This window comes from Nicotiana tomentosiformis, chromosome 11 (genome assembly GCF_000390325.3).
Source record: "Nicotiana tomentosiformis chromosome 11, ASM39032v3, whole genome shotgun sequence".
In the NCBI taxonomy this organism is placed as follows: Eukaryota; Viridiplantae; Streptophyta; class Magnoliopsida; order Solanales; family Solanaceae; genus Nicotiana; species Nicotiana tomentosiformis.
In genome coordinates, this window is record NC_090822.1 from 28153126 (window position 1) to 28297304 (window position 144179).

The following is a 144179-nucleotide window of genomic DNA, read 5'->3' on the forward strand; positions in this document are numbered from 1 at the left end:
GATACTTGAGGTAGATCTTCTGGCATCCGCAAACCTTGAAGTCCCCTTCCCCTTTCCTCTTTTACTGCTCATTTTCTTTGAAACAATGATATTTATTTCATACTCTGTTTGTAGAACTTCTAGTTGCTCATGTACTCGTGACTCCAGAATGTTGGGAGTAGATATTATCACTTGACGCATTTTGGTACTGTATCAGATTGGGTTTTTGTTATTCCTTGTAAATCATCACTTTGTTTAAACTGTTAAAAATTTGCTAATTAATTATCTCACACCGGCTTGCCTAGCAAGTGGATGTTATGTGCCATCATGACCCCAAGGTTAGGATTCTGGGTCGTGACAAGTTAGTATTAGAACTCTAGGTTGTCTAGGTCTCATGAGTCATGAGCAAGCTTAGTAGAGTCTGGAGGATCGGTACGGAGACGTCTGTACTTATCTTATAGAGGCTATGGAATTTAGGAAAAATATCACTTCTTTCCTTATCTATCGTGAGATTGTATTCTATCATTCGTGATTGAACCATTATATTCTTGTTCTTTCACAGATGGAGAGAACACGCACAATATCCGCAGTTGAACAAGAGCCGCAACCCCATGTGGCCGCTATTACCAGGGGCCGAGGTCGAGCCAGAGGCCGAGACAGTGGCAGAGATCAACCTAGAGCTCCAGCAGCAACACTCACAGTGGAGCCTCATATTGATCACGAGGAGGAGGTCCTAGTTCAGACTGTGCCCGTCAGACCAGCTCAGGTCCCGGAGGGGTTCATAGCCACTCTAGTACTTCGGGATGCTCTAGTCCACCTGGTGGGTCTTATGGAGAGTGTGGCCCAGACTAGTGAATTTCTGGTGGCACCAGCCATCTCTCTGGCTGGGGGAGGATCATAGACTCTCTCTACTCACACCCAGTAGGAGGCGACTCTCTTATATCAAACTCCAGCAGCCCGGCCAGTTGGGGTGGTTCAGCCGGTTATTGCAACATAAGTCGGTGATAGGCTCGCCATGTATTATGAGGCCTTGTTGAGGTTGGATAAGTTTACCAAGCTTTTCCATGTTCATTTCAGTAGTGTACCTTCTGAGTACCCACATGATTACTTTGACTATAGCCACGAGGTGTTGCGCAATGTGGGTATAGTTGAAACCAAAGGGGTCAATTTTGTAGTGTTCTAGATGACCGGCTCTGCCAAGAGATAGTGGAGAGATTATATGTTGACTAAACCATCTGGTTTTCCTGCACTTACATGTGATCAATTTTCACAGCTATTTCTAGAGAAGTTCATTCTTGTCACTCTGATAGAGGATTACCGCATGCAGTTTGAGCGTCTTTAGCATGGTTGTATGATTGTTACCCAGTATGAGACTCGATTTGTAGACCTAGCTTACCACACCATTATCTTGCTTCCTACTGAGAGGGAGAGAGTGAGAAGATTCATGATGGACTCACTTTCACTATTAGGCTACAGATGGCCAAGGAGACGGGAGATGATATTTCTTTTCAGAGGCCCATAGATATTGCTAAATGGATCGAGATGATTCGTGGTCAGAAAAGATGGTCGGTATCTAATAAGAGGACTCATTATTTCGGTGGTTTCAGTGGTGCCTCGTCTGGAGGCAGGGGTACTTTTAGCAAAGGACATCCTCCCATGACGTTTCAATCAGCGCTTCAGGCATCCCATAGTGCTTTGGGCAGTTGTGGCCCTTATATGTCTCACCTCGAGCAACTAGCCTACAGTGCACCGCCAACCCAAATTAGTGCACCTCCGATCCAGAGTTATCATAGTGGTTATTTAGGTAAATAACGCCAGTTCCAAGGTCAGTAGTCATGGTAGCCGAGAGCTTGTTCGACTTGTGGAGATCCGAGGCACCTTTCTAGATTTTGCCACAGATCACAGGGCATCATGCACCAGCAGGGTTCTCATGCCATGATTCCGGCATCAGGTTCTCCGCCGCCCTCTCAGCCAGCTAGAGGCAGGGCTCTAGCTACCAAAGGTGGAGGTCAGGCCATTAGAGGTAGAGGTCAGGCCGTTAGAGTTAGAGGCCGTCTGAGAGATGGAGGTCAAAGTGGTAGGACCCAACCCCAATTTTATGATTTCCCATCTAGACCTGAGGCCGAGTCATTTGACGTCATCATCACATGTATTGTTTCAGTTTTCCATATAGATGCTTCAATTCTATTTGATCTGGGCTCTACTAATTCCTATATGTCATCCTATTTTGCTTCATATCTGGTTGTGACTCTTGATTCCTTGAATGCTCCTGTGTGTGTGTCCACACCGGTGGGAGATTCTATTATTATAGATCATGTCTATCACTCGTGTGTGATTACTATTGGGAGTCTCGAGACTATTGTGAATCTCATACTTCTTGATATGGTAGACTTTGATGTTATTTTGGGCATGGACTGGCTGTCACCTTATCATGCTATAATGGATGGTCACGCCAAGAAGGTAACCTTAGTCATGTCGGGGTTGCCTCGATTAGAGTGGAGTGACTCCTGGCCATTTTGCCAGCAGGGTTATTTCTTATGTCAAGGCTAGGCGTATGGTCAAGATGGGATGTCTAGAAATTTGGCCTATGTTGGTGATTTGAGTGCGGAGGTTCGTTCCATGGATCCAGTACCTGTTGTGCGTGAGTTTCTAGAGCTGTTTCCTGTAGATCTGCCGAGGATGCCACTCAACAAAGATATTGACTTATGTATTGATTTGGCTCCGGGCACTCAACCAATTTTTATTCCACCATACCATATGGCCCCGGTGGAGTTAAAGGAATTGAAGGAGCAATTGCAAGATTTGCTTGATAAGGGGTTCATTAAAACTAGTGCCTCGCCTTGAGGTGCGCATGTGTTGTTCATGAAAAATAAAGATGGTTTGATGAGGAAGTATATAGACTATCGGCAGTGGAACAAGGTCACAATCAAGAACAAGTATCTGTTGCCAAAGATTGATGACTTATCTGATCAGCTTCAGGGTGCTAAGGTGTTTTCGAAGATTTATTTGAGGTCTGGCTACCATTAGTTGAAGATTAGGGCATCAAATGTCCCTAAGACGGCTTTTCGGACTCGGTATGGGCATTATGAGTTCCTAGTGATGTTATTTGGGTTGACAAATTCCCAAAAAAATTTTATGGATTTGATGAACCAGTAATTCAAGCTCTATTTGGATTATTTTGTGATCGTAGACATTGATGATATCTTGATCAACTCCTGCAGGCGAGAGGTGCATGAGCAGCATCTTTGGATTGTACTTCAGACTCTAAGAGATAGTGAGTTATATGCCAAGTTTTCAAAGTGTGAGTTTTGGTTAGACCCGGTCACCTTTTTGGGGCATGTTGTATTGGCCGAGGGCATAAAAGTGGATCCTAAGAAGATTGAGGCAGTTCAGAACTGGCCTAGACCTACTTCAGCTTAGAAGATTCGTAGTTTTCTGGGTTTGTGAAGGGGTTTTTGTAATGATGCGACCGGTCGTTTTGAGCATTTCACTTCGCTCGGTTGTTTGAGGGCATGAGTAGCTCTGTATGATGTATTATGACTTGTGTGAATCGTCAATTTTGGTTTTCGAGTTATTCAGAATCGATTTGGAAGAATGAATTTCATTGTTGAAGCTTTAAGTTGGAAGACTTGACTAAGTTTAGCTTTTGTAAATTTGACCAAAGAATGGAGCTTTGATGGTTCCGTTAGGTCCATATGGTAATTTTTGACTCGGGCGTATGCCTAGATTCATAATTGAATAGGTTGTCGTATTTTGTAAGTTTCATCGAGTTCTGAGGTGCGGGCCCAGGGTTGGACTTTTGGGTTGATTTTGGGCTTTTGATTAAAGATTCGACTTTTGTCGATTGGATTTGTTTCCTTTGGCATTATTAGATGCATTTGAGTTGCTTTTGGCTAGTTTTGAGCCGTTCGAAGGTCACTAAGTGTGTATGGCATTTTTGGAGCTTTGCTTGGCTTGCTCGATATTGGTATTAGCTTGTTCAAGGTAATTAACACTTCTAAACTTGGAGCTAATGGTATGAACCCCTAAATATGTGTGACATGTGTTTTATGTTGAGGTGACGCACATGCTAGGTGACAGGCGTGTAGGCGTGCACCATGTGAATTGTGACTCAGTTATTTCTGCGGTACTGTGTAGTTACCTAATCTTATCTTTAACCCTGAAATCTCTACGTGCTAGAGTAATTGAGCTGTGAACCATGTGAGAAATCATGCTTAGGCAAATGTTGGTATTATTGGGACCCACTAAGGTCATTTCTGATGTCGAATTATATGTTAAATTGTAATTTCGCACTCAGTCATATACATTCACTACATATCATATCTTAGTCTCTGTTGTTATTTATTGATACATCATATCATCATTTCGGGCTAGTTTCATGATATTGTGAGCCCGAGGGACTGGAGAGATTGATGACTCAGTGAGGACGAGGGACAAATTGTGAGGTTATTGATATTATAACACGTCAGTTGTCCATGCAGCACATGAGTTGTCAATGTAGATCCAGATATTGATACTATGGCACATGAGTTGTTCGTGCAACACGTGAGTTATCTGTGCGGATCTAGATATTGATTGTATGGCACATGAGTTATCCGTGCAGCACGTGAGTTATCCATGCGAGTTCATAAAATGATTGGCTCATTATAGCGCTAGGGCTGAAGGAGCCCCTCCGGAACCTGCACACCCACAGAGAGCGCATGTACCTATTGAGTTCGAGTGTGAGTGACGAGCGCGAGTGCCTAGTGATTGGGAGGACTGGGTGACTGGGAGGATTGAGTAGATTATTACTCCTAGAGTATGCATATGGTTATTCACTATGTTGTACTACATTCGACATGCACACTTGACATACATGCATAAAAATGCATTTTTTCTCATGCTGTACGGTATCACGTCATTCATGACTTCTCATACACATTGACATGTAGGCATAAAGATGTACTTTTCTTCATGCCATTTGATAATGAAACATTTACTTGTTGAAAAGCTTTGGAAAGAAAATCACGATTTTACACACTTACTCATATTTTGGTGCTTTTGGTAAAAATTTGGGTTTTACTGTTATACTTGAAAAGTATGCCTATTTTCTGGAACTATGAACGAGCTGAACATTATATCTTTGAGTTATTTCTTGTACCACTTTTTTTTATATTGTTATGAGCTGTTGTTTGCTATTGGTGTTGGACTTTAGCCTTTGTCCCAGCTCGTCACTACTTTCAACCTAAGTTTAGATTTGTTACTTATTGATTAGATGTGGTCGGTTGTACTCATACTACACTTCTACACCATGCGTTCTGAGTTTGTACGCTGATGTTGCCGTGTATGACGGAAGCTAGCATTGAAGACGTACCTGTATTCTAGTTATAGATGCCTCTTGTTCATGGTAGCCCTAGACTTATGAAAATCTGTTTATGTACATTCACACAAATGATGTATTTATTTTATACTAGATTTGTAAACTCTAAATCTTATAAGTTCATGATTTGTACTACCAGTCCTTGAAATTTTTTGTATAAGAGCAGTTTTATTATCATTTCTTTTCTTAATGAATCCCATTAAATTGGATAGCTATCAATTGGCTTACCTAACGGGTTGGGTTAGGTTCCATCATGACTAGTTAGATTTTGGGTCGTGACAAATTGGTAACAAAGGTCTAGGTTCATAGGTTTTATAAGTCATGAGCAAGTGTTTAGTAGAGTCTTGCGGATCAGTATGATGATGTCCATACCTATCTTCTAGAGGCTACATGGCATTTAGGATAAATTTTCCATCTTTCTTTCCTTATCATGCGGCATTGATTCAACTTGAAGCGTAACTCTTTAAATTCCTTCCACACATTCGTGTGCGCTTGTGAGTGCTCGGTATCAGTTGTGCATCACTGACTTGTGATTCCATGGATGAGGTGGAAGATGTGATTTCTATGTGCTGATGATGGGCTAGTTTGGAGGACTCTAGCCTGGGTTTTGACTGTAGCTTGAGCACGGGGATTTTGGTTGTGTGAGCACGTGCTTTTGAACTTATATATCCAGTAATGTCCCCATGAGTGGAATTTGTAGCTCAATGAGTGGTTTGATGGCTATATGATGTGTATCATGTGACTGCAGGATATGTTCAGATGAGTTTGAGTGTGACGAGAAAGGTTTTCTTGAGATGTAAAAGGACTATTGGGTGTTTGATTTCTGCCATGATTTGACGTATAGTCTCGATTTATGAGTGTGTTGAACGATCTTTTATGTTGTCTAATTATGGAATGAATTACATTCTCATGTCTTGTTGATGAGCTCACACTCAAGAAGATTAAGTGATGGCACAGTAATCTACGGAGGTGTGATCCTTATAATGTTGTGTGGAGAGTTTCCTTTATACCAGCGGGGTATATTTTTTGAGATTTGAATTTAAATTTGGTTGAGAAAGTTGACCTAATCGTCATGTGGATGTATGCGAGCTTAGTAGAAGAATTGAGGTACTATATGTTTTGTGTTATGTGAGCTTATGAAGGATTTAGTTGAATCTCCATGTGGTACTATGGCAGTAATAGAGTATGGGTAGGGTTAGTTATCAGATGTTATATTCTGTGGCATTGAGCTAAGTGGGAGAGTCTGCTATCGCCGATTTGATTGCGTGGTTAGGTGTTGTATTGGTTTTGGTCTGAGGCATACTTGTAAATAGGATATGACTTGCAGAGGTTGAGATCGAGGATGCCCCGAGCAAAGATATTTCTAGATACGTGATATGTTACCCCTAATGGATATATAGGAACCATGGGATGATTGAATTGTTATTCGAGAAGGATGTAGTGCACGTGGAGTAGGAATTTCTCAGCTGCTTAAAGGAGTGGATTACTTATTTGGGTGTTGTTTTGCTAATAGGGCACATGTCGTTTGGCCCGTTTGGGCGGCGCAATTGAGATTTGAGCAGAATAGATGACTCACGATAAGGATCTAATGCATTCAAGAATTATATATAGCAATTGAGAATTTATCCGGATTTATATATGGCTAGACTCTGAGATTTACGTCAGATGGTGTGAGGACTCACGATATTTATGTATCACTATGAATTCTACATTTCAGTATCATGAAGGTAAAGGAAATAGTTTCAAGTTCACATGACTCTTTGGAGTGGGTGTCTCGATTGTGGTACTTTTGGGGTGCTTGAGAGGGAATACAACGACTTATCGGCCCTAGGGCAGTGTGGTTTTATTCTTGGATCTCGTGGGGTGATCTTTGTTTGAGGATCATGGTATTATGGAGAGGAGGAGTGTCAACTTGAGGATAATTCGAATGAAACTCAAAGAAATAGTATAGCTTGGTAGAAGGTTGGATCATCAAGGTAATAAATATGATCGGTTCTTTGGGTACTTATAATGTGGTGATGCTCTACATGTGTTTTGGTGTCAATACTCTTGGGTTCGGCAACCTGCATGGCTTGGTTGAGTTAGAGAGACTCAGTTCTGATGTTTTGGTTATGGGATAATTGGTTTCAATGAGTTCTCGATGGTTTCTATCATGTCTTGAGATGGATATTTCCTACTGGCATGAAGAACATGTTGCGTATTGTGAATTTCTTCTGGATGAGATCAAATAGAAGGTTTATGGCTGATTGGGTATGTATTCTGCTTGTGACTTAGAGTTGATTATGAGATTCTCGTACTTTTCATATGATGGCATGATAGATGCGATGTATTGTGTGGGATTGAGATTTTCATGTGCGAGGTCACGATTCATATTTGGAGGGAAGGTCATGAATTTTGGACAACATGGACATTTTCAGATATTTAGATGAATGTTATAACTACTTGGTAATTCCTGAGAAGGGTGTGCATTTCAGAAGGCGCACTGCGTGTTGACCTACAAATGCTTCATTGGTATTGCGGTACTCGCCTGGTGGATTGACTTCTGATATTCAGATTTTTTCTATGTGGCACGGAAGAAATTTAGAACTATTCCTCGTTGGATGATCATGTATGAGAGGTGTGTTAAACATTCGGGCGGTGGAGTTGGGATCAAATATGGTGATTCGTGTGTTCTAGGGATTCAAAGACTGGGAGTTCTCAGGAGCATAGTGTTTCGTGGTGGTGGACTGTGAAAATGTGGCCAAAGCTAGCCAGATGATGGTATGTGTTATGATTATGTCATTGCGGACTTTCAGGTGTTATTTATCTATTTGTGGATGACCAGAGTTTATTTGGGTGCCCATTGGTAGGCCCAAGGAGGATGTGTATTCTACAACGAGTCGGATTTGTTGACTCTGTACTGCTATTGTCGAGGCATGTGCCATTCGGTTAGAATTGATTCTTCTCGTATCCGATATGTTTTATGTGTTACTCTTCCATACTACGAGGGGTTATGATTTGTTGGTTCTATGAACACATTGTGCGCTTCTGTTTGGGACTTATAGCGGGATTTGAGTGAGATGGTGATTGGGGTGTGAAATGGTTGATTGTGCCTTGGTTATGGTCTTTCCAGGCTGTGGTATATTGTATTGTTTTCTTCCCTATGGTTGTGGTCATGCACTTGTGTGCTTGGTGTCGAATTGCCTATGGTTGTTGATTTGAGCATTGAGGTTCGAGGTATTACATATGGATCCGTGTTTGGATGAGTCACGTATTGCAGCGGGGTTATGATTGGCTGTGATCCTTTGTGATATATTTGTGTGTTTTGGGTTCTACTATGTGTGATGGGTTCTTAGCATTGCATTGTGGTGGTACTTGTTGACCTTTCGGGATGGTTCTCTCATACGAGTCATTTTCCATAATTGAGTACATTGAATGTATGCGTATTGGTGCACGGATTGCACGATTTGTGGCTCTATGTAGTATTGGTGTGGCGTGTCAGTAGAGTAGTTTGTATTTGATAAGCGGAGGCTGTCAGACCTAGAATGGGTGCTATTGGATTTGATTGCGGTATATTTGAAAGCAAAATGACGTTGACCGGCTTAGAAGTTGGCTATAGTTCTTGTTGAAGGAGAGGGAGCTCCATGGCTTGTTGATATGATGAGTAGTTATGTGTTTCTGCGTGTTTGTTTCATCATCGCCAGTGTACAAAGGTTCTAGAGCGAGGTTTTGTTTGATATGAGGTTTATTACCGGTACCGAATTTGTTTTAAGCAGTTATTATGGTCAGAAATTATTGCTACAAGTAGACTTATGCGGTATATCTTGTGATTTCATCTTGGGTTATGGTTATGGCTTTATATAGCTTGTTCAGACTTATACCAGGTGGATGCGAGGTTCGGGGACTGTAAGAATTTCGGATGTTGGAAGTTGGATTCTGCGGTTTACATGCTAAGGTTGAAGTAATGATCTTCAGTGATGTGATGTTGTTAGTCCTAGATGGAATAGGGTGACGTGGAATCACCCCCGGGTATATACATGGTAAGGTTACACGGCGGTTTGATGGCTTTGTAACAACTCTTCGCACATTCGAGGAAGAACATATATTTAAGTGGGGGAGGATGTAACGACCCGATCGGTAGTTTTGAGAATTTACACTTCGCTCGGTGGTTTGAGGGCACGAGTAGCTCCGTATGATGTCTTATGACTTGTGTGAATCATCGGTTTTGGTTTTTGAGTTATCCAGAATCGATTTGGAAGAATGAATTTCATTTTTGAAGCTTTAAGTTGGAAGACTTGACTAAGTTTGACTTTTGTGAATTTGACCCCGGAACGGAGCTTTAATGTTTCCGTTAGGTCCGGATGGTAATTTTGGACTCGAGCGTATACCCAAATTTGTATTTGGATATTTCTAGAAGGATCCGACACTAATGGTGAAAGTTGAAAATTTAAAGGTTTGGAAAGTTCATAAGTTTGACCAGAAGTTGACTTTGATGAAATCAGGTTCAGATTGAGGTTCCGGGAATTGGAATAGCTTCATTATGTTATTTGAGACTTGTGTGCAAAATTTGGGTTCATTCCGGGTTGATTTGATGTGTTTCGACGCGAGTTTTGAAAGTTGAAAGTTCAAAGTTCATTCATTTGAGTACGAATTGAGGTATGATTCATCGTTTCGATGTTGTTATGAGCGATTTGAGGCCTCGAGTAGATTCGCATTATGTTATAGGAATTGGTGGTATATTCGGACGGGGTCCCGGGTTAGTTTCGGACTAGGTTCAGATCATTTCGTTTCATATTGCATTGCTGAAGAGGAACTGCAGCTGGTGTGATCGCACATGCGGTTGGTTCGCGCACGTGCAATGGGCGTAGAAGCGACAAAGGAGTCATAGGAGCGAAAGTGGAACTGGGAGCAGGGACCCGTATATGCGAGAAATGGGCCGCACTTGTGGAAGAGCGAAAGTGGTGCCTTGGGTCGCAAGGGCGAGGTATGGCGTAGGTGCGGTGCAGGTGCGAAGTGGTGTTCCGCAGAAGCGATGGCTGCTGAGTTTGGTTTGTTCGCAGAAGTGAAGATTAGGCCATATGTGTGGGTCTGCAGAAGCGGAAATTTGGTTCGCAAATGCGATAACCGTTGGGTATAACCTATAAATCGAGGTTTTGGTTCTATTATCATATTGTGAGATTTGGGGCTCGGATAGAGGCGATATTTGGAGTGATTTTCACCACGTGGATTGGGGGGGGGTAAGTTTTCTCTACCCTCTGTTGATTATATTTTGAGATTCTATCTTCGTTTTTGGTAATTGGATTACAAATTATAAAGAGAAATTGGGGGTTTTAGACTAAAGTTTCATAGAGTGAGTTTTTAAATTTTGAACATTGATTCGGAGTCGGATTTGAGTGAAACTAGTATGGTCGGACTCGTAATTGAATGGGTTGTCAGTTTTTTTAAGTTTTGTCAAGTTCTGTGGCGCGGGCCTGGGTTGGACTTTTGGGTTGATTTTTGGCTTTTGATTAAAGATTCACCTTTTATCGATTGGGTTTGTTTCACTTTGCATTATTTGATGTATTTGAGTTGCTTTTGGCTAGTTTCGAGCTGTGTAAAGGTCGGTACGCGCGGGATGCATTTTTGGAGCATCGCTTGGCTTGCTCGATATTGGAATTGGCTTGTTCTAGGTAAGTAACACTTCTAAACTTAGTGTTAATGGTATGAACCCCTAAATATGTGTGATATATGTTTTGTGTTAAGGTGACGCACATGTTAGGTGACAGGAGTGTGGGCATGCACCGTGTGAATTGTGACTCAGTTATTTCTGTGGTACTACGCAGTTACCTAATCTTATCTGTAACCATGAAATCTCTATGTGCTAAGTAATTGAGCTGTTATCCATGATAGAAATTATGCTTAGGCAAATGCTAGTATTATTGGGACCCACTGAGGTCATTTTTATTTGTCGAATTATATGTTAAATTGTAATTTCGCACTTAGTCATATACAATCACTGCATATCATATCTCAGTCTCCGTTGTTATTTATTGATACATCATATCATCAGTTTGGGCTAGTTTCATGACATTGTGAGCCTGGGAGACTGGAGAGATTGATGACTGGGTGAGGCCAAGGGCCTGATTGTGAGGTTATTGATATTATAGCACATGAGTTGTCCGTGCTACGTGAGTTGTCCGTGCGGAACCAAATATTGATACTATGACACGTTAGATTTTCGTGCAGCACGTGAGTTGTCCGTGCGGATTCAGATATTGATACTATGGAACGTGAGTTGTCCGTGCAGATTCATGCCATGATTGGCTCATTAAAGAGCTTGGACTGAAGGAGCCTCTCCGGAGTCTGCATACACATAGTGAGCGTAGGTACCTATTGAGTGCGAGTGCCGAGCACGAGTGCTGAGTGATTGGGAGGACTGAGTGACTGGGAGGACTGAGTGGACTGTTACTCCGAGAATATGCATATGGTTATTCACTATGTTGTACTGCATTCGTCATGCACACTTGACATACATGCATAAAGATGCATTGTTTCTCATGTTGTACGGTATCACGTCATTCATGACTTCTCATACACATTGACATTTGTGCATAGAGATGTACTTTACCTCATGCCATTTGATAATGAAACATTTACCTGTTGAAAAGCTTTGGAAAGAAAATCATGATTTTTACAAACATACTCATATTTTGGTTCTTTCGGTAAAAGATTTGGGCTTACTGTTATACTTGAAAAACATGTCTATTTTTCGGAACTGTGAACGAGCTGAACATTATATCTATAAGTTATTTCTTGTACCACTTTTATTATATTGTTATGAGTTGTTGTTGGATATTGGTGTTGGACTTTGACCTTTGTCCCATCTCGTCACTACTTTCAACCTAAGGTTAGGTTTGTTACTTCTTGAGTACATTGGGTTGGTTATACTAATATTATACTTCTGCACCTTGCGTACAGATTTTGGATGATGATGTTGCTGTGTATGACGGAAGCTAGCATTGAAGACGTACCTGCGTTTCAGTTATAGTTGTCTCTTGTTCATGGGAGCCCTTGACTTATGAAAATCTGTTTATGTACATTCAGGCAAATAATGTATTTATTTCATACTAGCTTTGTAAACTATAATTCTTAGAAGCTCATAATTTGTACTACCAGTCCTTGGAAATGCTTGTATAAGAGCAGTTGTATTATTATTTATTTTCTTAATGAATCTCATTAAATTGGATAGTTGTCAATTGGCCTACCTGACGGGTTGGATTAAGTGCCATCACGACTAGTTAGATTTTTGGTCGTGACAGTTTTCATCCATAGTAATCCCATTGACTAGATTGACCCAGAAGGGTGCTCAGTTCAGGTGGTCCGATGAGTGTGAGTTGAGCTTTCAGAAGTTCAAGACTGCTTTGACTACTGCGCCAGTGTTGGTGTTTCCCACAGGTTTAGGGTCTTACATGGTATGTTGTGATGCATCTCATATTGGGCTCGGTGCAGTATTCATGCAGGATGGCAGGGTGATTGCATACGCATCACGACAATTGAAGGTTCATGAGAAGAACTACCATGTTCATGACCTAGAGTTGGTAGCCATTGTTCATGTGTTGAAGATTTGGAGGCATTACCTCTACGATGTGTCGTGTGAGGTATTTACGGATTATCGGATTCTATAGTATTTATTCAAGTAAAAGGATCTCAACTTGAGGCAGATGAGGTGGTTAGAGTTATTGAAAGACTATGATATTACCATTTTGTATCATCCCGGGAAGGCCAATGTGGTGGCCAATGCCTTGAGTAGAAAGAGCGGTGAGTATGGGTAGCCTTGCATATATTCCAGTTGGAGAGAGGCCGCTAGAATCATATGTTCTGGCTTTGGCCAATCAGTTTGTGAGCTTAGATGTTTCGGAACCTAGTCGTGTTCTAGCTTGCACGATCTATCAGTCTTCTTTGTATGAGCTCATCAAAGAGGGTCAGTATGACGAACCCAATTTGCGTGTCCTTAAGGACATGGTACGACACGGTAGTGCCAAGCAGTTTACCATTAGAGATGATAGGGTTTTGTGGATGCAGGGTCGAATTTGTGTACCCGATGTGGACGTGCTTCGTGAGTTGATTCTTGAGGAGGCCCATAGTTTTCAGTATTCCATTCATCTGGGTGCTGCCAAGATGTATCAAGACTTGTGGCAGCACTATTGGCAAGGAGAACGAATAACGATATTGTTGCATATGTTGCTCGGTGTCTTAATTGTCAGCAAGTAAAATACGAGCATTATAAGATTGGTGGTTTGCTTCAGAGGCTAGAGATTCCTAAGTGGACGTGGGAGTGTATTACCATGGATTTTGTTGTTGGGCTCCCACGGACTCATAAGAAGTTCGAAATGATATGGGTCATTGTGGATAGGTTGAACAAGTTATCACATTTTATTCCAGTGGCATTTACCTATTCTTCAGAGCAGTTGGCTGAGATCTATATCCACGAGATCATCCGTCTTCATGGTGTGCCCGTGTCTATCATTTCTGATCAAAGTACTCAGTTCACCTCGCACTTCTGGAAGACTGTACAATGTGAGTTAGGCACACGAGTTGAGTTGAGTACAATATTTGACCCCTAGACAGACGGACAGTCACAGTGCACCATTCATATATTAGAGGTTATGCTTCGCGCTTGCGTTGTGGATTTCAGGAGTTCTTGAGATCAGTTTTTGTTATTTCCGGAGTTTTCCAACAATAACAGCTAACTGTCGAGTATTTAGTTGGCTCCCTACGAGGCATTATACGAGATGTAGTGTCGTTCGCCCATTGGTTGGTTCGAGCCGGGAGAGGCTCAGTTGTTGGGTACTGGTTTGGTTCAGGATGCCTTGGAAAAGGTCAAAATGATTCAGGATCGACTTTGCACAACTCAGTTTAGGCAGAAGGGAGTTATGCCGACTGGAGAATTCGTGATGTTTCATTCATGGTTGGAGAGAGGGTAGTGTTTCGGGTCACCCATGAAGGGTGTGATGAGGATTGGAAAGAAGGGCAAGTCGATCCCTAGGTATATCGGCCCCTTTGAGATTCTTGAGAGAATGGGTGAGGTGGCCTACAGACTGGCATTGCCACCTAGTTTATTAGCAGTCTATCAAGTGTTTCGTGTCTCCATGCTCCGGAAGTATCACGGTGATCAGTCCTATGTGTTAGATTTCAGCTCAGTCCAATTGGACAAGGATTTGACTTATAAGGAGGAGTCGGTGGCTATTCTAGCCCGAGAGGTACGGAAGTTGAGGGCTAAGAGTTATCCTTCAGATAGAGTATAGTGGATAGTTCGGCCGATCGATACAGCCATATGGGAGCCCGTGTCCGACATGCGGAGTATATATCCACACCTTCTCACCAGTCCAGTTACCTTTCTATGTCTGTTGGAGGACGAACGTTTGTTTTAGAGGTGGATAATGTGATGACCCGATAGGTCATTTTGATTTTTAGCCATCATTTCTGTGTTTCGAGACCTCGAATAGCTCCACTTAACCTTCCTCAATTTATGTGCATAGACCGTGTCTTTTTCTAAAAACTTTTATGTGAAAAATTGAAGAAAATATAAATTTTAAATCGAAAAATGAATTGAGTTGAATACGGTCAATATTCTATGTAAACGGACACAAATCAGTGTTCTAACGGTCCCAGTGGCTCCGTATAGTTATTTGGGACTGGGGCGTATGCCTGGAAATGAATTCGGAAGTCCCTAACTTGATTTAACGTGATTTGTTGAAAACTAGTAATATGAAGGCTTAAAGAATTCCTATGTTTGACTATAGGTTGACTTTGTTTCTACCGGGTTTAGAATTCAGTGCTGAAACTTGGAATAGATTCATTTCACTATTTACGACTCGTCTAGAAAATTTGATGCAAAGCGGAGTTGATTTGATGTGGTTCGGACATTTGGTTGTAAATTTGGAAGTTCTTAAGTTTCTTTGAAAATTTCATTCATTTTGATGTCTGATTCGTATTTCTAAGTGTTATTTTGGTATTTTGATCGCGCGAAAGAGTTCATATGATGTTATTACACTTGTGTGCATGTTTGATTTGGAGCCCGAGAGACTCGGGTGTGTTTCGGATTGGCGACTGAGTGATTTTATACATAGAAAGCATGCTGGTTTTGCTAATATCTGGTGCCTGAGACTTTGTCTCGGGATCGCGAAAGGGAGACCTGGATGGGGAGGAATTTAATTTTCGCGAACGCGGAGTAGTGGGGGTCTACCCTCCACGAACGCTATCTGTCTTTCGAGGACGCGTGGTGTTAGGAGGGGGGAGTGGGACTGGGGATTGTGCTGTTACTTACACGATCGCGAGCCCTGGCTTGCGAACGCGAAGGATAGGGAGGGATAAGCCTTTGCGAACGCATACGCCAATATGGTTGTTGTGCTTCGCAATTGCGTGAGGCCCTTCACGAACGCGAAGAAGTCTTGATGCCCAGTCAATTAAATATCCCTAGGATAGGATTTTCTTCATTTTTCACCATCTTCACATTAGAGTTGGCCTAGAGGAGATTTTGAATAGAAATTTCATCCTCACTTCATAGGTTAATATATTTTTACTTGTTTTCTTCCATTTTCATGAACACCCATTGATTTCTAACCTTAGTCTATACTCTTTCATGGTAGAAAATTAGGAATTTGGGTAGAATTGGGAATTTTTGTAAAATTGAGATTTAGACTTGAAATTGAGATCGGATTTTAAAACTAATCACATAATCGAGCTCGGGGGTGAATGGGTAATTGAATTTTGGTCCGAATCTCAGGCTTTGACCAAGTGGGTCCGGGGTTGCTTTTTGTTGACTTTTTTCAAAATTATTAAAGATTTAATTTTTTTCACTCATGGGTAGTTTCTAAAACTTATTTTGAATTGTTTGAACAATAGTTGGTTAGATTCGATTTGTTTTTAGGCAAATTATAGTGGAAAGGTCCTGGTTGAGCTTTGATTTGATTGTGGAGCGAGGTAAGTATTGTGGTTAATCTTGACTTGAGGGATTAGGACTTGTTATCCTATTTGTACGTGTTTAATGCGTCGGGACAACATATATGTGAGGTGACGAGTACTTATGTGTTGTTGATAGGTTAAAGCATGCGGCTGGAACTTGTTTCTTTGTGTTTTATTGCATTATTAATTACTATATCTATGCTTAGGTTAGGCTATTACTTCTTTGACTATTTCTTCCATAATTATTGCCTATTTTGTAATTGTTGAGTATTGAAGTTGAAGTTTGGCATCTAGTGTCATATTTGACGTTAAATACATTCTCCGCCTTCTTTAATTCCCGAATTCAAATTATCTTCATTGCATGTTAAGGATGGGTATAAAAGCACGAAGGGTGATGTCGTGCCATTGCATTTATCTCATTTATTGATTAATACATAGTGATTAAGAGAGTAAAAGCACGAAGGATGATGTCGTGTCATTGCATTTAACTCATTTATTGATTATTATATGGTTAGGAAGAGAGTGAAAGCACGAAGGGTGATGCCATTCCATTCATCTCATTTATTCATTGTTACCTGGTGAAGTTGAGAGTGAAAGGATGAAGGGTGATGCCATGCCATTTTATTTTACTTACATCATCATTTCATGGTAAGGACAAGAGTAAAAGCATGAAGGGTGATGCCGTACCATTTTCACATCATTGGTTTATCTGTTTCATTGGTTGATGATTTATTTGCCTACTGCGTGATTTCATACCTATCGTAGTTATCATATCTATCCCCTTCTTGCATGTCCCCTCCATGTCACTATAAGTAGACCCTCTGGTAAACTTAATTTCACATAGCATCTCAAAAAGGTTTAAGAAATGGCTCAACCTAAAGTTAGCAAAATAAGTATCTGTGTTGTCCTCTTTTGCTTTCTTCTCATGTTTTCTTCTGGTGAGTAATTCTTAAGTATTTGTTTCTCATTCGTAGTGTACGTTTATGTTTTCTAGGTATTCAGGGTTGTTCCGAGCGGGGCGGCTCAATAAGTTTGGTAGCTTAAAGTAATACTTTAATGGGAGGCTTTATTTTTTTGTATTATATATATTGTTTTACTTGAAGTAGATTTTTCTAGTTTTTTGAGAGTAAAATATTTAATAATTTTTCACATAAACCATTTAATCTCTCACTTGACACTATTGATCTTAGGAAAAAGAACTTGATTATAGAAGTTGATATCTTTATATTAAAATAATTTTTTGATGTTTCAATATATTTGTTGCAACGATGAAAATCTGAGAAAAATAAAAAATAAATAAAAAATGGAGTTTAAAAGTGTATTACTCATTTTCTAATGATAAATGTAATCATTTTTTAATATATAAAACATTTAACTTTTCTACTTTGAAATACTTAATATTTTCTTAAAGAAATTTGGCGCCTCACTAGAAGAGTTGTGGTAGGATGGTTACAATCTCGTTTCTTTAACATGAGGTATTCGGTTCGAGTATTTGGAATGAAAAAAGAGTGGTTCCCACTTTAATAGACTTTACATGGTACAAATTCGAATTAATCAATGCCCCAAATTAAATACTAAACATCAAGTAGGAATTGGAAAAAACAAATTGAGGCACCCACAATTCTGGGGCCTAAAGCCTCCGCGTCAGTGGCTTCACCTGTTGGATTGAGGGAGATGTTCATAACAGGTAGCGGAAGACAATAACAATCCTAGATAGATCTTTTCGTATTTAAAATTTATTTTGCAAGTCAGTAACGACCCAAAGTATCTTTTTAAGAATTTACGCCTCGTTCAGTGACTTAAGGTCTCGAGCTGCTTCGCAATGTGTATTATGACCCGCGGGTTTGGTCGAGTTTGATTTACTGAAGATTCAGAATTAAATTAAAAGAACAATCCTTATTTAGAAGCTTAAATAAAAATAGTTGATCAGAGAGTTGACTTTTGAGAAAATGACTCCGGAATAAAATTTTGATGATGTCAATAGCTCCGTATGGTGATTATGAACTTAGGAGTATGTCCGGAAAATTATTTGGAGGTCTGTAGTGGAATTAGGCTTGAAATGGCGAAAGATGAATTTTTGGGAAGTTTAACCGGGGGTTGACATTTTTATATCGGGGCCGGAGTCCGATTCTGAAAATTGGAATAGCTTTGTTATGTCAATTATGACTTGTGTGCAAAATTTGAAGTCATTCCGGATTGATTTGATGTGTTTCGGCACAAGATATAGAAATTGAAATTTCAAAGTTCATAGGCTTGAATTGAGGTATGATTCGTGATTTTAGAGTTTCTGAGGTGATTTGAAGGTTCGACTAAGTTCGTATGATATTTTGGGACTTGATGGTATGTTTGGTCGAGATCCCGGGGGGCTCGGATGAGTTCCGAGATGGTTTAAGATCAATTTTCCTTGTTTTGCAAGGAACTGATATCTGGTATTGTTCTTCGCGAACGCGAAGGGTCTCACGCGTTCGCGAAGAAGAATTTTGGACGCCTGGGATTTGCCCATCGCGAACGCGATGAAGAAGACACGAACGCGAAGAAGGGAGTTAAGGAAAGCCTACGCGAACGCGAAGAGGAAGGGGAGTTGGGGATCTACCTGGCGTTAAGCCTTTGCGAACGCGACTCGTGTCTTGCGAACGTGAAGGGCAAAGGTCGGATGGCATCGCGAATGCGATAAGGATATCGCAAACGCGAAGAAGGAATCTTGGCAGCACATTTTTGTGCTTCGCGAACGCGATGAAGGCACTTCTAGGCAGAATTAAAAGTTCCAAAATATATTGGGAGGTGAAAAGCCATGTATGCGAGATGACGAGTACGTAATCGGGCTTATATGTGCAAAATATATTGGGTTAAAATCTTAGACATATTGTGTAGTAAATTGGATATTTGTCGGCATTTATTTAATCATCTGTTTGACATGCTTCAATTCGCATTTATTGAATTTATTTTTGTATGAACATTTGAGGTGATTATTACTTGGATAATTATGTGGATTCCGTGAATTTGATGATTTGATATTTCTTGAAATTTATTTTCATTATGAATTTTTCGTCTCAAATAATTAATTAAACAAGCTTAAGAAGGGGTGTTGGTATAATTATCAAAATTTAGATTAATGAAGGCGTTGCCCTATGCTGATTATTTTCTATCTTTGTGGATTGTTTTTTGAGGTTTTAAATACATTGTGTGGAGCCTTGGGCTATTTGTTATGAAATTAATTGATTTTGTCATATCTTTGAAATTTGTTGTGGTCATTGGGCAAATTGTGATATGAATTTGTAATGACTCAACCGGTCATTTTAACTTTTAGAACCCCGTTCCCTAAAATAAAACTTTCTGTAGGTGCTTGTAATGATTTATGACTTGCGGGGATGGTTGGTTCGGGATTTGGAAGTGTTTGGGGTGAAACTAGAACACTTGGTTCCTTAAGTTGGCCTTAAAGTGCTAAGTTTGACTTCGGTCAACATCTTTTTGTGAAAATGACCCCGGAATAGAATTTTGATGATTCTAACAGCTCCGTATGGTGATTTTGGACTTAGGAGTGTGTTCGGAATTTTATTTGGAAGTTCGTAGTTAAATTAGGCTTGAAATGGCTAAAAACAAGAATTTAAGTTTGGAAGTTTGACCGATGAGTTGACTTTTTGATACCGGAGTCAGAATCCAGTTCCGAAAATTTTCATAGCTCTGTTATATAATTTATGACTTGTGTGTAAAATTTGAGGTCAATCGGAGTTGATTTGATAGGTTCCGACATTGAATGTAGAATTTGAAAACTCTTAGTTTCATTAAGCTTGAATTGGGGTATAATTCATGGTTTTAGCATTGTTTGATGTGATTTAGAGGTTTGACTAAGTTTTTATGATATTTTAGGACTTGTTGGTATATTTGGTTGAGGTCCCGAGGGCCTCGGGTGAGTTTCGGATGGTTAACGGATCAAAAGTTGGACTTAAAAAGCTGCTGCAATTTTCTCTTCTGCTGCATATTCTGGGCTGTGATCGAGCCTCAGATCGAGCCCCAGATCGAACCCAGATATCGAGCCCATGATCGAGGCCTGAGTCGAAGCCAGGGACGAGGCTCAGTATCAAAGCCTCGATCGAAGACAAGGCTCGAGGGCATGATCGAAGGCAAGGCTCGAGGGCATGATCGAAGGTAAGGCTCGAGGGCTAGGATCGAGACCCATGCTCGATGCCCTGATCGAAGGCTCAAGCTCGATGCCATGATTGAGCTTATGATCGAAGGCCCAACCTCGATGCCCTGATCGAGGCCATGACTGAGGTCTAGGCTCGAGCCTGTGATCGAAGCCCCGATCGAGGCCCAGTTCGAGGACAAGTTCCGAAGGCTGCTGGGCAGTTTTATAAAAAGAGGGCATTCGTTCCATTTGCTCTTTTTGACAAACTTAAGCTTGAACAGAGACGACTTTTGGCAGATTTTCAAGGGAAAAACATTAAGGTAAGTGATTCTAACTCGGAATTGGTCTACATATACAAGTATATCATTGTTTTCACAATTTAATTAGTGTTTTGAGATTGAAATTTGGAAAAAACTTTAGAAATCTCATAGAAACGAAATTTTGAGATTTCGGTATCGATTCGGAGTCGGATTTGAGTGAAACTGGTATTGTTGGACTCGTAATTGAATGGGTTGTCAGATTTTATAACTTTTGCCGGATTCCGAGATGTGGGCCCCGCGGGCAAATTTGTTTTATTAATTTCGGGATCTTTTCTTAAAAATGTAGTATTTTCTTATAGAATTGATTTCTACAATATTTAGTGATTTTATCGAATTATTTTGGCTAGATTCGAGCCAGACGGAGTTGGATAATCGTGGAAAAGGCCCTATAGTGGATTAAATTGGAGCAAGACGAGGTAAGTCTCTTGTCTAATCTTGTAAGGGGGAAATTACCTCATAGGTGATTAAAATTATATAATTGTTGCTAATTGTGGGGGGGGGGCTACGTACACACGAGGTGACGAGAGTCCGTGCGTAGCTACTATTAATGCTAAAGTCCGGGTAGTTTAGGACTCAAATCATGCCTTACTTGTGTAAATTGTATTCTTTGATTTATTTATATTAATTGATATCTATATGAATATATTGTGAATTGTTAGATAAAGATATTAAAGGATGGAAATCTCATAGGCTTGATTGTCTGTTTAAATCTATTAATTATTAAAAGAAATTGTTCTCCTCCCAAATTCATCTTATAATGAATATACTCTCCTTCCAGAGGCACATAAGAAAATGTCCTCCTTTCTTGTGGAGCGGGCCGAACGCCTCGGCAGGATAGATGCATCTATGGATCGCGCCGCATGTCCCTCGGCAGTGTACACGACACTCTGGATCGGGTCGTATGTCCTCGACAGAAATCGTGCTTAATAATAATAATAATTTCACGATGCTTTAATAATTTATTTCAGCTTGTGAAGCTAATAAGTAAATTGGAAAATCTTTGGAATTTAATTAATTATTATTCTTGCTTGTTAAGGAATTAATTGTTCCTCCTGTAAATGAGATTTAATTGATAAATTGAAATTTATTTGAATTGAAGGAATTTAATTAATATATTGAGAATTGATACATTTGAAGGAATTTGATTATTTCCGCTGATTAAATAAATTATTGTAAATTCTATAAATCATGCTGATTTAAATATCCTAATTTTATTTCAATTATTATTGACCTATAGTGAGTGTCAAAGTCGGCCATCTCGTCTCTTCCACTTCGAGATTAGGCTTGATACTTACTGGGTACACGTTGTTTACGTACTCATACTACACTTGCTGTACTTTTTGTGCAGGATCTGAGACAGGTACTAGTGGAGGACCTATCATCACATACCCACGTCATCCCGAGGCATGGTGGTGAGCTGCCTTTCTGAGCCGTTCTGCAGCTTCCAGTGTTTCTTCTGATATTTATATTCTGTCTATTTCATTTCAGGCAGTATTTGGAGTTTTGTATAATCTACTAGATGCTCATGCACTTGTGACACCGGGTCTTGGCACACACATTGGTAGAAATTGGTATTTTATTATTTTTTTGGAATAAAAGTTTAAACAATGTATGTATGACTTATTAGTTGGCTTGCCTAGCTGTAGTGTTGGGCGCCATCATGACCTATAGGTGAAATTGGGTCGTGACAATATGGTATCAGAACACTAGGTTCACGTAGGTCTCACAAGTTATGGGCAGACCTAATAGAGTCTTGCGGATCGGTACGTAGACGTCTGTACTTATCTTCGAGAGGCTATATGGTGTTAGGAAACTACCTTTCTTCATATTCTATCGTGCAATTGATGTAGTACTAAATATCCTTCTCTTATTCTCTCACAGATGGTGAGAACACGCTCTAATGAGATTCCAGACCAGGGAAGAGCTACTCCCCCAGTTGCTAGAGGCCGAGGGAGGGCTCCAGCCCGTGGTAGAGGGAGAGGACGTCCCAGGACTATTCCGGTTATGCCACCAGTGGATCCAGCAGAGAATCCCATTATTGAGGAGCAGGGTGAGGTGCCTGTGGCAGAGCCAGCTCCGGTGGACTTCACATCTGCACCGGGATTTCAGAATGTCATGGGTCGTATGCTGCGATTCATGGATAATATGACTCAGGCCGGTTTATTTTCGGCAGACCCAACCACATCTCAAGCGGGCAGGGGAGCACAGGTCCCTACCGCGCAGGCTCATGGACAAGCAGCTGTTGTATATCAGACCCAGGGTGCACTACCCGTGGGTAGAGTCCAGCCAGTGGCAGCAGCTACACCTGAGCCCAGGCCAGCTGTAGCCGCCGATCCTCAGAAACTATTGGACAGATGGACTAGACTACATCCTCCTGTCTTCGGGGGTGAGCGACATGAGCATCCACATGATTTCATTGATCGTTGCAAGGATAGACTGTACAACATGAGGATATTGGAATCCCATGGGGTTGATTTCGCTACTTTTCAGCTAGAGGGTAGAGCCCTTAGATAGTGGCAGTCTTATGCTCTTGGCAGACCAGCAGATTCTCCTCCCATGACTTGGGATAGGTTCACCCGTATCTTCTTGGATAGGTATATTCCACCCTCTCAGAGGGAAGAGTTGCGGTTTCAGTTTGAGCAGCTCCAGCAAGGTCAGATGTCAGTGACCGATTATGAGGCGAGGTTTTCTGAATTATCTCGCCATGCACTAATGATACTCCCTACTGAGGCGGAGAGAGTGCAAAAGTTTGTAGCCGGTTTACATACTGGTATTCAGGCCACTATGGCTCGAGAGGTTGAGATGGGTACTTCTTATGAGCGAGTTGTGGAGATAGCCCGGAGGATTGAGGGTGTACGTCAGCAGAGCCGAGAGCAGATTATGGGAGATAAGCGGTTCAGGTACTCTGGGGAGTTCAGAGGTGCTCCGTCCGGGGGCAGAGGTCAGTTCGTGAGGGGACAGTCCAGTAGACCCCCATATCCAGCACCACCACCTCCTCGAGGTGCTCCAGTGCGACCTTATCTCAGTGCTATCCCAGAGAGTTCTTACCGCCCACCAGCTATTCAGGGTCCTCCTAGTGGGTATTCAGGTCCCTAGGGCCAGACACTTAGTCAGCAACCCATCGCACCGAAGAGTTGTTACGAGTGCGGGGAACCCAGTCACATGCGGAGGTTTTGCCCCAGGCTTCGAGGTAGACCAGTACAGCAGGGTCAACAGCCTATGCTTACCGGACCAATTGCTCCACCAGTAGTCCGACCACCCAGAAGTGAAGGACAGGTAGGTAGGGGCCATCCTAGAGGTGGAGGTCAGCCAGGCGGAGGCCAGACAGTTGGCGCTCCAGCTCGGTTCTATGCTTTTCCGGCTAGACCAGATGCAAAGGCCTCAGATGCTGTGATTACAGGTATTATTTCTGTTTGTGGCAAAGATGCCTCAGTATTATTTGATCCAGGATCTACGTATTCATATGTGTCATCTCTATTTGTTCCATTCCTGGGTGTTTCTCGTGAGTCCTTGAGTACTCCTGTATATGTGTCCACTCCTGTGGGCGATTCTGTTGTTGTGAACTGGATCTACCGGTCCTGTATTATTACATTTTGTGGTTACGAAACTAGAGTAGATCTCCTATTGCTTGAGATGACCGATTTTGAAATTATTCTGGGCATGGACTGGTTATCTCCATATCATGCTATTCTAGATTGTCATGCCAAGACTGTTACCTTGGCTATTCCAGCATTGCCTAAGCTGGAGTGGAAAGGTTCGCCTATTAGTTCATTTAATCGAGTTATTTCTTTTATAAAGGCTCAACATATGGTTGAGAAGGGTTGTTTGGCTTATCTAGCCTATGTTCGGGATACTACTGCAGAGACTCCGGCTATTGATTCAGTGCCTGTAGTTTGGGAGTTCCCCGATGTATTCCCGTCAGATCTTCCAGGTATGCCACCTGATCGTGATATTGATTTCTGTATTGACTTGGCTTCAGATACCTAGCCTATATCTATCCCACAGTATTGCATGGCTCCGAAAGAATTGAAAGAATTGAAAGAACAACTTGAAGAGTTACTAGCCAAAGGGTTCGTCAGATCGAGTGTATCGCCTTGGGGTATACCAATATTATTTGTGAAAAAGAAGGATGGAACAATGCGGATGTGTATTGATTATCGCCAATTGAACAAAGTCACTATTAAGAACAAGTACCCGTTGCCACATATTGATGATCTATTTGACCAGTTGCAGGGTGCTAGGTTTTTTCTAAGTTTGGAGGATATGCTCAGGGCATGTGTGATTGACTTTGGAGGTCAGTGAGATCGTTTCCTGTCTTTGGCCAAGTTTGCTTATAATAACAGTTACCAATCCAGCATCGAGATGGCTCCATTTGAGGCTTTATATGGTCGGTGATGTCGTTCACCTATCGGATAGTTTGATCCAGGTGAGGCTAAGTTATATGGTACTGATTTGGTAAGGGATGCCTTGGAAAAGGTAAAGTTGATTCAGGAGCGACTTCGTACAGCATAGTCCAGACAAAAGAGTTACGCGGATCAGAAAGCGCGTGATATATCATTTATGGTAGGTGAAAAAGTTCTCTTGAAGGTTTCACCGATGAAGGGAATTATGAGATTCGGGAAGAAGGGGCAAGTTGAGCCCAAGGTTTATAGGCCCATTTGAGGTGTTGAAACGAGTTGGGGAGGTTGCTTATGAGCGTGCCTTGCTTCCCAGCCTATCGGGAGTTCATCCGATTTTTCACGTATCTATGCTCCGGAAGTATCATGCCGACCTATCACATGTGTTAGACTTCAACACAGTTCAGCTAGATAATAGCTTGGGTTGTGAAGAGGAGCCAATTGCCATTGTTGATAAACAGGTTCTCCAGTTGAGATCCAAGAGGATTTCTACAGTAAAAGTCCAGTGGAGGGGCCAACCAGTCGAGGAAGCGACTTGGGAGGCCGAGGAAGACATACAGAGCAGATATCCACACTTATTCAGCACTCCAGGTACAATTCTAAACCCGTTCGAGGACGAACGTTTGTTTAAGAGGTGGAGAATGTAATGAGCCAACCGGTCATTTTAACTTTTAGAACCCCGTTCCCTAAAATAAAACTTCCTGTAGGTGCTTGTAATGATTTATGACTTGCGGGGATGGTTGGTTCGGAATGTAATGACCCAACCAGTCATTTTAACTTTTAAAATCCCATTCCCTAAAACAAAAACTTCCTGTAGGTGCTTGTAGATGCTTGTAATGATTTAAAACTTCCTGTAGGTGCTTGTAATGTTTGGGGTGAGACGAGAACACTTGGTTCCTTAAGTTGGCCTTAAAGTGCTAAGTTTGATTTTGGTCAACATCTTTTTGTGAAAACGACCCCAGAATAGAATTTTGATGATTCCAACAGCTCCGTATGATGATTTTGGACTTAGGAGCGTGTTCGGAATTTTATTTGGAAGTCCGTAGTTAAATTAGGCTTGAAATGACTAAAAATAAGAATTTAAGTTTGGAAGTTTGACCGATGAGTTGACCTTTTGATACCGGAGTCGGAATCCAGTTCCGAAAATTTTCATAGCTCCGTTATGTAATTTATGACTTGTGTATAAAATTTGAGGTCAATCGGAGTTGATTTGATAGATTCCGACATTGAATGTAGAATTTGAAAACTCTTAGTTTCATTAAGCTTGAATTGGGGTATGATTCATGGTTTTAGCGTTGTTTGATGTGATTTAGAGGTTCGACTAAGTTTGTATGATATTTTAGGACTTGTTGGTATATTTGGTTGAGGTCCCGAGGGCCTCGGGTGAGTTTCGGATGGTTAACGGATCAAAAGTTGGACTTAAAAAGCTGCTGCAATTTTCTCTTCTGCTGCATATTCTGGGCTGTGATCGAGCCTCAGATCGAGCCCCAGATCGAACCCAGATATCGAGCCCACGATCGAGGCCTGAGTCGAAGCCAGGGACGAGGCTCAGTATCGAAGCCTCGATCGAAGGCAAGGCTCGAGGACATGATCGAAGGCAAGGCTCGAGGGCATGATCGAAGGTAAGGCTCGAGGGCTAGGATCAAGACCCATGCTCGATGCCCCGATCGAAGGCTCAAGCTCGATGCCATGATTGAGACTATGATCGAAGGCCCAACCTCGATGCCCTGATCGAGGCCATGACCGAGGTCCAGGCTCGAGCCTGTGATCGAAGCCCCGATCGAGGCCCAGTTCGAGGGACCAGTTCCGAAGGCTGCTGGGCAGTTTTATAAAAAGAGGGCATTCGTCCCATTTGCCATTTTTGACAAAGTTAAGCTTGAGCAGAGACGACTTTTGGCAGTATTTCAAGGGAAAAACATTGGGGTAAGTGATTCTAACTCGAATTTGGTCTACATATACAAGTATATCATTGTTTTCACAATTTAATTAGTGTTTTGAGATTGAAATTTGGAAAAAAGTTTAGAAATCTCATAGAAATGAAATTTTGAGATTTCGGTATCGATTCGGAGTCGGATTTGAGTGAAACTGGTATGGTTGGACTCGTAATTGAATGGGTTGTCAGATTTTATAACTTTCGCCGGATTTCGAGATGTGGCCCCCGCGGGCGAATTTGTTTTATTAATTTCGGGATCTTTTCTTAAAAATATAGTATTTTCTTATAGAATTGATTTCTACAATATTTAGTGATTTTATCGAATTATTTTGGCTAGATTCGAGCCAGACGGAGTTGGATAATCGTGGAAAAGGCCTATAGTAGATTAAATTGGAGCAAAACGAGGTAAGTCTCTTGTCTAATCTTGTAAGGGGGAAATTACCTCATAGGTGATTAAAATTAAATAATTGTTGCTAATTGTGGGGGGGAGGCTACATACGCACGAGGTGACGAGAGTCCGTGCGTAGCTACTATTAATGCTAAAGTCCGGGTAGTTTAGGACTCAAAGCATGCCTTACTTGTGTAAATTGTATTCTTTGAATTATTTATATTAATTGATATCTATATGAATATATTATGAATTGTTACATAAATATATAAAGGATGGAAATCTCATAGGCTTGATTGTCTGTTTAAATCTATTAATTATTAAAAGAAATTGTTCTCCTCCCAAATTCATCTTATAATGAATATACTCTCCTTCCGGAGGCACATAAGAAAATGTCCTCCTTTCTTGTGGAGCGGGCCGAACGCCTCGGCAGGATAGATGCATCTATGGATCGCGCCGCACGTCCCTCGGCAGTGTACACGGCACTCTGGATCGGGCCGTACGTCCTCGGCAGAAATCGTGCTTAATAATAATAATAATTACACGATGCTTTAATAATTTATTTCATCTTGTGAAGATAATTAGTAAATTGAAAAATCTTTGGAATTTAATGAATTATTATTCTTGCTTGTTAAGGAATTAATTGTTATTCCTGTAAATGAGATTTAATTGATAAATTAGAATTTATTTCAATTGAAGAAATTTAATTAATATATTGAGAATTGATACATTTGAAGGAATTTGATTATTTCCACTGATTAAATAAATTATTGCAAATTCTGTAAATCATGCTGATTTAAATATCCTAGTTTTATTTCAATTATTATTGACCTATAGTGAGTGTCAAAATCGGTCATCTCGTCTCTACCACTTCGAGATTAGGCTTGATACTTACTGGGTACACGTTGTTTACGTACTCATACTACATGTGCTGTACTTTTTGTGCAGGATCTGAGACAGGTACTAGTGGAGGACCTATCATCACATACCCACGTCATCCCGAGGCATAGTAGTGAGCTACCTTTCTGAGCCGTTCTGCAGCTACCAGTGTCTCTTCTGATATTTATATTCTGTCTATTTCATTTCAGACAGTATTTGAAGTTTTGTATAATCTACTAGATGCTCATGCACTTGTGACACCGGGTTTTGACACACACATTGGTAGAAATTGGTATTTTATTATTTTCTTGGAATAAAAGTTTAACCAATGTACGTATGACTTATTAGTTGGCTTGCCTAGCTGTAGTGTTGGGCGCCATCACAACCTATAGGTGAAATTGGGTCGTGACAGAATTGATTTTGTTACATTGCCATGATAATATTTCATGTAAATTGTTGTGCTATTTGAGTTATTATTTTGAGGATATAAGGATGGCATTTCACTATTGATATTATGTGGGTAGAAGGGTGGGCATTTCACTGTTGTTGTGTGTGTTGGGATATTATTTGGGCAAAGCAATAAGGGTGGCTATAGGAGCGATAAGAGTGGCTATATGAGAGATAAGAGTGGCTATAAGAGCGATAAGGGTGGCTATTGATATTGTCAGGGCGGAGAGATAAAGGAGGCTATTATAGGAGTGATAAGGGTGGCTATAGGAGAGATAAGAGTGGCTATTGTTAGGGATGATATGTGATGATGTGGAGTGGTTGCATTGGTGATTTTATGTGATGTTGTGATTTTTCTTGTGTTTATTTTTATACCTTGTGCAATTTATTTTATTGTTGGTAAATTGATAATAGTTAGATTTATGTTGGAATTGGGAGCCTGCGGCTATTGCCAGGCGGATTATGAAAAGAAATGTGGGCACGAGGTGCCGTGAGTAAATAATGACGATATTGACACGTGAACTGTCTGTGCAGTTAAGATATGAAACGTGGGCACGAAGTGTCGGAAAAAATATGATGGTTTTATTATTGGCACGTGAACTGTCCGTGCAGATGTGATATGAAAAATGGGCACGAGGTGCCGGAAAAATATGATGATTTAATTATGGGCACGTAGTGCCGTGAAAAATCTGAAAGTGGGCTCAGACCCGTATTTATGAAAAATATGAAAAAGGTTGAGACCCGTATTTTTATGATTATGAAATAGGGTATCACATGGTGACTTTTTATCGAAAGCATTATATTCAAAATATTTATTTGGTAAGATTTTTATTCAAAAAGTATTTATTGAAAGAATTATATTTGAAAGATACCTATTTAAGGAAATTATGTTTGAAAGAGATTTATGGAAAGAATTATATTTCAAAGATATTTATTTGAAGGACTTGATTTAATTGTGTGTACTTGTATTTATTATTTATTGAGCGATATTAATGGTGTTTTCGTTGCCCTGATGTGCATATCATTGGTTGGTTTGTGTTACCCTTATTGTTATTTATTTTCTATTATTTTGTATATTATATTGGAGAAGTTACTAGACTAGTGAGTGTCTTGACTGTACCTCGTCTCTACTCCACTGAGGTTAGTCTTGATACTTACTGGGTACCGACCGTGGTGTACTCATACTACACTTATGCACATTTTTGTGCAGAGCGATGTATTGGAGATATCTGACTCGAACAGAGTTAGAGTGGGATCGCAAGGATTCAAGGTAGAGCTGCTTGGTCGTCGCAGTTCCTTGGAGTCTTTCCATATTATTATACTATTATTTATTATTCAAACAGTACGGAGTATTCGATCCTTGAGATAATTTCATGTATTTAGTTAGAGTTCGTGACTTAGTACTACCAGTCTTGGGAGGTTGTTATAATCATAATTGTTCCGCTGTTGGTTTTGATTACCTATTTAATAAAAAAAAAGGCTTCGAAATATAATGGAAATCGGCTTACCTAGTCTTAGAGACTAGGTGCCATCACGACGCCTGTGGTGGGATTTTGGGTCGTGACACAATCCTAGATAGATCTTTTTGTATTTAAAATTTATTTTGCATGTCAAAGATCGGATCTAAGACGCACCTGGTGAAGAGAGTCTTGTTTTAAAATTCTTCGATAGTGCGAAGACTCTATGTGTATCCACACCGAGACCGATCTTTGCTATCAACTCTTTGATCAATGAAACCCGCGAACAAATTGAATAAAAAATACCGGACTGAATTTTATCAAAATTTTAGCTGTAACAATACAAGGAAACTAATTTTCCTTCTCAAAGTATGCTCTGTTTTATTTTTGTAGCTCTGCGAAACCTTTTATACTCATCTTCGTTTTTTCATCGTGATTTAAATATATACATATATGTATCATGTGAATAATACTTTTCCAATAGGTTAAGGAAAAGTTAGAAGTCTTAAAGTCCATTCCAATATTGGAATTATGGAACCTTTTTATTTGGAAAAATTTGAATCCCATTCCAAATGGGTATATGACAGCCAGCTGACACGTCCAATTCACGTTAGTCCAATTTGGACTTTCACGTTAATTACTTGATCCAATTCAAAATTGGATTACAAGAATAAATTGATATTATATATACAACCTTTATATAAATCAATATTAATAAATATCACATATATATTTTAATTAAGAGATACAATTTAATTTTTTATTCTAAATAGAAAACTTTAATTTGTTCACAATATTAATTATATCCTCATAATATCTTATTTGGACTAATAAATTAATTTATTTGACTAATTAAATTTTTTAATTTAATTATCAAATAATAAAGTAATTAATCATTTAGGAAAGATCAAAACACTCGTTAGTGTGCGACCCCATAGGTTCAATACTAATCCGGTAGTAAATAAATCACGTCAATATACTAATAAAGGGTGGCGTCTAGCAACACTCCTTAATGACCGGATATCATGAAGTATACAGTTTACTCTCAACAACCCGTAGAAGAATAATGCATTAATTCCTTCTGTCCTTATAGCTCTGGGTCACCCTAGAATATGGTTTAACTGTCAAATCCTAATAGGCGGCCAACTATATGTTCATGCCAAATATAATCGACCATTGAATGACCTAAAAAACTCTTTTCTTCTTTCATTCAATCGCCCTGGCTAAGGTCTTAATTTGGTCGGTTACAACTCATGACAACATGGAGCTTAAACTCATTACCAAGAGTTGACAGATTCCATTTTGATCAATCACTAATTCTACAAGTATTTAATCGTACCCAACATCCTTTCAACTATCGCCCTAGGACCATATGTGTCTAGTATCAAAGCACAATAAATAACTTGTCAATTACTATGATGATATCAGGTCAAGGGAAACTCTTACATCACATTCTTCAAGAGAATATCTTATTGACAGTTTATGGTAATTCTAATAATTAGGAATTATCCAATCGGTTCAATAATCATATCCCTATATGCATAATCTATTTATGTGATTTAGTTAATGAGGTCAACTAATCTTTATCCCATAAAGACGATCACATACATATTGACCTAACCGGATTACTAATATCCAAATTAATAATCCTACGATCAAAAATAAAATTTAGATTAAATTGTAAGAGACTTTACTCTCGTTATCATGATCTTCATCATGATGACAAGTCTCAAAATTTTATCAAGGACCTTATTAAATTAATCTAGCAATTAATAATAACTATGATAAATGAATATCAAATACCATATATTTTTATATCAAATAACATTCACAAAAATATGTTCAAATCATCAAATATAAGATTGGATATAGGCCATATCTAATATATCACTAACATCACCCTCTGGCCGCCTCTGGACTTCCCAGTGGTAGAGACATCCTTTAGTAATGAGTATCATCTCACATCACTTTGTGATTTTTTTTTTTATGTGTATATAATTATCTCAAAAACAATTTGTATAGATATACAATTGGCCGAGATACCGCTAGAAAATACACAGTAAATATCAATTTGGTTCATGAAGTAACGTCTTAAAACCACCGCAATCACAACCCCAAATTTACTTACAAATTGAACTGTAACTACAGGTCTATACTGCTTGCACAAAATACTACATAGTGCACACGCATTAGACTTGTTCCATAGGTTAAAGTATGGTAAATTCGACGCTTATCTATGAGATTGAGTGGTATTTTTGAATGATCACATGATCTATAAGCTTGGATTTGATCATCTCTATTCTTGGCATAATTTTGAAATGACTATTTATGGCAAAAATTCCTTAAAGAAAGCAACCAAATGGCATACTTCATTTTGTAGCCTAAGAGTGTGTTTGGCTGAGCTTGTAAGATGATCAAATTAACTTATAAGTATTTTTGACTTATTTATGGATTTAATAAAACACCCAAAGTACTTATAAATCAAAATCAATCCAACATATGATTTTTCAGCACTTTTAGTTTGACTACAAACTTTCTATTTTTATTCTTACTAATTTTTTAATTCTTAATTAATACCTTTTCCAAAATAAAACTTCTAATTCCTCTGCATTCCATATTCATTGTTTCACATTTTTCTTTATAAAGTTCCTTTTAAATTTAAAATTTTTAATAAAAAATACAAGGGTATTTTAGGCATTTTAATAAAAGAACAACTTATGATCAACAATATTTTAACACAACAAATCAAGTACTACTTATTATCAGTTTCAGTACTTTTATCCAAACACTTAATTATCTTCTTATAAAATACATTTCATCACTTAAAATATAGCATATATTACAATAACCTAGAGGAATTCTAAGTACCTTTACTATGGTTCTGTGTGCAGAGGTGCAAATAACAGAAGCAAAACACTGTGGGAAGCCTAGCAAAAGCTGGAATGGGAAGTGTTTTCCCAAGAAGTGTAACCATTGGTGCAAGAACAAGGAAGATGCAGATTATGGCAATTGCTATCATGGAGATTGCTATTGCTATTACCATTGCTGAAAATAAATGGATCTGAATCTATTGCCATTTCATATATAAATGGAAGGGATATTTATTCTTTATTGTAACTTTGTTCAACTGCCTATAATCGATGCACATCTGCAAAGTGCCATCTTTCTTTTTAACAAACAGAACCGTTGCTCTTTCAATTCTTTTAACTCAGCTGGTGCCATACGATACAGAGGAATAGAAAAGGGCTGAGTGCCCTGCACCAAGTCAATACCGAAATCAATATCCCTGTCGGGTGGCATACCTGGCAGGTCTACAGGAAATACATCTGGAAAGTCTCGTACGAGCGGTACTGAATCAATAATAGGAGTATCCGCATCAACATCTCTCACAAAGGCCAAATATGACAAACATCCCTTTTCAACCATACGTTGGGCCTTCAAATAAGAAATTACCCTGCTAGGAACAAAATCTAGAGAACCTCTCCATTCAACCTTTGGAAACCCCGGCATCGTCAATGTCATGATTTTTATGTGACAGTCCATAATAGCATGACATGGAGACAACCAATCCATACCCAGGATTACATCGAAATCAACCATATCGAGTAATAAGAGATCAACTCTTGTCTCCAGTTTCCTAATAGTTAGCACACACGACCGATACACACGGTCCACAGTAATAATATCGCCCACCGGTGTAGATACACAAACATGTGAAACTAAGGACTCACAGGGCATATCCAGATAATGAGAAAAATATGATGATACATATGAATAAGTGGAACCAGGGTCAAATATTATAGAAGCCTCCTTGTGGCACACTGAAACAATTTTCGTGATCACTGCATCTGAGGCAACAACATCTGGCCTGGCAGGAAAAGCATAGAATCGGGCTTGACCGCCACCTGACCGGCCTCCCCCTCTTGGGCTACCCCTAGCTGCCTGACCCCCACTCGAGCTGGCTGGGCGGGTGGTGTAACTGCTGGTGCTGGTGTCGTTGGTCGAGAACTCTGCTGTAGAGCCCCACTCAATAGCCTAGGACAATCTCTCTTGAAATAACCCAATTCTCCGCACTCGAAACAACCCCTCATCTGACGGAACTGCTGCTCCTGATAACCCAAAGAATTACCTGTAGAAGCCTGAACGGATGAGGCATAATGAGAACTCTACGCTGGTAGTGCACTGAATGAAGACTGGCCTGAGTGAGCACTGTAAAAACCGTGGCTAGCTGATGCACCATGATGAGCTAGACGACCCGTCTGAGCATGTCTGTAAGGAACGACCCCTACCGTGGTAAAACTGACCCTCCTAAAGGAACACCGCTGTAATCACCTGGACCACGCGGCCTCTTAGCCTCCCTCTCTCTACGTTCTTGGCTACGAACCATCTCTATTTGCCGAGCAATGTCAACTACCTCATCAAAAGTAGCACCAGATACCCTCTCCCTAGTCATAAGTAACTGTAGCTGATATGTGAGGCCATCAATGAACCTCATAATCCTCTCCCTATCAGTGGGAACCAACCAGACTGCGTGACGAGCCAACTTAGAAAATCTCATCTCGTATTGCGTCAAAGACATACCATCTTGACGTAACTACTCAAACTGTCTGTGCAGCTCCTCTCTGCGAGACTGCGGCACAAACTTTAACGGAGAACTCCTACCATATAAGTGATACTGCAACAACTGGCTTGTGCCCTTCATAAGCCTCCCACCATCTGAAGGCAGCCACAGAAAACTAAAAAGTAGTGAACGAGACCTCACTGGTCTCCAGAATACCCGTTGTCCGAAGCATCTGTTGACACTTATCCAGAAAATCCTGATCATCCTCTGACTCAGTACCACTAAATGGTGGAGGTCGAAGCCTTTTAAATCTCTCAAGTCTCCTCTGCTCATCATCTACCATAACAAGAACTATCGAGGCCTAAGCAGTTGCAACCGGTTGGGCTGGTAGTGCCCCCGGTATTTGAAGTCCCTGTACTACCTGGTCTGGAGTACGGGCAATAGGGGTATGAGTACCTCCCCCGACCTGAGAAGTGGCAGGTGCGGCCTGAGCCGAAACCACCTGAGCAAGACCAGTACAAACTGTCAATATATGGGCCAGAGCCTCCTGAAGGCCTGGAACCACAATAGGTGTAGCTGGTGCTTGAGCTGGTCCCGCCGGCTTAACTGTATCCGGATTCTTCTCCCGAGCTGGAGCAACTGGTGGTACTACAGGTGATGCTCCAACTGTTGCACGAGATATACCTCGACCTCTACCTCGGCCCCGGCCTCTCGCGGCCCTAACTGGTGGCTGACCGTCCGATCCGGTAGTACGTGTCCTCACCGTCTGATCCGAAATCAACAAATTCGCACGGCAAAATACAAGAAAGTGAAGTTTTCCTTAGGGTTCTGTAACCTCTCGAAGATAAGTACAGACATCTCCATACCGATCCGCAAGACTCTACTAAACTGGCTCATGACTCGTGAGACCTATGTAACATAGGCTCTGATACCAACTTGTCACTTTGGAGGAACCAGGTTCTTCACTAGTACTCTACCTCTTTCTGGGAGGCTTCTTCTTCTCTACTTTCTATTTCTCAGTTTCTCCTTCCTCCTATACTTCATCATCTTTGTCACTCACAAGCTCTTTTTCAGATAATGTTTCCTTCTGCTTGGCAACAACGGTTTTCTTAGAGTTTTTATTAACAAGAGGAGCGGGTTTCTTAACAGGCTTCTCATCACCCATCTCCACTACATCAGCAAGAGGCACATCGTCCTCATCAATCAACTGACTTTTCACAAGCATCCTCCTCTTCTTCTTCTCCTTATTTACTTTCAAGGCAATGTCAAGTGCATCATTTCTCTTGAGAATAAGGCTCTTCTCTCTTTTGGGATCTCTTCTTTCAAGATCTTCTTCTTTATCTCATAGGTTTTTAGATTACCAATGAGTTCATCAATAGTCAGCTTCTGCAAATCCTTGACTTTAGTGATAACATTTACTTTACTATCCTAGGAACCTGGTAACACACTGAGTATTTTTTGAACCAACCTATTTCTTGGGTTGACTTCTCCAAGGGAGTGAAGCTCATTGATAGTGGAGGTAAAACGTGTGTGCATGTCCTGAATAGACTCATCCTCCTTCATCTTGAAAAGCACATACTCAGTAGTAAGCATATCAATTTTGGACTACTTAACCTGAGTAGTTCTCTCATGGGCAATTTAGAGAGCTACTCAGATCTCCTTAGTAGACTGACAAGTTGAGATGAGGTTGTAATCATCTTGCCTGATACCACAGATAAGAATCTTCTTTGCCCTAAAGTTCTTCTCAATGTCCTTTCTATCAGTATCGTTGTACTCTTTTCTTGTTTTTGGGACTGTAACTGTTCCCTTACCAATAGTTTTCATGGGAATAAAAGGTCCATCACATATCACATCCCATAACTATGAGTCCTCAGCCATGATGAGGTCGTGCATTCTTGTTTTTCACCAGCCATAGTATTGGCCGTGGAATCTTGGTGGTCTGTAGGTTGACTGTCCTTGCTCGAAGTTTGGCGGAGCAGCCATGAAGATCCTTTCTAGGTGTTAACCTTTTAGAAAGTGCCTACTCTTATACCAATTGATAGAAACTAAGGGTTCACCAAACAGTATAGAGAACAAGGTTCTCTATCAGTTCCCACAGTAAGCAACAGTAAGTAAATAACACATAATATTTGCGTGAAAAACTCCCAGCTCACGGGATTAAAAATCACGACCTACTCTGATAGGATTTCAACTTCACTAACCGAGCAAACTTCAGATTATGACCTATTACAATCTAGGAATTAAACTCTTAATCCCTCAACTTTTACAATAATTCTATTGTAAGCTCTTTGTAATAACTCTATTATAAAGTCACTCTCTTGACTAACTCTAGACAACAACCAAAAGCAATGACAGTTAAATGATGTCCAACTAAATATTTCTAACACTTTATGTAGGAATTATATATAAATAACATAAGACAAAGACACAACAATACTAAAGGACACACAACATATTCAATGCTAGGATCTGATCCTTTGTTTTGTAGCTGCTTTGTTCATCAATGCACCTGAGGGAAACAAAGGCGGCTACGCACTTGAAAAATATGTGTTTATGTAATTGCAAGTAGGGCTGTGCATGGATCGGATCGGATTTAGCACATTTCGGATCGGATTTTTGGATTTCGGATTTTAGAAAATGCAATCCAAATCCGATCTGAATTAATATCGGATCGGATCAGATCGGATTTTTGAATTTCGGATCGGATTATTATGCCTCAAAGTTGCAAACTCATATATATATTTTCTTTGTAAAAGAGGCAGTACAGTAAGAAAAATTCCTGTTTATACAATTATGAGAGTACTATGGTGCCAATAGAGCTAAATCCATCAACTGTAAAGGTAATAACTTGGAGGAAAATGTAATGGAAGTACTAATTATCCGAATTAAAGTTTAGAATTTATACATGCCCTAATAATTTCAGATTTTGGATCGGATCAGATCAGATCGTATTAAAATTATACCAATCTGAATCCGATCCGAAATCTGAAATTTTAATAAATACAATTCCAAATCCGATCCAATCCCAAATCCGAAATTGAACGGATCGATTCGGATTTCGGATATTCGATCCAAATGAACAGCCCTAATTGCAAGTGTTAGGTCAACACCTTGTAATATGCTGTTTATATATGTGAGATGATGAGGTTAGTTACAAGGGCATTTCCAGTTTAGCAAATTGCAGTTATGTTGTTGTACTGTTGCAAGTACAATGCAACAGCTTTAACAACTATAGAGTTGACTTGCGCGACGAACTGAAGAACTGATCATGTTTGTTCCCTCTGTTGTTTCCTCATTTGTTTTCCCTGAGAATTAAACCAGTCAACATGGTATGTTGCAAAGAGCACAAGACAACTGATTGTATCAGGTTGCAATCTCGTTTTTCCATGAAATTTGACAAATCATCAAAATCACACTCGCATAACTTATCAAGTAAGCATAATGGTTTAATCAAAAACCCAACTTAATTACAAAGGTTCAAAATTCAAATAAGTTTCAAGCAGACACGATCGAACTGATTTAATTAAATCAAAATTAAGAAAAATGGAATTGAATCGAAAATAAAAGAAAAATTGAACTGCACTGATCGACCGATTCTCACTCCTATTGATTGCTACGTGCTTCCTTAGAGAGTAGATATCAATTAATTTAACATGCAAATGTATCTTAGTTTCATTATAATCCAACAAATACATTACTATAGTTTTGAAAATTTCAAACTTGAAGCAACTTGATCTTTAATTCCTTTTTTACAGTACAACTTTCTGTCTCTACCAATTCCACTTGGGTCTTGTTCTCCTGTACAAGTTTCTCACCTAGAAGATAACTATATACTATAGAAAAGAATAATAAAAGACTATCATAGAAAAGAATAATAAAAGACTATCATCAGGCTTCCAGTAAGTCTTTGTAGTTTACCTTGATCAATATTATTACTTTCTTTATTCAGTAGTTAGTTCTTGTTACTTTCATGGAGGTTCAAGAAGGAAAACTTTTGATCAGTTCAAAACGTTAACTTGACATTTTCTTTATTTTGCGTGTTAAAGGTTAATTAAGCACAAGTGTATGTTAAAAAATTATTTTTGTGTCACTATAAGTAGATCCTCTGATAAACTTGATTTCACAAAGCATCTCAAAAAGTTTTAAGAAATGGCTCAACCTAAAGTTAGCAAAATAAGCATCTGTGCTGTCCTCTTTTGCTTTCTTCTTATGTTTGCTTCTGGTGAGTAATTGTTACTCATGTATAGTTTACGTTTGTGTTAATTTCTAGCTTTTGAGGGTTGTTCTCATTGGCATGGCCACATCGTTTTGTGATTTTTTTCTGTGTATATAATTTTCTCAAAAACAATATGTATAGATATATACAATAGGCTGAGATGCCGCTTCAAAATACACAGTAAATATCAATTTGGTACATGAAATAACTTGTTAAAACAACCGCAATCACAGATAAGGGCAGAGGCACAAGCAAGCTACAAGTTTGGTCGAACCAAGTAATCTTTCCTCAAATAGTGTAGTTGATATTTAGAATTCATTAAATATATACAAATATTCAGACTCAGTCATTTACAGTTAAAGTTGTTATTCTAAAATTCAAAACCCATTAGATAAAAATTCTGACTCAGCCTGTGATCACAAACCCAAATTTACTTACAGGCTGAATTGTGACTACAGGTCTACACCGTTTGCACAAAATACTACATAAGGCATGCGCCACTAGACTTGTTCCATTGGATAAGAGTGGGATTTTTGAATGGTCACCTGATCTATAAGCTTGGATTTGATCATCTGTATCCTTGGCGTAATTTTGAAATGACTTTTTTTTGGCAAAAATCCGTAAAGAAATGAACCAAATAGCATGCTTCGATCATTTTGTAGCCTAAAAGTGTGTTTGGCTAAGTTTATAAGTTCATCAAATTAGCTTATAATTACATTTTAACTTATCTTGGGATGTGATATAAAGCTATAAGTCAAAATCAATTCAACTTAGAGGGTGTTTGGATTAGCTTTAAGCTAGTCAAATCAGCTTTTAAGCTTTTTTTTTTTAGCTTTTTTCGGTATTGGGCAAAGTCAAAAAGTACTTAAAATAAGTTAAAAACTACTTAAAACAAGTCAAAAGCAACTTATTACTTTTTGGTTTAAAAGCTATTTCCGTTGAAAAGCCATTTTTTTTAAGCCAATCCAAACGGGCTCTTAATAGTTTTCAATTTATAAGCACTTATCGTTCCTCCTTTTCTTTACAAAGATACTATTAAATTTATAATTTCTTATAAAAATTACGAGGGTATTTTAGGTATTTTAACAAAAGAACAACTTATGATCAGCACTATTTTAACACAACAAATCAAGTACTTATTATCAGTTTCAGTACTTTTATCCAAACACTTAATTATCTTCTTATAAAATACGTTTCATCACTTAAAATATAGCATATATAACAATAACCTAGAGGAATTCTAAGTACCTTTACTATGGTTCTGTGTGCAGAGGTGCAAATAACAGAAGCAAAACACTGTGGGAAGCCTAGCAAAAGCTGGAATGGGAAGTGTTTTCCCAAGAAGTGTAACCATTGGTGCAAGAACAAGGAAGATGCAGATTATGGAAATTGCTATCATGGAGATTGCTATTGCTATTACCATTGCTGAAAATAAATGGATCTGAATCTATTGCCATTTCATATATAAATGGAACTATTTGTCTTATGTAATATATATATATAGATAAATAAATGGTGCTATTACGTGGTTATAGCACCTATGGCCATAACCTATATGGTCAATCTAAATGTCTTTGTTACATGATGTGTTAATGTAAAATATTACGTCCATGTGTTTGGAAATATTTGATATCCTTTTCGTTTCCCACTCTTTATATAATAATTTTGGCACAAAAAGATTAAAATTTTGGATCACAAAGTGGACGCCCTACATACTAGCACCCTTGCCATTTGCAATTAGATTTAATTGAATTTTAACTAGTAAAGGCAAGTCAGTTATTATTTTATCAAATTACCAATTAGTGATTATAAAAACAAATACTTGTAACTATTTAATAAATAATTCGATTGTGTAAATAATTTTTTAATACGTAGAACTTAAACTCTTTACAGTTTATTGAGCTTGGTTTTGACCTTGTTTTTCTTGTTATATACTCTCTCCTTCTCAATTGATCAGATGACACATTTCGCTTATCGAAAGTCAAAATGTGTGAAATTTGACCAATATTTAATTTTTTTTTAATCATATTGACATGATAAAAAATTGCAACTTACAATATTTTTCATATAGTTTTTGAATATCTAAATTTTAATTTTAAATGCTGCGTTGAACTAATCCAATTTAGCTTTAAAATTTAATTAAATTGAAATATGTCATTTAAATTGAAATAGAAGGGGTAGAAGAACGGATAATATGGATAAGAATGCAAGTAATATGTCTCTTAGCAACTTTTATTAATGTATATAAGACATATCTCTAGGGCGAAATTTTTTCCCCCCCCTCCTACTTTTAACAATTAAAATCCCCCCTTATCCTCCATAATGCTTATTTATTGTGACTGCTATCTGAAAAGGTATTATTGCTGCTATTAAGGAAAATTTGGGCTTCTGATTTTTCCCTTAGCCACAGTAATAACAGACACAAGCAAGTGCTTGGCAAGCTCCCCCAAGAGCCTCTTCTTGACTTCTGCATTGTGTGTTACAATGATCGCTGTTGAAACACCAACCACGCCATGTTCCACTGTACCTCTCGCAACTCTCTTCAGCATTGACACTTGGCATCTCTAAGAGAGGCATAAAAATCAAATGGACCAAGGGACTTTGTTAGTAGTAGTTTCGACAATATTTGGCTGAGGCCGAAGTTGAAAGAGTATTTTAAAGTTGAATCTTATGTTAGGACATGAATCTTACTTGGAAAAGAGTAAAAGAATTGTGAGTAAAAATTATTGTTTCTTTTGACTTCACATCTGCGTTCAGTACCTAACATAAAAATAGTACGGGCTAGCCAGTTTTCGGACTGGTAATTTAAAAATAGCTAGCTTTTGCAAAGTCATTGAAAAATAACTATTATTTTACTGCAACACGGAAAGTTCGAGCATAATAAACTGGAGATTGGAGCACCTGTGTATGAACTTCCAGCATATTATGCTGGAACTCCAATATATTATAATAGAGTTCCAGTTTATTTATACTGGAACTCCATCATAGTATATTATGTTGGAAGTTCACATGTAAAAAATTCGAACTCCAGTATATTATGCTGGAATATTTTCTGAAATTTGAACAGTATTTTCGTTCAAATTTATCTTTACATGAAAAGTGACTAAATTTTGATTACTTTTGAAATTTTGTCTATTTTTCAATTACCACTTGTAAATCTGGCTATTTTCGAATTTCACTCGTACATAACTCATCAGAATTCTGGCCTGAAAGTGATAATATTTGGAAGCAGAGAAATCGCTATGGAAATTTACTCTAGGGTTAGAGAAGATTCGAGAGAAAAACCATGGCTCAGATCTTTTCACATTAGTTAATGTTCCTTCTGTCCAATTGTACAAAGAAAATAATATATATACAATGGGCCTAAATGTACCCGGATCGGACCTAACAAACTCAAGTTCAATAATATAAAATAATGCAATACATTAAGTTACAACTATTGGACTTATATTAAGTTTGGGCCTATTTCTATCGTGGGCCAGAAGCTGAATATCCTTCAAGTCCAACATCCCCTCCCCCCCAAGTTGGACGGGAAAATCACCTTCAACTTGGAAAGGAATTGATGATGACTCTGCTAGGAAGAGGTTTGGTAAGAATGTCTGCCAACTGCTTAAAAGTAGATACGTGATCCAAGTGAATCAGGCCTTCACCCAACTTGGAGCGAATGAAGTGAAAATCCACTTCAATATGTTTTGTACATTTATGGATGACTGGATTCTTAGCAATATGTATAGCAACTTGATTATCACAAAAAACGAAAATCGGAAGAGAGACGGGAACATGTAGATCAGACAAGAGTCGAACCATCCAAGTTAATTCAGCCACAACCTTGCTAATGGCTCTATATTCTGCTTCAGCAGAAGAAAGAGAGACAACAGGTTGTTTCTTGGACTTCCAACCAATCAAACTTTCACCCAAAAGACTACAGAAACCAGTAACAGATCGCCTTGTATCAACACAAGCAGAACAATCACTATCTCTATAGGCACTCACAGTGAGATCAGAATCATTGGAGTAGAAAAAACCAATATCTAAAGTACCTTTAAGATACCTCAGAATGTGTAATGCATCAGACATATGAGGAACGCGAGGACACTTTAAAAATTCACTAAGATGTTGTACAGCAAAACATATATCCGGCCTAGTATGGGTCAAGAAAAGCAACTTGCCAACCAAACTCCGAAAGGATTCAGGTTTATCCAAGACTTCGCCACTATCAGCGGATAACTTCTCATAAAGTTCCAAAGGGCAAGCAACAGGAGAAACATCTTCATATTTATATTCAGAGAACAAATCAGATACAAATTTCTTCCGATTCAACAGAAGACCTGAAGGAAAATAAGATATTTCAATGCCCAAAAAGTAACGTAACTGACCCAAGTCTTTGATCTTGAATTGGGCATGGAGAAACTGTTTCAAGGCAGAGATTTCGTTAGCATCATTCCCTGTAAGAATTATATCATCAATATACACAGCCAAGGCTGTGAAAGACCTAGGAGAACCCTTGACAAAAAGAGAATAATCATTGAAGGAATAAGAATAACCCCGAGAGCATAAAGCATGAGATAATTTTACATACCACTGCCGAGAGGCTTGTCGGAGACCATATAAGGATTTTTGCAATTTACACACTAAAGGGGCAGAAGTGGAAGAACTAGCAGCAGAAATGGAAAGGCCTTTTGAAAACAGAGAAATCGCCATGGAAATTTACTATAGGGTTAGAGAAGATTCGAGAGAAAAACCATGACTCAGATCTTTTTCACATTAGTTAATGTTCCTTCTGCCCAACTGTACAAAGAAAACAATATATATACAATGGGCCTAAATATACCCGGACCGGATCTAACAAACTCAAGTCCATTAATACAAAATAATGCAATACATTAAGTTACAACTATTAGACTTATATTATGTTTGGGCCTGTTTCTGTCTACGGCCAGTCGGCCACGTCCGTTGAGTCGCTCATAGAACTCGAGATCTCACTATAATATTAGATGATGAATGAAAATTAACCATTATTTCACTTGTATACTTATCACATAAAGTGTGTCAGTATTTCAAATGCAGAAATTCAATATCTGCATATACTGATGGTCAAACTAATGTATTTAATTTCCAAATACTGAAATATGAGTACTATTAATTTATGATCAAGACTGCTGAAGCTATATTATAGCCTTATAGGGCATGCATCACTCTAGCCATAATTTTATGAATAGAAGTCTAAGTAGTATTTATCAAATATAGTTATCATTATAACTTTTGGTTTTTATGTCTTGGAAGTTATTAACATTTCGGCAAATTCTTTTAAAATAAAAGTACTTAATGAAGAAAACACAAACATCTCTAAAATTTGCGTCCAAATTTTCCAATATGTAGTATCGGCTCGGCAGATCTAACTACCCAGCCGGTTGTTTTGAGAATTAGTGTCTCGTTCGGCAGCTTAAGGTCTCGAACAACTTCGTATTATGTAATATGACTTGCCTGTATGGTCGAGTTCAGTTTTCGGATGATTGCGGATAAATTTGGAAGAAGGATTCTTGTTTTAGAAGTTTAAGCGTTAAGAGTTGACCGGAATTTGACTTTTATGTAGACGACTCCGAAATGGCATTTTGATGATTCCAATACCTTTGTATGGTAATTTTTGGCTTAGGCGTGCGTCCGGATTTGGATTTGGACGTCCGTAGGGTAATTTGAAGTATTTTTGGCGAAAATTAGAAAGTTGAAGTTTTGGAAGGTTGAGAGGTTTGTCCAAGAGTTGACTATGGTGATATCGGGGTCGGAATACGATTCTGAAAATTGGATTAGCTCTGTTATGTCATTTGGAACTTGAATGCAAAATTTGACGTCATTCCGTGCTTGATTTGATATGTTTCAGCGCGCGTTTTGGAAGTTGGAAGATTTAAAAATTTATGAGTTAGATTTGAGGTGCGATTTGTAGTTTAGACATTTTTTGATGTGATTTGAGGCCTCGAGCAGGTCCACATTATATTATGGAACTTGTTGGCATGTTTCGACGGGGTCCTGAGGGCCTCGGGTGTGTTTCAGATCGGCAACGGGCCATTTCTTCAGCTTTTTGAGTTGCTGGTTTCTGGTGTTGTTGTTGCTCTTCGTGATTGCGTAAGGTTTCTTGGAGCTCGGGGATTTTGTTCATCGCGATCGTGGTCATGCGTTCGCGAAGCTTATGCAGTCAGATGTCCGCATTCGCAACTGTCTCTCCGCATTCGCGTAGTGGAGTTGGGCGCTGGTGGTCATTTCTTCATCGCGATCGCGAGTCTCTTTGTGTATTCGCGTAGTTTGTTTTCTTTATTCATCGCGTTCGCGATGTATTTGATGCGAACGCGAAGCGTTAATTGTGCTGGGCAGATTATAAGAACTCTATTTCGAGGGTTTGGCCATTTTTATCACATTTTGAGTTGTAGACCTCGGATTTGAGCAATTGTTCATGGGTTTTTTCAAGCAAATATTTGGGGTAAGTGTTCTTCACTCAGAATTGATTATACTTCATTATTTCATCTTTATTTTTATCATTAAATTAGTATTTTGAGTTGAGGAAAAATGGAATTTTTTAAAGAAATCTTTCAAAATGTAAAATGAGGGTTTGAAGGGTGATTCGATATCGGAATTTGGTAATTCTTGTATGGTTGAACTCGTCATCGAATGTGTGTTCGATTTTTATAAATTTTATTGGGTTATGAGGTACGGGCCCGTGGGTTGAGTTTTGGGTTGACTTTTTAGTTTTTGTTAAAGATTGAAACTTTATTATCCGGAATTATTTCATATGAGTTTTATTTATGATTTGAAGTTATTTTGGCTAGATTTGAGACTTCCAGAGGTTGTTTCACTCGAGAAGGTCATTTTAGAATATCGATCTAGCTTATTTGAGGTAAGTATCTTGCCTAACTTTGTGGGCGGGGGAGGGGAAACTACCCCTTAGGATTTGAGTCATTTGTACTAATTGTGTCGTGTGAAGGCCGTATACGCGAGGTGACGAGTACGTGCTCGAGCTTAATTGTGGAAATTTGACCGTTTAGGGCTTTTAGGTTCTTATGTTCATTAGATATGAAGTTGTTTTGTCATGTTAAATCCCCCATTTACTAAATTCACTTTTACATGTCTTATTTGGAATTAATTGTTTTATGTTCTACCCTTATTGCCGATTAAACTTTTATGTGTCTTAACTGAAGTTGTTGCCACTTCTATTGCCATGCTATCCTTCCCTAATTGCTTATCCTTAGTTAAAATTATTATTATCTTTTATGTAATTTGTTTATCCTTAAATGAAGTTACTATTATCTTTTATGTAATTTCTTGTCCTTAATTAAATTTGTTGTATCTCTTCCGTATTTGCTCAACCCTAAATGAAGTTTTGTTATTCCTTATCATTGTTGATTTATCCTTATTTGGAATTATTGATTCGTGTTATCTCTCTTATCGTCGAATTGTATTTTTGCGGAATCATTACTACACATTATTTCTTCCTTGTTGAGCTATTCTTATTGAGACTATTATTCCCTATTGTGTCCTTTGTGAGCTCATTCTTCCGTCTCTTTATGTTCTAAAGTTCTTGAGTTGATTTGCTTGTCGTATTCCCGTGTTATTGCCGATGTTTCTGTTGTATACAGTGTTGTTGAGCCGAGGGCTATGTGTGGTTGTGATATTGAAACTGTTTTTGATGAAATGTTGTGGCATGTGAGCACATATTGTAAAAGTCATTTATTTGAGTTGTTATGTTTGGCACACGTGTTGTTGTTGGGAGAATTGTTATGTTGTTTGCATGAGGTTTCTACCGTACTGTTGTTATGTTGTTTGCACGAGGTTTCTGATGTGCTGTTGCTACATTGTTTTCACGAGGTTTCTGCCGTGCGTTTGTTATTATATTTGCACGAGGTTTCTGCCATGTGGTTGTTATTGTGTTGCACAAGGTTTTTTTCGTGTTGTTGTTATTATTGATACGCATATGGTGATATAAGGTCTGAGTATTGAAACGCATGCAGTAATATAAGGTGGGCTTGAAACGCGTGGCTAGTAAGGGAACTACTAGAAGCCATGCGGTGTAATAAGGTGGGCTAAAACGTGGGATGTTATTTCAGGAAAAATAATTTTTTAAATTAAATGTAAAGGCTCCCACTGTGATATAAGGAGAGTTTGTGATTCACTTTATGATTTGAGACTACGAGGCGGTACCTCATAGGGCTCTTGTTGACATTTCCATATTGTTTATACTTGTCTTTGATTGTTGTTTTCTTAGCATACTATTAATTTTTTTCCTCCGTGTTGCACTGTTTGCTCAGTTCTATAAAGCTAATCTTGTTGTACTAGTCATTGCTTTAACGTCATTGTTGTCTTTATTACACTGTACGTTTCATGGTGATTGTTTCTTATGTGTCATTCATTGTCTCTACTCTTATTTGTTGACTTGAATTGTGGTAGAACACTTGCACAAGTATACACGTAATTAAATCACTCATATCGGTTTTAGAAGATGAATCCTGATGTTATTGACCATTATACGCACTCTTGTCAACTTGCCTTCTGTGTAAGGATTGTTTTATTGGCATGCGAGTTGTCCGTACGGTTATGAGTTGTAATATGGGCACAGGATGCCAAGTGATTAGGGTTCATGAATTGGGACCTATGAGCTATGATTGTGAGGTTCGGTACCTCGTGGAAAAGCTTGAACAGATCTGGTGTGGAAGCAGTTGTTCTTATTTGAGTGGTTGATGGTTTTCCTTTATTTGGCTTCACCGGACTTAGACTGTGTTCAACGTACTCTAAAGCACTATTTCCTGAATGCTTCCTGTTAAATATTGTTATTACTAGTGTATCATTGAAAGTATTGTTTTGTATTCCTTATTCTGCATAGCTTTATATTAATATTGTTTCTCTATTAGTGCACCTTCACACTTGTTCGGGTTGTTAAGTCCAGTAGGTGTCTTGCCTGTCCCTCGTCACTACTGCACCGAGTTTAGTCTTGATACTTACTGGGTACCGTTGTGGTGTAGTTATACTATGCTTCTGCATATTTTTGTACAGATCCAGGTGCCTCGGTTATTGTTGATTTTTAGCTAGCTAGTCGAGCATTACTGTGGAGACTCAAGGTAAACCTGTCGTAATGTTCGCAGGCCTCGGAGTCACCTTCTGATATTGTACTTATACTGTTTAATTCTATTCCAAATAGTTATATTTAGGGAGTTTCTATCAAACTCAGTAGAGCTTATGACTTATACTACCGATTTTGAGATTGTAAGTAGTGTATAAAGATTTTTATTTCATATTTAACAATTTATGGTTGAATTCTTCTATTAATTTAGTAAGTGTTAGGATTACCTAGTCTTAGAGACTATGTGTCGTCACGATATTCTACGGAGGAAAATTGGGGTCGTGACAAGTTGGTATCAGAGCTCTTGGTTCATAGGTGCTACGAGTCATAAGCGAGTTTAGTAGAGTCTTGCAGATTGGTACGAAGACGTCTGTACTTATCTTCGAGAGGCTACGAGACTATTAGGACAGTTTCACTTCTTTCATTCATATCGTGCAAGTTTATTAATCTGAGAGTTTGAACCTTTGTCATTCTATTCTCTCACAAATGGTAAGGACGCGAGCTGCAGTTACCGATGATGCTGCCCCCAGAGCCGGTATTGCTAGGGGACGGGTCCGGGGCAGAGGTAGAGGTCGAGGAGGAGCACGTGCTACAGCTAGAGCACCTGTCAGAGTAGCTGTTGATGAGCCGCCAATAGCTCTTGTTGTGGGACAGGCACCGGAGGCGCCTATTGTGACCTCATGATTTCAGGAGACTTTAGCACAGTTCCTGAGCATGTTTGGTACATTAGCTAGGGCGGGGTTAATTCCGGTTGCACCAGCTACTTCACAGATCGGGGGAGGAGCTCAGACTCCCACTGCCCGTACTCCAGAGCAGCGAGTCCTCGTTGGTCAGGTTCGAGGTGTCATGCTGACACAGCCTGTGTCCCAGTTCAGCCCGTGGTTAGGGTAGCAGCATCTGAGGGAGAACAACTTAGATTTGTGAGGTTCAAGAAGTAATAACCTCATACTTTCAGTGGTTTAGCTTAAGATGATATGCATGGGTTCCTAGGGGAGTGCTAACGTATTCTACACACTATGGGTATTGTGGAGACGAGTGGGGTTGCTTTACTACATTCCAGCTTAAGGGAGCGGCATATCAGTGGTGGCGAGCATACGAGTTCGGTAGTCCAGCCGATGCAGCTTCACTTTCATGGGTTCAATTTTCAGGGATGTTCTTGAGACAGTTTGTTCCCCAGACCCTTCGGGATGCATGGTGCGTGGAGTTTGAGAAGCTGTGCCAGGGCACTCTGTCGGTGTTAGAGTATGCCGTTAGATTCAGTGATTTGTCCAGACATGCACTTGCTTTGGTTTTTACAGTCAGAGAGCGAGTCCGCAGGTTCATTGAGGGGCTCAATCATGATCTTCGGTTCAGGATGGCTCAGGAGTTGGAGTGGGATGTTCCATTTCAGCAGGTAGTAGAGATCGCCCGCCGATTAGAGGGCATGCAGGGTCAGGAGAGAAAGGGCAGGGAGGCTAAGAGGCCTCGTAGACCGGGAGGACCTACTGGTCCCTATTTTGGAGGCAGGGTACAACATGGTAGATGTTTTGTGGGTCAGCCAGTTCAGTTTGCACTTCAGGCTTCGCACGGTGTTCCAAGTGCCCATGGGTATCACGGTACCTGCACCAGACAACTTTCATAGCCACGTCATTAGAGAGGTTTCTTTGAGTGTGGAGATACCAGCCACATGGTGAGAGATTGTCCCAGACTCCGGACAGATGTGTCGCAACGGGGTATTCGGGCTATGAGTTCTGATCCAGTTGCTGATATCCCTGCACCGCCAGCTTGGGGTGCAGGTCAAGCAAGTAGAGGGCGCCCAAGAGGGGAGGCCCGACCCTTTTATGTGCTTTCTGCGGTAGAGTTGAGGTCGTTGCACCAAATGATGTTGTATAGGTATGGTTTCGATTTGTTATAGAGGAGCATCATTCGTATTTTGTTTAAGTTCTACTTATCGGGGTGGGTCCTCCTATTTTACTTCACATATGGGTGAGCTTCCAGATTTTGTACTATGCTTATGTGTTTACCCCTGTTGGAAGATTTTATAGTGGTAGGACGTGTCTATCATTTTGTTTTTATTCATTATTGAGTGTTATGAGACTAGAGGTGGCCTTCTGTTACTCATTTCGGTAGTTTTGATGTGATTTCTGGGTGGTTTGTTATGATTTGTGAATTAGATGCTCTACCGGTGTGGGAGTTCAACATGTGTTGTGACCTTGCTAGAGGAAATTGAATTAGTGAAAGGTTTCGGTTGGTATGATGTGTAATCTACTTGTGATTCAGAGCTGAGGATGGGACCCTCGTCATTACTCCACCGATATTAGTCTTGGTACTTATAGGGTACCGTTGTGGTGTACTCATACTACGCTTCTGCACATTTTTGTGCAGATGCAGGTGCCTCAGTTATTGTTGATTTTTAGCTAGATGGTCGAGCATTGCTGTGGAGACTCAAGGTAAATCTGTCATCACGTTCGCATGCCTCGGAGTCACCTTCTGATATTGTACTTGTACTGTTTAATTCTATTCCGAACAGTTATATTTAGGGAGTTTCTATCAAACTTAGTAGAGCTTATGACTTGTACTACCGAATTTGGGATTGTAAGCTGTGTATAAAGATTTCTATTTCATGTTTATCAGTTTATGATTGAATTCTTCTATTAATTCAGTAAGTGTTAGACTTACCTAGTTTTAGAGACTAGGTGTCGTCACGACATCCTACGGAAGAAAATTGGGATCGTGACAGCAGATCACTAAACTTCACCTATTAATTTTAGATACGGATCACTAAACTTCACCTATTATAAAATAATTAAAAGTGCAGAATTATTTTTTGCCACATTAAAAGTAACTAAATTTTACTCAATATAGCAATAGAGTGAAACTATTTTCTGTCACATTAAAATAACGAACTTTACCTACTACAATTATAACACTAAGTCACTAAGCTTTATCCACTCTCAGGGTTAGAGCTATTAAAAGTGGAAGGGCTAACGTGGATCCACTTTGTCGAAATATATTAGAGTAAAAATAAAATTCTTTGATTATATATGAATTATTGAATCCCTTTGACACAAGATGAAAATTCTAATATATATAAAGGGGAGTTCAAAAGCTGCTTTTATCAGAAGTTTGAATCTCAATGATAACATTCTCATGTTTTCTCGAAACGTCTTATGTAAATTATTGGCCTTGTCACTGCTCACTATAATAATGATTGAAAATAATATAACATGGACAAATAGTGAAATAAATATATGAAAATTTCAAGAGATTGGGCACACACCTAATGACACAAAGATGAATAACAAGAAGAAAAGGACGAGAGGAACTCGTGATCCAACCATTTCTTCTTCTGATATATAGCTAGTTCAAGAAACTGTTTAATTCTGCATATTTTTATAGTGCAAACTTCTCCTCTTCTGTTAAGTAAATAAGGGAAAGTAAAATCGACAAGAAGCATTGTCGATTACTCGATTTAGTGACAATTCCAAGAAGAATATTGAGGTTTTAGTTTCCTCGTAATTTTCAATTTGAATACGTCTTATTCCTTTCTGCTTGTCTGCTGTCCAAAATGGCCGGAAGGTACACTTTCTCTAATATATTATTAAACGCTTTCTCTAATAATCAGGACAAATAATCTCACCTTCTATAGGGAATAAAACAATAAATAATCACACTTTTTATATGGGATATAGATAATATCATATTTTACTATAAATTTTATCATAATGTTCACTAATACCACACTCAAATACTGAAAAATTTTGATCTCAAAATTTATACTGGAATAAACCCCTAATTCCTATAACCCAATGGCCATTTGATACTTATTGATCTAATTCTGTCACGATCCGAAATTCTAATATCGGGATCGTGATGACGCCTAATATCTACTTGCTAGGCAAGCCAACATTAGATAATTAAGCATCAATTTTAAGAATTTAAAACAGCATAACGTTAATAATTAACGATCAACAAAACTGAATTACATAAGATAAATCCATATCATAACACAGTCTAGTCTATTCCCGAAAATTTGGTGTCACTAGTACATGAGCAACTAGAATATTACAAATAAAGTCTGAACAAATACAACTATTTGAAATAAGATAAATAATAAAGACATAATAGAAGGGGACTTCAGGGATTGCGAACGCTAACAGCTCTACCTCAAGTCTCCAACTATAATTCGATCCAGGCAAGAACTCCTCTATACGCCGCTGGGACCAATGTCAGTATTTGCACAAGAAGTGCACAAGTGTAGCATGAGTATAACCGACCCCATATACTCTATAAGTGTCGAGCCTAACCTCGACAAACTAGTAACGAGGTTATGACAAGACACTCACAATAAACCTCTACGAATAATGATAATAACAGAAAGCAGGAATATAGATAAGGCAGTAAGCTCATATAGACAAACCCGAAAGTCAACTACCAGAGGGCCCCAAAATAATATGTTCTCAAATCTCACATCACATTACCGGAATAAATTCTACAACATCTAACAGTTACTGCACATCATACTCCGTTACTGCACGCAAACCGATCCATAATTATATCTCAATAACAACTCTCCTCTGTTGCGACACGTAACCCGATCCGCAAATATATATAAATATCGTCGCGGCGTGCAACCTGATCCCAAACAGTAATACCAATATTTGTTGTTGCCTGCAATCCGATCCCACACAATAATATCAATAACTGTTGGGGCGTGCAACCCGATCCCACACAATAATATCAATAACCATTGCGGTGTGCAATCTGATCCCACACAACAATAATAATAGGAATGTTCACACAACTACAGCGTAGTTCGAATAAAATGCAATAAATGAACTACATAATTATGGACATAAGGCGGATAAAAGTAGTTATCTAATAACACACGAGGTCAAAAAAGTAAGTAAAGACAATTAATAAATAAAGATATGGATACATAAAAAGAATTAACAATTAAAGTATGTAACGGCTACGGCATGAATTTAACAAGTAAAAGCAAGTATCAATTAAATTATTTAACAAGTAATAATATGGATTTAATAAAGACATAAAATAATTGTAAATAATAAATAAATACTCTAACCCACATGCTTTAACCTGTAACGGTGCATATACACTCGTCACCTCGCATATATATCATTTCCCCACATAATTCATATAACAAATAGGCCAACAAGTCTTAATTCCTCAAATCAAAGTAAGACACAATACTTACCTCACTTTGCAACCAAATCAATCAACCAACAAGGGCCTTGCCTTTCGAACAAGCCTTCAAACCAGCCGAATCTAGCCAATTTCAATCAAATAATTCAAAGTAAGCTTTAGAAACTACCCACGAATGAAAAAGATTCAATCTTTGATGGATTTTAAAAAGTCAACAAAAGTCAACCCTATGCCCGCTTAGTCAAAATCTGATATCCTGACCAAAATACGATTACACGTTCACCCCCAGAGCCCGATTATGTGATTTGTTTCGAAATTCGACCTCAATTTGTAGTCTAAATCTCAATTTTATAAAAAATTCAAATTCTACCCGAATCCCTAATTTCTACCATGAAAATTCTAAATTTGATGTTAAATCTCATGAAAAATAATGTGGGAATTGAAAGAAAGTGGATTAGAGTTACTTACTAATGATTATGGGAAGAAGAAATTCTTGAAATATTGCGTCTAGAATGTTTAGGGTTTAGAAATGGTGTAAAATAAGCTAAGTCCTGCTTTTCTCCTCCTTTATGCAGCTACAGGTGTTGCAATCACGAACTCTTGTTCGCAATTGTGACCATCGCAAATGCGAAACACAGGTCGCAAATGCGAACTATGCCCCCAGCCTGCATAAGTCACAAATGCGATAAAAACAAGTAAATGCAAAATTTATGAAAGGATTTTGTGATGACCCAATAGGTCATTTACAGTTCTAACCTTAAATTTTGTATTTCGAAACCTCGATTAGCTCCGTTTTGCCTTCCTCGATTTCTGTGCACAGTCTGTGTCTTTTCCGAAAAGTTTTTACGTGAAATTTGATAAAAATATAAAATCGTGCCTTAAAACTAATTTGAGTTGACTTGACTTCGCTCAATGTTTTGCGAAAAATGGACACGGCTCAGTATTTAACGATCCTGGTGGGTTCGTATCGTGATTTGGGACTTGGGCTTATGTCCGAAATCGAATTCGGAAGTTCCTAGCTCGAATTATCGCAATTTATTGAAAACTAGAAGCTTAAAGGTTTAAAAATTAATAAGTTTTACCAAACTTTGACTTTATTGCTATTGGATCCGGATTATGGTTCTGGAACTTGGTATAGGTTCATTGCTGTATTTATGACTTGTCTGTAAAATTCGGTGCAAAACGGAGTTGATTTGACGTAATTCGGACGTCCGATTGAAATATTGAAAGTTCTTAAGTTTTATTGAAAATTTCATTCGTTTTGGTATCCAATTCGTAGTTCTAGGTGTTATTTTGATATTTTGATCACGTAAATGAGTTCGTATGATATTTTTGGACTTGTGTGCATGTATAGTTTAGAGCCCCGAGGGCTTGGGTAAGTTTCAGATAGGCTTTAGAGTGGTTCTGGATTTAGAATTATAGCTGGTGCAAGTTTCATCTGGTGTTGGACTGCAGACTTCACAAATGCGAGGTCTGGCTCGCAAATGCGAGCCTCTCTTTTGTGAAGGACACTTCGCATTTGTGATCATGGGCTGGGATTGGGGTTCTCGCATTTGCGAGATTTTTGTCGCTTTTGCGATAGTATCATGTTCGCAATTGCGAACAAATTGTTCGCATTTGCGATGGAAACAGAGGTGTGAAACATTTGCATTTGCGGAGTTTGTAATTGCAAACCCCAGGTCGCAAATGCTATATCTACGCCTGGTCAAAAATTGAGAAAGACGGGATTTTAGCTCATTCTTTCAAATTCTCAACCCTAAACACCTTAGAGGCGATTTTTCCAAGAGCTTTTCTTCCTAAATTCATTGGTAAGTGACTCTAATCTACTTTCTTTGAATTACCCACTACATTCCACAAGAGTTTACAACAAATCTAGGATTTCCATGGTAGAAATTTGGGGATTTGGCTAAAATTAGGAATTTTTGTAAAATTAGGGTTTAGACCTCGAATTGAAGTCAGATTTCGAATTGAATTACATAATCAGGCCTGGGGATGAATGGGTGATCGAGTTTTTGTCCGAACCTCGGGTTTTGTCCAAGCTATCCTAAGGTTGATGTTTGTTGACTTTTTTCAATATTGATCTAAATTGAACCTCTTTCATTCGTGGGTAGTTTCTAAGGATTATTTTGAGTCATTTGGTTGATAATTTGCTAGATTTGGTTGGTTCTGAGGCTTGTTCGAAAGGTAATATCGTAGTTGAACTTTGAATTGGTTGCAGAGCGGGGTAAGTGTTGTAGCTAACCCTGACTTGAGGGATTAGGACTTGTTTGCCTATTTGCAACTTGTTTAAGGTGTGGGTACAACGTATATGTGAGGTGACGAGTACTTATGCGTTGTTGTTGGGTTAAAGCATGGGGTAGAACTTGTTTCCTTGTGATTTATCGCCTCTTTAATTGTGACATCCATGCTTAGATTAGATTATTAATTATTTGATCGTTCCTTTTGTATTTATGGATTAATTTTGATGGTTGAGTATTTTGGGAAGTTGAGGTTTGGTATCTTGGAATCATTATAGACGTAAAGTACACGTACATCCTTTGCATTATTTATCTCCCGAATATTTATATTCATTACTACATGGTAAGGGAGAGTGTTAAAATACGAAGGGTGATGTCATGCCATTTTATTACTACATTTATTGATTAATACATAGTGAGGAAGAGAGATAAAGCACAAAGGGTGATACCGTGCCATCTATATCAATTATTCACTGTTACATGGGCAAATCGAGAGTAAAAGCACGAAGGGTAATTCCGTGCCATTTCATTCTACTTATGTCATCATTTCATGGTAAGGTTGAGAGTAAAAGCACGAGGGGTGATATCGTGCCATCTTTATTCTGTATGTTTATCCGTCTTTATTGGTTGATGATTTATTTGACTGTCTTGTGTTGTCATTCCTGTTGTAGTGATCGTATCTTGCCCCTTTTTCGGATGCCCCTCCCCCCCAACTGTACATATTAAATCTCTATTTTGTTGTTGTTTGGTACATATATCTATGTTTGTACAGGTTTAATTACGTGAGTGTCCTGTCATTCCCTCCTCACTACCTTTTCGAGGTTAAGCTCGACACTTACGGAGTACATTGGGCCGGTTGTACTCATACTAGACTCTGCACTTCTTGTGCAAATTTTGGTACTGGTCCCAGCTGTACGTGAGGTGCACTAGCTCAGATTATCACATTCGGAGACTTGAGGTAGATCTACTAATGTCCGCAGACCTTGAAGTCCCCTTCCTATTTCCTCTTTTACTGTTCATTTCATTCGAAACAGTTGTATTTATTTAAGCCTCTATTTGTAGAACTTCTAGTAGCTCGTGCACTTGTGACACCAAGTTCGGGGCTATATTTGATATTTCGGTTGTTATGGTTTTCCGCACTTTACTCCAAAATTTATTTCAGTTATTTCAGTTTCTTTTTTATTATTTAACTTGATCTATAAGAAAATGGATAAACTATTCTAACGTTGGCTTGCCTAGCAAATAAAATGTTAGGCTTCATCGGGGTCCCAACGGTGAGATTTTCGGGTCGTGACAAGTTGGTATCAAAGCACTTGGTTGCCTAGGTCTCACGAGTCACGAGCAGGCTTAGTAGAGTCTGGAGAATCGATACTGAGATGTCTGTACTTATCTTCTAGAGGCTTTGGAGTTTAGGAAAAATGTCACTTCTTTCTTACTCTATCGTGCGATTTTATTCTCTCATTGATTATTGAACCCTTCTATTCTTTATCTTTCGCAGATGGCGAGAACACGCACTGCATCTACCACCGAGTAGGATCCGGAGACCCCTGTGGCAGCTACGACTAGAGACAGAGGCCGATGTCGCACTAGAGGTCGAGGTCGCACTAGAGGCCGAGGAAAAGGCAAAGGCAGAGCTCAGCCTAGAGCTCGAGGAGCAGCACCCGCTATGGAGCCTCAAGTGGATTTCGAGGAGGAGGTTCCAGCGCATATTGTACTTGTCGGGCTAGCTCAGGTCCCGGAGGGGTTCATAGCCACTCCAATGCTTCAGGAAGCTCTAGTCCGTTTGGTGGGCCTTATGGAGAGTGTGGCCCAGATCGGCCATTTTCCGGTGGCACCAGCCGTCTCTCAGGGTGGGGGAGGAGCACAGACCCGCTACTCACACCCGGAGCAGGTGGTTCCCCAGTTTCAGACTCCTGCAGCCCCGCCAGTCGGGGTAGTTCAGCCGGTTGTTGCGGCACAGGCCGGTGATAGCCACATTTTATCTTCTGAGGTTATGGTGAGGTTGGATAAGTTCACCAAGCTCTTTACTATTCATTTCAGTGGTGCATATTCTGAGGACCTACAGGATTTTTTAGACTGTTGTCACGAGGTGCTGCGGAACATGGGTATAGTTGAGACCAATGGGGTCGATTTTGCAGCATTTTAGATGACGGGTTCTACCCGAAGATGGTGGAGAGATTATATGTTGACTAGACTAGCTGGGTCACCTGCACTTACCTAGGATCAGTTCTCACAGCTATTTCTAGAGAAGTTCATCTATGTCACCCTGAGAAAGAAGTATCGCAGGCAGTTTGAGTGACTTTAGCAGGGTGGTATGATTGTCACCCAGTACGAGACTCGATTTGTGGACTTAGCTCGCCATGCCACTATCTTGCTTCCTACTGAGAAGGAGAGAGTGAGGAGATTTATTGATGGTTTGTTGTCCCAAGTGAAGTTTGTTTTGATGATTGACAAAAGAACTCAAACATGAACCAGATCCATACATAGTGTACACAGACACGGGCATATTCGAGCATAAAGGATGCACATGAAAGAGATAAACTTATGTTGTTATATCTGATATCTCCTTATCGAAAAAGTTGCATAAATGATAAGGAGAAGGAGTCCTTACTCAAAGAGAACTTTATCCAAGATAAGGGTGGAGTTAGAAGTTGAAGTTAACTAGAACTCTTCCACCAAGGAAGAGTAGCATTAGAACTCTAGTTATTTCTTATTCTACTAACTCTATATATTGCAGGATGTTCTAATTCTATATGTACGCATAAACGCTGAAGTTAAACGTGAGTTGAGAGAAAAATAGCAAGGCATTTTGCAAACAATTCTTGTGTGATTCAAGGGTGGGAACTTGAAGCTACATGAACTAGATAGAAGAATCACTTCCAAGTGTATGTCTTTTATTCTAGTTCAATTGTAGTAGGGCTTTTCAAGTTGTACCTTTCAGCTTTATCTAGAAGCAATTGTATTAGGTACTTTAAGTATTCAAGTTAGAGTTAACTTGAAGTTGTCGCAATAGTTAGAGGTTGGTTGCCACAACGGGATTAGAGGTAATCCTTAGGCTTACAAAAAGTATTGTAAATGTTGTTTTGGCTCAGTGATTTAGTGAAGTGTTGGGGAAAATCCTACTGAGTAGTAGGTCATGGTTTTTTCACATTTTGAGACGGGTATTTTCCACGTAAAAATACTTGTGTTCTTTACTTTCTGCATTATTTATTCCGCAACTATAGTGTAAGGAACGCAGAGAAGAACCAGGTCCTTCGATAATCCTGTGCATGCTAAAATCAGGTACCACACAAATCACCCCTTCTTGTGTGGTATTGAAGTATAAAACATCAATTGGTATCAGAGTTGGTTATCCTTGAAGAGGCTAACACCTTAGGAGAAGATCAACATGAGTGCACCACCTGGAAATTAGGAAGGGCAATCCACTGCTAGGTCACCACTCTTTAACGACCAGTACTACTCTTGGTGGAAAACCAGGATGAGAGATCACATGATAGGATAGGACTATGAGCTTTAGGACATTGTCATAGATGGTCCACTATCTACCTTGACGATAAATGCTAAAGGAGTAGAGGTGCCAAAGACAAGACCAGATTGCAGTGCTGAAAACTTGAAGAAATGGGAGAAGAATGCTAAAGACAGGAAATGGCTTGTTCGTGGACTTGGTCCAGATGAGTACATCAGAATCCAAAGTTGTACCACTGCTAAGAAAATTTGGGACACATTGTAAGTGACTCATGAAGGAACACCTCAGGTCAAGAGATCCAGAGGAACTCTACTGTATTCTCAATATGAGAACTTTGCTATGAAGGAAGGAGAAACTATTCAAGAGATGTACACAAGGTTAATTACACTGACAAATGAACTAAAGTCTCTTGGAAGGATTAATCCTAAAGAATATAGAGTCGAGAAGCTACTGACTAGGGTTTTGCCTATCACTTGGGAGAGCAAAATCATTGTCATTCAGGAATCAAAGAATATTGCCACTCTCCTACTAGATGAATTAATTGGAAATCTCACTGCCTGTGAACTTAGGAGACAAACTATGAAAATGGTTGTAACTAAGAAGGAAAAGAGCTTGGCACTCAGAATCACTGAAGATTCTGATCTAGAAGATGATGAAATGGATATGATCACCAAGGACTTCAAGAAGTACCTGAGGAGAGGAAAAGGCTCTTCAAGAAGTGGAAACTATATCAAGTCAAAAGCTCCTGAGAAGCAAACCAATGATGGTTGCTACAAGTGTAGAAAGACTGATCACCACATCAAGAACTGTCCTTTATGGGAAATTGAATGGAAGAAGGAAAGAGTTGAACGAAGGAACAGGAAGAAGGAACAGGTTCAACCCAAGAAAAGCAACAACAAAAGATCAACCAAGGTTATGGTCACTGCTTGGGGAGAAAGCTAAGATGAAAGCTCAGATGATGATGATGAGGATGAACAAGCACTTATGGACATCGGAGAATCTGATGAAGAAACTGAGGTAAGTGTAATTCATCTCAAAGACAAGATTAAATTGTTGTCTAAAGAAAGGTTATCCGAGTTACTTCTAGAACTAATTGATGAATATGAGGATGTAAACAATGAAAAGGAACAATTGTCCATAGAATGTGTGATTTTGAAGGCTAAGTGCAAAAACCTGGAACTTAGGGTTTGTTAAACTGTAAGTGAAAATACTTTGTTGAAGAACCAGGTTCATGCACTTTACTCAACTGTCCTAGAAAAGGTAAAACGAAATTAGGAAAAGGTAAAACGACAGCTGATCATACACAACTCACTATAGAAGAAAATGTAGGAAAATTGAAAGATGAGTTGTATAAAAGGGATGAGCAGGTAAGAATCCTAAAGGAGGATCTAAGTAAGGTCAAGCATGAGCTAAATAGAACTTGTAAATGGAACAGGTCCTCCGATGCACTTTCATGGCTACACGAACACCATAGTAGCAACAGAAGAGGACTTGGCTTTGGGAACTTGGAACCTAAGTGGGATCCCAAAACAAAGTACCTCACACTTCCTGAGAATGAGATTTACACACACTGTGGTAAAACAGGTCACTATAAAAGTGAATGCACTGCAAAAGAAAAGGCAAGTCAAAAGAACAAATAATTTGTTCAAGGGAAGAATAGGCTACCGAGTTGGGCTAAAACAAATTTGATTCATACTTTGCCTATAGAAAGGGATCCAAACTTGTTTAAGGTCCTAAGACTAACCCCTGATTTGCTTTTACATGTCCAAGTGAAGGGAGCAGCCAAATATGGTACATGGATAGTTGTTGCTCAAAGCACATGACAGGAAACAAGAACCAGTTCCTTTCACTTGAGGACCTTAAAGGAGGTAATGTCTCCTTTGGAAATGGGAAGAAAGGTGAGATCATTGGGGTTGGAAAGGTAGGTAAGACTGATTCTCACTCTATTGAGAATATCTACTTGATAGATAGACTGAAGTACAATCTAATTAGTGTATCACAATTATGTGATAGAGGTAACATGGTAGAATTCACCTCTACAAAATGCCTTGTGATTAATCTTACCACTGACAAGATAGTTTTTCAAGAAAAAAGAGTGAACAACATATATGCTGTAGATATATCCACACTTTCAGAAAATGAACTCACTTGCTTAATTGTGTTGGATAATGATCCCCTCCTTTGGCACAAGAGACTTGGACATGCCAGTCTAAGTCAACTCAACAAACTAGTCTCCAAGGATATGGTGATAGGGATGCCTAACATTACGTTCAAGGACGATAAAGTTTGTGAGGCTTGTGCAATGGGGAAGCACGTAAGATCCTCTTTCAAAAGCAAAAAAGTGGTAAGCACCACCAGGACAATGGAACTGGTCCATATGGATCTTTGTAAACCAATGAGAATATTGAACAGAGGTCGTAAGAGATATATGATGGTGCTTGTTGATGATTACTCTAGGTTTACTTGGATATTATTTTTAACATCTAAAGATGAAGCATTTGACATGTTCACTTCTTTTGTTAGAAAAACACAAAAACAATTAGGTAATCAACTTGCATTAATTAGGTCTGATCATGATACTGAATTTGAGAATGCTAAATTTGCTGAATTTTGTGATGAGCATGGAATAAATCACAATTTTTCGTCTCCTAGGACTCCACAACAAAATGGAGTATTTGAAAGAAAGAATAGGACATTGGAAGAAATGGCTAGGACTATGCTTCTTTCTAGTAAACTGCCCCATAGTTTCTGGCAGAAGATGTGAACACTGCATGTTACATCATAAATAGGTGCATGACTAGACCTCTTGTTGAGAAGACTCCCTATGAGTTACTTAAAGGGAGAAAGCCAAACATATCCCATCTTAGGGTATTTGGATGCAAGTGCTTTGTGCATAATAATTGTAAAGACTCCCTAGGTAGGTTTGATCCCAGAAGTGATGAGGGAGTATTCTTGGGATATTCTTCACATAGTAAAGCATATAAGATTTATAACAAAAGAAATATGTGTGTAGAAGAAAGTGTTTATGTAGTTTTTGATGAAACTAACATTCTTTCTGAGAAGCGGGAACATGATGATGAAGCAATTGGGCTGGTAAGAAACTCAAATGAAATAATAGCCCAGACTCAAGCTGCACCAGAGGAAGGAACAAGGAATGGAACAGGTCCTTCAACCCAGGGCAACTTGACAGGGGGAACTGAACAAAGAGGAACTGATCCTCAAATCTCGAGGGAACCTGTTCCTCGGCAACAAAACATTGAAGAAACATCTAAGGGAAATCAGCTGGTTGTGAAACCTTACAAATATCAAAGTTCTCATCCCATTGAGAACATAATTACTGATCCAACTTGTGGAATCAAAACCAGATCATTTTTGAAGAATCTTTTTGCTTTTGATGTTTTTTTTATCTCTTATTGAACCTAAAAATGTTGATGATGCTTTGCAGGATGCAGACTGGGTGAATGCAATGCAAGATGAACTTAACCAATTTGAGAGAAGTCAAGTTTGGCATCTGGTACCAAGACCCAATGACAGATTAGTAATTGGCACAAAATAGGTTTTCAGAAATAAACTTGACGGAGATGGAACAGTTACAAGTAACAAGGCAAGATATTTGGTTCAAGGATATAGTCAAGAGGAGGGCATAGACTATTTCTCCAGTTGCAAGATTGGAGGCAATTAGACTCCGTATAGCCTTTGCTGCTTATATGGAATTCACTCTCCATCATATGGATGTCAAGAGTGCCTTCTTTAATGGTTATATAAAGGAAGAAGTGTTTGTCAAACAACCTTCGGTATTTGAAGGGAAGGAATGTCCTGATCATGTGTACAAGCTTGACAAAGCACTTTATGGGCTCAAGCAGGCTCCAAGAGTATGGTACGAAAGATTATCAAAATTCTTGCTTGAGCATGGCTACAAGAGATGTAAAATTGACAATACTTTATTCTTGAAAGAAAAAAATAAAGATCTCTTAGTTGTTCAGATATATGTCGATGATATAAGTTTGGAGCAACTACTGATAAGTTAAGTAAAACATTTGCTAAACTAATTGCGAGTGAATTTGAAATGAGTATGATGGATGACATTAATTTATTTTTAGGCTTACAAATTAAATAAAATTCAAATGGAACTATGATCCATCAGTATGTGAAAGAGTTGCTTAAAAGGTTTAAAATGGAAGATTCCGAAGAAATTGGCACTCTTATAGCAACAACCACAAAATTGGATATAGATCAACATGGTTCATCTGTTTATCAGAAGTTGTATAGGGGAATGATTGGCTCTTTGTTATATCTCACTGCTAGCAAACCCAATATTGTTTTCAGTGTAGGCCTTTGTGCGAGATTTCAGGCAAATCCAAAGGAGTCTCACTTTACTGTTGTCAATAGAATCTTGAGATACCTAGAAGGAACCACTTACCTCTATATATGGTATCCAAAAGGTAGTAATTTTAACTTAGTGGGATATGCTGATAATGATTATGCAGGTTTTCTTTTGGATAGAAAGAGAACCTCAGGTATGGCACACTTTCTTGGCTCATGTCTTGTGTCTTGGGCCACCAAAAAACAAAATTTTGTGGCCTTATCTACTGCTGAAGCTGAGTATGTTGTTGCTGCCTCATGTTGTGTGCAATTGTTGTGGATCAAACAACAATTAATGGACTTTGGAATTGATGTAGGTTGTATCCCCATCTTTTGTGATAACACTAGTGCAATTAATATGACCAAGAACCCGGTTCATCATAAGAGAACTAAGCACATAGATGTTAGGCATCATTTTTTGAGGGACAGCTATGAGAAGGGTTTCATCACTATAGAATTTTGTGCTACTGACAAGCAAATAGCTGACATCTTCACAAAATCTTTAAGTAGAGATCACTTTGAAAGAAACATATTAGAATTAGGGATGATTAAGATCACCTAAAAGGAACCAGTTCTAACTCAAACAATTGGTTAGAAAAAACTGTGAATTTTTGTACATAATTAGATTAGATTTTGCCCAATCTCATATTTTCATCAATATACTCTTGTGCCATGTGCTAAAATGTCTCATTAATCTCTAATGATATTATCTTTATTTTCTTAGAAAATTCAGACTTACACAAGAGATTTCTCAGTGAAGAACTTAGTTCATCATGATTACATGGTACGTATTCTCCACTCAGCATATTTTGAAATAATTATATTTAGATTATGATCAAATGGAGAGTCCCATTTAATCCTAACCTCCTTGTGCTTATCTATTATAAAATGAACCAGTTTCATTCAAAAGAATCCCAAAAGCGCAATTAGTGCCTAGATTCTAGGAAGAGACATAAATGTCTCTTCAAACTGACTCCCATGTTGATTAGACCTCTAAACTTCTGAACTTTTGAAAAAGTAGTTGTTACCTAATTAAACTCTACCTTTTTAAATTGATTAGGCCTTAGTTGTTTCTTCTATTCTTAATTTCTAATCCATCAAAAAAAATTCTCTCTATTTTCACTCATCTTTCAAACACACAAATAACTCATTTTCTTTCATACCCAAACATAATGATGGCAAACCCTTCTGAGAATCCTTCATAACCACCTAAGGAAACAACACCCACACCATCCATCACATCTTCAACCACACCCACCTTTAAGAAAGGAAGGTTCAAGATATTGGCTCGCAAGGTTGTTGCTGGAAAAGAATAAATCAAGAAAATCAATAAGCAGTTGAGGGCAAGTCAGGAAGTTGAACCCCAAAAATCTTAAGACCCTTTTAAATCTGCAACTGAGGGGGAAGGAACTATTTCATCTGAAACAGAGCAAGTAAAATCTGGTCCTAAAGTTACATCTGAAGTAACTTCTGAGGTTACAGCAAATCTGGAAACTAGATTTGTTCTGGTAGGAAATGTGGTTGGGGTAGAGACTGCTGATTCTGCGTAAATTGGTGGTAAAAATAAAAAGAGAAAAGAAAAGGAAAGTGAGGGCACTCAAGGTGATGTAAGGGGGATGGGATAAGGAGTGGCTGAATCTTCACCCACCCATGTTGATTTGACTGAAGAAATTAGAGGTATGGAAGGAGGGAGTGAGGAATCGGCTCGTAAGGAAGAAAATGTGAAAGAAAAAGGGAGAAGTGGGTCTGAAGAAGCTGGTGAGGGGTTGATTAGCTTGGGGAAGAAGGTTCAAGAACCAATTCCATCTGAGCAGAAACCCCTTAAAGACTTAATGAAAAAGGTGTCTGAAAGTTACAATCCTAAAAAGAAAAGGAGTTCAGAAGTTAAAGTCCCTGGTACAGCTAGGGCAAACAAGAAAATAAATGTTGCCTCATCTATCCATGTCTGCCTTGAAGTCTAGCAAAGTGAAAATAGTGGAAGAAGATGAATGGAGTGGAGAAGAAGAAGAAGAAGAAGAAGAAGAAGAAGAAGAAGAAGAAGAAGAAGAAGAAGAAGAAGAAGAAGAATCGGATGCAGAGAAGGACAAGATGGTTAAGTTTGGGGAAAGATCCATCTTGGAAGGTAGACTCCTCAGGAACTTGGAGGAGGAAGGCATGGCAATGCTACTGAAAAAATTATAATTGCAAGGTTGGAAGGACATGGTCCTTCAGATGTATGGAAAGCTAGCTAGAACTGAGATTGTGGAGTTCATGGAAAAATGTGAGATCAAGAATGGTAGAGTCACCAGTGTAATGAAGGGGGTGACAGTGAGTTTTGATGACAAGGAACTAAGAGAGATCTTAGGCGTACTTACTGCAGGGTACAATGATTACAAGAAACTCAAATAGCATGTCTAGAGAATCTTCCTACTGCCCTTTCCATTACAAGAAAGTTTGGTGACAATAAAGAAGAGCTTGAGCCCAAGGCTATATACAAAAGTGAGATGAAGCCACCCCACAAAGTTTTGTTCGAATTTGTTAACAAAGTTGTGCTGCATGGGCAGGAAAGGAGGCACATTGCCACATTCATAGACCTGGTCCTTATGTAATGTTTGGATAGTAGGAGGCAAATAAATTGGCCTGGATTTATCATCCAACTTCTCAATAGGGTTCTGACTTGCACCAAAACTCATGCCATACCCTATGGTTTCATTCTCACAGCTGTACTTGCACACTTTAAGGTACCCATCAAGAAATGGGAGGTTGGTACAAGCAAGGATCACTTTGGGGTAAACACTTTGACTGCTTGTGACTATGAAGTCCACACCACTCCCAAAGAACTTGGTTCATCCAAAAAGGTACTTGTGAACAGCAAAGTGCGAGCCTTGGTGCAAGAAAGTGGGGCTAAGGATGCTGAAACAGAAAGGCTGAAGAAGAGGTTGGCATAAGTAGAAATTGAGAAAGATGATCTCAAAGCTGAGCTTGCATAAGAAATAGATAAGAATGATGGCATTCTTCATGATATGCTAAAACTGCTTCAAGCCAAGAACCAAGAATCTGGTCCTTCCCAGCCTTAAAACTTTCCTAGCCTAGTTAGACAAACCAGTGACCCGGATGGGATTTCTTTTTGATCTTTTTGCTCATGATCCAGTGTTTTTATTTCTTATTATGCTTTGTGGATGACTAGTATCAATGATAATCAACTGTTTTTGTGCTCTAACTTTTTGTTGACGCTTCTTAGTTGACTAATACCATTAGATTGATAAATGATGCTTAACTCCATGATGATGTAGCCCCAGTGGTCATGAGTAATTACAATTAAAATCGGGTTATCTAACATAATTATGTAACTTTTCGATGATGCCAAAAGGGAGAAGATCGGTTTTGCTTTTTACTTTGGACTGTGATGTTTATAACCTAATGAACGTGGTCCTTGATGATTTATGAATGGAAAGTGTTCTAACATTGTGTTGATGTTGAGCTGAGTTGACACAGGGCCTATGCTTATGAAAAGAACAAAGTTTGTCATCATAAAAAGGGGGAATTTTTTGGCCCAAGTGAAGTTTGTTTTGATGATTGACAAAGGAACTCAAGCATGAACCATGTCCATACACAATGTACTTAGACACGAGCAGATTCGAGCATAAGGGATGCACGTGAAGGAGATAAGCTTAAGTTGTTATATCTTATATCTCCTAATCGAAAAGGTTGCATAAATGATAAGGAGAAGGACTCCTTACTCGAATAGAACTTTATCTAAGATAAGGGTGGAATGAGAAGTTGTAGATAACTAGAACTCTTCCACCAAGGAAGAGTAGCATTAGAACTTTAGTTATTTCTTATTCTACTAACTCTATATATTGCAGGATGTTCTCATTCTATATGTACGCATAAACGCTGAAGTTAAACGTAAGTTGAGAGCAAAATAGCAAGGCATTTTGCAAATAATTCTTGTGTGATTCAAGTGTGTGAACCTGAATCTACATGAACTAGATAAAAGAACTAGTTCCAAGTGTCTATCTTTTATTCTAGTTCAATTGTAGTAGGGCTTTTCAAGTTGTACCTTTCAGCTTTATCTAGAAGCAATTGTATTAGGTACTCTCAGTATTCAAGTTAGAGTTAACTTGAAGATGTCGTAACAGTTAGAGGCTGGTTGCCACAACGGGATTAGAGGTAATCCTTAGGTTTACAAAGAATCTTGTAAATACTATTTTGGCTCAGTGATTTAGTGAAGTGTTGGGAAAAATCCTACTGAGTAGTAGGTTGTGGTTTTTTTACCTTTTAAGTCAGGTATTTTTCACATAAAAATACTTGTGTTCTTTACTTTTTGCATTATTTATCCTACAACTGTAGTGTAAGGAACGCATAGAAGAACCAGGTCCTTCGATAATCCAGAGCACGTGAAAATCAGGGACCACACAAATAACCCCCCCCTCCCTGTGTGGTATTGAAGTATAAAATATCATGGGCTAACTTACACTCTCAGGCATGAGATGGCCAATGAGACAAGGAGTGATATTTCCTTCCAAATGTCCGTTGATATTGCCGGACGTATCGAGTTGGTTCGTGTTTAGGAAAGGGGGTCGGTGTTAGATAAGAGGCCCAATCATTCTAGTAGTTTTAGCGGTGCCTCATCTGGGAGGCATGGGTGCTTTTGGTAGAGGCCATTCTCCCAGACCATTTCATTCAGCGCTTTAGGTGTCCCACGGTGCTTCAGGGAGTCGTGGTCCTTACGTGCCTCATTCTGGATAGCCAGCCTACAGTGCACCACCAGCTCTTATCAGCGCACCTCCGATCTAGAGCTATCAGAGTGGTTATTCAGGTCTTCAGGGCCAGTTCCAGGGTCAACAGTCACAGCAACCAAGGGCTTGTTATACTTGTGGTGTTCTGAGGCATATTGCTAGATTTTGCCGCAGGTCACAGGGCAGCGTGCAGTAGCAAGGCTCTCGTGCTATGATTCTGGCACCGGTTGCTCCACCGCCCGCTCAGCCAACTAGAGGTAGGGGTCAGGAAGTCATAGGTGGAGGTCGAGCCATTATAGGTGGAGGTCAGGCCATTGTAGGTGGAGGTCAGGCCGTTAAAGATGGAGGCCAGCCAGCTAGAGGCTGTCCTAGAGACGTAGTTCAGAGTGGTGGGGCCCAACCCTGATGTTATGCTTTCTCAGCTAGGCCTGAGGCCGAGTCATCTGACACCGTTATCACAGGTATTGTTCCCATTAGCCATAGAGATGCCTCAGATCTGTTTGATCCGGGATCTACTTATTCCTATGTGTCATCCTATTTTGCTTTATATATGGTTTTGCCTCGTGATTCTTTGAGTGCTCCTATGTTTGTGTCCATGCCTGTGGGAGATTCTATTGTTGTAGATCGTGTCTATCGCTCGTGTGTGGTTACTATTGGGAGTCTTGAGACTAGTGTAGATCTTTTACTTCTTGATATGGTAGACTTTGATATTATCTTGGGTATGGATTGGTTGTCACCTTATCATGCTATATTGGATTGTCACTCCAAGACGGTGACCTTAGCCATACCCGGGTTGCCTCGACTAGAGTGGAGAGGGACTCCTGGTCACTCTACCAGCAGTGTTATATCTTATGCGAAGGCTCGACGTATGGTCGAGAAGGAATGTCTAGCCTATCTGGCCTATGTCCGTGATTCTAGTGCGAAGGTTCCTTCCATGGATTCAGTGCCAGTTGTTCGTGAGTTTCCAGAGGTGTTTCCTGCAGATCTGTCGGGGATGTCACCCGACAGAAATATTGACTTATGTATTGATTTGGGTCCGGGCACTCAGCCCATTTCTATTCCACTATACTGTGTGGTGCCACCTGAGTTGAAGGAATTGAAGGAGAAATTGCAAGATTTACTTGATAAGGGCTTCATTAGAGATAGTGTCTCGCCCTAGGGAGCGCCCGTGTTGTTCGTGAAGAAGAAGAATGGGTTGATGAGGATGTGTATAGACTATCGGCAGTTGAACAAAGTCACTATCAAGAACAAGTATCCGTTGTCAAGGATTGATGACTTATTTGATTAGCTTCAGGGTGCCAATGTATTTTTGAAGATTGATTTGAGGTCTAGCTACCATCAGTTGAGGATTAGGGCATCCGATGTCTCTAAGACGGCTTTTCAGACTTGGTATTGGCATTATAAGTTCCTAGTGATGTCATTTGGGTTGACAAATGCCCCAGCAGCATTCATGGATTTGATGAACCGGATGTTCAAGCCCTACTTGGATTCTTTTGTGATTGTATTCATTGATGATATCTTGATCTACTCCCGCGGTCAAGAAGAGCATGAGCAGCATCTTTGGATTGTACTTCAGACTCTGGGAGATAGCCAGTTATATACCAAATTTTTAAAATATGAGTTTTGGTTAGACTCAGTCACCTTTTTGGGACATGTTGTATCGGCAGAGGGCATAAAGGTGGATCCTAAGAAGATTGAGGTAGTTCAAAACTAGCCTACACCTACTTCAGCTAAAGAGATTCGAAGCTTCCTGGGTTTGGCGGGTTATTATCACTGGTTCGTGGAGGGGTTTTCATCCATAGCAGCCTCATTGACTAGATTGTCCCAGAAGGGTGCCCCGTTTAGATGGCCGGACGAGTGTGTGTTGAGCTTTCAGAAGCTTAAGACTACTTTGACTACGACGCCAATGTTGGTGTTGCCCATCGGTTCAGGATCTTACGCGGTGTATTGTGATGCATCTGATATTGGGCTCGGTGCAATATTGATGCAAGATGGCATGATGATTACATACGCGTCGCGGAAATTGAAGGTTCATGAGAAGAATTACCATGTTCATGACTTAGAGTTGGCATCCATTGTTCATGCGCTAAAGATTTGGAGGCACTATCTTTATAGCGTGTCGTGTGAGGTATTCACGGATCATCGGAGTCTACAGTATTTGTTCAAACAAAAGGATCTCAACTTGAGGCAGATGAGATGATTGGAGTTGTTAAAAGACTATGATATCACTATTTTGTATCATCTTGGGAAGGCTAATGTGGTGGCAGACGCCTTGAGTAGAAAGGTTGTGAGTATGGGCGGCCTTGCGTACATTCCAGTTGGTGAGAGGCTGCTTGCTGTAGATGTTCAGGATTCGGCCAATGAATTTGTAAGGTTAGATGTTTTAGGGCTAGTAGTGTTTTAGCTTGCACAGTCGCTCGGTCTTGTTTGTATGAGCGCATCAGAGAGCGTCAGCATGATGATCCCCGTTTGCTTGTCCTTAGGGACACGGTGAGGCACGGTGGTGCCAAGCAGGTTACTGTTGGAGATGATGGAGTTTTGAGGATGCAGGTTCGTATTTATGTGCCTAGTATGGATGGGCTTCGTGAGTTGATTCTTGAGGAGGCCCACAATTCCCGAAATTCTATTCATCCGGGTGCCACTAAGATGTATCAGGACCTATGGTAGCATTATTGGTGGAGGAGGATGAAGAAGGATATAGTTGCATATGTTGCTCAGTGTCTAAATTGTCAGCAAGTTAAGTACAAGCATCAGAGGCCTGGTGGTTTGCTTCAGAAGTTAGAGATTCCTAAGTGGAAGTGGGAGCGTATCACTATGGATTTTGTTGTTGGACTCCCACGAACTTAGAGGAAATTCGACGCGGTATGGGTCATTGTGGACAGGATGAGCAAGTCGGCACATTTCATTCTAGTGGCAGTTACCTATTCTTTAGAGCAGTTAACTGAGATCTACATCCGCGAGATCATCTGTCTTCAAGGTGTGCCAGTGTCAATTATTTCTGATCGAGGTACGCAGTTCACCTCACACTTCTGGAGGACCCTACAGTGTGAGTTAGGTACGCAAGTTGAGGTGAACACAACATTTCATCCCCAGACGGGCGGACAGTCCAAGTGCACTATTCAGATATTGGAAGATATGCTTCACGCTTGTGTTATGGACTTCGAGGGTTCTTGGGACCAGTTCTTGCCTTTTGCGGAGTTTGCCTACAACAACAGCTACCATTCGAGCCTTCAAATAGATACAGTAGGCAAAGCCATCCGCCAGTTTGATGGTTCGAGTCAGGGGAGGCTCGGTTGTTGGGTACGAATTTGGTATAGGATGTCTTGGATAAGGTCAAGATTATTCAGGATCGACTTCGCATCGCTCAGTCTAGGCAGAGGATTTATGCCGACCGTAGAGTTCATGATGCTGTATTTATGGTCGGAGAGAGGGTGTTGCTCTAGGTGGTTCAGAAAGAAGGGCAAGTTGAGCCCTAGGTACATCGGACCCTTTGAGATTCTTGAGAGAGTGGGTGAGGTGGCCTACAAGCTCTCATTGCACCCAGTTTATCAACAGTCCATCCAGTGTTCCATGTATCCATGCTCCGAAAGTGTCACGGTGATCCGTCCCATGTGTTAGATTTCAGCTAAGTCCAATTAGACAAGGATTTGACTTATGAGGAGGAGCGAGTGGCCATTCTAGCCTGGTAGGTCCGGCAGTTAATGTCTAAGAGTTATCCTTCAGTTCAAGTGCAGTGGAGAAATCAACCGATCGAGACAGCTACATTGGAGTCCGAGTCAGACATGCAAAGTAGATATCCACGCCTTTTCACCAGTCCAGGTACTTTTCTAAGTCTGTTCAAGGACGAACGTTAGTTTTAGAGGTGGAGATGTGATGACTCGATAGGTCATTTACAGTTTTAACCTTAAGTTCTATGTTTCGAAACCTCGATTGGCTCCGTTTAGCCTTCCTCGATTTGTGTGCGCATTCCATGTCTTTTTCGAAAGGATTTTATGTGAAAATTTGATAAAAATGTGAAATTGTGCCTTAAAACTCATTTGAGTTGGCCTCGGTCAATATTTTGAGCAAACAGATCCGGATCAGTATTTTGACAGTCTCGGTGGGTCCGTATCGTGATTTGGGACTTGGGCATATGTCCGGAATCGAATTCGAAAGTCCCTAGCTCGAATTATCGCAATTTATTAAAAACTAAAAGCTTAAAGGTTTAAAGAATTAATAAGTTTGACCGAAGTTTGACTTTATTGCTACCCGGTCCGGATTTTGGTTTCGAAACTTGGCATAGGTTCATTACTGTATTTATGACTTGTCTTCAAAACTTGGTACAAAACAGAGTTGATTTGACGTAATTCGGACGTCCAGTTGAAATATTGAAAGTTCTTAAGTTTTATTGAAAATTTCATTTGTTTTGGTATCTGATTCATAGTTCTAGGTGTTATTTTGGTATTTTGATTGCACGAGCGAGTTTGTATGATATTTTTGGACTTGTGTGCATGTTTAGTTTGGAGCCCCGAGGGCTCGGATGGGTTTCAAATAGGCTTTGGAGTGGTTTTGAACTTAGAATCATAGCTGGTGCAAGTTTGATCTGGTGCTGGACTGCAGACTTTGCAAATGCAAGGCCGTAGTTGAACTTTGAATTGATTTTGGAGCAAGGTAAGTATCTTGGATAACCTTAACTTGAGGGATTAGGACTTGTTTGCATATTTGCTACGTGATTAATATGTGGGTACAATGTATATGTGAGATGACGAGTACTTATGCGTTGTTGTTGGGTTAAAGCATGCGGGTAGAACTTGTTTCCTTGTGATTTATCACCTCTTTAATTATGACATACATGCTTAGATTAGATTATTACTTATTTGATCGTTCCTTCCGTATTTATGGATTAATTGTGATGGTTGAGTATTTAGGGAAGTTGACAAATGGTATCTTGGAATCATTATTGACGTAAAGTACATTCTTTGCATTATTTATCTCCCGAATATTTATATTCATTACTACCTGGTAAGGGAGAGTGTTAAAATATGAAGGGTGATGTCATGCCATTTTATTACTACATTTATTGATTAATACATAGTGAGGAACAGAGATAAAACACGAAGGGTGATGCCGTGCCATCTATATCAATTATTCACTGTTGCATGGGCAAATCGAGAGTAAAAGCACGAAGGGTGATTCTGTGCCATTTCATTCTACTTATGTCATCATTTCATGGTAAGGTTGAGAGTAAAAGCACGAGGGGTGATATCGTGCCATCTTTATTCTGTATGTTTATCCATCTTTATTGGTTGATGATTTATTTGACTGTCTTGTGTTGTCATTCCTGTTGTAGTGATCGTATCTTGCCCCTTTTTCGGATGGCCCCTCCCAACTGTACATATTAAATCTCTATTTTGTTGTTGTTTGGTATCTATGTTTATACAGGTTTAATTACGTGAGTGTCCTGTCATTGCCTCATCACTACCTCGTCGAGGTTAGGTTTGACACTTACGGAGTACATTGGGTCGGTTGTACTCATACTACATTCTGCATTTTTTGTGTAAATTTTGGTACTGGTCCCAGCTATACGTGAGGTGCACTAGCTCAGTTTATCATATTCGGAGACTTGAGGTAGATCTGCTGACGTCCGCAGACCTTGAAGTCTCCTTCCTCTTTCCTCTTTTACTATGCATTTCATTCGAAACAGTTATATTTGTTTCAGACTCTATTTGTAGAACTCCTAGTAGTTTGTGCATTTGTGACACCAGATTCATGGTTGTATTAGATATTTTAGTTGTTATGATTTTCCGAACTTTACTCCAGAATTTATTTCAGTTATTTTGGTTTCTTTATTATTATTTAACTTGATCTATATAAGAAAATGCACAAACTATTTTAACGTTGGCTTGCCTAGCAAGTGAAATGTTAGGCGCCATCATGGTCCCGAGGATTAAATTTTTGGGTTGTGACAAATTTAAGTGATCATGTCTTTTCCTCATTAAATACTATGTAAAACTTTCCACTTTCTTTCTTGGTTTTCACAATATTCTTTATGTTTCTTAGTTCTCGCTAAACGTTACTTCTATTATATTTTTCCTTTGTGTCTCCAAGAGATCCTATTGTTCTGCATTTTTCGTCTATGAAACTAATACCTACGAGAAGTATATTGTAAAAGCAACAAATATTTATTTTCACATCAAGTTAATGAATCAGATTCTTCTATTCCAACTTTTTAGTATTAGTATTCATCTTACATTTATTTTTTCTTGATATTTCAATACGTATGCATATATTATCCTTTTAGTATTTATCAAAATTTGAATATGTCAAATAGAAAGTATGAATCTGGTTATTCAAAACTTAAGGGGAAAAAAGTTAAATCATTGATACAATCTAAAAAAGAAGAGATGATAGTACTCTACTCGATATACTCAATCAGATAAAAATACTTGATTCTTTTTCAAATGCTTATATTTCTTATAGAATAATAATAATACCAGTTCATGTAACAGTTGCCTCTGGCCACCCTTGACCACAAACTAGAAACTTGAAAGAAGTTTTTTAAAACTAAAATTGATAAAATCTTACTTAAAATCAACCATGGCGCAAGAAAGATTGAATGGATTAGCTATATTGAAAAAGAATTATTAGAATAAATTTATAATAAAATAATTATTCATAATTTTGCATCTCAAAAAGTTAGAAAATTAGATTTAAAATAAATTATAGTATATAAGAATTTTATTTTATTTTTTTTGAAAAAAGGTCAAAGCTTCTTATGCTAGTTTGACTTTAGGCCTCCAATAGTGTTGAGTTTCCCTGACCTTTTCATTAATACGATGGGTAAATTCTTTGAAATAGTTCAAAATAAATAAATAAATAAATAAATAAAGGGAAATGCAATTTTTGTCGAAAGCAAATATATTGAATCTAGTTCAAGAGATTTTGCTAGCTGACATGATAGATATTCTAGATTGTTTCATAGCTTGCCAAGCATGACTTGCAGGTAAAAGCTCCATTATTTTAGGGGATTTATTATAGAGAATATTTGAGATTTCAATTGCCATAGGTTCAGTTAGAGCATTTAGGTTTCAATCTCATTCTAATGTAAAATCCAGAATAGTATCCCTGTCTTTCTTTGTTGTGGTCATTTTCCAGCTCGGCAAGATGACCATGGCCTGACCAGTTATCCCACTAGAAAGTCTCTTCACTTGATTAGCAAGTTTGATTTTATTTTTAAAATTAAATCATCTTTGTACCATAGCAAAATGAAAACAAATTATTCAATTTGAAAAACAGGGGTGCATATTTACATGTTTCCATCTTCAAATTCAAATTCATAATAAATATTACTTCAGTAAGCTAACATGTTTCTCATGCGATTTTCAAAATATTTATGTTTTGTTGTCAAACCTCTTTATCTCTTTTTCTATTCATTCAATATTTGAAATTCATTGACACGATTAATTTTGATTCACACTTAGTACGTAGCATTTAATATGGAGAAACTCCTTATCGTTCATCGTATATTAACCTAGTGCCACTACAACATAATGTATTTATAGCTATGAAATACTACGTAGGCTAATTATGAAAATTTTCGTGACTAAACATTTTAGCTATAAAAAAAAAATCAGTAGCATTCGTAGCAAGATATAGTATAACTAAAAGTAAGCTATAAACTGTTTACATGTAAATTTGGATATGTAACTGCTTTAATATCTTAGTCCGTGGCAAAAATATTTTTTGTTTAGCTATGGACTAAAAGTTTCATAGCTACAAATCATATAAAAAATCGGGGTCAGATTATTTTATTATATTCTAATTGTTTTTTAAAAAAAAATTGTAGTGACGATAGATTTTCTCACGAATTCGTTGTTTTCTAGACAATTAATGTTTTAAGGGGAAAAATCCAGTTATTTCGTGTCCGTGCATATTATATTACAAGAAATAACATATTAAGATTCAGAAATAACTTATTCCACATCTAGAAAATAAATTCCAAGATACACAATTGTACTAATTAATTAATAGCATCCGCACATAACTGTTCTATAACAACAAAAGTTCGATGAAAAGAACTAGCCAGTGTAAGGCTTGATTGTACCAGAGATCTGAAATAATGTATGAATTTCACATTGAACGAACATAAGTATTTGCTTGACGATTTATATTGCCACCCCGTTTGATCTTGATGATTCATTGTGCCACCTCCAAGAATGAGGCACTCTCCCATGTAATCACTAGACTGAAATAATAAAATAAAATAATTTTGTGAGAAACTTATAAGTGAATGCACAGTCAACTCTATATATATGTGTGGATCGGATTGCACGCCGCAACGGGTATTGTACAACGCTGAGTGATTGATTGTGCTGAGCATAGTGAGAGAATGTGAGACAGTGAGATTGAGTACTCTGAGATTGTGAGTACATGAGCTCATCATCAAGATGCATTACATTTGACAAGCGTACTTGAGATACATGCATAGAGGTGCATTTTCTTCTGTTACCCAGTTTTGGAAACATTTATGATTTTACCCGTATCTTGACATGTAGGCATAGAGAAGTACTTTCCTCATGCTATCTGAAAATGAAACATCTTACTATTTGTTGAAAGGAGTTTGGGGGAAAAACCACAGTTTTCAAACTTACTCGTATTTCGGCTTATTCGGTAAAAGATTCGGGTTTTCACTGAGATACTTGAAAAGAAATGCCTATTTTTCTTGAACTATGAACGAACTGAGCCTTTTATTTCTGAGGTACTCCTTTGTTATTGTACTATGCTATTATGAACTATTGTGGAATATTGGTGTTGGACCCGACCTTTTTGTTAGCTCGTCACTTCTTTCAACCTAAGGTTAGGTTTGTTACTTATTGAGTACACGGGGTCGGTTGTACTCATACTACACTTCTGCACCTTGCGTGCAGATGTTGGTTGTTGATGTTGCTGTGTTCGATGGGAGCTGGATTGAAGATGTACCTGCGTCCCGGTGGTACATCTTGCGGATCGGTATGATGATGTCCATACCTAGTAGAGTCTTGCGGATCGGTATGATGATGTCCATACCTATCTTCGAGAGGCTACAGGACATTTAGGATATACTCCCCGTCTCTCTTTCTTTATCGTGCGACATTGATTCAGCTTCAAGCGTAACTCTTTGAATTCTTTCCACGCATTCGTATGCGCACATGAGCGCTCAGTATCAGCTGTGCATCGTCGGCTTGTGATTCTATGAATGAGGTCCGAGATATGTATTATGTGTTTTGTTGATGGGTCAGTCTGGAGGACTTGAGGCCAGGTTTTGACTGTAGCTTGAGCACGGAGATTTTGATTGTGTGAGCACGTGCTTTTGTACTTATACGCCCGATAGTGTTCTTATGAGTGAAATTTGTGGCTCGATAAGCGGTAGAATGACTATGTGGTGAGTATGATGTGACTGCGAGATGCGTTCAGATTGTTCGAATGTGACGAGAAGAGTTTACTTGAGATGTAGCAAGGACTATGGGGTGTTTGATTCCTGTCTTGATTTGGCGTAAGGTCTCGAGTTATGGGTGTGTTGAGGGATCTCTCATGTTGTTTAGTTTTGGAGTAAAATAGATTCTCAAGTCTTGTTGATGAGTTCAGAATCAAGAAGATTAAGTGATTGCGTAGTAGTCGTGACTATGGAGGGGTATAGAGAGATGTAAGTTTGAGGCAGAGCAGGTGGGTTATCTCCTGCGAGGTGTCCTGAGGTTGTGTGGTCCTTATGATATTTTGTAGGGAGATCTCTTTTGCTAGTGATTGATATATGTTGAAATTTTTTGTTTAGATCGCTTGTGGAAGTTGGCTTGACTATTACAAGGGTGAATGCGAGATTTGCAGATAATGTGAAGTATTAGATGGTTTGCGTTACAGGAGCTCAGGAAGGATTTGGTTGAATCTCACTGCGGTATTATGGCAGTAATAGAGTATGGGCATTGTGAGTTGTGTGTTTTGATCTATGGCTTTGAGCCAAGTATGGGAGTCTGCTATCGACAAGTTAATTGCACAATTATGTGTTGTATTAGTTTCGGTTCGAGGTATACTGGTGAATCAACTATGACTGCAGGGGTTGAGATTGAGGATGGCTCGAGTAAACGAATTTCTGGATACGGGTTGTATTACACTCTATGGGTATATGGGAATTATGGAATGATTGAGTGGTTAGTCTTGAAAGATATAGTGTGCATGGAGTAGGAATTTGCTTGGTCGCATTAAGGTGGGGTTACTCCTTTGGGTGTCGTCGTGCCAATGGGGCACCAGTCGTTTGGCCCGTTTGGGGCAGTGCAATTGAGATTTGAGTTGAGTGGATGACTATCGAGAATGGTTCTAATGGATTCAAGATTTATAAGTAGCGATTTGGAATTTTCAAGATTTGTATATGGCTAGAAATTGAGAGTTGCATTAGATGGTGTCGAGACTTGTGGCATTTTTATACCATTGTAGATTATGCATTTCAGCATCAAGAAGGTGAAGGAAACAGTTTTAGGTTCACATAAGGTCTCTTTAGAGTGGGTGTCTCGGTTGTGGTGCTTTGGGGTGCTTAAGAGGGAAGTCATCGGCTTATGGGCCTTAGGGTGTTGTGGTTTTATACTAGGGTCTCTTGTGTGGTGAATTTTGGTTAAGGATCGAGGTATTCCAGCAAGGAGAAATATCAATTTGAAGGCAATTTGGAAGGGACTTGGAGAAATAGGACAGTGTGGTAGTAGGTTGGATCAACACAATAATGGATATAATTAGTTCTTTGGGTACTTATGATGTGGCTAGTCTCTACAGGTGTTTCGTGGCAATCCTCTTAGGTTTTACAACCTGCGTGGCTGGGTTGAGTTAGAGAGATTCGGTTCTGATAGCTTGGTTATGTGCAAATGGGTTTTCAAAGAGTTCTCAATTGTTTTTATCAAGGTTCGAGGGGTATATTTCCTGCTGGCATGAGGAGCATATGGTGTATAGTGAATTTCTCCTGGATAAAATCAAATGGAAGGTCCTTGGCTAATTGAGTATGTAGTTGCTTGTGACTCGGAGTGGACTATGAAGTTCTCGTATTTTTCATATGATGGCATGGTATATACGATGTGTTGTGTGGGATTGAGATTTATATGAGCAGGCATGGTTCTGTTTGGAATGGAAGGTCATAAAATTCGTAGGCAGCATGGACAGTTTCAGATGACTAGGTAAATAATATTACTATTTGGTATGTCTTGATGAGAGTATACATTTCAGAAGGGGCAATGTGTTTTGATGTATGAATATTTCACTGGTACTGTGGCACTCTTCTGGTTGATCGACTGCTGATATTCAAATTTTGCTATGTGGCACGGAAGAAATTTTTTGAAGTATTCCTTGTGGGATGATCAAATATGGTGATTCGTGTGTCCTATGGAGTTGGAGACTGGGAATTCTCAGGAATAGATTGTTTCATGGTTGCGGACAGTGAAGTCGTGGCCGAAGCTAGCCAGATGTTAGTATGTGTTATGATTCAGACATTGTGGACCTTCGGAGGGTTATTTATCTATTAGTGGGTGACCAGAGTCGATTTGGGGGCCCATTGGTAGGTCCAACTAGGATGGGTATTCTACATCGAGTCGGATTGTTTGGCTCCGTACTACTATTATTGAGGGATGTGCCATTCGGTTTTTTTGAGCTAATTCGTGTTCTGAAATGATCTGTGAGCTACTCTTCTATGCTACGAGGAGTTGTGATTCGTTGGTTATAAGCACACCTGGTGCGATTCTATTTGGGCTTTATAGCGGAATTTGAGCGAGATGAGTAATTGGGTATTGCATGGTTGATGGCGTATGGGTTATGTTCTTTCAGTTTTTGTGTGGCATGGTGCCATTTTCTTCTCCGTGGTTATGGTAATGCACTTTGAGTACATGATGTCGAATTGCGCATGTTTATTGATTTTTAGCTGGGTGGCTTGAGGTATTTCATAAGGACCAATATTTGGATAGGGTCGCTCATTGCAACAGAGTTGTGTTATGTTATCAGACCTATATGTAATAGGGTGACGTGGGGTCACCCCCAGGTGTGTGCATGGTAAGGTTACACGACAGTTGATGGCTTTGAGAACAACTCTGGGCAAGTTCGAGGACGAACGTATGTTTAAGTGGGGGAGGAAGTAACAACCCGACCGGTCGTTTTGAGCTTTTGCACTTCGCTTGGTAGTTTACAGGCGTGAGTAGCTCCGTATGATATATTTTGACTTGTGTGAATCATCGGTTTTGGCTTTTAGGTTATTCGGGAATTATTTGGAAGAATAATTCTCAACTAGGGAGTTTTAAATTTAAAAGAGTTGACCAAGTTCGACTTTTTAGCATTTGACCTCAGATTGGAATTTTGATGATTTTGTTAGCTCTGTTGGGTGATTTGGGACTTAGGAGCGCGTCCAGATTGTGATTTGAAAATACGTGGTTGAATTTGGCTCGAAATGGCGAAAATTAAAATTTTGGAAAGTTTGACCGGGAGTGGAATTTTTTATATCGGGGTCGAATTTCGATTCCAGAAATTGGAGCAGGTCCTTAATGTCGAATGTGACTTATGTACAAAATTTGAGGTCAATCGGATGTGATTTGATAAGTTTCGGCATCGATTGTGAAAGTTTGAAGTTTCAAAGTTCATTAAATTCGAATTGAGGTGTGATTCGTCGTTCTGTTGTTATTAGATGTGATTTGAGGCCTCGAGTAGGTCCGTATTATGTTATGGGACTTGTTGGTATATTTGGTTTAGGTTCCGGGGGGCCTCAGATGAGTTTCGGACAGGGTTCAGATCATTTTCATTTCATGTTACATTGCTGAAGATTTCTGTTTCTGGTGTTTCCGCATCTGCGGAAGAGTGGGCGCAGATGCAAGTCCACAGATGCGGACAATTGGCCACAGAAGCGTAGCAGGCTTGGCTGGAGGTCATCGCAGATGCGAAGGAGGAGTCGTACCTGCGAGTGCACAGAAGAGGAAATTATTCCGCAGGTGCGAGGGGCCAGCTGGTTAGTTGTGGTCGCAGAAGCGAAACAGTTACCGCAGATGCGGTGGTCGCAGATGCTACTATTTGTTCGCAAATGCGGAAAGTGTTGGGCAAAGGCTATAAAAATCGAGGTTTTTGGTTCTTTTATCATATTTTGAGATGTGGGACTCGGATTGAGGCGATCTTTGGAGAAAATTTCATTACAAGAATTGGGGTAAGTGTGCTCTACTCGGTTTTGATTATATTTCATTAATCTATCTTTGGTTTTGGTAATTGGATTGTGAATTTTAAAGAGAAATTGGGGGTTTTGGCCTAAAGTTTCATAATGTGAATATTTGAGTTTTGAACATCGAATTGGGATCGGATTTGAGTGAAACTAGTATGGTTAGACTCGTAATTGAATGGGTTGTTGGATTTTATAATTTTTGTCGGGTTTCAAGGTGCGGGCCCGGGTTGGACTTTTGGCTAATTTTGGGCTTTTGATTCAAGAATTGATCTTTTTCGATCGGGATTGGTTCCTTTAGCATTGTATAATGTATTTGAGTTGTTTTTCATTAGTTTCGAGTCGTTCGGAGGTCGGAACATGCGGGGTGGCATTTTTGAGCATCGCTTGGCTTGCTAGGTGTTGGAATTGGATTGTTCAAGGTAAGTAACTCTTTTAATCTTGGAGGTGAGGGTATGAAACCCCGAATTATATGTTATGTGATTGGTATTGAGGTGACGCACATGCTAGGTGACGGGCGTGTGGGCGTGCACCCTGTGAACTGTGATACTGTTGTTTCCATGGCACTGTATAGTGGCCCTATTTTGTTGATATCTGTGTTATCACCATGTGATAAAGTAAGTGAGCTGTCAATCATGCTAAATATCATGTTTAGGTTTCATGTTGATATTGTTAGGACCCATAGTGGTCGTTTCTTGCTGTCATCTCACTGATTTCATTGATATATCGTACTCAGTCATATTCATGCATTCATATCATATCTCAGTCTCAGTTGTTGTTTATTGACATCATATCATTGTTGTCGGGCTAGTTTCATGACATTGTGAGCCCGTGAGTAAAACTGGAGAGATTGGTGACTGAGTGAGGCTGAGGGCTTGAGTGAGAGTGACATTTTGGGATCGGACAGCACGCCGCAGCATATTATATTGATTATATTTTATATGGATAGGGTTGCATGCTGCAACGAGCCTTAGGACTGTATATATATATATATATATATATATATATATATATATATATATATATAGGGGATCGGGTTGCACGCCGCAACGAGCCTGATGGCTATTTATATATTATGGGATCAGGTTGCATGCCGTAGCGATATAGCGCTTGGGTTGAAGAAGCCCCTCTGGAGTCTGCACACCCCCCAGTGAGCGCAGTCGACTCTATATATATGTGGATCGGATTGCACTTCGCAATGGGCCTTATGGTCATATATGGATCGGGCTGCACGCCGCAGCGGGTATTGTACAGCGTTGAGTGATTGAGTGTGCTGAGCATAGTGAGAGAGAATGCGAGACAGTGCTCATCATCGAGATGCATTGCATTTGACATGCATACTTGAGATACATGCATAGAGGTGCATTTTCTTCTGTTACCCAGTTTTGGGAACATTTATGATTTTACCTGTATCTTAACATGTAGGCATAGAGAAGTACTTTCCTCATGCTATTTAAAAATTAAACATCTTACTATTTGTTGAAAGGAGTTTTGGAAAAAAATCACAGTTTTCAAACTTACTCTTATTTCGATTTTTTGGGTAAATGATTCGGGTTTTCACTGAGATACTTGAAAAGAAATGCCTATTTTTCTTGACCTGTGAACGAACTGAGCCTTTTATTTCTGAGGTACTCCTTTGTTATTGTACTATGCTATTATGAACTGTTGTGGAATATTGGTGTTGGACCCGACCTTTATGTTAGCTCGTCACTTCTTTCAACCTAAGGTTAGGTTTGTTTCTTATTAAGTACATGGGGTCGGTTGTACTCATACTACACTTGTGCACCTTGGGTGCAGATGCTGGTTGCTGATGTTGTTGTGTTCGATGGGAGCTAGATTGAAGATGTACCTGCGTCCCGGTGGTAGCTACCTCTTGTTCGTGGTAGCCTTAGATCTATAAAACTCTGCTTATGTACTTTTCAAACAGACGATGTATTTACTTCATTTCAGTTTTGTAAACTCTATTCTTAGACACTGATTATTTGTACTACCAGTTCTTGGGGAATGTATCAGATTCATATAATTTCTTTACTTAATTGCTTTATTGATTGTTATTGAAATTGGTCAGTGGTTAACTGACTTACCTAACGGGTTGGGTTATGTGCCATCACAATTAGTTGAATTTTAGGTCGTGATATTGGCGTTGATTTTTTAAACAAATCAAAGAAAAAAGAAAGAGAATGTACCTTTCCATAAAAGACACAAATAGACATTAAAGTAGTCACTGTAATTGCACTCTGCATGTATACAATATAGTTCTGCACATTTCAAAGTATTTAAGGTAAAACCCAATTAAAAAAGATTGTGTACATTCTTCACGTGAGAAGGGCAACCGTGATAACTTACTTGGTCGTAAGCATATCGCCAAGCAAGTGTTCAATCGGATTAAACAAATACATATTGTATGAACTTCTATTCTATTATGGTTAATGCCGCCACTAAATTTGTTCAACTAATAGCAGAAAAATTATAAAAGAAGAATGAAACCTTCTTGATGACTTCTTGCATTTTCTGCATTTCAAAAACTTCTATTGCAAGCTAATGCATTACAAATCTACCACCACTATCCATCATCTTATTATAAATAAATTAACTCCAATCACACAAATTAAAAGCTTATATTAATTCAAAGGCTAACTATAACAATACTCAAATCTAATATTTTTTTAGGAAGGTAACAATGTATTACTATTAACCAATAACTTAAACACCCTAATACTAAAATAATAATAACAATAATATAGTCAGTGTAATTTCACAAATGGAGTCCGAGGAGAGTAAGATGTACACAAATCTTACCCCTACCTTTATAGGATAGAGAGACTATTTCTGATAGACTATTTTGTACAACACTAATCCTCCTAAATAACCCAAAAAAATACATTGAATCACGTTTCCTTGTATGTTTCCTTCAACAGAACACAATCCATTTTGCTACTACAAAGAGATTCCTCCATATATGTATATTTTAAATAGTATCAAGAAGAAAAATAAAATTTTAATGGAAAGACTTCTATATTTGAAATTGTTTGTATGTAGATAGCATGCATACCTCACCTAATAATCTAAAAGGAACAATATATATTGTCACGATCCCAAATTTCCTCCATAGGATGTCGTGATGACATCTAGTCTTTAAGACTATATAAGTCTATCAATACGGAATAACAATAGAAATCTGAAATAAATAAATCTGAAATTCACATAATTACAACCCCCAAAACCCGATAGAAATAAGTCACAAATTTTTAAGAATTTTTCCTCAATATCTCTATAAATCAGAGTCTAAAGAAAAATAAAGAAGCAATATAATAAGGATAGAAGGGGACTCCGGAGTCTGCGGACGATGGCAGATATACTTCGAAATCTCCGTACACAGGTAGCTCACTTATGTCTGGGCTGGTAGGAAGTACATGGATCTGCACAAAAAAATGTGCAGAAGTGTAGTATGAGTACACCACAGCGGTAAGCAGTAAGTGCCAAGCCTAACCTCGGTAAAGTAGTGACGAGGTCAGGTCAGGCCCTACTGGAATAACAAAAGACAGGGAGAAAAGTTAAACAATATAATAACAATAATGATAATGGGGATAAATCAAGTAAGTAGTATGTCACAATTTAACTACACAGAATAAGGGCAATTAAAACCTCGCGAAAGGGAAACAGAAATTTACAACTTTAAGGAAAACACCAAAATAACCAAAGGCAATGCAGCCATAAAGAAATATCAACAAGGACACTCCCGAGGTACCGCCTCGTAGTCTTAAATCATAAATAAATTCACAATATCTCATTTTCTTATATCACCGCGGGAGCCTTCACATTAAATTTTAAAGAAATTATTTTTTCCGAAATAGCATCCCGCGTTTTAGCCACCCTTATCACACCGCAGGACTTCTAGTAGTTAAGCCACCCTTATCTCATCGCATGCGTTTCAACACCCAGACCTTATACCATCGCATGCGTATCAATACCACAATATATCACAGTCTGCACCTCAAGTGCTCAAATATTTTAAATTGCCAAAATAAATTAACAACAACAATATTTTTTATAATAGGGAGCTCACGGCTCAATCACAATGAGTACAAAAATCTCATTGAAATATTCGGGAATAAATAATTCAGCAAAAATAATATTTTCACAAATTTTAACACGTTGCCTCAATATCAAATTTAAAATATCAATTACTTCGTATTAATAATATTTAAATTAAAGAAATTCAACCTTCAAATAATGCACATAATAAAAGAAACCAAGTTTCAACTAAATAGGTAAAATAATTAGCACGGAAAGGTCAAGCAAATTTAAAATATAGAAATTTAATCAATGATGAAGAATATAATAAGATAAAATAATTTAATTAATATGCAACAATGATCTACACAATTTAAAGACATAATCTTTCACATTTAGTCCGTGTACACAATCGTCAGCTCGTGTACACGACTTTCAACACATTATAATTATCATATCAATACCAATCCTAAGAAAAATTTCCCCCACACAAAGTTAGATACATCACTTACCTCGAACCATGCTCAATCAGTCAAGTAGTATGCCTTTTCCTTGATTTTCTGACTCTGATCGGCTCGATTCTAATCATAATTAATTCTATTCAATCAATATAAATTATAGGAATAAATTCCATAAGAAAATATAATTTTTCTAACATAAATCCGAATTTTAACCCAAAAATTGCCACGTCTCGAAATCTGACGAAACTCACAAAATCCGACAACCCATTCAACCACGAGTCTAACCATACCAAAATTACTAATTTCCGACAACAATTCGGCCCTCAAATCCTCAATTTTATCCAAGAGGTTTTTCTAAATCTTCCAACTTAATTCACCAATTAAATGTTAAAAATAACCATGGATTCGAGTAATTTGATCAATATTGAGTTAAGAACACTTACCCCGTTATTTTCCTTAAAAATCTCCCGAAAATCTCCTCTTCCCGAGCTCCAATTTGGTAAAAATGGAAGTCCCATTGTCAGATCTTGAACATTCTGTCCAGGTTCGCATTTGCGAACAAAAACTTCGCATTTGCGAATGAACAGTACCTCCCATGAACAGCGTTCGCAATTGCGACAAATTGTTCGCAATTGTGAGTGAACAGTATTTTCGCAATTGCGATAAATGGTTCGCAATTGCGAATGAATAGTATTTTCACAATTGCGATAAATGGTTCGCAATTGCGGATGAACAGTACCTCGCCAGAAACCAGCAAACTCAAACTTCTCCGAAATGATCCGAAATCACCCTGAAACTCATCTGAAACCTCCCGGACACAAACCATAAATGAATTTCAATCATAAAACATGCTACGGACCTGCTCGCGCACTCAAAATACTGAAAAGAGGTCGTCTTGACTCGATATTGACCATGGTCAAACTCCCAAATTTCTTAACTTTACTAGTCTCTCAACCAATGATCCAAAAATACAACTAAGCCCCTCGGGACCAATCAAATCATACCAACAAGTCTCAAAACATCATACGAACTTAGTTGAAACCTCAAATCACACAAAACAACGTTAAAACCATGAATCATACCCCAATTCAAGCTTAAGGAACTTAAGAATTTTCAACTTCTACATTCGATGCCAAAACCTATCAAATCAAGTCCGATTGACCTCAAATTTTGTACACAAGTCATAAATGACATAATGGAGCTATGAAAATTTTCAGAACTGAATTCCAACCCCGATATTAAAAAGTCAACTCCCCGGTCAAACTTCTCAAAAATTTAACTTTTGTCATTTCAAGCCTAATTCCACTATGGACTTCCAAATAATTTTTCCGGGCATGCTCTTAAGTCCAAAATTACCCTACGGAGCTATTGGATTCATCAAAATTCTATTCCAGGATCGTTTACCCATAAGTCGACATCCAATCACTATTTCAACCTTAAACTTTAAACCTTGAAACTAAGTGTCCCAATTCATTCCAAAGCCTCACCGGACCCGAATTAACCATCCCAACGAGTCACATAATAATTATAAAACATAAATTAAGCAGTAAATAGGGAAACGGGATTGTAATACTCAAAACGACCAGCCGGATCGTTACATATATTGATTACCAACTTACCAAGGATATCTTTTGGTTGTAAGTTTATTTTTCTAGCAGCCAAAAATTAAATATCATGGTGCTAAGCATACTGGACAATATTTTCAAATTACATTATAAAATTAAATCTGATGATAGAAGAATAACAAAGATTAATTAAGAGATTCTTGTAGAGAAGAACATCTAACCTAATGTTGCTAAAATTCTTGATAAATGCTCTTATCTAGCAACGTAAGAAAGAAGCCTATAATTTTCTTCAAGTACAGAAGATTGTGGTGTTTCTTGATCTTTGGTACATAATAGATCATCTGCAAAAACAAAGTTCGTATGATTCAAACGTCATAAATTAAAAATACTAAATCTATAGACTACAAAAACAAAGTCCATATGTTCCAATAGATTGCAACTTATTTCACCCTGAATCTACTTAAATACTGAAGCATTAACAAATGAACTGGACAAAAGTATCCAGAAGCTGAAGTGTTGCTTCTCAAACAACCGACAAAATTACACACAGTTTTAAAACTTCTAGTTCAATACATAAAATAAACAACTTAATACATATAAACAAAAATTACTTACGTGTAAGGGTGAAAAGCATGTTTTCGCATCTTCAGGTATCTTTCTTTTCTTTTAGATATTTGAAGAACGAGATAATTAGATAACAACAATAGCAGTTAAATTTGAGTTTAGGTTGGATGATATACTGGATAATCCTAAAACGTGAATAGAAGTTGTAACTGTCTTTAATTTAAATAGTATAACTAAAATTTATTTTTAAATTTAAAAAGTTAATGTAAAAAATATGTAATATCTTTTAGAACAATACTTAGTTAATGTATTAAGGAATTTTAGGGATAAACAAATAAGGGGAAGCAAATCACATTTTGGGGGGTGGGAGTTCGTGGGATGTGCTCCTTAATTTTAGGTTATTACGCAACAACGAGAAGTTTTATTTCTAATGGTAACTTCCTAATTATCAATTACTTATTTGAATTGAGTAAATAACTACCCCTACTTCAAATAATAGATATTTAAATATTTTAATTTAAAATTAAAAACTAAGAACTAATTATTAACTAATTAACTAAGTTTTGTCCTAATAACTAACACATGGCATTCTGTCACTTGTCATAATCCTAGGCTACACTTCCTTCCTTTTAATAATATATAGATACAGATTTTTGCTTCATTTTTGTCACGACCACAATTTTCCTCTATAGGATGTCGTGACAGCACCTAGTCTCTAAGAATAGGTAAATCTAACACTTACTAAATAATTAGAAGAATTCGACCATCAAATGAAAAATACGTGTCACGACCCAAAATCCAACTAGTCGTGATGGCACCTAACCCAACCCGTCAGGTAAGCCAGTTAACCACTAACCAATTCCTATAACAATCAATAAAGTAATTAAGTAAAGAAATTATCTGAATCCGATACATTCCCCAAGAACTGGTAGTACAAATCATGAGTTTCTAAGAATAGAATTTACAAATCTGAAATGAAATAAATACATCGTCTGTTTGAAAAGTACATAAACAGAGTTTTACAGATCTAAAGCTACCACGAACAAGAGGCAGCTACAACCGGGATGCAAGTACATCTTCAATCCAGCTCCCATCGATCACAGTAACATCAGTAGCCAACATCTGCACGTAAGGTGCAGAAGTGAAGTATGAGTATAACCGGCCCCATGTACTCAATAAGTAACAAACCTAACCTTAGGTTGAAAGTAGGGACGAGCTAACAGAAAGGTCGGGTCCAATATCAATATTCTACAACAGTTCATAATAGCATAGTACACGTAACAAAAGAGTATCTCAGAAATAAAAGGCTCAGTCCGTTCACAGTTCCAGAAAAAAATAATAGGCATTTCTTTTCAAGTATCTCAGTGAAAATCCAAATCTTTTACCGAAAAATCCAAAATACGAGTAAGTTTGAAAACTCTTATTTTTCCCAAAACTCCTTTCAACAAATAGTAAGATGTTTTATTTTCAGATAGCATGAGTGTCACGACCCAAAATCAACCGTCGTGATGGCGCCTATCGTGGAACTAGGCCAGCCTCAACTCAACAACCCAACACCAACAACAATATGTTTGAAAATGTTAACAGAAGCATTTAACATTAAAGAAAAACTATTCGAAACATAAAAAAATCCCAAAATGATACAATCCAGCCCAAAACCAGGGTGTCACTAAGTACATGAGCGTCTAGATCAGAAATACAGTCTACTACAGTGTCTAGAGATATAAACAAAAAGTACGACAAAGATAAAGAAGGAGAGTCAAGACCCGCGAACGCAGTGCAGCTACCTTGATAGTCTTCAAAACTCTAAGATCCTCAATCAGCAACCGCCGCTATGACCGGTATCGCCTAGATCTGCACACGAGGTGCAGGGAGTAACATGAGTACACCAACTCAGTAAGTAACAAGTCCAAACTTTGGACTGAAAGGTAATGATGAACTCAACCTCAACAGGCATAATAGAAATCAATGTGAAGAAACGTAGGCATGCTTTCAAGTCAAATATACAGCTCAAATGGTAAAGGAAATACAGATCTGAACAGTCTAAGGTATACAACTCAGCTATCTCTACATGCTAATGCACAGACTGTATGAAATGCACCATGTGCTCCACTCTCAAGTATCCAACCACTCGGTACTGTATATGGCCATCCGGCCTAGGGAAATCCATCCCGGAACATATATAACACTAACTATAAGTCACCAGTACCGAGGAAAAAGGGGCAATCCAACCCTGTGGAGAAATCCATCTCCATGTATCAAGTACTTCGGACAAATCCATGTCCAGGGAAATCCATCCCTCAATAATATCATCCGTGCTCACTAGGGGTGTGTTACAGACTCCAGAGGGGCTCCTGCAACCCAAGCGCTATCATAATCATCAATATAACCGTTGCGGCGTGCAGCCTGATCCCATAATTGTCACTCATAACCAGGCTCTCGGCCGCACTCAATCATCAACCTCTCCAGTATCACCCACGGGATCACAATGTCATGAAAACAAGCCCGGAACAATGATATAATGACTCAATAACTAATCGAGACTGAGATATGATATAAAAATACATGAACATGACAGAGTACGGGATATTAATGAAAATAATGACAGCAAGAAAAGACCATTAAAGGTCCCAACAATACCAGCATAAAGCCTAAACATGCTATCTAGCATGATTTATAGCTCAATTACTTTATCACATGATGAAAGCATGGATATTAACATAATCGAGTCACTAAAAGGTGCCATGGAATCACCCAGGCCACAATTCTCACGGTGCACGCTCGCACGCCTGTCGCTTGGCATGTGCGTCACCTCAATACCAATCACATAGCATATAATTTGGGTCTCAAACCCTCGAAACCAAGTTTGAAATTATTACTTACCTCAAACCAAGCAAAGTCCTACTCCGGAATGCCCTTGCCTCTCAATTCGACCTTCGAACATCCAGAATCTAGCCACAAGTAATACAATACGATCAATATAGGCTAAAGGAATCAATTCCACAAGAAAAATACCAAATTATAGCCAAAATCCAAAATCAACTCTGACCCGGCCCCCGGGCCCATGTCTCAGAATCCAACAAAAATTACAAAACCCGAAAGCCCATTCACTCACGAGTCTATTCATATCAAATTTACCAAAATCCGACCTCAATTGCCTCTCCAAAACCCCAAAGTTCACTTTCCAATTCCCAAGCCCTAAATCCCCAAATTTCCAATTCCAATCCCTAATTAAATGATGAACAAAGCCATAGATTCACGAAAATTAGACCAATATGGGTTATAATCATTTACCCCAATGTCCTCCTTTAAAACCTTCGAAAACTCCCATCTCTCCCGAGCTCCCCAAGTCTAAAATTAAAAATGGAAGACAAAGCCTCGAGCTGGGGTTTTCTGCCCAGTTAAAACCACACCTGCGGAACTGCATCTGTGAACCGGGCTCCGCTTCTGAAGAAATTCATTAAAAGCCTGATTCCGTTCCTGCGATCACTTGACCGCATCTACGGTCATCGCAGATGCGAGACAAAAACCGCACCTGCAATTCATCTGCGCATCTGCGCCTCCCAAACCGCTTCTGCGACCACCGCAGATGCGGGATTTCCTTCGCACCTGCGGTCTGAGCCCAGGTCTCCCTTAGCCGCACCTGCGGCTCTTCCTTCGCTCCTGCGGCCTCGCACCTGCGGTTCCCACTTCGCATGTGCGGAAAGCACCAGTAGCAGCAGCTTCAGCTGCACTTCTCCAACTCCAAACCTTCCGTAAACCACCCGGAATCACCCCGAGGCCCTCGAGACCACAACTAAACATACCAACATATCCTATAACCTCGTACAAACTTAGTCAAACCTTCGGATCACTCAAATCAACATCAAAACACCAAATTACGCCCGGATTCAAGCCTAAGAACTTCTAAACTTCCGAATTCCAAAAATGATGCCGAAACATACCAAACCACGTCCGGATGACCTCAAATGTTGCATACAAGTTAGAAATGACACCATGAACCTACTCCAACTTCCAAAAATCCAATCCGCCCCGATATCAAAATTTTAACTGCCGGCCAAAATCGCCAAAATTCTAATTTTCGCCAATTCAAGCCTAATTCTACCACAGACCTCCAAATCACATTCTGTACGCGCTCCTAAGTCCACAATCACCTAACGGAGCTAACGGAAAAATAAAAATTTAAATCCGAGATCGTTTACATATAAGTAAACATCCAGTTGACTTTTCCAACTTAAGCTTCTAATAAAGAGACTAAGTGTCTCAATTCACTCCGAAACCACTTCGGGCCCGAACCAACTAACCCGGTATATCACAATATAGTTGAAGAACACAAAAAAGAAGTAGAAATGGGGGAAACGGGGATATAACTCTCGAAACGACCGACCGAATCGTTACATCATCCCCCTCTTAAACAAACGTTCGTCCTCGAATGAGTCTAGAAACATACCTGGAGCCTCAAATAGGTGTGGATATCTGCTCCGCATCTCCCGCTCGGTCTCCTAGGTGGCCTCCTCCATAGGCTGACCTCTCCACTGCACCTTCACTGAAGCTATATCCTTTGACCTTAACTTCTGAACCTACCGCTCCAAAATGGCCACCGGCTCCACATCATAAGTCATATCACTATCAACTAAACCGTGTTGTAGTCCAAAACATGGGACGAATCACCAATATACTTCCAGAGCATAGAAACGTGAAATACTGGATGCACACTCGACAAGCTGGGTGGCAAGGCAAGCTTATAAGCCACCTCTCATATCCTCTGAAGCACCTCAAAAGGCCCAAAGAACTGGGAGCTCAACTTGCCCTTCTTCCAAAACCTCATAACACCCTTCATGGGTGATACCTTCAGCAAAACCTTCTCTCCGACCATGAAATACACATCACGGACCTTCCTGTTCGCATAGCTCTTCTGCCTAGACTGCGCCATGCGAAGCCGCTCCTGAATCAATTTCACCTTGTCTAATGCATCCTGGACCAAGTCTGTACCCAAGAGCCTAGCCTCATCCGGTTCAAACCATCCTACTGGAGATCTACACCTCCTTCCATATAAAGCCTCGTTTGGAGCCATCTGAATGCTCGACTGATAACTGTTGTTATATGCAAACTCCGCGAGCAGCATAAACTGGCCTCATGAACCCCCAAAATCGATGACACAAGCGTGTAACATGTCCTCCAATATCTGAATAGTGTGCTCGAACTGTCCATCCGTCTGAGGGTGAAAGGCTATGCTCAACTCAACCTGAGTACCCAACTCTCACTGCATGGCCCTCCAGAACTGCGATGTAAACTGAGTGCCCCTATCTGAAATGATGGAAACTGGGACACCATATAGGCGAACAATCTCTCGGATGTAAATCTCAGCCAACCGCTCTGAAGAGTAAGTAGTACCAACTGGAATGAAGTGCGCAAACTTGGTCAGCCGATCCACAATAACCCAAATAGCATCGAACTTCCTCGAAGTCCCTGGGAGCCCAACTACAAAGTCCATGGTGATCCGCTCCCACTTCCACTATGGGATCTCTAACCTCTGAAGCAAACCACCCGGTCTCTGATGTTCATACTTAACCTGCTGATAGTTGAGACACCGAGCCACAAACCAAACTATATCCTTCTTCATCCGCCTCCACCAATAGTGCTGTCTCAAATCCTGGTACATTTTCGTGGCACCCGAATGGATGGAATACTGCGAGCTCTGGGCCTCCTCAAGAATCAACTCCCGAAACCCATCCACATTGGGTTACACATATCCGGCCCTACATCCTCAACACGCCATCATCACCAATAGTCACATCTCTAGCATCACCTCGCCGAACCCTGTCCTGAAGAAAGAGTAGGTAGGGGTCATCATACCGACGCTCCCTGATACAGTCATAAAGAGAAGACTTGGAGACCACACAAGCCAATACCCGACCCGGCTCCGAAATATCCAATCTGACAGGCTGACCAGCTAAGGCCTGAACATCCAATACCAAAGGTCTCTCTGCTACTAGAAGATATGCTAAACTCCCCAAACTCTCCGCCCGGTGACTCAAAGCATCAGCCACCACATTGGCCTTCCCCGGATGGTACAAAATAGTGATATCATTCTCCTTGAGAAGCTCCAACCATCTCCGTTGTCGCAAATTAAGATCCTTCTACTTGAACAAGTGCTGCAAACTCTGGTGATCAGTATAGATCTCACAATGAACCCCGTACAAATAGTACCGCCAAATCTTTAAGGCATGCACAATAGTCGCTAACTCAAGATCATAGACAGGATAGTTCTTCTCATGGGTCTTCAACTGGCGCGAGGCATAGGCAATCACTCTACTTTCCTGCATTAGAACACATCCAATACCTATCCTCGAAGCATCATAATACACGGTGTAAGAACATGAAGCTGACGACAGAACTAGAACTGGAGTTGTGGTCAAAGCAGTCTTGAGCTTCTGGAAGCTCTCCTCACACTCATCCAACCACCTGAATGGAGCACTCTTTTGGGTCAATTTGGTCAAGGGCGATGCAATATATGAAAATCCCTCCACAAAGTGACGGTAATAGCCTGCCAAACTAAGGAAGCTCCTAATCTCCGGGCTGAAGACGGTCTAGGCCAACTCTGCACCGCTTCTATCTTCTTTGGATCCACCTGAATACCCTCATTGGACACCACGTGCCCTAAAAATGCTACTGAACCGAGCCAAAACTCACACTTGAAGAACTTTGCATAAAGCTTCTCCTCCCTCAATCTCTATAATAAAATCCTCAGATGATGATCATGCTCCTCCTGGCTATGAGAGTACACCAGGATGTCATCAATGAATACAATAACGAATGAGTTTAAATAGGGCCGGAATACACTGTTCATCAAAAGCATGAACGTTGTTGGGGCATTGGTCAGCCCAAAAGACATCACTAAGAAGTCATAATGGCCATATCGGGTCTTGAAAGTTGTCTTAAGAATATTCGAATCCCGAATCTTCAGTTGGTGATCCCCAGACCTCAAATCAATCTTGGAGAACAACCTCACTCCCTGAAACTGGTCAAATAGATCATCAATACGAGGCAAAGGATACTTGTTCTTGACTATGACCTTATTTAACTTGTAATCAATGCACATCCTCATGGAACCATCCTTCTTCTTCACAAATAGAACCGGTGCACCCCAAGGTGACACACTAGGCCGAATAAACCCCTTATCAAGGAGTTTCTTAAGATGTCCTTTCAACTCCGCTGGTGTCATACGATACGGTGGGATTGAAGTAGGCTGTGTACCTGGCACCAAATCAATACCAAAGTCAATATCCCTGTCAGGCGGCATACCCAACAGGTCTGCAGGAAACACATCCGAAAAATCATGTACCACCAGAACAGAATCAATGGTAGGGGTCTCTGCACTAATATCCCTCACAAAAGACAAATAGGATAGGCAGCCCTTCTCAACCATCCGCTGAGCCTTCAAGTATGAAATCACTCTACTGGGAACATAGTCTATAGAACCGCTCCACTCAACCCTCGACAACCCCGGCATCGCCAACGTCATAGTCTTAGCGTGACAATCTAGAACAGCATGATATGGAGACAAACAATCCATAACCAATATCACATCAAAATCAACCATACTGAGCAGCAAAAGATCCACTCTGATCTCCAGACCTCCAATGGTCACAACACATGATCGATATACGCGGTCCACAATAATAGTATCACCCACATGAGTAGATACATGAACAGATGAAACTAAAGACTCACGGGGCATATCCAGAAAATGAGCGAAATATGAGAAAACATATGAATAAGTAGACCCAGGGTCAAATAATACAGAGGCATCTATCTGGCAAACTGAGACAATACCTGTAATCACAACATCTAAAGCAATGGCATCTGGTTGGGCAGGGAGGGCATAAAAATGGGCCTGGCCACCCCCTGATCTGCCTCCCTCTCTCGGGCGACCCCTAGCTGACTGAGCTCCACCCTTGGCTGGCTGGGTGGATGGTGGAGGAACTGGTGCTGAAATTGAAAGTTGACTCCTCTGCTGAGATGAACCTCCCGTCAGGCGGGGACAATACCTCTTGATATGACCGAAATCCCCATACTCAAAGCAACCTCTATCGGCCACTGGGGACTGAAGGGAACCCCGAGCACTGGAATAACCGCTAGAAGGTCCTGACACGGATGAATCCTGAGCTGATGGTGCATGAGAAGAAGTCTGAGCTGGAAGCGCATCGAATGATGTCTGGCCCTGCTGATAATCATAGGGCCCACGACCGGATGATGCACCTCGGTACACTGGGCGAGCCGTCTGAGCATGCATGAAAGGACGACCTCTATCGTGCTGTAACTGACCCCAGGAAGAGCACCACTAAATCCCTCCTGTCCACGAGGCCTTTTGGCCTCCCTCTCGACCCGCTCCTGACTGCGAACCATCTCAATCTACCAAGCAATGTTGTCAACCTCATCAAAAGTAGCACCAGACACTCTCTCTGGTCATAAGCAATTGCAGCTGATAAGTGGGGCCATCTATAAACCTCCTTATCCTCTCCCTGTCTGTGGGAACCAACCAGATAGCATGACGGGAAAACTCCGAGAATCGCATATCATACTACATCACAGACATATCACCCTGACGAAGCTGCTCAAACTGCCTGCGCAACTCCTCTCTGCGGGACTGAGGCATGAACTTCTCCAGAATGATAACAGAGAACTTCTGCCAAGTCAGGGGTGTTGCGCCGACCGGCCTATGCCTCTCGTAAGCCTCCCACCAACTGAAAGCAGCCCCAGAGAACTAGAAAGTAGTGAATGAGACCCCACTGGTCTCCAGAATTCCTGCTGTACGGAGTATCCTCTAACACCTATCCAAGAAACCCTGTGCATCCTCACCATCTGCACCACTGAAAGATAGAGGCTTGAGTCTACCAAACCTCTCCAATCTACGCTGCTCATCCTCAGGCATAGCAGGAACCACATAGTCCTGAGCAGCTGCAACCGGCTGGGATGGTGGTGTCCCCTATGTCTGGTATCCCCGAACCACCTGCTCTGGTGTGCGGGCAGCAGGAGTCTGAGCACCTCCCCTGGCCGGAATAGAGACCATCTGAGCAAGACTGGTACACGTGGTCAGAATCTGAACTAAGGCCTCCTGAAGGCCTGGAATCACAATAGGCACAGGTGGTGCCTGGGCTAGTGTATCAACAACTAGAATCTGGTCCTGATATGGGGCAACTGGTGGATCTGCAGGTATTGCCCCAGCTGCTCCGCGGGCTGCACCTCTGCCCCTACCGCGGCCTCTTCCATCCTGCCCGGTAGTACGAGTCCTCACCATCTGTGAGAGAATGAAACAACAGATGTTTAGTTACTAGAATCAACAGATTCGCACGATAAGAATTTAAGAATGTGGAGTTTTTTAAGGGTTCTCTAGCCTCTCGAAGATAAGTACAGACGTCTCAGTACCGATCCGCAAGACTCTACTAAACCTGCTCATGACTCGTGAGACCTATGTAACCTAGGCTCTGATACCAACTTGTCACGACCCAAAATCAACCGTCGTGATGGCGCCTATCGTGGAACTAGGCTAGCCTCAACTTAACAACCCAACACCAACAACAATAAGTTTGAAAACATTAACGGAAACATTTAACATTAAAGAAAAATTGTTCGAAACATAAGAAAATCCCAAAATGATACAATCCATCCCAAAAACCAGGGTGTCACTGAGTACATGAGCGTCTAGATTAAAAATACAGTCTACTACAGTGTCTAGAGATATAAACTGAAAGTATGACAAAGATAAAGAAGGAGAGACAAGGCCCACGAATGCAGTGCAACTACCTTGATAGACTCCACAATTCTAGGATCCTCAATCAGCAACCGCCGCTATGGCCGGTATCGCCTAGATCTACACACGAGGTGTATGGAGTAACGTGAGTACACCAACTCAGTAAGTAACAAGTCCAAACTTTGAACTGAAAGGTAATGACGAACTCAACCTCAATAGACATAACATAAATCAATGTGCAAAAATGTAGGCATGCTTTCAAGTCAAATATACAGCTCAAATAGTAAAGGAAATACAGATCTGAACAGTGTAAGGTATACAACTCAGCTATCTCTACATGCCAATGCACAGACTATATGAAATGCACCATGTGCTCCGCTCTCAAATATCCAACCACTCGGTACTGTATATGGCCATCCGGCCCAGGGAAATCCATCCCGGATATATAACTCTGACTATAAGTCACCAGTACCGAGGAAAAATGGGCAATCCAACCCTGTGGAGAAATCCATCTCCAGGTATCAAGTACTTCGAACAAATCCATATCCAGGGAAATCCATCCCTCAATAATATCATCCGCGCTCACTGGGGGTATATTACAGACTCCGGAGGGGCTCCTACAGCCCAAGCGCTAACATACTAATCAATATAACTTTTGCGGTGTGCAGCCCGATCCCATAACTGTCACTCATAACCACGTACTCGGACTCACTCAGTCATCAACCCCTCCAGTCTCACCGACGGGCACACAATGTCATGAAAACAAGCCCGGAACAATGATATGATGACTCAATAACTAATCGAGACTGAGATATGATATAAAAATACATGAATATCACTGAGTACAGAATATTAATGAAAATAATGAGATGACAGCAAGAAACGACCACTAAGGGTCCCAACAATACCAGCATAAAGCCTAAACATGATATCTAGCATGATTTACAACTCAATTACTTTATCACGTGATGAAAGCATGGATATTAACATAATCGAGTCACTAAACGGTGCCATGGAATCACCCAGGCCACAATTCACACGGTGCATGCTCGCACACCTGTCACTTGGCATGTGCGTCACCTCAATACCAATCACATAGCATATAATTTGGGGTCTCGAACCCTTAGAACCAAGTTTGAAAATGTTGCTTACCTCAAACCAAGCAAAGTCCTACTCTGGAATGCCCTTGCCTTTCAAATCGGCCTCCGAACGTCCCGAATCTAGCCACAAGTAATACAATTCGATCAATATAGGCTAAAGGAATCAATTCCACCAAAAAAAATACCAAATTATGGCCAAAATCCGAAATCGACTCCGACCCGGCCCCCTGGCCCACGTCTCGGAATCCAACAAAAATCACAAAACCTAAAAACCCATTCACTCACGATTCTATTCATACCAAATTTACCAAAATCCAACATCAATTGCCCCTCCAAAACTCCAAAGTTCATTCTCCAATTCCCAATCCCTAAATCCCCAAATTTCCAATTCCAATCCCTAATTAAATGATGAACAAAGCCATAGATTCATGGAAATTAGACCAATACGGGTTAGAATCACTTACCCCAACGTCTTCCTTGAAAACCTTCGAAACATCACCTCTCTCCCGAGCTCCCCAAGTCAAAAATTTAAAATGGAAGACAAAGCCTCGAGCTGAGGTTTTCTGCCTAGTTAAAACCGCATATGCGGTCCTAGTTCCACACCTGCAGAACCGCATCTGCGAACTGGGCTTCGCTTCTGCGAAAATTCATTAAAAGCCTGACTCTGCTCCTACGATCACTTGATCGCATCTGCGGTCATCGCAGATGCGGGACCCAAGCCGCACATGCGATCCATCTGTGCATTTGCGCCTCCCAAACTGCTTATGCGACCACCACAGATGCAGGATTTCCTTCGCTCCGGCGGCCTCGCACCTGCGGTTCCCACTCCGCAGGTGCAGGAAGCACCAGTAGCAGCAGCTTCAACTGCACTTCTCCAACTCTAAACCTTTCGTTAACCACCCGGAATCACCCCGAGGCACTCGAGACCACAACCAAACATATCAACATATCCTATAACCTCGTACAAACTTAGTCGAACCTTCGGATCACTCAAATCAACATCAAAACACCAAATTATGCCCGGATTCAAGCCTAAGAACTTCTAAACTTCTGAATTCCACAAACGATGCCGAAACCTACCAAACCACGTTTGGATGACCTCAAATTTTACATACAGGTTAGAAATGATACCACGAACCTACTCCAGCTTCCAGAAATCCAATCCAAACCTGATATCAAAATTTCCACTGCCAGCCAAAATCGCCAAAATTCTAATTTCCGCCAATTCAAGCCTAATTCTACCACGGAGCTACAAATAACATTCCTGATGCGCTCCTAAGTCCACAATCACCTAACGGAGCTAATGGAATCATCAAAATTCAAATCCAAGATCGTTTATACATAAGTCAACATCCGATTGACTTTTCCAACTTAAGCTTCTAATAAAGAGACGAAGTGTCTCAATTCACTCTGAAACCAGTCCGGACCCGAACCAACTAACCCGGTATATCACAATATAGCTGAAGAACACAAAAAGAAGCAGAAATGGGGGAAACGAGGCTATGACTCTCGAAACGACCGTCCGGATCGTTACATCCTCCCCCTTTTAAACAAATATTTGTCCTCGAACGAGTCTAGAAACATACCTGGAGCCTCAAATAGGTGTGGATATCTACTCCGCATCTCCCGCTCGGTCTCCCCGGTGGCCTCCTCTACAGGCTGACCTCTCCACTGCACCTTCACTGATGCTATATCCTTTGACCTCAACTTCCGAACCTGTCGCTCCAAATTGTCCATCGTCTCCACATCATAAGTCATATCACTATCCAACTGAACCGTGGTGTTGTCCAAAACATGGGACGGATCGCCAATATACTTCCGGAGCATAGAAACGTGAAACACTGGATGTACACTCGACAAGCTGGGTGGCAAGGCAAGCTTATAAGCCACCTCCCCTATCCTCTGAAGCACCTCAAAAGGCCCAATGAACCGGGGGCTCAACTTGCCCTTCTTCCCAAACCTCATAACTCCCTTCATGGGTGATACCTTCAGCAAAACCTTCTCTCCGAAGATGAAAGACAAATCGTGGGCCTTCCTGTCCGCATAGCTCTTCTGCCTAGACTAGGTCGTGCGAAGCCGCTCCTCAATCAATTTCACCTTGTCTAATGCATCCTGGACAAAGTCTGTACCCTAGAGCCTAGCCTCACCCGGCTCAAACTATCCTACTGGAGATCTACACCTCCTTCTATATAAAGCCTCTTACGGAGCCATCTGAATGCTCGACTGATAACTGTTGTTATATGCAAACTTCGCGAGCGGCAGAAACTGGTCCCATGAACCCCCAAAGTCGATGACATAAGCGCGTAGCATGTCTTCCAATATCTTAATAGTGCGCTCGGACTGTCCGTTCGTCTGAGGGTGAAAGGTTATGCTCAACTCAACCTGAGTACCCAACTCTCGCTGCACGGCCCTCCAGAACTGCGATGTAAACTGAGTGCCCCTATCTGAAATGATGGAAACTAGGACACCATGCAGGTGAACAATCTCTCGGATGTAAATCTCAGCCAACTGCTCTGAAGAGTAAGTAGTACCAACTGGAATGAAGTGCGCGGACTTGGTCAGCCGATCCACAATAACCCAAATAGCATCGAACTTACTCGAAGTCCGTGGGAGCCCAACTATGAAGTCCATGGTGATCTGCTCCCACTTCCACTATGGGATCTCTAACCTCTGAAGCAAACCACCCGGTCTCAGATGTTCATACTTAACCTGCTAACAGTTGAGACACCGAGCCACAAACTCTACTGTATCGTTCTTTATCCGCCTCCACCAATAGTGTTGTCTCAAATCCTGGCACATCTTCGCGGCACCCCGATGGATGGAATACCGCAAGCTGTGGGCCTCCTCAAGAATCAACTCCCGAAGCCCATCCACATTGGGTTACACATATCCGGCCCTGCATCCTCAACACGTCATCATCACCAATAGTCACATCTCTAGCATCACCTCGCCGAACCCTGTCCTGAAGAACGAGTAGGTGGGGGTCATCATACTGACGCTCCCTGATACGGTCATAAAGAGAAGACCTGGAGACCATACAAGCCAATACCCGACTCGGCTCTGAAATATCCAATCTGACAAGCTGGTCGGCTATGGCCTGAACATCCAATGCCAAAGGTCTCTCTGCTGCTAGAAGATAAGCTAAAATCCCCAACGGAGCTCCTAAGTCCACAATCACCTAACGGAGGTAACGGAACCATCAAAATTCAAATCCAAGATCGTTTACACATAAGTCAACATCCGGTTGACTTTTCCAACTTAAGCTTCCAATAAAGAGACTAAGTATCTCAATTCACTCTGAAACCACTCCGGACCCGAACCAACTAACCCGGTATATCACAATATAGCTGAAGAACACAAAAAGAAGCAGAAATGGGGGAAATGGGGCTATAACTCTCGAAATGACCGGCCGGGTCGTTACAATGAGGAAAGTACTTCTCTATGCCTACATGTCAAGATACAGGTAAAATCACAAATGTCCCCAAGACTGGGTAGCAGAAGGAAATGCACCTCTATGCATGTATCTCAAGTACGCATGTCAAATGCAATGTATCACGATGATGATCTCATGTACTCACACTCTCAGAGTACTCAATGTCACTGTCTTGCATCCTCTCTCACTATGCTCAATGCTCAGCACACTCAATCACTCAGCGTTGTACCATACTCGTTGCGGCGTGTAGCCCGATCCACACATATATATATAGTCGACTGCGCTCACTGGGGGTATGCAAACTCTGGAAGGGCTCCTTCAGCCCAGACGCTATATTGTTGCGGTGTGCAGCCCGATCTAATATTGTTGCGGCGTGCAACCCAATCAAATATTGTTGCAGCGTGCAAACCGATCCATATAAAATATAATCAATATCATATGCTGCGGTGAGCAGCCCAATCCCAAAATGTTACTTTCACTTAGGCCCTTGGCCTCACTCAGTCATCAATCTCTCCAGTCTCACTCACGGGCTCATAATGCCATGAAACTAGCCCGACAACAATGATATGATGTATCAATAAACAACAACTGAGACTAAGATATGATATGAATGCATGAATATAACTGAGTATAATATATCAATAAAATCAGTGAGATGACAGTAAGAAACGACCATTATGGGTCCTAACAATATCAGCATAAAGCCTAAACATGATATTTAGCATGATTGACAGCTTAACTACTTTATCACATGGTGAAAACACGAATATCAACAAAGTAGGACCACTATACAGTGCCATTGGAACAACAGAGTCTCAATTCACATGGTGTACCCCCACACGCCCGCCAACTAGCATGTGTGTCACCTCAATATCGATCACATAACACGTATTTCGGGGTTTCATACCCTCAGCACTAAATTAGAAGAGTTAGTTACCTCGAACAAGCCAATATCAATGCCGAGCAAGCCAAACGATGCTTCGAAGATGCCATCCTGCACGTTCCAACCTTCGAGCAGCCCGAAACTAACCAAAAACAACTAAAGTACATCAAACAATGCTAAAGGAACTAATCCCGATAGAAAAAGATCAAATCTTGAATCAAAAAGCACAAAACAGGCCAAATACCCAACCCGGGCCCGCACCTCGGAACCCGATAAAATTTACAAAATCCAACAACCCATTCAATTACGAATCCAACCATACTAGTTTCACTTAAATCCGACCGCAGATCGATGTTCAAAACTCAAAAACTCATATTATGAAACTTTAGGCCAAAACCCCCCAATTTCCTCTTTAAAATTCATCAACCAAAAGCTAAAATCGAAGATAGATTCATGGAATATAACCAAAACCGAGTAGAGAACACTTACCCCAATTCATATGGTGAAAATTGCTTCAAGAATCGCCTCAATCCGAGCTCCATAGCTCCACAAATGTAAAAATGGCTGAAACCCTCGAAATAGAGTACTTTATACTTCTGCCCAGACATCCTCTTACGTGAACGCGGAAAAACCATCGCGTTCGCGATGAACAAAATACACACTGCAACAAAAAACTCTACATGTTCGCGATACACCCTATGCGAACTCGATGACCACTGCTGCCAAAGTTTCGCGAACGCAACTCATATTACGCGACCGCGATGAAGGATTCTCCAGCTCCAGTTGCCAAACTTCAACACTACGTGAACGCGATCCTTAATACGCGAACGCGAAGAAGACTTGCCCCCAACTCTACGCGAACGCGTAACATACTTCGCGATCGTGAAGAATAATTGTTGCTGCCATCAAAATACACTACGCGCTCGCGATACTTGCCATGTGAATGCGATGAAGAAATGTGACACCATACACCAGAACACACTAGCACTAAAAACATGAAGGAAAATAACCCGAATTCAATCGGAACCACGCCTGAGCCCCTCGGGACCCCGTCCAAACATGACAACAAGTCCCATAACATAATACGGACCTACTCGAGGCCTCAAAACACACATAACAACATCGAAACGATGAATCACACCTCAATTCGAATTTTATGAACTTTGAAACTTCAAACTTCCACAACCGATGCCGAAACCTATTAAATCATGTCCGATTGACCTCAGATTTTGCACACAAGTTATAGTCGACATTACGGACCTTCTCCAACTTCCGGAATCGGAATCCGACCCCGATATCAAAAAGTCCACTCCCGTTCAACCTTTCCAAAATTTTAACTTTCGCCATTTCGAGCAAAATTCAACCACGGACCTTCAAATCACAATCCGGACACGCTCCTATGTCCAAACTCACCCAACGGAGCTAACGGAACCATCAAAATTCCGATCCGAGGTCAAATGTTAAAAAGTCAAACTTGATCAACTCTTTCGAATTTAAAGCTCTCTAGTTAAGAATCATTCTTCCAAATCAATCCCGAATAACCTGAAAATCAAAACCGACGATTCACACAAGTCAAAATACATCATACGGAGCTACCCACGCCCGTAAACTACCGAGCGAAGTGCAAATGCTCAAAACGACCGGTCGGGTCGTTACATCCTCCCCCACTTAAACATACGTTCGTCCTCGAACGTGTCCAGAGTTATTCTCGAAGCCATCAAACCGATGTATAAATTTATCCTGCACATACTCGGGGGTGATCCCACGTCACCTATCCCGTATAGGTCTGATAACACCACATAACTGAAATTTCTTTATTCAACCTAACCCATAAACCTTAGAACCAATTGTTCCAACATCCAAAATTTCCTATAAGATCATAATCCCGCATTAGCACTCTGTATAAGTCTAAACAAGTTGTACCAAAATCTGTAACCATAACTCAATTACTCAAAACTCAAATATCACATGGCTCAATTACTCGAAGCAATGATTTCTAATCGCAGTAGCTGCTCAAAACAACCCAATGACAGTAATAAACCTCATATAAAACAAGACTCCATTCTAAAACCTTCATACCCTGCCAATGATGAAAGAAACATGCAGAACTCATAACTATTCATCAGATCAACAAGTCATGGTATTCCATCTCCTTCGACAAGACTATAGCAAATTTCTAAGCCGACTTCTGATATTATTTTCAATGTATCTCGATGATGAGCTCATGTACTCACACTCTCAGAGTACTCAATGTCATTGTCTCACATCCTCTCTCACTATGCTCAATGCTTAGCACACTCAATCACTCAGCGATGTACAATACCCACTGCGCCGTGCAGCCCGATCCACACATATATATATATAGTCTACTACGCTCACTGGGGGTGTGCAGACTCCGGAGGGGCTCCTTCAGCCCAAGCGCTATATTGCTATGGCATGCAGCCCGATCCAATATTGTTGCGGCGTGCAACCCGATCCAATAAAATATATATATATATAGCTTGAAGGCTTGTTGCGGCGTGCAACCCGATCCATATAAAATATAATCAATATCATATGCTGCGGCGTGCAGCCCGATCCCAAAATGTCACTTTCACTTGGGCCCTCGGCCTCACTCAGTCATCAATCTCTCCAGTCTCACTCACGGGCTCACAATGCCATGAAACTAGCCCGACAACAATGATATGATGTATCAATAAACAACAACTGAGATTGAGATATGATATGAATGCATGAATATGACTGAGTACAATATATCAATAAAATTAGTGAGATGACAGCAAGAAACGACCACTATGGGTCCTAACAATATCAGGATAAAACCTAAACATGATATTTAGCATGATTGACAGCTTAACTATTTTATCGCATGGTGAAAACATGGATATCAACAAAGTAGGACCACTATACAGTGCCATGGGAACAACAGAGTCTCAATTCACATGGTGCACGCCCACACGCCTGTCACCTAGCATGTGCATCACCTCAATACCGATCACATAACATGTATTTCGGGGTTTCATACCCTCAGCACTAAGATTAGAAGAGTTACTTACCTCTAACAAGCCAATATCAATGTCGAGCAAGCCAAACGATGCTCTGAAGATGCCATCACGCGCGTTCCGACCTCCGAACGGCCCGAAACTAACCAAAAACAACTCAAGTACATCAAACATTGCTAAAGGAACAAATCCCGATCGAAAAAGATCGAATCTTGAATCAGAAAGCCCAAAACCGGCCAAAAACCCAACCCGGGCCCGCACCTCGGAACCCGACAAAATTTACAAAATCCAACAACCCATTCAATTACGAATCCAACCATACTAGTCTCACTCAAATCCGACCCCAATTAGATGTTCAAAACTCAAAAATTCATATTATGAAACTTTAGGCCAAAACACCCCAATTTCCCCTTTAAAATTCATCAACCAAAAGCTAAAATCGAAGATAGATTCATGGAATATAACCAAAACCGAGTAGAGAACACTTACCCCAATTCATATGGTAAACCTTACTTCAAGAATCGCCCCAATCCGAGCTCCATAGCTCCAAAAATGTAAAAATGGCCGAAACCCTCGAAATAGAGTACTTTATACTTCTGCCCAGGCATCCTCATACGCGAACACGGGAAAACCATCGCATTCGCAATGAACAAAATGCATATTGCCACAAAAGACTCTACGCGTTCGTGATACACCCTACGTGAATGCGATGACCACTGCTGCCAAAGTTTCGCGAACGCGACTCATATTACGCCACCGCGATGAAGGATTCCCCATCTCCAGTTTCCAAACCTCAATACTACGCGAACGCGATCCTTAATACGCGAACTTGAAGAAGACTTGCCCCCAACTCTAGGCGAACGCGTAACATACTTCGCGATCGCGAAGAATAATTGTTGCTGCCATCAAAATACACTACACGTTCGCGATACTTGCCACGCGAACACGATGAAGAAATGTGACACCAGACACCAGAACACACTAGCACTGAAAACATGAAGGAAAATAGCCCGAATTCAATCCGAACCACGTCCGAGCCCCTCGAGACCCCGTCCAAACATGCCAACAAGTCCCATAACATAACACGGATCTACTCGAGGCCTCAAAACACACATAACAATATCAGAACGACGAATCACACCTCAATTCGAATTCAATGAACTTTGAAACTTCAAACTTCCACAACCGATGCCGAACCTATCAAATCACGTCTGATTGACCTCAAATTTTGCACACAAGTCACATTCAACATTACGAACTTGCTCCAACTTCCGGAATCGGAATCCGACCCCGATATCAAAAAGTCCACTCCCGGTCAACCTTTCCAAAATTTCAACTTTTGCTATTTCGAGCCAAATTCAACCACGAACCTCCAAATCACAATCTGGACGCGCTCCTAAGTCCAAAATCACCCAACGGGGCTAACGGAACCACAAAATTCCAATCCAAGGTCAAATGCTAAAAAGTCAAACTTGGTAAACTCTTTCGAATTTAAAACTCCCTAGTTGAGAATTATTCTTCCAAATCAGTCCCGAATAACCTGAAAATCAAAACTGACGATTCACACAAGTCAAAATATATCATACGGATCTACTCACACCGGTAAACTACCGAGCAAAGTGCAAATGCTCAAAACGACCAGTCGGGTCGTTACATCCTCCCCCACTTAAACATGCGTTCGTCCTCGAACATGTCTAGAGTTGTTCTCGAAGCCATCAAACCACCGTATAACCTTATCCTGCACATACTCGGGGATGATCCCACTTCACCCTATCCCGTATAGGTCTGATAACACCACATAACTGAAATTTCTTAATTCAACCTAGCCCATAAACCTTAGAACAAATTTTTCCAACATCCGGAATTTCCTATAAGATCAGAATCCCGCATCCACACTCTATATAAGTCTGAACAAGCTGTACCTGTTACACCCTATATTTTCGTATGTAAAAATGCGTCGTAAGCAAACTAATGTAGGACAAAAAAATTAGATAATATTTAAAAGTATATAAAGTAAGTTAATCATGTTACCTCTGAGGTTACAAATATTGAAGATCATGAACAACAAGTACAAAGAGGGTTGGACAGTTCAGAAGCTAAAGCAATTAAATAAAACAATGTTTCATCGAAAGTCGACAAGTTGGGAATGTTATAACATGTACCTTTGGGGTGAGACTAGGGTGATTAACATGATAAAGAGATTATGTTATGATTTATATTAGTCGTATTACATCCGTGTGTTATGTTTTTAAGTCAAGCGAGTTGTGGAACAAAAGTCGATGAAAGTCATCACAAGTTACATTCATAAGTTTTACTGAAACTTTGGGTCAAATATAACTGCAATTTTCTCCCAATATACTTAGAGTTATGGTGTGTTCCACCCATCAAATTAAAGATCTATGAGTCTGTTTTCCAACGCATTAAACCATTTGTCAATACGACATCGGAGTAGAGAGATATGTGCATTTTTGCGATACTGCGCAAGCTGCTAGGTGACAAGTAGGTGTGTCACCTACTTGCTTAAATGAAAGCCCAAAAATGGGCCATTTCGGGTCGTCCAAAGAGGCCTTTTAAGGGCCTATTTTCTTCATATATTAGACTTAAAATAGAGCATAATAACCAGACATAAGCTCTGCAAACAATCCTCCCAAAAATTTCCCACAAACCCTAATTGATTTTCTCTCCCTTTCAAGTTCCAATTGGAGGTAAAACTTAGAGTTTGAAGAACCAAGATAGGAGCTGAGTTATCCAACAAATAAGGTGAGTTTACTGCTCTCTTTCATCCATTTTTTCTGCTGTAAATTCATGGTAAGTCGTTCTATACTTGTAAGAACTCACGGGACGGTGATCGGAAGCCGTGAGTTCGAGTTATTCACTTGTAGCGGACTGTTTTGTGGACTGTTTTGTGTTGCTGTTGGGCTGCGTGTTTTATTACTATTTTGTGGAGTTTTGGAGGAGGAAGGGGGTTTATAAACACCATATAAATGTAGGGTGGTTGGCTGGTCGTTCGTCATAACATTTTCGGGTCGTTTGACACTACTACGGTGGTCGTTTTGTGTACGAAGAGATTGGGGTGTGTTGGGCTGTTTTGTAGTATTTGATGGTGTATATAGGGCTGGAAAATGATGTATATATGTTGTTATTGTTCTTTCCTTGTATTGTTGGTGTTATCTTGAAGTTGGAGGAAGGGCATATTATAAGGGAGATGCTGCCCGTTTTAATACAAAATAGGTTTGTCGTTCGTTGTGCGATAGTTGTACCTTTCGTAACTTAACGATAGTATTATTATCATTCTTGTAGATTAAGGTGCGAAGAGGTGAGTTCAACTTGGTGATTGAAAAGATTGTGATAAGGTATGTTAAGGCTAAGCCTTCCTTCATTTTGGCATGATCTCGTAGCTACATGTGTTAGTAATGAGACAAAAAGAGAAGTTCATATTCATGAATTTATTCACACTATTCTAGTCTCATAAGTTACAATATTATTCCTTATCGAGACTCTATATTCAATTTTAGTATTGTCTTCTTTCAGTCAAGAGAGCAGCAAGCCTATATATACAGTATTACAGTATTTTCATTACCATCGAGCTATAATCGATGGGCAGGCCCCTATTGGGCAACCTCTGATCAGATGGAAAGTTATATACCGAGCCTACTGTGGCCGAGCGCCTATGAGCGAGCCCAGCATGGTCGAGATACATAGCCTAGTATGGCCGAGCGCCTATAAGCGAGCCTACTATGGCAGAGCAGTTATATATACCGAGCCTTATAAGGCCGTACAATTATTTTACTTACTATATTGAAGGAGTTGAGTCAGTATCAGCAGGTAAGTATATCTCCAGATCATCTTTGACTCCCAGTTAATTTCAGTTATCATATTATCAGTTCAGTTTCAGATTTCAGTTATTTTATTGCCTTACATACTCGGTACATTATTTCGTACTGACGTCCCTTTTTGGGGGCGCTGCATTTCATGCGTGCAGGTTCAGACAGACAGACGGGTAGACCTCCTCAGTAGGTGTTTTCCGAGTTCCGCCTGATCGGTAAGCTCCACGTCTTTCGGAGTTGCCAGGACTAGAGTTTTGTGTACATCTTATGTATATCTGTATATATGTTATGGGTAGGTCGGGGCCCTGTTCCGATCACAGTACATCTATCAGTAGAGGCTTGTAGGCATATCCTGTTGGTTAGTGCATTATGTTGGGTTTGTATAAATTGGTGGTTTGTCAGCTGTAGTAGCTATGACGGCCTTGTCGGCCTAGCTTTATATTGATATTTAGTTAGTGCTAGTTTCCATTCAGTTTTATATTTTGCTTCGCAAATTGTCTTGCAAGGTGGCCCCATGGCCAAAGTATGACATTATGTGTTCAGAGTCCCTTAGTCGCAATTTGGTACGCCAGGTTAGGTGAGGCACGGGGTGCTTGTCTCGCTCCTAGGTTCGGGGCATGACAAACTTGGTATCAGAGCAGTTCTGTCCTAGGGAGTCTACAAGCCGTGTCTAGTAGGGTCTTGTTTATAGATGTGTTGTGCACCACATTATATAAGCAAGGAACTATAGGGCATTTAGGAGTTGGTTACACTTCTTTGAAATCTAAATCGTGCTATAGAACTGAGTTATAGGAAATTTGAATTAAACTTATGTGTTGGTGTTTGCATGCACAGATGACGGTGACTAGGAAGACTACGGCTAGCCAGAGGAGAGATACAGTAGTAGGTGAGGGGACCAACAGGGTACCTCCAGTAGATGGGGCCCAGTCTGAGGCTCAAGGGGAGACCCCTACTCAGCCATTACCGGCTCCTCCACCAACTACGGAGATTCCTAGGGAAACCGCACATCCAGTTCCCCCTCCACTTCCATCAAATCAGGACTTAAGGAGTGCGGTGCATTTGTTGACACAGTTGGTAGCTACCCAGCAACATGCTAGGGCATCAGCTAGTGCAGGAACTTCTGAGGGGTCTGGGAGTTCAAGGGTCCGAGAGTTTATTGCTTTGAGTCCCCCAGAGTTCACGGGGACAGATCAGAGGGAGGACCCGCAGGATTTCATAGATCAGCTTCACAGGATCTTTCGTGTTATGCATGCCACGGAGAAAGAGGCAGTTGAGCTAGCAGCTTTTCGACTCCGAGATATAGCCATCCTTTGGTATGAGGGATGGGAGAGGTCCAGGGGACGTGATACACCTCCAGCTATTTGGGAGAATTTTTCAGATGCTTTCCTTGACCAGTACTTACCGCGGGAGATCCGACAGGCTCGAGTCGATCAGTTTCTAGCCCTCAAGCAGGGTAATATGAGTGTTCGAGAGTATAGTCTCCGTTTTGACTCATTGGCCAGATATGCACCATCCATAGTTTCTACTATGCGGGACAGGATTCACAGGTTTATAGCAGGGTTAGCCCCAGAGTTAACCGAGGCATGTGCCACCACTGCATTGCAGGATAGTATGGATATCTCCCGGATTCAGGCATTCGCCCAGAATATAGAAAGGGGTAGGCGTCGGCAGCAGGGTACAGAGAGGGCTGAGCAAGGGCAACGTAAGAGGATGAGATTTCCCAGGTCTCAGGAGCAATCTCAGGGTAGTTATAGGACCCAGTACTTCGGACGGCCACCTAGGCCTCCGCCACCTCAGTTACAGGGTTACGGGTATGACCGCTATACTCAGTCAGGACCAGGTGAGAGCTCACGGGCGTCGGGTTTGCAGCGACAACGAGGTTCTGCGCAGACATGGTCATTTCCTCCGCGGTGTGACATCTGTGGTAGAGGACACTTGGGTCAATGCCGAGCAGGTTCTGATGCTTGTTATACATGTGGGCGTCCGGGGCATATGATGCGAGATTGCCCAAATAGAGATTCTGGGGGAATGGCACAACCAGCGAGTTCAGCAACAGGATCGTCTATGTCCGTGCATCCTTCAAGGCGTGAGTCTCAGTCTTCGGTTGGTAGAGGTCGAGGCAGAGGTAGAGGTTCCAGTTCAAGTGGTAATCAGAACCGTATCTATGCTTTAGCGGGTCGACAGGACCAGGAGTCTTCACCAGACATTGTGACAAGTATATTAACCATTTTCTCTCACGATGCTTATGCTTTGATAGACCCAGGATCTACTTTATCGTATATTACCCCATTTGTCGCGAGGAAGTTTGGTATAGTGCCTGAAATACTAAGTGATCCTTTTGCGGTATCTACACCGGTCGGAGAATCGATTATTGCTAGACGGGTTTACCGAGGTTGTACGGTGACAATTTGTAGTCGTCAGACCTCAGCTGACCTAGTTGAGCTAGAGATGATGGACTTTGATGCTATCATGGGCATGGACTGGTTGGCAGCTTGCTATGCCACAGTTGATTGCCGAGCAAAGGTAGCCAAATTTCATTTTCCGGGTGAGCCAGTCCTTGAATGGGTAGGTAATACACCAACACCCAGAGGTAGGTTTATTTCCTATCTGAAGGCGAGGAAAATGATCGCAAAAGGGTGCATTTATCATATTGTGCGAGTTAGAGATGCAGATGCTGAGATACCTACACTTCAGTCTATTCCCATAGTCAAAGAGTATGCAGATGTGTTTCCAGATGAGCTTCCAGGTATTCCTCCAGAGCGAGAGATTGATTTTAGCATCGATTTGCTTCCAGGAACTCAACCAATATCCGTCCCTCCGTATAGAATGGCACCTGCCGAATTGAAGGAGTTGAAGGAGCAGTTAAAAGATTTGCTGGAGAAAGGTTACATTAGGCCCAGTACCTCACCTTGGGGTGCACCGGTACTATTTGTGCGGAAGAAAGACGGCTCGCTGAGGATGTGTATCGATTATAGGCAGTTGAACAAGGTAACTATTAAGAATAAGTATCCACTTCCAAGGATCGATGACTTGTTTGATCAGTTGCAGGGAGCTAGATGCTTTTCCAAGATTGATTTGAGGTCGGGGTACCACCAGGTCAGAGTTCGGGAAAAAGATATTCCGAAGACAGCCTTCAGGACCCGATATGGCCACTTCGAGTTCCTTGTCATGTCCTTCGGGTTGACTAATGCACCCGCTGTATTTATGGACTTGATGAATAGCCTATTCCGGCCATTTTTAGATCTGTTCGTGATAGTATTTATTGATGATATTCTGGTTTATTCCCGTTCAGAGGATGAGCATGCGGACCACCTGCGAGCGGTACTCCAAACCCTCCGTGATCGTAAGTTGTATGCTAAGTTTTCTAAATGTGAGTTCTGGTTGAAGTCTGTAGCATTCTTGGGGCATATTGTATCAGATGAAGGGATAAAGGTGGACACTCAGAAGATTGAGGCCGTGAAATCTTGGCCTAGACCTACCACTCCGACAGAGGTTCGTAGCTTTCTAGGCTTAGCAGGATACTATCGGAGGTTCGTAGAGGGTTTTTCTTCCCTTTCGGCACCATTGACGAAGTTGACACAGAAAGAAACTAAGTTTCAATGGACAGAGGCTTGTGAGCGGAGTTTCCAAGAGCTTAAGAACAAGTTGACCTCAGCTCCAGTTCTAACACTTCCAGAGGGTCTAGAGGGTTATGCCGTGTATTGTGATGCATCAGGTGTCGGGTTAGGATGTGTCCTGATGCAACATGGGAAGGTAATTGCATATGCTTCAAGGCAGTTGAGGAAGCACGAGAGGAATTATCCGACCCACGACCTCGAGTTAGCTGCGGTTGTCCATGCACTTAAGATATGGCGGCATTATTTATATGGTGTTCATGTTGATATATTTACTGATCATAAAAGCCTACAATATATTTTCAAGCAGAAAGAGTTGAATTTGCGACAGAGGCGATGGCTTGAGTTATTGAAAGATTACGATGTTAACATTCTCTACCATCCAGGGAAAGCTAATGTTGTAGCAGATGCCTTAAGTCGCCGATCTATGGGTAGCTTAGCACATGTAGAGCCCGAGAAAAGACAATTAGCTAGAGATATTCATCAATTGGCTTCGTTGGGGGTTCGGTTAGTAGATTCTGAGGATGGTAGAGTTGTAATCCAAAACACTGCAAAATCATCCCTCATAGCTGAAGTCAAGGAAAGGCAGTACGAGGACCCAGAGTTGGTCGAGTTGAGAGAGCGAGTTCCGCAGCAGAAGAAGCCATTGTTAGAGCTCAAGGGAGATGGGGTTCTCAGATACAAGGGTCGTTTGTGTGTTCCAGATGTAGCAGGGCTACGAGACAGGATTATGTCAGAGGCACATTATTCATGGTATTCCATCCACCCTGGATCGACGAAGATGTATCATGACATTAAGGATATGTACTGGTGGAATGATATGAAGAAGAACATTGCTGAGTTTGTCGCCCAATGTACTAGTTGCCAGCAAGTGAAGGTAGAACACCAGAAGCCCGGAGGGCTAATGCAGACTATAGAGATCCCGACATGGAAATGGGAGGCGATAAACATGGACTTTATCATGGGTTTACCTCGTTCTAATCGTAAGTTCGATTCCATATGGGTGATAGTCGATAGGCTTACGAAATCAGCTCACTTCCTACCGGTCAGATCTACATATACAGCAGAAGATTATGCAAAGTTATATATTAAGGAGATAGTGCGGCTACACGGAGTACCAGTTTCTATTATATCTGACCGTGGGGCTCAGTTTACAGCACATTTTTGGAGGTCATTTCAGAGAGGTCTAGGGACTCAGGTGAATCTCAGCACAGCTTTTCATCCACAGACTGATGGACAAGCCGAGCGCACAATTCAGACGCTCGAGGATATGTTACGAGTATGTGTGTTGGATTTTAAAAGAAGTTGGGATGAACATCTACCTCTTATCGAGTTTGCATATAATAACAGTTACCACTCCAGTATCCAGATGGCTCCGTACGAGGCTTTGTATGGGCGTAAGTGCAGATCTCCTATAGGGTGGTTTGATGTTGGAGAATCTGGGTTACATGGGCCAGACCTGGTTCAGCAGGCCATAGAGAAAGTAAAGGTTATCCGGGAGCGACTGTTGACAGCTCAGAGTCGTCAGAAGTCATATTTTGACGTGTGGCGACGAGACTTAGAGTTCAGGATTAATGACTGGGTATTCTTAAAGGTATCACCTATGAAGGGCGTGATGAGGTTTGGCAAGAAAGGAAAGCTTAGCCCACGGTATATTGGGCCTTATAGGATCATTCGGAGAGTGGGCCAACTAGCTTATGAGTTAGAGTTGCCCTCAGAATTGGAGTCTGTCCATCCGGTTTTTCACGTATCTATGCTACGGAAGTGCATTGGCGATCCTACCCGAGTGGTGCCCATGGATGATGTACAGATTACAGAGGACTTGTCATACGAGGAAATTCCAGTTGCCATCCTAGACCGACAAATCCGCAATCTACGAAATAAGGAGGTAGCTTCCGTAAAGGTTTTATGGAGGAGCAAGAATGTAGAAGAGATGACGTGGGAATCGGAGGAAGAAATGAAGTCTAAATACCCCCACCTATTTCAAAATGAAGATATGGTTCGAGATGGGACGCTACAACATAGCTCTATGTAGGCTAGCAGGTCATCAGGTAAGCTTTTATTTTTCACTTTCAATATTTATGATTTACGGTCGGTGAGGCAAATTGCTGCTATTTATAAAGATTGGCCATGTGTGGCATGCATAGTATGTTTCTGGCTACGTGCAGGTTGGTTTTAACCTAGTGTACGAAGGATACTCTGGAAAAAGTTTCCAAAGTCTCCAAGAGTAAACATTCGAGGACGAATGTTCCCAAGGGGGAGTGATGTTACACCCTATATTTTCGTATGTAAAAATGCGTCGTAAGCAAACTAATGTAGGACAAAAAAATGAGATAATATTTAAAAGTATATAAAGTAAGTTAATCATGTTACCTCTGAGGTTACAAATATTGAAGATCATGAACAACAAGTACAAAGAGGGTTGGACAGTTCAGAAGCTAAAGCAATTAAATAAAACAATGTTTCATCGAAAGTCGACAAGTTGGGAATGTTATAACATGTACCTTTGGGGTGAGACTAGGGTGATTAACATGATAAAGAGATTATGTTATGATTTATATTAGTCGTATTACATCCGTGTGTTATGTTTTTAAGTCAAGCGAGTTGTGGAACAAAAGTCGATGAAAGTCATCACAAGTTACATTCATAAGTTTTACTGAAACTTTGGGTCAAATATAACTGCAATTTTCTCCCAATATACTTAGAGTTATGGTGTGTTCCACCCATCAAATTAAAGATCTATGAGTCTGTTTTCCAACGCATTAAACCATTTGTCAATACGACATCGGAGTAGAGAGATATGTGCATTTTTGCGATACTGCGCAAGCTGCTAGGTGACAAGTAGGTGTGTCACCTACTTGCTTAAATGAAAGCCCAAAAATGGGCCATTTCGGGTCGTCCAAAGAGGCCTTTTAAGGGCCTATTTTCTTCATATATTAGACTTAAAATAGAGCATAATAACCAGACATAAGCTCTGCAAACAATCCTCCCAAAAATTTCCCACAAACCCTAATTGATTTTCTCTCCCTTTCAAGTTCCAATTGGAGGTAAAACTTAGAGTTTGAAGAACCAAGATAGGAGCTGAGTTATCCAACAAATAAGGTGAGTTTACTGCTCTCTTTCATCCATTTTTTCTGCTGTAAATTCATGGTAAGTCGTTCTATACTTGTAAGAACTTACGGGACGGTGATCGGAAGCCGTGAGTTCGAGTTATTCACTTGTAGCGGACTGTTTTGTGGATTGTTTTGTGTTGCTGTTGGGCTGCGTGTTTTATTACTATTTTGTGGAGTTTTGGAGGAGGAAGGGGGTTTATAAACACCATATAAATGTAGGGTGGTTGGCTGGTCGTTCGTCATAACATTTTCGGGTCGTTTGACACTACTACGGTGGTCGTTTTGTGTACGAAGAGATTGGGGTGTGTTGGGCTGTTTTGTAGTATTTGATGGTGTATATAGGGCTGGAAAATGATGTATATATGTTGTTATTGTTCTTTCCTTGTATTGTTGGTGTTATCTTGAAGTTGGAGGAAGGGCATATTATAAGGGAGATGCTGCCCGTTTTAATACAAAATAGGTTTGTCGTTCGTTGTGCGATAGTTGTACCTTTCGTAACTTAACGATAGTATTATTATCATTCTTGTAGATTAAGGTGCGAAGAGGTGAGTTCAACTTGGTGATTGAAAAGATTGTGATAAGGTATGTTAAGGCTAAGCCTTCCTTCATTTTGGCATGATCTCGTAGCTACATGTGTTAGTAATGAGACAAAAAGAGAAGTTCATATTCATGAATTTATTCACACTATTCTAGTCTCATAAGTTACAATATTATTCCTTATCGAGACTCTATATTCAATTTTAGTATTGTCTTCTTTCAGTCAAGAGAGCAGCAAGCCTATATATACAGTATTACAGTATTTTCATTACCATCGAGCTATAATCGATGGGCAGGCCCCTATTGGGCAACCTCTGATCAGATGGAAAGTTATATACCGAGCCTACTGTGGCCGAGCGCCTATGAGCGAGCCCAGCATGGTCGAGATACATAGCCTAGTATGGCCGAGCGCCTATAAGCGAGCCTACTATGGCAGAGCAGTTATATATACCGAGCCTTATAAGGCCGTACAATTATTTTACTTACTATATTGAAGGAGTTGAGTCAGTATCAGCAGGTAAGTATATCTCCAGATCATCTTTGACTCCCAGTTAATTTCAGTTATCATATTATCAGTTCAGTTTCAGATTTCAGTTATTTTATTGCCTTACATACTCGGTACATTATTTCGTACTGACGTCCCTTTTTTGGGGGCGCTGCATTTCATGCGTGCAGGTTCAGACAGACAGACGGGTAGACCTCCTCAGTAGGTGTTTTCCGAGTTCCGCCTGATCGGTAAGCTCCACGTCTTTCGGAGTTGCCAGGACTAGAGTTTTGTGTACATCTTATGTATATCTGTATATATGTTATGGGTAGGTCGGGGCCCTGTTCCGATCACAGTACATCTATCAGTAGAGGCTTGTAGGCATATCCTGTTGGTTAGTGCATTATGTTGGGTTTGTATAAATTGGTGGTTTGTCAGCTGTAGTAGCTATGACGGCCTTGTCGGCCTAGCTTTATATTGATATTTAGTTAGTGCTAGTTTCCATTCAGTTTTATATTTTGCTTCGCAAATTGTCTTGCAAGGTGGCCCCATGGCCAAAGTATGACATTATGTGTTCAGAGTCCCTTAGTCGCAATTTGGTACGCCAGGTTAGGTGAGGCACGGGGTGCTTGTCTCGCTCCTAGGTTCGGGGCGTGACAAACTTGGTATCAGAGCAGTTCTGTCCTAGGGAGTCTACAAGCCGTGTCTAGTAGGGTCTTGTTTATAGATGTGTTGTGCACCACATTATATAAGCAAGGAACTACAGGGCATTTAGGAGTTGGTTACACTTCTTTGAAATCTAAATCGTGCTATAGAACTGAGTTATAGGAAATTTGAATTAAACTTATGTGTTGGTGTTTGCATGCACAGATGACGGTGACTAGGAAGACTACGGCTAGCCAGAGGAGAGATACAGTAGTAGGTGAGGGGACCAACAGGGTACCTCCAGTAGATGGGGCCCAGTCTGAGGCTCAAGGGGAGACCCCTACTCAGCCATTACCGGCTCCTCCACCAACTACGGAGATTCCTAGGGAAACCGCACATCCAGTTCCCCCTCCACTTCTATCAGATCAGGACTTAAGGAGTGCGGTGCATTTGTTGACACAGTTGGTAGCTACCCAGCAACATGCTAGGGCATCAGCTAGTGCAGGAACTTCTGAGGGGTCTGGGAGTTTAAGGGTCCGAGAGTTTATTGCTTTGAGTCCCCCAGAGTTCACGGGGACAGATCAGAGGGAGGACCCGCAGGATTTCATAGATCAGCTTCACAGGATCTTTCGTGTTATGCATGCCACGGAGAAAGAGGCAGTTGAGCTAGCAGCTTTTCGACTCCGAGATATAGCCATCCTTTGGTATGAGGGATGGGAGAGGTCCAGGGGACGTGATACACCTCCAGCTATTTGGGAGAATTTTTCAGATGCTTTCCTTGACCAGTACTTACCGCGGGAGATCCGACAGGCTCGAGTCGATCAGTTTCTAGCCCTCAAGCAGGGTAATATGAGTGTTCGAGAGTATAGTCTCCGTTTTGACTCATTGGCCAGATATGCACCATCCATAGTTTCTACTATGCGGGACAGGATTCACAGGTTTATAGCAGGGTTAGCCCCAGAGTTAACCGAGGCATGTGCCACCGCTGCATTGCAGGATAGTATGGATATCTCCCGGATTCAGGCATTCGCCCAGAATATAGAAAGGGGTAGGCGTCGGCAGCAGGGTACAGAGAGGGCTGAGCAAGGGCAACGTAAGAGGATGAGATTTCCCAGGTCTCAGGAGCAATCTCAGGGTAGTTATAGGACCCAGTACTTCGGACGGCCACCTAGGCCTCCGCCACCTCAGTTACAGGGTTACGGGTATGACCGCTATACTCAGTCAGGACCAGGTGAGAGCTCACGGGCGTCGGGTTTGCAGCGACAACGAGGTTCTGCGCAGACATGGTCATTTCCTCCGCGGTGTGACATCTGTGGTAGAGGACACTTGGGTCAATGCCGAGCAGGTTCTGATGCTTGTTATACATGTGGGCGTCCGGGGCATATGATGCGAGATTGCCCAAATAGAGATTCTGGGGGAATGGCACAACCAGCGAGTTCAGCAACAGGATCGTCTATGTCCGTGCATCCTTCAAGGCGTGAGTCTCAGTCTTCGGTTGGTAGAGGTCGAGGCAGAGGTAGAGGTTCCAGTTCAAGTGGTAATCAGAACCGTATCTATGCTTTAGCGGGTCGACAGGACCAGGAGTCTTCACCAGACGTTGTGACAAGGTATATTAACCATTTGCTCTCACGATGCTTATGCTTTGATAGACCCAGGATCTACTTTATCGTATATTACCCCATTTGTCGTGAGGAAGTTTGGTATAGTGCCTGAAATACTAAGTGATCCTTTTGCGGTATCTACACCGGTCGGAGAATCGATTATTGCTAGACGGGTTTACCGAGGTTGTACGGTGACAATTTGTAGTCGTCAGACCTCAGCTGACCTAGTTGAGCTAGAGATGATGGACTTTGATGCTATCATGGGCATGGACTGGTTGGCAGCTTGCTATGCCACAGTTGATTGCCGAGCAAAGGTAGCCAAATTTCATTTTCCGGGTGAGCCAGTCCTTGAATGGGTAGGTAATACACCAACACCCAGAGGTAGGTTTATTTCCTATCTGAAGGCGAGGAAAATGATCGCAAAAGGGTGCATTTATCATATTGTGCGAGTTAGAGATGCAGATGCTGAGATACCTACACTTCAGTCTATTCCCATAGTCAAAGAGTATGCAGATGTGTTTCCAGATGAGCTTCCAGGTATTCCTCCAGAGTGAGAGATTGATTTTAGCATCGATTTGCTTCCAGGAACTCAACCAATATCCGTCCCTCCGTATAGAATGGCACCTGCCGAATTGAAGGAGTTGAAGGAGCAGTTAAAAGATTTGCTGGAGAAAGGTTACATTAGGCCCAGTACCTCACCTTGGGGTGCACCGGTACTATTTGTGCGGAAGAAAGACGGCTCGCTGAGGATGTGTATCGATTATAGGCAGTTGAACAAGGTAACTATTAAGAATAAGTATCCACTTCCAAGGATCGATGACTTGTTTGATCAGTTGCAGGGAGCTAGATGCTTTTCCAAGATTGATTTGAGGTCGGGGTACCACCAGGTCAGAGTTCGGGAAAAAGATATTCCGAAGACAGCCTTCAGGACCCGATATGGCCACTTCGAGTTCCTTGTCATGTCCTTCGGGTTGACTAATGCACCCGCTGTATTTATGGACTTGATGAATAGCCTATTCCGGCCATTTTTAGATCTGTTCGTGATAGTATTTATTGATGATATTCTGGTTTATTCCCGTTCAGAGGATGAGCATGCGGACCACCTGCGAGCGGTACTCCAAACCCTCCGTGATCGTAAGTTGTATGCTAAGTTTTCTAAATGTGAGTTCTGGTTGAAGTCTGTAGCATTCTTGGGGCATATTGTATCAGATGAAGGGATAAAGGTGGACACTCAGAAGATTGAGGCCGTGAAATCTTGGCCTAGACCTACCACTCCGACAGAGGTTCGTAGCTTTCTAGGCTTAGCAGGATACTATCGGAGGTTCGTAGAGGGTTTTTCTTCCCTTTCGGCACCATTGACGAAGTTGACACAGAAAGAAACTAAGTTTCAATGGACAGAGGCTTGTGAGCGGAGTTTCCAAGAGCTTAAGAACAAGTTGACCTCAGCTCCAGTTCTAACACTTCCAGAGGGTCTAGAGGGTTATGCCGTGTATTGTGATGCATCAGGTGTCGGGTTAGGATGTGTCCTGATGCAACATGGGAAGGTAATTGCATATGCTTCAAGGCAGTTGAGGAAGCACGAGAGGAATTATCCGACCCACGACCTCGAGTTAGCTGCGGTTGTCCATGCACTTAAGATATGGCGGCATTATTTATATGGTGTTCATGTTGATATATTTACTGATCATAAAAGCCTACAATATATTTTCAAGCAGAAAGAGTTGAATTTGCGACAGAGGCGATGGCTTGAGTTATTGAAAGATTACGATGTTAACATTCTCTACCATCCAGGGAAAGCTAATGTTGTAGCAGATGCCTTAAGTCGCCGATCTATGGGTAGCTTAGCACATGTAGAGCCCGAGAAAAGACAATTAGCTAGAGATATTCATCAATTGGCTTCGTTGGGGGTTCGGTTAGTAGATTCTGAGGATGGTAGAGTTGTAATCCAAAACACTGCAAAATCATCCCTCATAGCTGAAGTCAAGGAAAGGCAGTACGAGGACCCAGAGTTGGTCGAGTTGAGAGAGCGAGTTCCGCAGCAGAAGAAGCCATTGTTAGAGCTCAAGGGAGATGGGGTTCTCAGATACAAGGGTCGTTTGTGTGTTCCAGATGTAGCAGGGCTACGAGACAGGATTATGTCAGAGGCACATTATTCATGGTATTCCATCCACCCTGGATCGACGAAGATGTATCATGACATTAAGGATATGTACTGGTGGAATGATATGAAGAAGAACATTGCTGAGTTTGTCGCCCAATGTACTAGTTGCCAGCAAGTGAAGGTAGAACACCAGAAGCCCGGAGGGCTAATGCAGACTATAGAGATCCCGACATGGAAATGGGAGGCGATAAACATGGACTTTATCATGGGTTTACCTCGTTCTAATCGTAAGTTCGATTCCATATGGGTGATAGTCGATAGGCTTACGAAATCAGCTCACTTCCTACCGGTCAGATCTACATATACAGCAGAAGATTATGCAAAGTTATATATTAAGGAGATAGTGCGGCTACACGGAGTACCAGTTTCTATTATATCTGACCGTGGGGCTCAGTTTACAGCACATTTTTGGAGGTCATTTCAGAGAGGTCTAGGGACTCAGGTGAATCTCAGCACAGCTTTTCATCCACAGACTGATGGACAAGCCGAGCGCATAATTCAGACGCTCGAGGATATGTTACGAGTATGTGTGTTGGATTTTAAAAGAAGTTGGGATGAACATCTACCTCTTATCGAGTTTGCATATAATAACAGTTACCACTCCAGTATCCAGATGGCTCCGTACGAGGCTTTGTATGGGCGTAAGTGCAGATCTCCTATAGGGTGGTTTGATGTTGGAGAATCTGGGTTACATGGGCCAGACCTGGTTCAGCAGGCCATAGAGAAAGTAAAGGTTATCCGGGAGCGACTGTTGACAGCTCAGAGTCGTCAGAAGTCATATTTTGACGTGCGGCGACGAGACTTAGAGTTCAGGATTAATGACTGGGTATTCTTAAAGGTATCACCTATGAAGGGCGTGATGAGGTTTGGCAAGAAAGGAAAGCTTAGCCCACGGTATATTGGGCCTTATAGGATCATTCGGAGAGTGGGCCAACTAGCTTATGAGTTAGAGTTGCCCTCAGAATTGGAGTCTGTCCATCCGGTTTTTCACGTATCTATGCTACGGAAGTGCATTGGCGATCCTACCCGAGTGGTGCCCACGGATGATGTACAGATTACAGAGGACTTGTCATACGAGGAAATTCCAGTTGCCATCCTAGACCGACAAATCCGCAATCTACGAAATAAGGAGGTAGCTTCCGTAAAGGTTTTATGGAGGAGCAAGAATGTAGAAGAGATGACGTGGGAATCGGAGGAAGAAATGAAGTCTAAATACCCCCACCTATTTCAAAATGAAGATATGGTTCGAGATGGGACGCTACAACATAGCTCTATGTAGGCTAGCAGGTCATCAGGTAAGCTTTTATTTTTCACTTTCAATATTTATGATTTACGGTCGGTGAGGCAAATTGCTGCTATTTATAAAGATTGGCCATGTGTGGCATGCATAGTATGTTTCTGGCTACGTGCAGGTTGGTTTTAACCTAGTGTACGAAGGATACTCTGGAAAAAGTTTCCAAAGTCTCCAAGAGTAAACATTCGAGGACGAATGTTCCCAAGGGGGAGTGATGTTACACCCTATATTTTCGTATGTAAAAATGCGTCGTAAGCAAACTAATGTAGGATAAAAAAATGAGATAATATTTAAAAGTATATAAAGTAAGTTAATCATGTTACCTCTGAGGTTACAAATATTGAAGATCATGAACAACAAGTACAAAGAGGGTTGGACAGTTCAGAAGCTAAAGCAATTAAATAAAACAATGTTTCATCGAAAGTCGACAAGTTGGGAATGTTATAACATGTACCTTTGGGGTGAGACTAGGGTGATTAACATGATAAAGAGATTATGTTATGATTTATATTAGTCGTATTACATCCGTGTGTTATGTTTTTAAGTCAAGCGAGTTGTGGAACAAAAGTCGATGAAAGTCATCACAAGTTACATTCATAAGTTTTACTGAAACTTTGGGTCAAATATAACTGCAATTTTCTCCCAATATACTTAGAGTTATGGTGTGTTCCACCCATCAAATTAAAGATCTATGAGTCTATTTTCCAACGCATTAAACCATTTGTCAATACGACATCGGAGTAGAGAGATATGTGCATTTTTGCGATACTGCGCAAGCTGCTAGGTGACAAGTAGGTGTGTCACCTACTTGCTTAAATGAAAGCCCAAAAATGGGCCATTTCGGGTCGTCCAAAGAGGCCTTTTAAGGGCCTATTTTCTTCATATATTAGACTTAAAATAGAGCATAATAACCAGACATAAGCTCTGCAAACAATCCTCCCAAAAATTTCCCACAAACCCTAATTGATTTTCTCTCCCTTTCAAGTTCCAATTGGAGGTAAAACTTAGAGTTTGAAGAACCAAGATAGGAGCTGAGTTATCCAACAAATAAGGTGAGTTTACTGCTCTCTTTCATCCATTTTTTCTGCTGTAAATTCATGGTAAGTCGTTCTATACTTGTAAGAACTCACGGGACGGTGATCGGAAGCCGTGAGTTCGAGTTATTCACTTGTAGCGGACTGTTTTGTGGACTGTTTTGTGTTGCTGTTGGGCTGCGTGTTTTATTACTATTTTGTGGAGTTTTGGAGGAGGAAGGGGGTTTATAAACACCATATAAATGTAGGGTGGTTGGCTGGTCGTTCGTCATAATATTTTCGGGTCGTTTGACACTACTACGGTGGTCGTTTTGTGTACGAAGAGATTGGGGTGTGTTGGGCTGTTTTGTAGTATTTGATGGTATATATAGGGCTGGAAAATGATGTATATATGTTGTTATTGTTCTGTCCTTGTATTGTTGGTGTTATCTTGAAGTTGGAGGAAGGGCATATTATAAGGGGAGATGCTGCCTGTTTTAATACAAAATAGGTTTGTCGTTCGTTGTGCGATAGTTGTACCTTTCGTAACTTAACGATAGTATTATTATCATTCTTGTAGATTAAGGTGCGAAGAGGTGAGTTCAACTTGGTGATTGAAAAGATTGTGATAAGGTATGTTAAGGCTAAGCCTTCCTTCATTTTGGCATGATCTCGTAGCTACATGTGTTAGTAATGAGACAAAAAGAGAAGTTCATATTCATGAATTTATTCACACTATTCTAGTCTCATAAGTTACAATATTATTCCTTATCGAGACTCTATATTCAATTTTAGTATTGTCTTCTTTCAGTCAAGAGAGCAGCAAGCCTATATATACAGTATTACAGTATTTTCATTACCATCGAGCTATAATCGATGGGCAGGCCCCTATTGGGCAACCTCTGATCAGATGGAAAGTTATATACCGAGCCTACTGTGGCCGAGCGCCTATGAGCGAGCCCAGCATGGTCGAGATACATAGCCTAGTATGGCCGAGCGCCTATAAGCGAGCCTACTATGGCAGAGCAGTTATATATACCGAGCCTTATAAGGCCGTACAATTATTTTACTTACTATATTGAAGGAGTTGAGTCAGTATCAGCAGGTAAGTATATCTCCAGATCATCTTTGACTCCCAGTTAATTTCAGTTATCATATTATCAGTTCAGTTTCAGATTTCAGTTATTTTATTGCCTTACATACTCGGTACATTATTTCGTACTGACGTCCCTTTTTTGGGGGCGCTGCATTTCATGCGTGCAGGTTCAGACAGACAGACGGGTAGACCTCCTCAGTAGGTGTTTTCCGAGTTCCGCCTGATCGGTAAGCTCCACGTCTTTCGGAGTTGCCAGGACTAGAGTTTTGTGTACATCTTATGTATATCTGTATATATGTTATGGGTAGGTCGGGGCCCTGTTCCGATCACAGTACATCTATCAGTAGAGGCTTGTAGGCATATCCTGTTGGTTAGTGCATTATGTTGGGTTTGTATAAATTGGTGGTTTGTCAGCTGTAGTAGCTATGACGGCCTTGTCGGCCTAGCTTTATATTGATATTTAGTTAGTGCTAGTTTCCATTCAGTTTTATATTTTGCTTCGCAAATTGTCTTGCAAGGTGGCCCCATGGCCAAAGTATGACATTATGTGTTCAGAGTCCCTTAGTCGCAATTTGGTACGCCAGGTTAGGTGAGGCACGGGGTGCTTGTCTCGCTCCTAGGTTCGGGGCGTGACAGTACCAAAAACCATAACAATAACTTAATTACTCAAAACTCAAACACCACATAGCTCGAATGCTCGAAGCAATGATTTCTAATCACATTAGCTGCTCAAAACAACCCAATGGTGGTAATAAACCTCATATCAAACAAGACTCCATTCTAAAACCTTCGTACACTGCCAATGATGAAAGAAACATGAAGAACTCATAACTATTCATCAGATCAACAAGTCATGACATTCCATCTCCTTCGACAAGACTATAGCATATTTCTAAGCCGACTTCTGATATTATCCTTCCAACCATGTTGTAATCTATTCTGATAGTATCCATTCTAGGTCCAATGACCAACCTCATCTCATCCAACACGACCACTTTAGTGACATGACACACCCATACAATCTAAAGCCGCAACCCGTGTAATCCGTGCACAATTAAGCAACATTCCAAATGTACTCAATCATGGAAAATGACTCAAACGAGAGAACCGTCCTGCAAGCTTAACAAGTACCACCACAACGAAATGCTTAAACCCATCACACACCATATAACCATAACACACGAATCTAACACAAGGGATCATATTTCCACATAACTCTGCTGCAATGCGTGACCCTATCCAAATACTGATCCATATGAAATACCTCAAGCCACCCTGCGAAAAATCAATAACCATGTACAATTTGACATCAAGTACTCAAAGTGCATTACCATAACCATGGAGAAGCAAATGACACTATGCCCCACAAAACCCGAAAGAACATAACCAATACGCCATCAACCAAGAAATACCCAATACTCTTCTCGCTCAAATTTTGCTGTAAGGCCACAATAAAACCGCATCATGTGTACATACAGCCAACGAATCACCACCCCTCGTAGCATAGCAGAGTAACTCACAGAACCTATCAGAACACGAATAAGCTCAACACCAATCGAATGGTACATCCCTCAACAATAGCAGTATGGAGCCAACCAATCGGGCTCGGTGTAGAATACACATCCTAATTGGGCCTACCAATGGACCCCCAAACCAACTCCGGGCACCCACAATTAGATAAATAAACCTTCGAAAGCCCACAGTGACTGAATTATAACACATAATATCGTCTAGCTAGCTTCGTCATGACTTCACAATCCACAACCATGAAACAACCTTCTCTTGAGAACTCCCAGTCTACAAATCCATAGAACACATGAATCACCATGTTCGATACCATCTCCACCGCCAGAATGTCTAACACATCTCTCAAACACGATCATCCACGAGGAATACTTCTAAAATTCTTCCGTGCCACCTAGCAAAATTTGAATATCAGCAGTCGATCAACCAGGAGAGTGCCGCAATACCAATGAAGTATCCATAAATCAAAACACATTGCCCCTTCTGAAATGTATACTCTCATCACGCCATACCAATTAGTAATATCATTTACCTAGTCATCTGAAGCGGTCCATGCTGCCTACGAATTTATGTCCTTCCCTTCAAAACTAAACTGTTACCTTGCACAAACAAATATCAATCCCACACAACACACCGCGTCTACCATGCTATCCTGTGAAGAGTACAAGAATCTCATAATCAACTCTGAGTCACAAGCAGAATACATACCCGGTCAGTCAAAAACCTTCCATTTGAACTCATCCTGGAGAAAATAACAACACGCAATATATTCCTCATGCCGGTAGGAAATATTCTCCTCGAACCATGGTAAAACCATCGAGAACTTTTCGAAAACTATTTGCACACAACCAAACTATCAGAACTGAATCTCTCTAACTCAACCCAGCCACGCAGTCGCCAAAACCCAAGAGCATTGCCACAAAACACCTATGGAGACTAGCCATATCATAAGTACCCAAAAAATTAATTATATCCATTACTGTGCTAACCAAACCTACTACCAAGCTATCCTATTTCTCCAAGTCCTTTCCAAATTATCTTCAAATTGATACTTCTCCTTGCTAGAACACCACGATCCTTAACCAAAGTTCACCACACAAGAGACCCTAATATAAAACCACAACGCCCTAAGGCCCATAAGCCGCTGACTCTCTTCTTAAGCACCCCAAGGCACCACAACCGAGACACCCACTCTAAAGAGACCTTATGTGAACCTAAAACTGTTTCCTTCACCTTCTTGATACTGAAATGCACAAATCCACAATGATATACAATGCCACAAGTCTCGACACCATCCAATGCAACTCCTAGTTTCTAGCCATATATAAATCTTTAAAATTCCAAATCGCTACATATAAATCTTGAATCCATTAGAACCATTCTTGAGAGTTATCCACTCTACTCAGATCTCAATTAAACCGACCAAATGGACCGAATGACTTGTGCCCCATTAGCACATGAACACCTAAGGGAATAAAGAGTAACCCACACTCCTAAGCAACCGAGCGAATTCCTACTCCATATACACTACGTCCTTTGCGAATAACCACTCAATTATTTTATGATTTCCATATACCTATAGAGTGTAATACAACCCGTATCCAGAAATTCCCTTACTCGAGTCATGCTCAGTCTCAACCCCTGCATTCATAGCTGATTCACCAGTATACCTCGAACCGAAACCAATACAACACATAATCGTGCAATCAACTTGTCGATAGCAGACTCCCCCACTTGGCTCAAAGCCATAGATCAAAGCACACAACTCATAACGCCCATACTCTATTACTGCCACAATACCGCAGTGAGATTCAACCAAATCCTTCTTGAGCTCCTGTAACGCAAACCATCTAATACTTCACATTATCTGCAAATCTCGCATTGACCCTTGTAGTAGTCAAGCCAACTTCCAGAAGCGATCCAAACTCAAATTGCAACATATATCATTCACTGGTAAAAGAGAACTCTCTACAAAACATCATAAGGACCACAGAACCTCAGGACACCTCGCAGGAGATAACCCACTTGCTCTGCCTAAATCTGACATCTCTCTATACCCTTTCACAGTCACGACTACTACGCAATCACTTAATCTTCTCGATTCTGAACTCATCAACAAGATATGAGAATCTACTATATTCCACAACTAAAAAACATGAAAGATCCCTCAACACACCCATAACTCGAGACCCTACGCCAAATCAAGACAGAAATCAAACACCCCATAGTCCTTGCTACCTCTCAAGTAAACTTTTCTCGTCACATTCAAACGATCCAAAAATATCTCCCAATCACATCATACTCACCACATAGCCATTTCACTGGTCATCGAGCCACAAATTCCTCTCGTAGGGACATTACCGAACTTATATGAGTCCAAATGTACAAGTTACCATTGAAGCTACAGAGCTCAAGCTGCGGTCTAACCATGGCCTCAAGTCCTCCAGACTGGCCCATCAAAAAAACATAGAATACACATCTCGAACCTCATTCATAGAATCACAAGTCAGCGATGCACAGCTGATACCGAAGCGCTCATGTGCGCATACGAATGCGTGAAAGAAATTCAAAGATTTACGCTTCAAGCTGAATCAATGCCGCACGATAAGGAAAGAAAGATGGTAAGTATATCCTAAATGTACTGTAGCCTCTCGAAGATAGGTATGGACGTCATCATACCGATTCGCAAGATTCTACTAGACACTTGCTCATGACTTGTAGAACCTATGAACCTAGAGCTCTGATACCACCTTGTCACGACCCAAAATCCAACTAGTCGTGATGGCACCTAACCCAACCCGCTAGGTAAGCCAGTTAACCACTAACAAATTTCAATAACAATCAATAAAGCAATTAAGTAAAGAAATTATCTGAATCTGATACATTCCCCAAGAACTGGTAGTACAAATTATGAGCTTCTAAGAATAGAATTTACAATGCTGAAATGAAATAAATACATCGTCTGTTTGAAAAGTACATAAACAGAGTTTTACAGATCTAAAGCTACTACGAACAAGAGGCAGCTACAACAGGGACGCAGGTACATCTTTAATCCAGCTACCATCGATCACAGCAACATCAGTAGCCAACATATGCATGCAAGGTGCAAAAGTATAGTATGATTACAACAACATTTCATAACAGCATAGTACACGTAACAAAAGAGTATCTCAGAAATAAAAGGCTCAGTCCGTTCACAGTTCCAGAAAAATAATAGGCATTTCTTTTCAACTATCTTAGTAAAAATCCAAATCTTTTACAAAAAAAGCCAAAATACAAGTAAGTTTGAAAACTGTGATTTTTCCCAAAACTGCTTTCAACAAATAGTAAGATGTTTCATTTTTAGATAGCATGAGGAAAGTACTTCTTTATGCCTACATGTCAAGATACAGGTAAAATCACAAATGTCCCCAAGACTGGGTAGCAGAAGGAAATGCACCTCTATGCATGTATCTCAAGTACGCATGTCAAATGTAATGTGTCTCGATGATGAGCTCATGTACTCACACTCTCAGAGTACTCAATGTCACTGTCTCGCATTCTCTCTCACTATGCTCAATGCTCAGCACACTCAATCACTCAATATTGTACAATACCCGATGTGACGTGCAGCCCGATCCACATATATATATAGTCGACTGCGCTCACTGGGGGTGTGCAGACTCCGGAGGGGCTCCTTCAGCCCAAGTGCTATATTGTTGTGGCATGCAGCCCGATCCAATATTGTTGCGGCGTGCAACCCGATCCAATATTATTGCGGCGTGCAACCTGATCCAATATTGTTGCGGCGTGCAACCCGATCTAATAATATATATATATATAGCCCAAAGGCTTGTTGCGGCGTGCAACCCGATCCCGATCCCAAAATGTCACTCTCACTCAGGCCCTCAGCCTCACTCAGTCATCAATCTCTCCAGTCTCACTCACGGGCTCACAATGCCATGAAACTAGCCCGACAACAATGATATGATGTATCGATAAACAACAATTGAGACTGAGATATGATATGAATGCATGAATATGACTGAATACAATATATCAATGAAATCAGTGAGATGACAGCAAGAAACAACCACTATGGGTTATAACAATATCTGCATAAAGCCTAAACACTATATTTAACATGATTGACAGCTTAACTACTTTATCACATGGTGAAAAAGTGGATATCAACAAAGTAAGACCACTATATAGTGCCATGGGAATAACAGAGTCTCAATTCACATGGTGTACGCCCACACGCCCGTCACCTAGCATGTGCGTCACCTCAATACCGATCACATAACACGTATTTCGGGGTTTCATACCCTCAGCACTAAGATTAGAAGAGTTACTTACCACGAACAAGCCAATATCAATGACGAGCAAGCCAAACGATGCTCCGAAGATGCCATTCCGCGCGTTCCGACCTTCGAACAGCCTGAAACTAACCAAAAACAACTCAAGTACATCAAACAATTCTAAAGGAACCAATCCCGATCGAAAAAGATCAAATCTTGAATCAAAAAGCCCAAAACCGGCCAAAAAGCACAACTCGGGCATCCTCGAGCACAACTCCATAGTTCCAAAAATGTAAAAATGGCTGAAACCCTCGAAATAGAGTACTTTATACTTCTGCCCAGGCATCCTCTTACGCGAACGCGGGAAAACCATCGCATTCGTGATGAACAAACTGCACACTTCCACAAAAGTCTCTACTCGTTTGTGATACACCCCACGCGAACGCGATGACCACTACTGCCAAAGTTTCGCGAACGCGACTCATATTATGCTACCGCGATGAAGGATTCCCCAGCTCCACTTGCCAAACCTCAACACTACGCGAACACGATCCTTAATAAGTGAACGTGAAGAAGACTTGCCCCCAACTCTACACGAACGCGTAACATACTTCGCGATCATGAAGAATAATTGTTGCTGCCATCAAAATACACTACGCGTTCACGATACTTGCCACGCGAACGCGATGAAGAAATGTGACACCAGACACCAGAACACACCAGCACTGAAAACATGAAGGAAAATAGCCTGAATTCAATCCGAACCACGCCCGAGCCCCTCGGCACCTGTCCAAACATGCCAACAAGTCCTATAACATAAGACAAACCTACTCGAGGCCTCAAAACTCACATAAGAACATCGAAATGACGAATCACACCTCAATGCGAATTCAATGAACTTTGAAACTTCAAACTTCCACAACCGATGCCGAAACCTATCAAATCATGCCCGATTGACCTCAAATTTTTCACATGAGTCACATTCGACATTACGGACCTGCTCCGACTTTCGGAATTGGAATCCGACCCCAATATCAAAAAGTCGACTCCCGATCAACCTTTCCAAAATTTCAACTCTCTCCCTTTCGAGCCAAATTCAACTACGGACCTCCAAATCACTATCCGGGCGTGCTCCTAAGTCCAAAATCACCCAACAGGGCTAACGGAACCATCAAAATTCCAATCCGAGGTCAAATGCTAAAAGTCAAACTTGGTCAACTCTTTCGAATTTAACTAGTTGAGAATCATTCTTCCAAATTAGTCTCGAATAACCTGAAAACCAAAACCGACGATTCACACAATCCAAAATACATCATACGGAGTTACTCACGCCCGTAAACTACCGAGGGAAGTGCAAATACTTAAAACGATCATCGGGTCGTTACAATACGAGATATAAATCTTATACAAATTACAATTTCCAAAACCAGTAGTACAAGTCATAAATTCTACTTAGTTTGCTAGAAAATCCCTAAATACAACTGTTCGGATGAAATTAAACAGTACAATGAAAATATCAGAAGGGGACTCTGAGGCTTGCGAACACGATGACGGGTTTACCTTGAGTCTCTACATCTCGAGCAGCTAGCTAATAATCAACAACAACCGAGGCACCTGGATCTGCACAAAAATGTGCAGAAGTGTAGTATGAGTACACCACAGCGGTACCTAGTAAGTATCAAGACTAACCTCGGTGGAGTAGTGACGAGGGACAGTTAAGACACCTACCGGACTAAACAACCTGAACAAGTGTGTAGATGAACTAACAGAGAAACAATATTAATATAAAGCTAAACAGGAAAAGGAATACAAGATAATACTTGCAATGATACACTAGTAACAACAATATTCAACAGGAAGCAGTCATGTAATAATGCTGTGGAGTAACTAATCATAGTCTACGTCCGAGGAAACCAAATAAAGGGAAAACCATCAACAACTCAATGAGAACAACCGCTTTCACACCAAATCTGTTCAAGCATTTCCACGAGGTACCGAACCTCATAATCACAGATCACGGGTCCTAATTCATGAACCCTAATCACTTGGCATCTTGTGCCTACATTATAACTCATAACCGCACGGACGACTCACGTGCCAATAGAACAATCCTCACACATAAGACAAGAAGACAAGAGTACGTATAATGGTTAATGTCGTCAGGATTCACCTTTTAAAATCGATATGGGTGATTTAACTACGTGTATACTTGTGCAAGGGTTCTACCATAATTCCAGTCAACAAATAAGAGCAGAGTCAATGAATGGCACATAAGCAACGATCACCACGAAATGTATGGTATAACAGAAGCAGCAATGAAGTTTAAAGCAGCGACTAGCACAACAAGATTAGCTACACAGAGTTGAGCAAATAGTGCAACATGGAGGAAAACAATTAATAGTATGCTAAGGAAAACAACAATCAAATACAAGTACAGAGAAAAAGGGGAAATGACAACAAGAGCACTCCCAAGGTCGTAGTCTCAAATCGTAAATGAATCACAACTTTCCTTATATCACCGCGGGAGCCTTTATATTTAGTTTTTGAAAATTATTTTCTCAAAATAGCATCCCGCATTTTAGCCCACCTTATCACACCGTATGGCTTCTAGTAGTTCCCCTACTAGCCACGCGTTTCAAGCCCACCTTATCTCACCGCATGCGTTTCAACACACAGACCTTATACCACCGCATGCATATCAATAACAACAGCACGGCAGAAACCTCGTACAACACAATAACAACCGCACGGCAGAAACCTCGTGCAAACACATAAACAATTTTCTCAACAAAACACGTATGCCAAAAATATAACAACTCAAATAAATGACTTTCACAATATGTGCCTACATGCCACAACATTTCCTCAAAACAATTTCAATATCACAACCACGTATAGCTCTCAGCTCAACAACACTGAATATAACAACAACAATAACAACAACAATAACACAAAAATAAGACAAGTAAATCAATATAAGAACTTCAGAACACAAAGAAACGGAAGAACGAACTCATAGAGAAAGACACAATAGGGAAATAATAGTCTCAACAAGAATAGTTCAACAAGGGAGAGGTAATGTATAACAATGATTCCACAAAAGTGCAATTCGACAACAAGAGAGATAGCATGAATCAACGACCCCAAATAAGAATACGCCAACCATGAAAGGGGTAACAAACTTCCATTAAGGCTAAGCAATTACGGAGGAGATAATAATAATTTCAATTAAGGTATAAGCAATTATGGAAGGATAACAATGATTTTAATTAAGGTTAAGCAATTACAGAAAGATAGCATGACGATAAAAGAGGCAACAACTTCAGTTAAGGAACATAAGAGTTTAATCGGCAGTAAGGGTAGAACATGAAGCAATTAATTCCAATTAAGACATGTAAGGGTGAATTTAGTAAATGAAAAATTTAACATGACAAAATAAATTCATATTTAATGGACATAAGAACCTAAGAGCACTAGACTGTCAAATTTTCACAAATAAGTCTGAGCACATACTCGTCACCTCGCGTACTCTGCCTTCACATGACACAATTAGCACAAAAGACTCAAATCCTAAGCGGTAGTTCCCCCACACAAAGTTAGGCAAGATACTTACCTCAAAAAAGGTAGATTGTTACTATAAAATGACCTTCTCAAGTGAAACACCCTCCTCACGGCACAGATCTAAACAGAATAACTTCAATTCATAAATAAAACTCATAGAAAATAATTTCGGATAACTTTAATCTTTAAAAAGAAATAAAAGTCAACCAAAACGTCAAACTCCAGGCCCGCACCTCAGAACCCCGACCAAAATTATTAAATTCGAACACCCATTCGATAACGAGTCCAACCACACAAGAATTACCAAATTCCGATAACGAATCGCCTTTCAAATCTCCATTTTACATTTTTGAAATATTATGCAAATTTCTCAATTTCTTCCATTTGATTCACTAATAAATGATGAAAATAACCATATAATCATGAAATACAACCAAATTCGTATATAGAACACTTACTCAAACCAAACTCGTGAAGAATCCCTCCAGAATCGCCCAAAACCGAGGCTTCCAACTCAACCAAAATAATGAAAAATGACTGACTTCGATCCTTTATGTTTCTGCCCAGAATCGCACCTGCGAAACAATTTGTGCGCCTGCGATGTCGCTTCTGTGACACAAGTGTCGCTTCTGCGGAGTCCACTGCCAATTGAACCCATCGCACATGTGGCAGAAAGTTTGCTTCTGCGCAAACGCAGGTGCGAGCTGCAAATGCGCTTCTGCGGCCATCGCACCTGCGTCCCCAGGCACCGCTTCCGCGATCACACAAGTGCGGAAAATAACATCGCACCTGCGACCTCTGCCCTAATCCTTCCCAGCCACTTCTGTGGCTACTACCTCGCTTATGTGACTACGCACATGCGACCAAATCCATCGCAGGTGCAATGGCACCAATTCCGAACTCCTCGGCATTTCTAAAGTCAAAAAATCCGATCTGTTAACCATCCGAAATCCACCCGAGGTCCTTGGGACCTCAACCAAATATACCAATACGTCCTAAAATAAAATACGAACTTAGTCAGGGCCTCAAATCACATCAAATAACGTCGAAACTACAAATTGCACCACGAATCAAACTAATGAACTTCAAATCTTCCAACTTCCAAAACTCATACCGAAACATATCAAATCATTCCGGAATGACGTCAAATTTTGTACATAAATTCCAAATGACATAACAGAGCTAATCTGTAATGACCCAACCGGTCATTTTAACTTTTAGAATCCCCTTCCCTAAAATAAAAATTCTCGTATGTGCTTTTAATGATTTATGACTTGTGGGGATGGTTGGTTAGGGATTTGGAAGTGTTTGGGTTGAAACCGGAACACTTGGTTCCTTAAGTTGGTCTTAAAGTGATAAGTTTGACTTCGGTCAACAATTTTGAGAAAACGACCCCCGGAATAGAATTTTGACGATTCCAACAGCTCCGTATGGTGATTTTGGACTTAGGAGCGTGTACGGAATTTTATTTGGAAGTCCGTAGTTAAATTAGGCTTGAAATGGCTAAAATAAGAATTTAAGTTTGGAAGTTTGACCCGGGAGTTGACTTTTTGATATCGGAGTTGGAATCCAGTTCTGAAAATTTTTATAGCTCCGTTACGTCATTTATGACTTGTGTGCAACATTTGAGGTCAATCGGACTTGATTTGATAGGTTTCGCTACCGAATGAAGAAGTTGGAAATTTTAAGTTTCATTAAGCTTGAATTGGAGGATGATTCATGGTTTTAGCGTTGTTTGATGTGATTTGTGATTTCGACTAAGTTCGTATGATATTTCAGGACTTGTTGGTATAATTGGTTGAGGTCCCGAGGGGCTCGGGTGAATTTTGAATGGCTAACGGATCATTTTTGGCCTTTGGAACACTGCTGATAACTGCTGGTATTTTCTTCTGGTATCCTTATACGTGATCACGTAGAGTAATTTAGGCAGAGGTGGATTTTTTCTACGTGATCACGTAAATAGGGTTGCGATCGCGTAGGGTTAATCTGGGCAGCTGGGAATTTGTTTACTGCGATCGCATGGGCATGTCCGCGATCGCGTAGGGTTGTCCAGTGTGTATCGCGATCGCGTGTCAGTGTTTGCAATCGCGTAGGGGAAACTTGAGTTGAAGATGGGCCACGCGTTGTGCTACGCGATCGCGTGAAGAGGGGTGCGATCGCATAGAGTCGGAACCTAGTGTATTCCCGATGGCGTGGGACTTGATGCGATCGCATAGGGTTAATGTTTGGGCAGTAAAATTTGTGCTACGCGATCGTGTGAGGAAGTTCGCGATCGCGTAGAAGAAATCACTGGGCAGAGAGTTTAAGTTCTGAAAATGGGACTTCGTTCCATTTTCCATTTTTAACGATTTGGAGCTCGAATTTAGGCGATTATTGGGAGATTTTTAGAGAAAAGAATGGGGTAAGTGTTCTTAACTCAATATTGGTTAAATTACCCGAATTCATCACTATTTTTATCATTTAATTGGTGAATTGAGTTGGAAAAGTTTGAAAACCCTCTTGGATAGATTTGAGGATTTGAGGGCCGAATTATTATCGGAATTTAGTAATTTTGGTATGGATAGACTCGTGATTGAGTGGGTGTTCATATTTTCTAACTTTCGCCGGATTCCGAGACGTGGGTCCCACTGATGAATGTTTAATTAATTTTAGAATTTTTATTGAAAAAGTAGTATTTTCTTATAGAATTGATTCCAATAATTTTTAATAATTGTATCGAATTATTTTGGCTAGATTCGAGCCAGACAAAGTTGGATAATCATGGAAAAGGCCTTCTAATGGATTAAATTGGAGCAAGACGAGGTAAGTCGCTTGTCTAATCTTATGAGGGGAAAATTACCCCATAGAGATTAAATTGAATAATTGTTGCTAATTGCGGGGGCTACGTACGCACGAGGTGACGAGAGTCCGTGCGTAACTACTATTAATGCTAAAGTCCGGGTAGTTTAGGACTCAAAGCATGAATTACTTGTGTAAATTGTATTCTTTGTTTAATTAATATTAATTGATATATATGAATATATTGTGAATTATTTGATAAAGACATTAAAGAATGGAAAACTCATATGCTTGATTTTCTATTTAAATTAATTAATTGTTAAAAGAAATTGTTCTTCCTCCCGAATTTATCCTATAATAAATATACTCTCCTTCTGGAGGTACATAAGAAAATGTCATGTTTTCTTGTGGAGCGGGCCGAACGCCTCGGCAGGATAGATGCATCTATGGATCGTGTCGCACGTCCCTAGGCAGTGTACACGACACTCTGGATCGGGTCGTACGTCCTCGGCAGAAATCGTGCTTAATAATAATAATTACACGATACATTAATAGTTTATTTCAGCTTGCGAAGCTAATTGATAAATTGAAAAATCCTTGAAATTTAATGAATTATTATTCTTGCTTGTTAAAGAATTAATTGTTATTCCTGTAAATGATATTTAATTGATAAATTGGAAATTATTTGAATTGAAGGAATTTAATTAATATATTGAGAATTGTTGCATTTGAAGGAATTTGATTATTTCCGCTGATTAAATAAATTATTTTAAATTCTGTAAATCATGCTGATTTAAATACCCTAGTTGTATTTCAATTATTATTATTGACCCATAGTGAGTGTCAAAGTAGGCCATCTCGTCTCTACCACTTCGAGATTAGGCTTGATATTTACTGGGTACACGTTGTTTACGTACTCATACTACACTTGCTGCACGTTTTGTGCAGAACCTGAGGCAAGTACTAGTGGGGGACCTATCGTCTTACACCCACGTTATCCAGGAGCATAGTGGTGAGCTGCCTTTCTGATTCGTTCTGCAGCTACTAGTGTCTCTCCTTGTATTTTTTTATTCTGTCTATTTTAATTTCAGACAGTATTTGAGGTTTTGTATAATCTATTAGATGCTCATACACTTGTGACACCAGGTCTTGGCACACACATTAGTAGAATTTAGGTTTTATTATTTTCTTGGTTTTAAATTTTGTCAATATATGCTTAATTTATTAAGGTGGCTTGCCTAGCTGTAGTGTTGGGTGCCATCACGACCTATAGGTGAAATTGGGTCGTGACAACATGGTATCAGAGCATTAGGTTCACGTAGGTCTCACAAGTTATGAGCAGGCCTAATAGAGTCTTGTGGATCGGTACGGAGATGTTTGTACTTATCTTCGAGAGGCTATAGGGTGTTAGGAAATTTCCTTTATTCATATTCCATCGTGCAATTGATGTAGTTCTAAATATCCTTCTCTTATTCTCTCTCAGATGGTGAGAACATGCTCGAATGAGGTTCCAGACCAGGGAAGAGCTACTCCCCCAGTTGCTAGAGGCCGAGGCAGAGACCGAGGGAGGGCTCCAGCCCCTGGTAGAGGGCGAGGACGTCCCAGGACTGTTCCATTTATGCCGCCAGAAGGTCTAGCAGAGACTCCCATTTTTGAGGAGCAGGTTGAGGTGCCTGCGGCAGAGCCAGCTCCGGTGGATTTCACATCTGCACCGGGATTTCAGGATGTCATGGGTTATATGCTGCAGTTCATGGACAATATGACTCAGGCCGCTTTATTTCCGACAGACCCAGCCATATATCAGGCGGGCGGGGGAGCACAGACCCCTACCGCACAGGCTCATGGACAGGCAGCTGCTGTATATCAGACCCAGGGTGCACTACCCGTAGGAGGAGCCCAGCCAGTGGCAGTAGCTACACCTGAGCCCAATCCAGCTATAGCCGACGATCCTCAGAAGCTATTGGACCGATGGACTAGACTACATCCTCCTATCTTTGGGGGTCAGCAACATGAGGATCCACAGGACTTCATTGATCGTTGTAGAGACAGACTGCACAACATGAGGATATTAGAGTCTCATGGGGTAGACTTTGCTACTTTTCAGCTAGAGGGTAGAGCCCGTAGATGGTGGCAGTCTTATGCTCTTGGCAGACCAGCAGATTCTCCTCCCATGACATGGGACAGGTTGACCCGTATCTTCCTGGACAAGTATATTCCACCCTCCCAGAGGGAAGAGTTGCGGTTTCAGTTTGAGCATCTCCAACAGGGTCAGATGTCAGTGACTGATTATGAGGTGAGGTTTTCTAAATTATCTCGCCATGCACTTCTGATACTCCCTACTGAGGCGGAGAGAGTGCAGAGGTTTGTAGCCGGTTTACATATTAGTATTCAGGTCACTATAGCTTGAGAGGTTGAGATGGGTACTTCTTATGAGCGAATTATGGAGATAGCTCGGAGGATTGAGGGTGTGCGTCAGCGGAGACGAGAGCAGATTATGAGAGATAAGCGGTCCAGGTACTCTGGAGAGTTAAGAGGTGCTCCGTCTGGGGGCAGAGGTTAGTTCGTGAGGGGCCAGTCCAGTAGACCCCCATTTCCAGCACCACCACCTCCTCGAGGTGCTCTAGTGCGACCTTATCTTAGTGTTATACCAGAGAGTTCCTACCACCCACCAGCTATTCAGGGCCTTCCTAGTGGGTATTCAGTTCCCCAGGGCCAGACACTTAGTCAGCAGCCCATCGCACCGAAGAGTTGTTATGAGTGCGGGGATCCTAGTAACATGCGGATGTTTTGTCCCAGGCTTCGGGGTAGACCAGTACAATAGGGTCAGCAGCCTATGCTTACCGGACCAGTTGCTCTACCAGTAGTCCGACCACCAAGAGGTAGAGGACAGGTGGGTAGGGGTCGTCCTAGAGGTGGAGGTCAGCCAGGCAGAGGCCAGACAGTTGGCGCTCCAGTTCGCTTCTATGCTTTTCCGGCTAGACCAGATGCAGAGGGCTCAGATGCTGTGATTACAGGTATTATTTTTGTTTGCGGCAAAGATGCCTCAGTATTATTTGATCCAGGATCCATGTATTCATATGTGTCATCTCTATTTGCTCCATTCCTGGGTGTTTCTCGTGAGTCCTTGAGTGCTCTTATTTATGTGTCCACTCTTGCAGGCAATTCTGTTATTGTGAACCGGATCTACCGGTCTTGTATTATTACATTCTGTGGTTATGAAACTAGAGCAGATCTCTTATTACTCGAGATGGTCGATTTTGAAATTATTCTGGGTATGGACTAGTTATCTCCATATCATGTTATTCTAGATTGTCATGCCAAAATGGTTACCTTGGCTATTCCATCTTTGCCTAGGCTGGAGTGGAAGGGTTCATCGGTTAGTTCATTTAATTGAGTTATTTCTTTTATAAAGGCTCAACACATGGTTGAGAAGGGTTGTTTGGCCTATCTAGCCTATGTTCTGGATACTACTGCAGAGACTCCGACTATTAATTCAGTGCCAGTAGTTTAGGAGTTCTTCGATATATTTCCTTCAGATCTTCCAGGTATGCCACCTGATCGTGATATTGATTTTTGTATTGACTTGGCTCTAGATACTCGGCCTATATCTATTCCATTGTATCGCATGGCTCCGAAAGAATTGAAAGAGTTGAAAGAACAGTTTGAAGAGTTACTAGCCAAAGGGTTCGTCAGACCGAGTGTATCGCCTTGGGGTACACCGGTATTATTTTTGAAGAAGAAAGATGGCACAATGCGAATGTGTATTGACTATCGCCAATTGAACAAAGTTACTATTAAGAACAAGTACCCGTTGCCGCGTATTGATGACCTATTTGACCAGTTGCAGGGTGCTAGCGTGTTCTCTAAGATCGACTTGAGGTCAGGGTATCATCAGTTGAAGATTCGAGATTCGGATGTTCCGAAAACTGCTTTCCGTACTAGATATGGTCATTATGAGTTTCTGGTAATGTTTTTCGATTTAACTAATGCCCCGGCAGCGTTTATGGATCTGATGAACAAGGTATTCAGGCCATATATTGATTCGTATGTCATTGTCTTCATTGATGACATTTTGATCTACTCGCGCAGCAAGGAGGAACATGAGCAGCATATGAGAGTAGTGCTTCAGACATTGCAGGAACAAAATCTATATGCTAAGTTCTCTAAATGTGAGTTTTGGCTAGAGTCTGTAGCGTTTTTGGGACATATTGTATCGGGCGAAGGTATTAAAGTTGATCCTAAAATGATTGAGGCAGTTCAGAATTGGCATCGTCCCACTTCGGCGATTGAGATCAGGAGTTTTCTGGGTTTAGCGGGTTATTATCGTCGGTTTGTGGAAGGATTTTCATCTATTGCAGCAACTTTGACCAAATTAACCCAGAAGGGTGTTGGATTTTTGCAATGTTTGGGAGATTTTCAGAGAAAATAACGGGGTAAGTGTTCTTAACTCAATATTGGTTAAATTACCCGAATCCATCACTATTTTTATCATTTAATTGGTGAATTGAGTTGGAAAAGTTTGAAAACCCTCTTGGATAGATTTGAGGATTTGAGGGCCGAATTGTTATCAGAATTTAGTAATTTTGGTATGGGTAGACTCGTGGGTGAGTGGGTGTTCATATTTCCTAACTTTTGCCGGATTCCGAGACGTGGGTCCCATTGACGAATGTTTAATTAATTTCAAAATTTTTATTGAAAAAGTAGTATTTTCTTATAGAATTGATTCCAATAATTTTTAATGATTGTATCGAATTATTTTGGCTAGATTCGAGCCACACAAAGTTGGATAATCATGGAAAAGGCTTTCTAGTGGATTAAATTGGAGCAAGATGAGGTAAGTCTCTTGTCTAATCTTGTGAGGGAGAAATTACCCCATAGAGATTAAATTGAATAATTGTTGCTAATTGCGTGGGGCTACGTACGCACGAGGTGACAAGAGTCCGTGCGTAGCTACTATTAATGCTAAAGTCCGGGTAGTTTAGGACTCAAAGCATGAATTACTTGTGTAAATTGTGTTCTTTGTTTAATTAATATTAATTGATATATATGTGAATATATTGTGAATTATTAGATAAAGATATTAAAGAATGGAAATCTCATATGCTTGATTTTCTATTTAAATTAATTAATTATTAAAAGAAATTGTTCTTCCTCCCGAATTTATCCTATAATAAATATACTCTTCTTCCGGAGGTACATAAGAAAATGTCCTCCTTTCTTGTGGAGAGGGCCGAACACCTCGGCAGGATAGATACATCTATGGATCGTGTCGCACGTCCCTCGGCAGTGTATACGACAATCTGGATCGTGTTGTATGTCCTCGGCAGAAATCGTGCATAATAATAATAATTACACGATAAATTAATAGTTTATTTCAGCTTACGAAGCTAATTGATAAATTGGAAAATCCTTGGAATTTAATGAATTATTATTCTTGCTTGTTAAAGAATTAATTGTTATTCCTGTAAATGATATTTAATTGATAAATTGGAAATTGTTTGAATTGAAGGAATTTAATTAATATATTGAGAATTGTAGCATTTGAAGGAATTTGATTATTTCCGCTGAATAAATAAATTATTTTAAATTCTGTAAATCATGTTGATTTAAATATCCTAGTTGTATTTCAATTATTATTATTGACCCATAGTGAGTGTCAAAGTCGGCCATCTCGTCTCTACCACTTCGAGATTAGGCTTGATACTTACTGGGTACACGTTGTTTACGTACTCATACTACATTTGCTGCACTTTTTGTGCAGGACCTGAGGCAAGTATTAGTGGGGGACCTATCGTCTTACACCCACGTTATCCGGGGGCATAGTGGTGAGCTGCCTTTCTGATCCGTTCTGCAGCTACTAGTGTCTCTCCTTGTATTTTTTTATTCTGTCTATTTTAATTTAAGACAGTATTTGAGATTTTGTATAATCCACTAGATGCTCATACACTTGTGACATCAGGTCTTGGCACACACATTGATAGAATTTGGATTTTATTATTTTCTTGGTTTTAAATTTTGTCAATATATGCTTAATTTATTAAGTTGGCTCGCCTAGCTGTAGTGTTGGGCGCCATCACAGCCTATAGGTAAAATTGGGTCGTGACATAATCCAAGTCTTGGAATCTCATTTCGTCCCCGATATCACCAAGGTCAACTCTCGGTCAAACCTCTCAACCTTCTAAAACTTCAACTTTTTAATTTTCGCCGAAATACTTCAAATTACCCTACGGACCTCTAAATCCAAATCCGGACGCACGCCTAAGTCCAAAAATCACCATACGAAACTATTGAAATCATCAAAACTCCATTCCGAAGTCGTTTGCTCAAAGGTCAAACTCCGGTCAACTTTTTTCATTTAAGCTTCAAAAATAAGAATTGTTCTTTCAATTAAATCCTAAATCATCTTAAAATCAATCCCGACCACACACGCAAGTCATAATATAAATTACGAAACTTTTCGAGACCTTAAGCTACCGAACGGGGCGCTAATTTCCAAAATGACCGGTCGGGTCGTTACAATTTTACTTCTTAATGCAAATACTATAAATGCAAATAAAAGTGAGAAAACAACCTATGAAATAAACCAAAGAATAAATATATTACATTTAAGTAAAATAAATACATTTAAGTAAAATAAAATAAAAACTATTTGCATGAAATAAAGATATTCTAAAATATA

The 144179-nt window shown here is 40.4% G+C and overlaps 3 protein-coding genes and 3 long non-coding RNA genes across 6 annotated transcripts; 5 read left to right on the forward strand and 1 right to left on the reverse strand.

Annotated features, from left to right (window-relative positions):
• The first annotated feature begins 1890 nt into the window (after positions 1-1890).
• LOC138901182 (uncharacterized) lies at positions 1891-2823 on the forward strand. Its single transcript, XM_070188927.1, has 2 exons — positions 1891-2439; positions 2530-2823. Exons 1-2 carry the CDS (start codon positions 1891-1893, stop codon positions 2821-2823), a joined length of 843 nt encoding a protein of 280 aa, XP_070045028.1.
• A 10297-nt stretch (positions 2824-13120) lies between these two features.
• Positions 13121-13567, forward strand: LOC138901184 (uncharacterized). The gene has a single exon (XM_070188928.1). It carries the CDS (start codon positions 13121-13123, stop codon positions 13565-13567), a length of 447 nt encoding a protein of 148 aa, XP_070045029.1.
• A 3501-nt stretch (positions 13568-17068) lies between these two features.
• On the forward strand, positions 17069-33289 carry LOC138900868 (uncharacterized). The gene is made up of 2 exons (XR_011412183.1): positions 17069-17199; positions 33100-33289. It is a non-coding gene; the product is annotated as an uncharacterized lncRNA (long non-coding RNA).
• A 5593-nt stretch (positions 33290-38882) lies between these two features.
• On the forward strand, positions 38883-40610 carry LOC104093951 (uncharacterized). The gene is made up of 2 exons (XR_011411947.1): positions 38883-38991; positions 40257-40610. It is a non-coding gene; the product is annotated as an uncharacterized lncRNA (long non-coding RNA).
• Positions 40611-41201: 591 nt separating this feature from the next.
• Positions 41202-51469, reverse strand: LOC138900958 (uncharacterized). Its single transcript, XR_011412350.1, has 2 exons — positions 51348-51469; positions 41202-41549 (listed from the first exon to the last, which is right to left on the reverse strand). It is a non-coding gene; the product is annotated as an uncharacterized lncRNA (long non-coding RNA).
• An 11641-nt stretch (positions 51470-63110) lies between these two features.
• On the forward strand, positions 63111-64848 carry LOC138901185 (secreted RxLR effector protein 161-like). Its single transcript, XM_070188929.1, has 2 exons — positions 63111-63453; positions 64727-64848. Exons 1-2 carry the CDS (start codon positions 63111-63113, stop codon positions 64846-64848), a joined length of 465 nt encoding a protein of 154 aa, XP_070045030.1.
• Positions 64849-144179: the final 79331 nt, after the last annotated feature.

What these genes read in the sequence shown, in the direction of transcription:
- LOC138901182 (XM_070188927.1), top strand. Translation starts at nt 1,891, where the DNA reads ATGCACCAGCAGGGTTCTCATGCCATGATTCCGGCATCAGGTTCTCCG. An exon ending in TGGATGGTCACGCCAAGAAG is followed by an intron (nt 2,440 to 2,529) that starts GTAACCTTAGTC and finishes TGTCAAGGCTAG; the next exon opens with GCGTATGGTCAAGATGGGAT.
- LOC138901184 (XM_070188928.1), top strand. Translation starts at nt 13,121, where the DNA reads ATGGGTAGCCTTGCATATATTCCAGTTGGAGAGAGGCCGCTAGAATCA.
- LOC138901185 (XM_070188929.1), top strand. Translation starts at nt 63,111, where the DNA reads ATGGAAGATTCCGAAGAAATTGGCACTCTTATAGCAACAACCACAAAA. An exon ending in GGATAGAAAGAGAACCTCAG is followed by an intron (nt 63,454 to 64,726) that starts GTATGGCACACT and finishes CATCTGAAACAG; the next exon opens with AGCAAGTAAAATCTGGTCCT.